Source organism: Rattus norvegicus, chromosome 1, assembly GCF_021556685.1.
Source record: "Rattus norvegicus strain SHRSP/BbbUtx chromosome 1, alternate assembly SHRSP_T2T, whole genome shotgun sequence".
NCBI classification, from domain to species: Eukaryota; Metazoa; Chordata; class Mammalia; order Rodentia; family Muridae; genus Rattus; species Rattus norvegicus.
Genome location: NC_141534.1, coordinates 171,789,206 through 171,933,384, shown reverse-complemented (window position 1 = coordinate 171,933,384; position 144,179 = coordinate 171,789,206). Strand labels below are relative to the sequence as shown.

The 144,179-nt window shown below is 38.6% G+C and overlaps 6 protein-coding genes, 1 non-coding gene and 4 pseudogenes across 7 annotated transcripts; 5 read left to right on the top strand and 6 right to left on the bottom strand.

Moving 5' to 3' along the window:
• Positions 1–28,039: 28,039 nt before the first annotated feature.
• Positions 28,040–28,978, bottom strand: Or52e18 (olfactory receptor family 52 subfamily E member 18). Its single transcript, NM_001000179.1, is given in 1 exon segment — positions 28,040–28,978. A coding segment is annotated over 1 exon segment (939 nt).
• A 12,927-nt stretch (positions 28,979–41,905) lies between these two features.
• LOC120100219 (U7 small nuclear RNA) lies at positions 41,906–41,953 on the bottom strand (annotated as a pseudogene).
• Positions 41,954–41,964: 11 nt separating this feature from the next.
• LOC120100221 (U7 small nuclear RNA) lies at positions 41,965–42,029 on the bottom strand. The gene has a single exon (XR_015655720.1). It is a non-coding gene; the product is annotated as a U7 small nuclear RNA (small nuclear RNA).
• Positions 47,234–48,186, bottom strand: Or52n5-ps1 (olfactory receptor family 52 subfamily N member 5, pseudogene 1; annotated as a pseudogene).
• Positions 68,257–70,152, bottom strand: Hspa8-ps29 (heat shock protein family A (Hsp70) member 8, pseudogene 29; annotated as a pseudogene).
• A 9,240-nt stretch (positions 70,153–79,392) lies between these two features.
• On the top strand, positions 79,393–80,349 carry Or52n2e (olfactory receptor family 52 subfamily N member 2E). The gene has a single exon (NM_001000178.1). It carries the CDS (start codon positions 79,393–79,395, stop codon positions 80,347–80,349), a length of 957 nt encoding a protein of 318 aa, NP_001000178.1.
• A 6,844-nt stretch (positions 80,350–87,193) lies between these two features.
• Positions 87,194–88,159, top strand: Or52n2b (olfactory receptor family 52 subfamily N member 2B). Its single transcript, NM_001001029.1, has one exon. It carries the CDS (start codon positions 87,194–87,196, stop codon positions 88,157–88,159), a length of 966 nt encoding a protein of 321 aa, NP_001001029.1.
• Positions 88,160–112,698: 24,539 nt separating this feature from the next.
• Positions 112,699–113,655, top strand: Or52n2f (olfactory receptor family 52 subfamily N member 2F). The gene is given in 1 exon segment (NM_001001028.1): positions 112,699–113,655. A coding segment is annotated over 1 exon segment (957 nt).
• Or52n2d-ps1 (olfactory receptor family 52 subfamily N member 2D, pseudogene 1) lies at positions 116,597–117,215 on the top strand (annotated as a pseudogene).
• Or52n2 (olfactory receptor family 52 subfamily N member 2) lies at positions 131,516–132,472 on the top strand. Its single transcript, NM_001000177.1, is given in 1 exon segment — positions 131,516–132,472. A coding segment is annotated over 1 exon segment (957 nt).
• Positions 132,473–139,262: 6,790 nt separating this feature from the next.
• Positions 139,263–140,213, bottom strand: Or52n3 (olfactory receptor family 52 subfamily N member 3). Its single transcript, NM_001000176.1, is given in 1 exon segment — positions 139,263–140,213. A coding segment is annotated over 1 exon segment (951 nt).
• Between the last annotated feature and the right edge of the window lie 3,966 nt (positions 140,214–144,179).

The following is a 144,179-nucleotide window of genomic DNA, read 5'->3' as shown; positions in this document are numbered from 1 at the left end:
ATGGTTTTGTCTCCTTTGTCAAAAATCAAATGACCAGAAGTGTGTGGGTTCATTTCTGGGTCTTCAATTCTATTCCACTGGTCTTTTGTTCTGTCTCTGTACCAATACCATGCAGTTTTTATCACTATTGCTCTGTAATACTGCTTGAGTTCAGGGATAGTGATTCCCCCAGAAGTCCTTTTATTGTTGAGGATAGTTTTAGCTATCCTGGGTTTTTTGTTATTCCAGATGAATTTGCAAATCGTTCTGTCTAACTCTCTGAAGAATTGGATTGGCATTTTGATGGGGATTGCATTGAATCTGTAGATAGCTTTTGGTAAAATTTGCCAAAATCCTTTAATTTTGCTCACTACACAATAAATACCGTGTCTTTCAGAAGGTGTGTGTGTGTGTGTGTGTGTGTGTGTGTGTGTGTGCGTGTGTGTGTATTAGAGTCAATTAGATGAAGACGCTATAAGTAGACAAGAGTTTAGAGCTCCTTCCAAGCATGAAGCAATTCTTCTAGATGCAAGTATGTTTCTTCCACATAAATTCTAGAAATGCACAGTTGTCATGGATCCACTAAGCCTTGATGAGAGACAACTGAGCAAACTTTTCACTTATCCTCTTACCCTCATAGTCCCTCCTCAAATAGAGATCACTTAAGAACATTTAAATTTTGCTTTTAACAATATAGCAAGAAAATGAAAAACACAATTCCAATGCTGTAATAAGATACTTGTAAGTCATATCAGACAATATATTTGAATCCCAAGTGTACAAAACCTTTCTTAAGTAAACAATAAAAAGACAACCACTCAAAGTTTAAACATTTAACCAAACTTTTAATAGATATTTCATAAAAAGGTTAATGACAAACATAAAAACTCACCAGGAAGTACAAAATTAGGTTATAATTAAATGACACTTTTTAAAAGAGCTTTTCCCTTGTGAAGCACTTGCTGGAGCAGTTAGCCTAATACAAGTGTTTTCTTTCTTTGTTTAGTTCTATTTGTTCCCTTGATATTAATCTATTAAAATTATAGAAGCAGAATCAAGACCTAGATGAGACTGAGACACAGCTCTCAGTCTTAGTCTGGATTCTCCCTCTTCATCATGAATGTGATTTACCCATTTTCGTAATTGAATCATATGCTATCTTGATTCTTTATGTACTTAGTTTTACTGTGTACTGTGGATATTAACCCTCTGTAAAATGGATAGCTGTCAAAAATTTTCTCCCATCCTATGAGCTTCCTCTTCACTTGACTAGTTGTTTCCTGTCTGTGCAAAAGCTTTTTAGTTGTATGAAGTCCATGTTTATGAATTGTTGACTGAACTCCTGAGCAAACCATTCAGAGTCCATTCAGAAAGTTCATTCTTGTACCTATTAGCTACTTATATTTTTTTCTGGAAATTTCATGCAATCATATTTCACACTGAGTTCTATTATCTATTTGGAGGGAATTTTGTGCAGTATTATACATATAATAATATAATTATAGCCTTTTACACATTGATATTCCCAGCATAATTTGTTGAAGATGATATATCTTTTCTCAAGTGCAGTTTGACATCTTAGCCAAATGGCTATGTTTATATGACTGATGTTTGAGTCTTCAGTTTGTTGCAATGATTTACATATTTGTTTTTCTGTGTGTGGTATGTGTATTTATGATCATACATGCTTGCACGTGCACACACATGTGTGTATGTTTGTGTGTGTGTGTTTGTGTGTGTGTGTGTATCATGCTCTTCTTATTACTTATAGCTCAGTAACATATCTTGAAATGTAGAATGGGAATCACTCCAGCACTGGACTTTTTCATTTATTGTTTCTTTGTCTATTAAGGGTCTTCTGTGTTTCCAAATAGTTATAGGATGTTTTGCTTTCTATTTTTGTGAAGAATGTCATGGGAATTTTGAATGATATTGCACTAAATCTGTAAATCACTTTTAATAGGATTGTTACAGGTTTGTGAAAAGGACAAGCCTCAGCTTGGAGAGAGGTTTTGAGAAGGGGTATTTGGGAGCAACAAAAAGATCAACTTGAAATCATATCCTGTGTTCTGCAGGAGACAGTTTTCTGAATAAAACTAGACAGCTAAGCTCTCCCAGACTAAAGTCCAGTTTTTTATTTAAGAAACAATTCAATCATCCACCCAAGGTTCCCTATTGATTATCCCACCAATCAGCATTTTTTTACCTTAACCCCTTGACTCCTAGGAAAAGACAGCAAGTACATTTTTCTTAACATTGTAAATGATTTCAGAGACCTGACTGCCTTTGTAAGCACAGACAATAAACTAGCTGGATGGGATCCAGTTCTGGGATCACCCCTCCCACTATGCCTGGGCCTAAATTCTCCCTGTCCTGGGCTGACCTTGAACTCAAGAATCTGCCTGCCTGTGTATCTGTCTGCCTTTGTATCTTTCTGACAAGCTGTCTCAAAGTGCAGCTGCCTCTGTTTATTTAGGTCTTTGAAGCCTCTTATACAATTCATATTGCATCTATATGTTATGCATAGTTGAGAAATCCTGCTTATAAATATTTTGAACTCATGTTTTCAGAGTTCTTTTCCACAGTCTCAAAAACTGTCCTGAAAGTATCAGTATTTGCCACTTTTGCTGAGGACATACACATGCCTTTGCCTCCCAGACTCATGCAGTCTCTAATTGTCATTAACCTTGGCAGAAAGGGTATACACTAATAACCTTGGGAGGGAGGCTATGTCCCCAAGGAACATGAATATATATATATATATATATATATATATATATATACATATATGTATATATACACATATAGGTATATATGTAATATTTGTATATATAATACACACACACACACACACACACACACACACACACACACACACACACACAGAAGTCTGTCTTGATGTCCCTTCCATGATCATGCAGGACATGGCAGACCTGAAAAAACTTCTCAAAAGAAGAAATAAAAATAGTTAGTCAATACATTTTAAAGTGTTCAACATCCTTAGCAATTATAAAAAGTCAAATTAGCCCACACCTGCGGATCCCGGCCCGCAGCAGCTCTCTGCTCCCAGACCCTGTGGGAGAGAGACCTCACCGCCTGGTCAGGTGGGCACTCCTGAGGCTGTAGAGCGGAAGAGACCACCAACACTGCCCACCCCTGCCCACATCCCTGGCCCAAGAGGAAACTGTATAAGGCCTCTGGGTTCCCGTGGGGGAGGGCCCAGGAGCGGCAGGACCCCTGTGCCTGAGACACTGCCAGAACCTGAAGGAACAGACCAGATAAACAGTTCTCTGCACCCAAATCCTGTGGGAAGGAGAGCTAATCCTTCAGAGAGGCAGACACGCCTGGGAAACAAGAAGAGACTGCACTCTGCACACATTACTGATTCGAGAGGAAAACACCAAATGCCTTCTGGAACCCTGGTGCACTGAAGCTCCCGGAAACGGCGGCGCAGATCTTCTTGTTTGCTGCCGCCGCAGAGAGCTCATGGGCAGCACCCCACAAGCAAACTTGAGCCTTGGGACCACAGGTAAGACCAACTTTTCTGCTGCAAGTGACGTGCCCAGTGAACTCAAGACACAGACCCACAGGAACAGCTGAAGACCTGTAGAGAGGAAAAACTACACGCCCGAAAGCAGAACACTGTGTCCCCACAACAGGCTGAAAGAAAACAGGAAAACAGGTCTACAGCACTCCTGACACACAGGCTTATAGGACAGTCTAGCCACTGTCAGAAATAGCAGAACAAAGTAACACTAGAGATAATCTGATGGCGAGAGGCAAGAGCAGGAACCCAAGCAACAGAAACCAAGATGACATGGCATCATCGGAGCCCAATTCTCACATCAAAACAAACATGGAATATCCAAACACACCAGAAAAGCAAGATCTAGTTTCAAAATTATATTTGATCATGATGCTGGAGGACTTCAAGAAAGACGTGAAGAACTCCCTTAGAGAAAAAGTAGAAGCCTACAGAGAGGAATCACAAAAATCCCTGAAAGAATTCCAGAAAATCATAAATAAACAAGTAGAAGCCCATAGAGAGGAGTCACAAAAATTCCTGAAAGAATTCCAGGAAAACACAATCAAACAGTTGAAGGAATTAAAAATGCAAATAGAAGCAATCAAGAAAGAACACATGGAGACAACCCTGGATATAGAAAACCAAAAGAAGAGTTCTCTGCACCCAAATCCCGTGGGAGGGAGAGCTAAACCTTCAGAGAGGCAGACAAGCCTGGGAAACCAGAAGTGACTGCTCCCTGCACACACATCTCGGACGCCAGAGGAAAAAGCCAAAGACCATCTGGAACCCTGGTGCACTGAAGCTCCCGGAAGGGGCGGCACAGGTCTTCCTGGTTGCTGCCGCTGCAGAGAGCCCGTGGGCAGCACCCCACGAGCGAACCTGAGCCTCGGGACCACAGGTAAGACCAAATTTTCTGCTGCAAGAAAGCTGCCTGGTGAGCTTGGGACACAGGAAAGCAGAATTTCTCTAGGACCGGGCACGTTCTGTGTTTACCAGAAGTCCCACACCCGCGGATCCCGGCCCGCAGCAGCTCTCTGCTCCCAGACCCGGTGAGTGAGAGACCCAACCACCTGGTCAGGTGGCCACTCCTGAGGCTGCAGAGCTGAAGAGACCACCAACTCTGCTCACGCCTGCCCACATCCCTGGCCCAAGAGGAAACTGTATAAGGCCTCTGGGCTCCCGTGGGGAAGGGCCCAGGAGCGGCAGGACCCCTGTGCCTGAGACACCGCCGGAACCTGAAAGAAACAGACCGGATAAACAGTTCTCTGCACCCAAATCCCGTGGGAGGGAGAGCTAAACCTTCAGAGAGGCAGACAAGCCTGGGAAACCAGAAGTGACTGCTCCCTGCACACACATCTCGGACGCCAGAGGAAAAAGCCAAAGACCATCTGGAACCCTGGTGCACTGAAGTTCCCGGAAGGGGCGGCACAGGTCTTCCTGGTTGCTGCCGCTGCAGAGAGCCCGTGGGCAGCACCCCACGAGCGAACCTGAGCCTCGGGACCACAGGTAAGACCAAATTTTCTGCTGCAAGAAAGCTGCCTGGTGAACTCAAGACACAGGCCCACAGGAACAGCTGAAGACCTGTAGAGAGGAAAAACTACACGCCAGAAAGCAGAACACTCTGTCCCCATAACTGACTGAAATAGAGGAAAACAGGTCTACAGCACTCCTGTCACACAGGCTTATAGGACAGTCTAGCCACTGTCAGAAATAGCAGAACAAAGTAACACTAGAGATAATCTGATGGCGAGAGGCAAGCGCAGGAACCCAAACAACAGAAACCAAGACTACATGCCATCATCGGAGCCCAATTCTCCCACCAAAACAAACATGGAATATCCAAACACACCAGAAAAGCAAGATCTAGTTACAAAATCATATTTGATCATGATGCTGGAGGACTTCAAGAAAGACATGAACACACTTAGGGAAGCACAGGAAAACAATAATAAACAAGTAAAAGCCTACAGAGAGGAATCACAAAAATCCCTGAAAGAATTCCAGGAAAACACAATCAAACAGTTGAAGGAATTAAAAATGGAAATAGAAGCAATCAAGAAAGAACACATGGAAACAACACTGGATATAGAAAACCAAAAGAAGAGACAAGGAGCTGTAGATACAAGCCTCACCAACAGAATTCAAGAGATGGAAGAGAGAATCTGAGGAGCAGAAGATTCCATAGAAATCATTGACTCAACTGTCAAAGATAATGTAAAGCGGAAAAAGCTACTGGTCCAAAACATACAGGAAATCCAGGACTCAATGAGAAGATCAAACCTAAGGATAATAGGTATAGAAGAGAGTGAAGACTCCCAGCTCAAAGGACCAGTAAATATCTTCAACAAAATCATAGAAGAAAACTTCCCTAACCTAAAAAAAGAGATACCCATAGACATACAAGAAGCCTACAGAACTCCAAATAGAGTGGACCAGAAAAGAAACACCTCCCGTCACATAATTGTCAAAACACCAAACGCACAAAATAAAGAAAGAATATTAAAAGCAGTAAGGGAAAAAGGTCAAGTAACATATAAAGGGAGACCTATCAGAATCACACCAGACTTCTCGCCAGAAACTATGAAGGCCAGAAGATCCTGGACAGATGTCATACAGACTCTAAGAGAACACAAATGCCAGCCCAGGTTACAGTATCCAGCAAAACTCTCAATTAACATTGATGGAGAAACCAAGATATTCCATGACAAAACCAAATTTACACAATATGTTTCTACAAATCCAGCACTACAAAGGATAATAAATGGTAAAGCCCAACATAAGGAGGCAAGCTATACCCTAGAAGAAGCAAGAAACTAATCGTCTTGGCAACAAAACAAAGAGAATGAAAGCACACAAACATAACCTCACATCCAAATATGAATATAAAGGGAAACAATAATCACTATTCCTTAATATCTCTCAATATCAATGGCCTCAACTCCCCAATAAAAAGACATAGATTAACAAACTGGATACGCAACGAGGACCCTGCATTCTGCTGCCTACAGGAAACACACCTCAGAGACAAAGACAGACACTACCTCAGAGTGAAAGGCTGGAAAACAACTTTCCAAGCAAATGGTCAGAAGAAGCAAGCTGGAGTAGCCATTCTAATATCAAATAAAATCAATTTCCAACTAAAAGTCATCAAAAAAGATAAGGAAGGACACTTCATATTCATCAAAGGAAAAATCCACCAAGATGAACTCTCAATCCTAAATATCTATGCCCCAAATACAAGGGCACCTACATACGTAAAAGAAACCTTACTAAAGCTCAAAACACACATTGCACCTCACACAATAATAGTGGGAGACTTCATACCCCACTCTCATCAATGGACAGATCATGGAAACAGAAATTAAACAGTGATGTCGACAGACTAAGAGAAGTCATGAGCCAAATGGACTTAACGGATATTTATAGAACATTCTATCCTAAAGCAAAAGGATATACCTTCTTCTCAGCTCCTCATGGTACTTTCTCCAAAATTGACCATATAATTGGTCAAAAAACGGGCCTCAATAGGTACAGAAAGATAGAGATAATCCCATGCATGCTATCGGACCACCACGGCCTAAAACTGGTCTTCAATAACAATAAGGGAAGAATGCCCACATATACGTGGAAATTGAACAATGCTCTACTCAATGATAACCTGGTCAAGGAAGAAATAAAAAAGAAATTAAAAACTTTTTAGAATTTAATGAAAATGAAGATACAACATACCCAAACTTATGGGACACAATGAAAGCTGTGCTAAGAGGAAAACTCATAGCGCTGAGTGCCTGCAGAAAGAAACAGGAAAGAGCATATGTCAGCAGCTTGACAGCACACCTAAAAGCTCTAGAACAAAAAGAAGCAAATACACCCAGGAGGAGTAGAAGGCAGGAAATAATCAAACTCAGAGCTGAAATCAACCAAGTAGAAACAAAAAGGACCATAGAAAGAATCAACAGAACCAAAGGTTGGTTCTTTGAGAAAATCAACAAGATAGATAAACCCTTAGCCAGACTAACGAGAGGACACAGAGAGTGCGTCCAAATTAACAAAATTAGAAATGAAAAGGGAGACATAACTACAGATTCAGAGGAAATTAAAAAAATCATCAGATCTTACTATAAAAACCTATATTCAACAAAATTTGAAAATCTTCAGGATATGGACAATTTCCTAGACAGATACCAGGTATCGAAGTTAAATCAGGAACAGATAAACCAGTTAAACAACCCCATAACTCCTAAGGAAATAGAAGCAGTCATTAAAGGTCTTCCAACCAAAAAGAGCCCAGGTCCAGACGGGTTTAGTGCAGAATTCTATCAAACGTTCATAGAAGACCTCATACCAATATTATCCAAACTATTCCACAAAATTGAAACAGATGGAGCACTACCGAATTCCTTCTACGAAGCCACAATTACTCTTATACCTAAACCACACAAAGACACAACAAAGAAAGAGAACTTCAGACCAATTTCCCTTATGAATATCGACGCAAAAATACTCAATAAAATTCTGGCAAACCGAATTAAGAGCACATCAAAACAATCATCCACCATGATCAAGTAGGCTTCATCCCAGGCATGCAGGGATGGTTTAATATACGGAAAACCATCAACGTGATCCATCATATAAACAAACTGAAAGAACAAAACCACATGATCATTTCATTAGATGCTGAGAAAGCATTTGACAAAATTCAACACCCCTTCATGATAAAAGTCCTGGAAAGAATAGGAATTCAAGGCCCATACCTAAACATAGTAAAAGCCATATACAGCAAACCAGTTGCTAACATTAAACTAAATGGAGAGAAACTCGAAGCAATCCCACTAAAATCAGGGACTAGACAAGGCTGCCCACTCTCTCCCTACTTATTCAATATAGTTTTTGAAGTTCTAGCCAGAGCAATCAGACAACAAAAGGAGATCAAGGGGATACAGATCGGAAAAGAAGAAGTCAAAATATCACTATTTGCAGATGACATGATAGTATATTTAAGTGATCCCAAAAGTTCCACCAGAGAACTACTAAAGCTGATAAACAACTTCAGCAAAGTGGCTGGGTATAAAATTAACTCAAATAAATCAGTTGCCTTCCTCTATACAAAAGAGAAACAAGCCGAGAAAGAAATTAGGGAAATGACACCCTTCATATTAGACCCAAATAATATAAAGTACCTCGGTGTGACTTTAACCAATCAAGTAAAAGATCTGTACAATAAGAACTTCAAGACACTGAGGAAAGAAATTGAAGAAGACCTCAGAAGATGGAAAGATCTCCCATGCTCATGGATTGGCAGGATTAATATAGTAAAAATGGCCATTTTACCAAAAGCAATCTACAGATTCAATGCAATCCCCATCAAAATACCAATCCAATTCTTCAAAGAGTTAGACAGAACAATTTGCAAATTCATCTGGAATAACAAAAAACCCAGGATAGCTAAAGCTATCCTCAACAATAAAAGGACTTCAGGGGGAATCACTATCCCTGAACTCAAGCAGTATTACAGAGCAACAGTGATAAAAACTGCATGGTATTGGTACAGAGACAGACAGATAGACCAATGGAATAGAATTGAAGACCCAGAAATGAACCCACACAACTATGGTCACTTGATTTTTGACAAAGGAGCCAAAACCATCCAATGGAAAAAAGATAGCATTTTCAGCAAATGGTGCTGGTTCAACTGGAGGGCAACATGTAGAAGAATGCAGATCGATCCATGCTTATCACCCTGTACAAAGCTTAAGTCCAAGTGGATCAAGGACCTCCACATCAAACCAGACACACTCAAACTAATAGAAGAAAAAGTAGGGAAGCATCTGGAACACATGGGCACTGGAAAAAATTTCCTGAACAAAACACCAAGGGCTTATGCTCTAAGATCAAGAATCGACAAATGGGATCTCATAAAACTGCAAAGCTTCTGTAAGGCAAAGGACACGGTGGTTAGGACAAAACGGCAACCAACAGATTGGGAAAAGATCTTTACCAATCCTACAACAGATAGAGGCCTTATATCCAAAATATACAAAGAACTCAAGAAGTTAGACCGCAGGGAAACAAATAACCCTATTAAAAAATGGGGTTCAGAGCTAAACAAAGAATTCACAGCTGAGGAATGCCGAATGGCTGAGAAACACCTAAAGAAATGTTCAACATCTTTAGTCATAAGGGAAATGCAAATCAAAACAACCCTGAGGTTTCACCTCACACCAGTGAGAATGGCTAAGATCAAAAACTCAGGTGACAGCAGATGCTGTCGAGGATGTGGAGAAAGAGGAACATTCCTCCATTGTTGGTGGGATTGCAGACTGGTAAAACCATTCTGGAAATCAGTCTGGAGGTTCCTCAGAAAATTGGACATTGAACTGCCTGAGGATCCAGCTATACCTCTCTTGGGCATATACCCAAAAGATGCCTCAACATATAAAAGAGACACGTGCTCCACTATGTTCATCGCAGCCTTATTTATAATAGCCAGAAAATGGAAAGAACCGAGATGCCCTTCAACAGAGGAATGGATACAGAAAATGTGGTACATCTACACAATGGAATATTACTCAGCTATCAAAAACAACGAGTCTATGAAATTCGTAGGCAAATGGTTGGAACTGGAAAATATCATCCTGAGTGAGCTAACCCAATCACAGAAAGACATACATGGTATGCACTCATTGATAAGTGGCTATTAGCCCAAATGCTTGAATTACCCTAGATCCCTAGAACAAACGAAACTCAAGACGGATGATCAAAATGTGAATGCTTCACTCCTTCTTTAAATGAGGAAAAAGAATACCCTTGGCTGGGAAGGGAAAGGCAAACATTAAAACAGAGACTGAAGGAACACCCATTCAGAGCCTGCCCCACAGGTGGCCCATACATATACAGCCACCCAATTGGACGAGATGGATGAAGCAAAGAAGTGCAGACCGACAGGAGCCGGATGTAGATCGCTCCTGAGAGACACAGCCAGAATACAGCAAATACAGAGGCGAATGCCAGCAGCAAACCACTGAGCTGAGAATAGGTCCCCCGTTGAAGGAATCAGAGAAAGAACTGGAAGAGCTTGAAGGGGCTCGAGACCCCAAAAGTACAACAATGTCAAGCAACCAGAGCTTCCAGGGACTAAGCCACTACCTAAAGACTATATATGGACTGACCCTGGACTCTGACCCCATAGGTAGCAATGAATATCCTAGTAAGAGCACCAGTGGAAGGGGAAGCCCTGGGTCCTGCTAAGACTGAACCCCCAGTGAACTAGACTATGGGGGGAGGGCGGCAATGGGGGGAGGGTTGGGAGGGGAACACCCATAAGGAAGGGGAGGGGGGAGGGGGATTTTGCCCGGAAACCGGGAAAAGGAATAACACTTGAAATGTATATAAGAAATACTCAAGTTAATAAAAAAAAATGAAAAAAAAAAAAAAGAAAACCAAAAGAAGACACAAGGAGCTGTAGATACAAGCTTCACCAACAGAATACAAGAGATGGAAGAGAAAATATCAGGAGCAGAAGATTCCATAGAAATCATTGACTCAACTGTCAAAGATAGTGTAAAGAGGAAAAAACTACTGGTCCAAAACATACAGGAAATCCAGGACACAATGAGAAGATCAAATCTAAGGATAATAGGTATAGAGGAGAATGAAGACTCCCAGCTCAAAGGACCAGTAAATATCTTCAACAAAATCATAGAAGAAAACTTCCCTAACCTAAAAAAAGAGATACCCATAGGCATACAAGAAGCCCACAGAACTCCAAATAGATTGGACCAGAAAAGAAACACCTCCCGTCACATAATAGTCAAAACACCAAACGCACAAAATAAAGAAAGAATATTAAAAGCAGTAAGGGAAAAAGGTCAAGTAACATATAAAGGCAGACCTATCAGAATCACACCAGACTTTTCGCCAGAAACTATGAAGGCCAGAAGATCCTGGACTGATGTCATACAGACCCTAAGAGAACACAAATGCCAGCCCAGGTTACTGTATCCTGCAAAACTCTCAATTAACATAGATGGAGAAACCAAGATATTCCATGACAAAACCAAATTTACACAATATCTTTCTACAAATCCAGCACTACAAAGGATAATAAATGGTAAAGCCCAACATAAGGAGGCAAGCTACACCCTAGAAGAAGCAAGAAACTAATCGTCTTAGCAACAAAACAATGAGAAGAAAAGCAGACAAACATAACCTCACATCCAAATATGAATATAACAGGAAGCAATAATCACTATTCCTTAATATCTCTCAACATCAATGGCCTCAACTCCCCAATAAAAAGACATACATTAACAAACTGGATACACAACGAGGACCCTGCATTCTGCTGCCTACAGGAAACATACCTCAGAGACAAAGACAGTCACTACTTCAGAGTGAAAGGCTGGAAAACAACTTTCTAAGAAAATGGTCAGAAGAAGCAAGGTGGAGTAGCCATTCTAATATCAAATAAAATCAATTTCCAACTAAAAGTCATCAAAAAAGATAAGGAAGGACACTGCATATTCATCAAAGGAAAAATAAACCAAGATGAACTCTCAATTCTAGATATCTATGCCCTAAATATAAGGGCACCTACATAAGTAAAAGAAACCTTACTAAAGCTCAAAACACACATTGCACCTCACACAATAATAGTAGGAGATTTCAACACCCCACTCTCATCAATGGACATATCATGGAAACAGAAATTAAACAGAGACATAGACAGACTAAGAGAAGTCATGAGCCAAATGGACTTAACAGATATTTACAGAACATTCTATCCTAAAGCAAAAGGATATACCTTCTTCTCAGCTCCTCATGGTACTTTCTCCAAAACAGACCATATAATAGGTTAAAAAACGGGCCTCAACAGGTACAGAAGGAAAGAAATAATCCCATGCGTGCTATCAGACCACCACGGCCTAAAACTGATCTTCAATAACAATAAGGGAAGAATGCCCGCATATACGTGGAAATTGAACAATGCTCTACTCAATGATAACCTGGTCAAGGAAGAAATAAAGAAAGAAATTAAAAACTTTCTAGAATTTAATGAAAATGAAGGTACAACCTACCCAAACTTATGGGACACAATGAAAGCTGTGCTAAGAGGAATACTCATAGCGCTGAGTGCCTGCAGAAAGAAACAGGAAAGAGCATATGTCAGCGGCTTGACAGCACACCTAAAAGCTCTAGAACAAAAAGAAGCAAATACACCCAGGAGGAGTAGAAGGCAGGAAATAATCAAACTCAGAGCTGAAGTCAACCAAGTAGAAACAAAAAGGACCATAGAAAAATCAAGAGAACCAAAAGTTGGTTCTTTGAGAAAATCAACAAGATAGATAAACCCTTAGCCAGACTAACGAGAGGACACAGAGAGTGTGTCCAAATTAACAAAATCAGAAATGAAAAGGGAGACATAACTACAGATTCAGAAGAAATTCAAAAAATCATCAGATATTATTATAAAAGCCTATATTCAACAAAACTTGAAAATCTGCAGGAAATGGACAATATCCTCGACAGATACCAGGTACGGAAGTTAAATCAGGAACAGATAAACCAGTTAAACAACACCATAACTCCTAAGGAAATAGAAGCAGTCATTAAAGGCATCCCAACCAAAAAGAGCCCAGGTCCAGACGGGTTTAGTGCAGAATTCTATCAGACCTTCGTAGAAGACCTCATACCAATATTATCCAAACTATTCCACAAAATTGAAACAGATGGAGCACTACCGAATTCCTTCAATGAAGCCACAATTACTCTTATACCTAAACCACACAAAGACCCAACAAAGAAAGAGAACTTCAGACCAATTTCCCTTATGAATATCGACGCAAAAATACTCAATAAAATTCTGGCAAACCGAATCCAAGAGCACATCAAAAACAATCATCCACCATGATCAAGCAGGCTTCATCCCAGGCATGCAGGGATGGTTTAATGTACGGAAAACCATCAACGTGATCCATTATATAAACAAACTGAAAGAACAAAACCACATGATCATTTCATTAGATGCTGAGAAAGCATTTGACAAAATTCAACACCCCCTCATGATAAAATACCTGGAAAGAATAGGAATTCAAGGCCCATACCTAAACATAGTAAAAGTCATATACAGCAAACCAGTTGCTAACATTAAACTAAATGGAGAGAAACTTGAAGCAATCCCACTAAAAGCAGGGACTAGACAAGGCTGCGCACTCTCTCCCTACATATTCAATATTGTTCTTGAAGTTCTAGTCAGAGCAGTCAGACAACAAAAGGAGGTCAAGGGGATACAGATCAGAAAAGAAGAAGTTAAAATATCACTATTTGCCGATCATATGATAGTATACTTAAGTGATCCCACAAGTTCCACCAGAGAACTACTAAAGCTGATAAACAACTTCAGCATAGTGGCTGGGTATAAAATTAACTCAAATAAATCAGTTGCCTTCCTCTACACAAAAGAGAAACAAGCCAAGAAAGAAATTAGGGAAACGACACCCTTCATAAGAGACCCAAATAATATAAAGTACCTCGGTGTGAATTTAACCAAGCAAGTAAAAGATTTGTAAAACAAGAACATCAAGACACCGAAGAAAGAAATTGAAGAAGACCTCAGAAGATGGAAAGATCTCCCATGCTCATGGATTGGCAGGATTAATATAGTAAAAATGGCCATTTTACCAAAAGCAATCTACAGATTCAATGCAATCCCCATCAAAATACCAATCCAATTCTTCAAAGAGTTAGACAGAACAATTTGCAAATTCATCTGGAATAACAAAAAACCCAGGATAGCTAAAACTATCCTCAACAATAAAAGGACTTCAGGGGGAATCACTATCCCTGAACTCAAGCAGTATTACAGAGCAATAGTGATAAAAACTGCATGGTATTGGTACAGAGACAGACGGATAGACCAATGGAAAAGAATTGAAGACCCAGAAATGAACCCACACACCTATGGTCACTTGATTTTTGACAAAGGAGCCAAAACCATCCAATGGAAAAAAGATAGCATTTTCAGCAAATGGTGCTGGTTCAACTGGAGGTCAACATGTAAAAGAATGCAGATCGATCCATGCTTATTACCCTGTACAAAGCTTAAGTCCAAGTGGATCAAGGACCTCCACATCAAACCAGACACACTCAAACTAATAGAAGAAAAAGTAGGGAAGCATCTGGAACACATGGGCACTGGAAAAAATTTCCTGAACAAAACACCAAGGGCTTATGCTCTAAGATCAAGAATCGACAAATGGGATCTCATAAAACTGCAAAGCTTCTGTAAGGCAAAGGACACTGTGGTTAGGACAAAACGGCAACCAACAGATTGGGAAAAGATCTTTACCAATCCTACAACAGATAGAGGCCTTATATCCAAAATATACAAAGAACTCAAGAAGTTAGACTGCAGGGAGACAAATAACCCTATTAAAAAATGGGGTTCAGAGCTAAACAAAGAATTCACAGCTGAGGAATGCCGAATGGCTGAGAAACACCTAAAGAAATGTTCAACATCTTTAGCCATAAGGGAAATGCAAATTAAAACAACCCTGAGATTTCACCTCACGCCAGTGAGAATGGCTAAGATCAAAAACTCAGGTGACAGCAAATGCAGCCAAGGATGCAGAGAAAGAGAAACACTCCTCCATTGTTGGTGGGGTTGCAGACTGGTACAACCATTCTGGAAATCAGTCTGGAGGTTCCTCAGAAAATTGGACATTGAACTGCCTGAGGATCCAGCTATACCTCTCTTGGGCATATACCCAAAAGATGCCCCAACATATAAAAAAGACACGTGCTCCACTATGTTCATCGCAGCCTTATTTATAATAGCCAGAAGCTGGAAAGAACCCAGATGCCCTTCAACAGAGGAATGGATACAGAAAATGTGGTACATCTACACAATGGAATATTACTCAGGTATCAAAAACAATGACTTTATGAAATTCGTAAGCAAATGGTTGGAACTGGAAAATATCATCCTGCGTGAGCTAACCCAATCACAGAAAGACATATATGGTATGCACTCATTGATAAGTGGCTATTAGCCCAAATGCTTGAATTACCCTAGATGCCTAGAACAAATGAAACTCAAGACGGATTATCAAAATGTGAATGTTTCACTCCTTCTTTAAAAGGGGAACAAGAATACCCTTGGCAGGGAATAGAGAGGCAAAGATTAAAACAGAGACTGAAGGAACACCCATTCAGAGCCTGCCCCACATGTGGCCCATACATATACAGCCACCCAATTAGACAAGATTGATTAAGCAAAGAAGTGCAGACCGACAGGAGCTGGATGTAGATCGCTCCTGAGAGACACAGCCAGAATACAGCAAATACAGAGGCGAATGCCAGCAGCAAACCACTGAACTGAGAATAGGACCCCCGTTGAAGGAATCAGAGAAAGAACTGGAAGAGCTTGAAGGGGCTCGAGACCCCATATGTACAACAATGCCAAGCAACCAGAGCTTCCAAGGACTAAGCCACTACCTAAAGACTATACATGGACTGACCCTGGACTCTGACCTCATAGGTAGCAATGAATATCCTAGTAAGAGCACCAGTGGAAGGGGAAGCCCTGGGTCCTGCTAAGACTGAACCCCCAGTGAACTAGACTGTTGGGGGGAGGGCGGCAATGTGGGGAGGATGGGGAGGGGAACACCCATAAGGAAGGGGAGCGGGGAGGGGGATGTTTGCCCGGAAACCGGGAAAGGGAATAACACTCGAAATGTATACAAGAAATACTCAAGTTAATAAAAAAAGGAAAAAAACAAAAAATAAAAACAAAAAAACAAAAACAAAAAAAGTCAAATTAAAACTACTTCTTTGAGATTTCATCTTACTCAGGTCACTATGGCCAAGGCTTAACCAATAATTAAAGAGATAACAAATGACAGTGACAACGCAGAGAATGGGAACCCTTATTTGCTTTTGGTGAAATTTTAAACTGGTCCATTTACTACAGCATGGAGTATTCTCAAAAGAGTTAAATGTAGATCTACCATGTAACTTAGCTGTATCAATTCTTGCAGTAAACCCTAAGACCCCATCACCCCCTCTAACTCATTCCCTATTGCTCCCTCTTCCTCTCAAATTCATTATTTCTTTCTCTTTAATTATCATTGTCTCACACAAATGCACATATAGACATACACCACATATTGAATTTATTTAGTTTTGCTCATATGTATATATTTTTAGGGCTGACCACTTGAGATTAGATAATTTAGCAGGGAGCTTGTACCTAGAGAAAATGGATTCTCCCTTTCTCTGCAGCCATATCTTTCATGTATCTCTTCATTTGTGGTCAAAGATCAGCTGGATAGGACTGCTGTACAGAACTAAATGGAGTACATATACAATACCTTAAATTACTTCCAGATTATTAGGGACAAATTATCTATAATTGCATTTTAAAACAAGGCCAACAGCAATATGAGTTCAGACCAAATAGCATTTGTATACCAGACTGATTGAGGGGATAGCGGGTCAAACAGGTGTTTTCCACTGGAATACTTGACAAGGTGGTATCTTGTATGATTGCTTCATTAAAATTAGTGTTTATTAAAGAAGAAATGTAATCTATTTCTGAAGCATCAATTATTATAAAGATAGTTTAACAAATTACCATACAAATGGGAGAAAAATGAGAAATCTGGACCATATTATCTATAGCATTAGTAGTTTATTCATTACAAAAGATATTTTCAGGGATCCTTTACTCTAGAAATGGCTGTACCATTGTTGCTTTGGGAACAAGAAAGGCCATCTATATTTTGCAGTAATTATAGCTACCAAATGGATCTCAGTACTTAAAACACTAACATTGAAAATAAAAACTCTGTGTTAAAATGATGACTTTTGTCAAACTTCTGGAAAAGGTTGTACATTGAAATGGAAGTTTCATCTTTTTTCCCCCAAGGTTGAATAATTGGCTTTATAGTGAGACACCTATTACTGAGGGAGATTAGTTTTGGTAAGATGGTAAGATGATGGATAACAGAATATACTGATGTATTGTGGCCTATAAATCATATGTGAAGTGTTTGGTGCTCAGTGGGGAAATGGGTAAAACTTTTCCAACTCTGAGAACTGCGACTATAGACCACAACTGGGGACCAAGTTTTCACTTACAGAACAGAGAGCTTAGGAATTAGGTCAAAACCAGACAGTTAAGCCTTTAAGTCTCTGATCTTTTTTATTTCTCAATTTTCTGTCTTATCCCCACTTGATAAAACTTCAATGGCTCTCATAACCTATGCCAACCATAACATCATCATCATTATCATCAACAACAACAAAAGAAACCAACAAAAAAAACAACAACCACAAAAAAAAAAAAAACCCAGCAAAGTTTCCCAACACTCACCACTTTGTTTTCATCTTTGATTGACTTAGTTTGCTCTGAATCTTAGGATTTTGACTCATCACTTTTGTCTGAATTAGGTAAGATGTTTGAGCCAAATCAGAAACCATCATTGATTAACATCCAAATATAGTCTTTAAAAGAGTGAGATATTGACAACTCTTCTATATAGTGATACTTGCTCGCTAACAAAAGCATCACACATTGCAGTGTGGGAGAGATCAACTTATGAAAGAAAAATGGTTTTGACTCAACCGAGAAACTCATAAGGAAAATTGATCCTTATTTTTATACCCTATGTAAAAATCAATTTTGGGCAGGTCTTCCTGGTTGCTGCCGCTGCAGAGAGCCCGTGGGCAGAACCCCACGAGTGAACCTGAGCCTCGGGACAACAGGTAAGACCAAATTTTCTGCTGCAAGAAAGCTGCCTGGTGAGCTTGGGACACACGGAAGCAGAATTTCTCTAGGACCGGGCACGTTCTGTGTTCACCGGAAGTCCCACACCCGCGGATCCCGGCCCGCAGCAGCTCTCTGCTCCCAGACCCGGTGAGAGAGAGACCCAACCGCCTGGTCAGGTGGGCACTCCTGAGGCTGCAGAGCGGAAGAGACCACCAACTCTGCTCACCCCTGCCCACATCCCTGGCCCAAGAGGAAACTGTATAAGGCCTCTGGGCTCCCGTGGGGGAGGGCCCAGGAGCTGCAGGACCCCTGCCTGAGACACCACCGGAACCTGAAAGAAACAGACCGGATAAACAGTTCTCTGCACCCAAATCCCGTGGGAGGGAGAGCTAAACCTTCAGAGAGGCAGACAAGCCTGGGAAACCAGAAGAGACTGCTCGCTGCACACACATCTCGGCCAGAGGAAAAAGCCAAAGACCATGTGGAACCCTGGTGCACTGAAGCTCCCGGAAGGGGCGGCACAGGTCTTCCTGGTTGCTGCCGCTGCAGAGAGCCCGTGGGCAGCACCCCACGAGCGAACTTGAGCCTCAGGACCACAGGTAAGACCAAATGTTCTGCTGCAAGAAAGCTGCCTGGTGAACTCAAAACACAGGCCCACAGGAACAACTGAAGACCTGTAGAGAGGAAAAACTACACGCCCGAAAGCAGAACACTCTGTCCCCATAACTGACTGAAAGAGAGGAAAACAGGTCTACAGCACTCCTGACACACAGGCTTATAGGACAGTCTAGCCACTGTCAGAAATAGCAGAACAAAGTAACACTAGAGATAATCTGATGGCGAGAGGCAAGCGCAGGAACCCAAGCAACAGAAACCAAGACTACATGGCACCATCGGAGCCCAATTCTCCCATCAAAACAAACATGGAATATCCAAACACACCAGAAAAGCAAGATCTAGTTTCAAAATCATATTTGATCATGATGCTGGAGGACTTCAAGAAAGACATGAAGAACTCCCTTAGAGAACAAGTAGAAGCCTACAGAGAGGAATCGCAAAAATGCCTGAAAGAATCGCAAAAATCCCTGAAAGAATTCCAGGAAAACATAAATAAACAAGTAGAAGCCCATAGAGAGGAGACACAAAAATCCCTGAAAGAATTCCAGGAAAACATAAAGAAACAAGTAGAAGCCCATAGAGAAGAGACACAAAAATCCCTGAAAGAATTCCAGGAAAACACAATCAAACAGTTGAAGGAATTAAAAATGGAAATAGAAGCAATAAAGAAAGAACACATGGAAACAACCCTGGATATAGAAAACCAAAAGAAGGGACAAGGAGCTGTAGATACAAGCTTCACCAACAGAATACAAGAGATGGCAGAGAGAATCTCAGGAGCAGAAGATTCCATAGAAATCATTGACACAACTGTCAAAGATAATGTAAAGCAGAAAAAGCTACTGGTCCAAAACATACAGGAAATCCAGGACTCAATGAGAAGATCAAACCTAAGGATAATAGGTATAGAAGAGAGTGAAGACTCCCAGCTCAAAGGACCAGTAAATATCTTCAACAAAATCATAGAAGAAAACTTCCCTAACCCAAAAATAGAGATACCCATAGACATACAAGAAGCATACAGAACTCCAAATAGATTGGACAAGAAAAGAAACACCTCCCGTCACATAATTGTCAAAACACCAAACGCACAAAATAAAGAAAGAATATTAAAAGCAGTAAGGGAAAAAGGTCAAGTAACATATAAAGGCAGACCTATCAGAATCACACCAGACTTTTCGCCAGAAACTATGAAGGCCAGAAGATCCTGGACTGATGTCATACAGACCCTAAGAGAACACAAATGCCAGCCCAGGTTACTGTATCCAGCAAAACTCTCAATTAACATTGATGGAGAAACCAAGATATTCCATGACAAAACCAAATTTACACAATATCTTTCTACAAATCCAGCACTACAAAGGATAATAAATGGTAAAGCCCAACATAAGGAGGCAAGCTATACCCTAGAAGAAGCAAGAAACTAATCGTCTTGGCAACAAAACAAAGAGAATGAAAGCACACAAACATAACCTCACATCCAAATATGAATATAAAGGGAAGCAATAATCACTATTCCTTAATATCTCTCAATATCAATGGCCTCAACTCCCCAATAAAAAGACATAGATTAACCAACTGGATATGCAAGGAGGACCCTGCATTCTGCTGCCTACGGGAAACACACCTCAGAGACAAAGACAGACACTACCTCAGAGTGAAAGGCTGGAAAACAACTTTCCAAGCAAATGGTCAGAAGAAGCAAGCTGGAGTAGCCATTCTAATATCAAATAAAATCAATTTCCAACTAAAAGTCATCAAAAAAGATAAGGAAAGACACTTCATATTCATCAAAGGAAAAGTCCACCAAGATGAACTCTCAAACCTAAATATCTATGCCCCAAATACAAGGGCACCTACATACGTAAAAGAAACCTTACTAAAGCTCAAAACACACATTGCACCTCACACAATAATAGTGGGAGATTTCAACACCCCACTCTCATCAATGGACAGATCATGGAAACAGAAATTAAACAGTGATGTCGACAGACTAAGAGAAGTCATGAGCCAAATGGACTTAACGGATATTTATAGAACATTCTATCCTAAAGCAAAAGGATATACCTTCTTCTCAGCTCCTCATGGTACTTTCTCCAAAATTGACCATATAATTGGTCAAAAAACGGGCCTCAACAGGTACAGAAAGATAGAAATAATCCCATGCGTGCTATCGGACCACCACGGCCTAAAACTGGTCTTCAATAACAATAAGGGAAGAATGCCCACATATACGTGGAAATTGAACAATGCTCTACTCAATGATAACCTGGTCAAGGAAGAAATAAAGAAAGAAATTAAAAACTTTTTAGAATTTAATGAAAATGAAGATACAACATACCCAAACTTATGGGACACAATGAAAGCTGTGCTAAGAGGAAAACTCATAGCGCTGAGTGCCTGCAGAAAGAAACAGGAAAGAGCATATGTCAGCAGCTTGACAGCACACCTAAAAGCTCTAGAACAAAAAGAAGTAAATACACCCAGGAGGAGTAGAAGGCAGGAAATAATCAAACTCAGAGCTGAAATCAACCAAGTAGAAACAAAAAGGACCATAGAAAGAATCAACAGAACCAAAGGTTGGTTCTTTGAGAAAATCAACAAGATAGATAAACCCTTAGCCAGACTAACGAGAGGACACAGAGAGTGCGTCCAAATTAACAAAATCAGAAATGAAAAGGGAGACATAACTACAGATTCAGAGGAAATTCAAAAAATCATCAGATCTTACTATAAAAACCTATATTCAACAAAACTTGAAAATCTTCAGGAAATGGACAATTTCCTAGACAGATACCAGGTATCGAAGTTAAATCAGGAACAGATAAACCAGTTAAACAACCCCATAACTCCTAAGGAAATAGAAGCAGTCATTCAAGGTCTCCCAACCAAAAAGAGCCCAGGTCCAGACGGGTTTAGTGCAGAATTCTATTAAACCTTCATAGAAGACCTCATACCAATATTATCCAAACTATTCCACAAAATTGAAACAGATGGAGCACTACTGATTCCTTCTACGAAGCCACAATTACTCTTATATCTAAACCACACAAAGACACAACAAAGAAAGAGAACTTCAGACCAATTTCCCTTATGAATATCGACGCAAAAATACTCAATAAAATTCTGGCAAACCGAATTCAAGAGCACATCAAAACAATCATCCACCATGATCAAGTAGGCTTCATCCCAGGCATGCAGGGATGGTTTAATATACGGAAAACCATCAACGTGATCCATTATATAAACAAACTGAAAGAACAAAACCACATGATCATTTCATTAGATGCTGAGAAAGCATTTGACAAAATTCAACACCCCTTCATGATAAAAGTCCTGGAAAGAATAGGAATTCAAGGCCCATACCTAAACATAGTAAAAGTCATATACAGCAAACCAGTTGCTAACATTAAACTAAATGGAGAGAAACTTGAAGCAATCCCACTAAAATCAGGGACTAGACAAGGCTGCCCACTCTCTCCCTACTTATTCAATATAGTTCTTGAAGTTCTAGCCAGAGCAATCAGACAACAAAAGGAGATCAAGGGGATACAGATCGGAAAAGAAGAGGTCAAAATATCACTATTTGCAGATGACATGATAGTATATTTAAGTGATCCCAAAAGTTCCACCAGAGAACTACTAAAGCTGATAAACAACTTCAGCAAAGTGGCTGGGTATAAAATTAACTCAAATAAATCAGTTGCCTTCCTCTATACAAAAGAGAAACAAGCCGAGAAAGAAATTAGGGAAACGACACCCTTCATAATAGACCCAAATAATATAAAGTACCTCGGTGTGACTTTAACAAAGCAAGTAAAAGATCTGTACAATAAGAACTTCAAGACACTGAGGAAAGAAATTGAAGAAGACCTCAGAAGATGGAAAGATCTCCCATGCTCATGGATTGGCAGGATTAATATAGTAAAAATGGCCATTTACCAAAAGCAATCTACAGATTCAATGCAATCCCCATCAAAATACCAATCCAATTCTTCAAAGAGTTAGACAGAACAATTTGCAAATTCACCTGGAATGACAAAAAACCCAGGATAGCTAAAGCTATCCTCAACAATAAAAGGACTTCAGGGGGAATCACTATCCCTGAACTCAAGCAGTATTACAGAGCAATAGTGATAAAAACTGCATGGTATTGGTACAGAGACAGACAGATAGACCAATGGAATAGAATTGAAGACCCAGAAATGAACCCACACACCTACGGTCACTTCATTTTTGACAAAGGAGCCAAAACCATCCAATGGAAAAAAGATAGCATTTTCAGCAAATGGTGCTGGTTCAACTGGAGGGCAACATGTAGAAGAATGCAGATCGATCCATGCTTATCACCCTGTACAAAGCTTAAGTCCAAGTGGATCAAGGACCTCCACATCAAACCAGACACACTCAAACTAATAGAAGAAAAACTAGGGAAGCATCTGGAACACATAGGCACTGGAAAAAATTTCCTGAACCAAACACCAATGGCTTATGCTCTAAGATCAAGAATCGACAAATGGGATCTCATAAAACTGCAAAGCTTCTGTAAGGCAAAGGACACTGTGGTTAGGACAAAACGGCAACCAACAGATTGGGAAAAGATCTTTACCAATCCTACAACAGATAGAGGCCTTATATCCAAAATATACAAAGAACTCAAGAAGTTAGACCGCAGGGAAACAAATAACCCTATTAAAAAATGGGGTTCAGAGCTAAACAAAGAATTCACAGCTGAGGAATGCCGAATGGCTGAGAAACACCTAAAGAAATGTTCAACATCTTTCGTCATAAGGGAAATGCAAATCAAAACAACCCTGAGGTTTCACCTCACACCAGTGAGAATGGCTAAGATCAAAAACTCAGGTGACAGCAGATGCTGGCGAGGATGTGGAGAAAGAGGAACACTCCTCCATTGTTGGTGGGATTGCAGACTGGTAAAACCATTCTGGAAATCAGTCTGGAGGTTCCTCAGAAAATTGGACATTGAACTGCCTGAGGATCCAGCTATACCTCTCTTGGGCATATACCCAAAAGTTGCCTCAACATATAAAAGAGACACGTGCTCCACTATGTTCATAGCAGCCTTATTTATAATAGCCAGAAGCTGGAAAGAACCCAGATGCCCTTCAACAGAGGAATGGATACAGAAAATGTGGTACATCTACACAATGGAATATTACTCAGCTATCAAAAACAACGACTTTATGAAATTCGTAGGCAAATGGTTGGAACTGGAAAATATCATCCTGAGTGAGCTAACCCAATAACAGAAAGACATACATGGTATGCACTCATTGATAAGTGGCTATTAGCCCAAGTGCTTGAATTACCCTAGATCCCTAGAACAAACGAAACTCAAGACGGATGATCAAAATGTGAATGCTTCACTCCTTCTTTAAATGAGGAAAAAGAATACCCTTGGCAGGGAAGGGAGAGGCAAAGATTAAAACAGAGACTTAAGGAACACCCATTCAGAGCCTGCCCCACATGTGGCCCATACATATACAGCCACCCAATTAGACAAGATGGATGAAGCAAAGAAGTGCAGACTGATAGGAGCCGGATGTAGATCGCTCCTGAGAGACACAGCCAGAATACAGCAAATACAGAGGCGAATGCCAGCAGCAAACCACTGAACTGAGAATAGGTCCCCTGTTGAAGGAATCAGAGAAAGAACTGGAAGAGCTTGAAGGGGCTCCAGACCCCAAAAGTACAACAATGCCAAGCAACCAGAGCTTCCAGGGACTAAGCCACTACCTAAAGACTATACATGGACTGACCCTGGACTCTGACCTCATAGGCAGCAATGAATATCCTAGTAAGAGCACCAGTAGAAGGGGAAGCCCTGGGTCCTGCTAAGACTGAACCCCCAGTGAACTAGTCTATGGGGGGAGGGCGGCAATTGGGGGAGAGTTGGGAGGGGAACACCCATAAGGAAGGGGAGGGGGGAGGGGGATGTTTGCCCGGAAACCGGGAAAGGGAATAACACTCGAAATGTATATAAGAAATACTCAAGTTAATAAAAAAAAATAATTAGAAAAGCAATAAAGAAAAAATAAATGTTAAAATATAAAAAAAACAAACATATAATATGTACTTATAAAATATAATGCAATTTATTATATGGATTTCATAATAATATGTATGCTATTAATATGTATATATGTATATATATATATATATACTTATATATATATATATATGTAAAACTTAAAGAAGGTGAATATTCTTGTAGGGGTGAGAGTTTAAGATGATACCAGGAAAGTCAAGTGGAAGTACCAGGAGATAATTCAATGTAGAATAAAAGCCCAGTAGGGAATCCAGGATCCAAGTTTTGATGTATAAATGTGTAACCAAAATGGATAAAAGTGTCAATCAAAAAAAATCAATTTTGAATGAAACATTAGCCCAAAAGGTAAGATCACAAAGAAGAATTCCATGGCATTGGTTTAGGAAAACACATCTTTAATAGGGCACCAAGAATGTTAAACCTCCTAAGAAACATTTCACATCTAGTGAAAATTTGAATTCCTTGAATATACCATTAAATTAATGAAAAGATAATCTGTATACATAGTGATATTAAAACTAACCCCTGAGAAAGATAGCAACCCATGAAAATAGCTTTATAAATTTTATAAGACACCACTGTATTCTGAAGATTAGACACAAAATTTAAATGGTATCTTGCTAATAAGGAAAAGCTAATGAGCAATAGCCAGTGAATTCATATTAATAGTTAGAAGATTATGTATCACAGTCACAGTCATTGTATTTGTACTCAGTATAATGGTACCAAGCAAATGAACATCCATCCTCTGAGCTCCCAACAAAACTAATGGTGTTTCTGAGAATGTATAGCAATTGTTATTACTATACACAATTGATAAACCTGTAATTAGGATGTAATATTGGAAAACTGGTACTTTCCAACTGGGCTAACTTTATATTTATCATACATCAATCTTGCTCTGGAGAGTTCTATATTGAGATTAACTATCTCTAAAACGATATGTACAGAAATATTAAAAACAATTTTATAAATAATGGTACAAAATTTAGATAAAAGTCAAATGTCTTTCAAGAATGGATAATTTAGTGTATTTATTTAATGTAATACAAGTAATAAATTACAGGTATTTGAAATTATATGAATAAATCACAAAACTTATGTGTGAGTATAAGTATGTCTCAGTACATATGTATAATATATCTAACATAAAATGTATAAGGTTATCTCAAATATTGGATAAAAATTATTATGTTGGAAGTAATTAACTGGTCAGAGTATGAAGAACTATTTTGTGTTGACAGTAGCTCAACATATTTTGGGCTGAGTTGTGATCACAAGTTCAGGTCTCTGCAAATAATACACATCCACATGTGAATATTCTTTGTGGGATGCAATAAAATAGAATGCTCAAAAAGTACTTTGAGTCATACCAAATTAGTATGTGGATGTTATTTGTAGCTCTAAATCTAGCAATTCCATAAAAAAAATACTGTGTCACTCATCACAGGGCACATGATGTCTAATGCACCAATGACAAGGTAGTAGTAGGCCCAGGACAGTCTCAAAATTTCAAGTCTGGAGCTCCTTGGAGCATCTGCTCAATGATATGAGTGTAGACAGAAGGTTGGGGAGTGTTGTGAATGGAAAGAACTCTAAAAGGGAGAGAAAAAAGGGAGGAAGTAATTAGGCTTGAGGATGTCTGGTAAGTCAAGACACTGAAAGGAATCAGAACATTTCAAGACAATATTTGAAAATTCATTATTTATGAGTTCATAAAAGTATATTAAGCTAACTATATTCTGTGTATGTTGTAATTAAGATTTGGGAAACAAAAATGTGCATTGCTAACCAATTAAACTGTGAGTAAGAAGACAAGGTGAGGTATACACAAATCAAAATTGTGCAAAGTGAGTTTATTACTGTGTCACCTCTGAATTCATAAGAACAAACACAAGGTGGAAATGACTAGGCATTACAAGATGTTTAATATAAGGTCAATAAAAGGATAACTAAATTCATGAGTCTGAGAGCAATTGACTAGGAAACTTTAAGTTTGATTTTTTTCTTTTGAGAATTATTTGTATGTATGGGGATCCATCCATTCCTGACAACCTTCAGTTTTCTACTATTTGATACTTCATGAAGTTGTCATCCTTCCTTACCCTTCTGCTTTCTCCGTCATTTCTCCCACTCACCCTCATTTTCTCTCCCTTCCTCTGCCCTCTACATTTATATTTATAAATTTATTTATCAGTATTAAACATACAATACACACACATACAAACTCACAAACACACTCACACAAATGCATATACACTCTTCTACATTGAATGAACTAATTATTTTGAAAATTAGCTAAAGTTAAGGAAGATTTCATAGATGTAATAGGCATGGAAAATGAAAAGAAAACACTTAGAAATGTTAATCACCATGTTGGTTTTATATTTTCAGGACTGAGTTTGTGATATGAATAAAATATCAATAAAGTCATGGAATTAAAAATAAGAAATTAAAAATGCTGAAAGAATATTAAAACTAATAAATCTCATAATATGTAAGATGTTTCATATATGTATATATTATTTATGAGTATATATTATTCTGTTGCCATCATATGTATATATCATATATATACATATATATATATAAATTATATATGTATGTATAATATCAACAGAATGGACTACATCCTATGTACCAGTCAGAGATAAACTAGAAAGAAATGTAACTCTGCAAATTACTTGTGTCAGTCCTTACAATTTCACACATTTTCCTTTAGTTGATTGTATGTGTTTGCTTGAATGCATTGAGTAACAGTATATGCATCTGTAGAGGTTAGAAGAAAGCTTGTAGGAGTTGTTTCCTTTCTTCTGCAAAGCAGGTTCCTGTCATTGAACTCAGATTATCATGCTTAGTGGCAAGTGTCTATCCTTTGACCCATTCTGTTGACCAGTATGTCATACATTTTCATAGTGATTGTTTTTTATATTCATCATACCATATGTTCTGTATTAGTTCTGTATTAATAAATGTAATAAGACTAATGTCACAAGATTTATGTTTTGTTATAATATTCTGTAGTTGACAAATATAATGCTTTCTCCCCCAGAGTAAGATGCTGAGATGGCTTATATCAACTTTTCTTCCAAAAGATGCTTAAAACTTGCTCCCGAATCTGCTTAGTCCTTACCCCGTAGATGACAGGATTCAGGGCAGGGGGAACAACGACATATAGATTAGCCAGGAGAATATGAATGTATGCAGGAACATTCCTACCAAACCTGTGTGTCATGAAGGAAAAAAAAGCTGGAGTGAAGAAGGCCAGGATGACACAGATGTGGGAACCACATGTGTTAAGTGCTTTGAGCCTGGCATCCCGGGATGGAAGGGAAAAGACAGCTCGTAGGATAAGAATGTAGGAGATGGCAATTAGAAGCACGTCGGCAAACACCATTGATATAAGGATCAACCCAAATATCATGTTTACCTTTATGTTGGCACAGGCCAGACGAGCAATCCCCATGTGTTCACAGTAGGTATGAGGTATTATATGGTGACCACAGAAAGGAAGCCTCAAAATGAGAAACACTAGAGGAATAACCAAAATGAAATTTACTCCAAATACCACCACCAGGATGAGTCCTATTGTTCTGTTCGTGAGAATCTGACTGTACCGCAGAGGATTGCAGATGGCAACATAGCGGTCAAAAGCCATGGCGACCAGCACAACAGTCTCCATTGCAGTGAATATGTGAATGAAGAACATCTGGGTCACACATCCCCCAAAGCTAATTTCCCGTAAATTAAACCAAAAAATGCCCAGCATCTTGGGAATTGTGGATGTGGATAGGCCTAGATCAATGGAGCTCAGCATTGCCAAGAAGTAAAACATGGGCTGATGAAGACTGTGTTCATTCTTGATCACAAACAAGATAATGATGTTCCCAACCAAGGCGATCAAATACACAAAGCCAAAAGGAAAACCAATCCACAAATGCATCCTTTCAAGGCCTGGAACTCCCAGCAAGACGAAAAAAGATGGGTGAAATTTAGTCCCATTTGAACCTGACATTCCCTCTCTGTCCTTGAAATCTGAAAGGAAAAAAAAACCCTCAACCATTTGAAATGTATATATGCATATATCAACCATATATGTGAACACATACACATACACACAAACACACACCTATTAGGATGAAGGTCTTTTCTTAAAAAGGTGATATTTAAATACATGAACATGATTGCTTAAATTATTAACACAAAACATCTAAGACATGAAACAACAATGATTTGCATTTTTGAAAGAATGTTTGTTTACACTGAGAATTAAGCTTAGGCCTTGCACAAGTTAGACAAATGCTCTACCACTGAGCTTCTGGCCCAGGCTACATAAAGAATGCACTTCTGTGAACACTATATATCCTGCAGACCCTTGGAGCCAGTCAGTGTTCTACTCCTCTCCAGAAATATTGTGGCTGATGCTAGCAAGCAAATGTCATGAACAGTTAGACTTTGTGGTGTTATCACCACTTCAAACAGTCAAGAATTATCTTCATTTAGTTATCCACACTCCTACAAAAGTAATCAATATTGTAATCTCCACCCTTGTTTTTATATTTTGCTTATTTTACAGTGTTGGGCATCAAACCCAGGGTGTGATGCACATGGGGCAGTTGTTTGATATTTAAATAAATGGAATAACACTTATGAAGTAAGACAGGAATAAAGGAAAGATGATAGGCAAAGGAAGGAAGAAAGGAAAGAAGGAAGGAAGAAAGGAAGAAGGAAGGAAGGAAGGAAGGAAGGAAAGAAGGAAAGAAGGAAAGACGGAAAGGACCTTTATAGACGTTGAAATACAGAATGAGAGTGATGGTAATCGCTTTTGGAGAAAGGGGTTTGGACACTCAGTACCCTTCATTTTGTGGTCTGAGAAGCAGGCTTATGAGGAAGAGTAAAAGAGATTTGTTTTCTTTTTTTCATTGTGGAGCTGGAAAATTATGGGAGGTTTTTCTCCTTTCTCTTCTTTCTTTCTCTTTCTCTTCTCTTTTTAACCTCTCTATTTCTCCCTTTCTTTTTCCCTCTCTTTTCTTTTTTCTTTTTCTCTTATTCTCTTTGCCTTTCTTTCTTTCTCTTTTTCTTTTCCTCTCTTTCATCCTTTCTTTCTTTGATAGGTAAAACTCAGTTTCAAATATACAGATGAAGAATATCTCTCTCTCTCTCTCTCTCTCTCTCTCTCTCCATATATATATATATATATATATATATATATATATATGGAAGTTTTCAAACTGTGTTTTTAAATGTCTACAGATACTTAACTCTTTTTTTAAAAAAAATTATTTTGACCTTTTTGTTTTCTCTCAAAGAAGATACAACTTTGGGTGAGTAGATAATGGGTAATGTTTCTAAGAAGATCTGGGGGAGGGTTCAAATGATCAAAATACATTGTGTGAAATTCTCAAAGAACTAATGAAAAATCTACATTGACATAAAACAATGGGCTTTACATTAAAATTTGTTTAATACATGTTTTTAGATAATCTGAAATGGAGAAGAAACTGCATGAAAGATGTTAATTACCCCTGCTCTAATATTCAAATATCTGTAATGTCTATGATACATAGTCTGAAATATTCTTGTTTCCCACAGGTTCAATAGCATCTCATAAGTGTCATTTATCCCTGTCTGTCACATTTTACCTTCTTTGTTTCAGTACCTTACTCCAGAGCCTAGACCTCAGCAGCAGCAACTGTCTTGACCATATTCTGTGACCTGTGGTCTTTCAGGACAGACAGAGAAGAACTTCCCCATCTGGTTTTATTCTGTGTGTTGTTCCTCAGAAACAAAATTTATCCTTCTGCTGCATTAGACTTTTCACTGCCAACCCATTACCCACAGGACCATAATTACCTAGGGATTTAAATTTTCCTCTTCCTGAAAGAAAATAGTTAATTCTCCTGTGACTGCATTTTTGAACCCTGGAATTGATGACAACCAGCTTCCATTATTGGATTGCACTCTGTGATTACCCCTACAGAGTCTGTTTTCAGTGAGCAGCATAAGCCATCAAAGATGACTTGGATTTATAATCACAGGGCAGTATTATGTTAGTGAAGATGTATAATATACTGTGGAAAAACAGAAAATGTAAAACAATGCTTATGCCACGGAATGAAGCATGGATCTTAACATAGGCAATTAGAAGGCAGGATCCAAGATTTTCTGTCATTTTCCTATTGAGAGTTAACTAAGGAGAAATGGTCACACGGTATACATTTAGGACAGTATTTACTGATGTAAGTGCAAAAACAAAACAAAACAAAAACAAATATAGGAGTAGTTAGGGATTTACTCCCCAATGAATTAACAACTTTAGTTAGGTTTATTTACATGAGCATTGGTGACAGGTTATTTACCATCAAGGACAACATGGAAATAACAAATTTTCTGGTTCTACCATTCATAAAGAATTCATTTAAATGAATCTAGCACCCCTCTTCTGGCATGCAAAAACTGCATGACATAGAATTAGAATCCTTATTCTGCTATGTCAGAATTCAGAGGACAGCCATTGTTTGTTGTGGTATCAAAGCTTCTTATCCTTTTATAAAAATTTACTTAATCATACATGTTGGGTCCCCAGCATCCAATGTGTGGGATTAATAAGTCTGTGTAAAGACCATGAGAGAATTATTTCTGAAAAGAGTTTAGAAATTCTTCCACATATAAATGGGAAGTTGAGTAATGAGAGAGTAAGAATGCTACGATAGTCACAACCATGTGTGATAGCAAGCAACATAAACCACTTTCAACATTTTCATCATCTAACATGACACATTATGGTGCCAGATTATGTATCATTTCCTAAGCATCTAGGCTAGGATTGATGTAGACCTGTTTGTCATCATCACACTTAAAACCAATACACAGGGATGCAGTGGCAGCATTTCCTGTAGCATACAAGCATAAGGGAAATATCAAAACTCTTCAAAAAAGTTGTATCTCATATTTGTAATCACTGGGTGTCAGGCAAAATGTCATAAAGACTAATATAAAACATATTGGTAGAAACAGGGCACTAGGAACAATGCAACAGGAAACAATTTAATTTCAAATCAATTCATGAGAAATTCATTCTGTATTTTTCTTTAAAAATATTTCAAATAGATTTCAAATTTTTTATTAATCTTGACTATAAAAAGAAAATGGTTATAAAGTAAAATTTCACAAAAGCTTAATTTGTCTTGAAAAAGCAGATATCAAGTTATAAAAGGTGTTTTTGCGATCCCTGCCTGCAGCAGCTCTCTGCACCCAAACCGGGTGGGAGAGAGACCTCACCGCATGGACAGGTGGGCACTCCTGAGACTGCAAAGCAGAAGAGACCACCAACACTGCCCACCTCTGCTCACATCCCTGGCCCAAGAGGAAACTGTATACAGCATCTGGGTTCCCGTAGAGGAGGGCCCAGGAGCAGCAGGACCGCTGCGGCTGAGACACCGCCAGAACCTGGAGCCCATAGAGAGGAGTCACAAAAATCCCTGAAAGAATTCCAGGAAAACACAATCAAACAGTTGAAGGAATTAAAAATGGAAATAGAAGCAATCAAGAAAGAACACATGGAAGCAACCCTGGATATAGAAAACCAAAAGAAGAGACAAGGAGCTGTAGATACAAGCTTCATCAACAGAATACAAGAGATGGAAGAGAGAATCTCAGGAGCAGAAGATTCCATAGAAATCATTGACTTAACAGTCAAAGATAGTGTAAAGAGGAAAAAACTACTGGTCTAAAACATACAGGAAATCCAGGACTCAATGAGAAATCAAACCTAAGGATAATAGGTATAGAAGAGAGTGAAGACTCCCAGCTCAAAGGACCAGTAAATATCTTCAACAAAATCATAGAAGAAAACTTCCCTAACCTACAAAAAGAGATACCCATAAGCATACAAGAAGCCTACAGAACTCCAAATAGATTGGACCAGAAAAGAAACTCCTCCCGTCACATAATAGTCAAAACACCAAACGCAGAAAATAAAAAAGAATATTAAAAGCAGTAAGGGAAAAAGGTCAAGTAACATATAAAGGCAGACCTATCAGAATAACACCAGACTTTTCACCAGAAACTATGAAACCCAGAAGATCCTGGAGAGATTTCATACAGACCCTAAGAGAACACAAATGCCAGCCCAGGTTACAGTATCCGGCAAAACTCTCAATTAACATAGATGGAGAAACCAAGATATTCCATGACAAAACCAAATTTACACAATATCTTTCTACAAATCCAGCACTACAAAGGATAATAAATGGTACAGCCCAACATAAGGAGGCAAGCTATACCCTAGAAGAAGCAAGAAACTAATCGTCTTGGCAACAAAACAAGGGAAAAAAAGCACACAAACATAACCTCATATCCAAATATGAATATAACAGGGAGCAATAATCACTATTCCTTAATATCTCTCAACATCAATGGCCTCAACTCCACAATAAAAAGACATAGATTAACAAACTGGATACACAACGAGGACCCTGCATTCTGCTGCCTATAGGAAACACACCTCAGAGACAAAGACAGACACTACCTCAGAGTGAAAGCCTAGAAAACAACTTTCCAAGCAAATGATCGGAAGAAGCAAGCAGGAGTCGCCATTCTAATATCAAATAAAATCAATTTTCAACTCAAATTCATCAAAAAAAATAAGGAAGGACACATCATATTCATCAAAGGAAAAATCCACCAAGATGAACTCTCAATCCTAAATATCTATGGCCCAAATACAAGGGCACCTACATACGTAAAAGAAACCTTAGTAAAGCTCAAAACACACATTGCACCTCACACAATGATAATAGGAGATTTCAACACCCCACTTTCCTCAATGGACAGATCATGGAAACAGAAATTAAACAGAGACATAGACAGACTAAGAGAAGTCATGAGACAAATGGACTTAACAGATATTTATAGAACATTCTATCCTAAAGCAAAAGGATATACCTTCTTCTCAGCTCCTCATGGTACTTTCTCCAAAATGGACCACATAATTGGTCAAAAAACGGGCCTCAACAGGTACAGAAAGAAAGAAATAATCCCATGCGTGCTATCAGACCACCACGGCCGAAAGCTGGTCTTCAATAACAATAAGGGAAGAATGCCCACATATACGTGGAAATTGAACAATGCTCTACTCAATGATAACCTGGTCAAGGAAGAAATAAAGAAAGAAATTAAAGACTTTTTAGAATTTAATGAAAATGAAGGTACAGTATCCCTTGGACACAATGGGACATTGGATACATATGGGACACAATGAAAGCTGTGCTAAGAGGAAAACTCATAGCGCTGAGTGCCTGCAGAAAGAAACAGGAAAGAGCATATGTCAGCGGCTTGACAGCACACCTAAAAGCTCTAGAACAAAAAGAAGCAAATACACCCAGGAGGAGTAGAAGGCAGGAAATAATCAAACTCAGAGCTAAAATCAACAAAGTAGAAACAAAAAGGACCATAGAAAGAATCAACAGAACCAAAAGTTGGTTCTTTGAGAAAATCAACAAGATAGATACACCCTTAGCCAGACTAACAAGAAGACACAGAGAGTGTGTCCAAATTAACAAAATCAGAAATGAAAAGGGAGACATAACAACAGATTCAGAGGAAATTAAAAAAATCATCAGATCTTACTACAAAAGCCTATATTCAACAAAACTTGAAAATCTGCAGGAAATGGACGATTTCCTAGACAGATACCAGGTACGGAAGTTAAATCAGGAACAGATAAACCAGTTAAAAAACCCCATAACTCCTAAGGAAATAGAAGCAGTCATTAAAGGTCTCCCAACCAAAAAGAGCCCTGGTCCAGATGGGTTTAGTGCAGAATTCTATCAGACCTTCATAGAAGACCTCATACCAATATTATCCAAACTATTCCACAAATTGAAACGGATGGAGCACTACCGAATTCCTTCTATGAAGCCACAATTACTCATACCTAAACTACACAAAGACCCAACAAAGAAAGAGAGCTTCAGACCAATTTACCTTATGAATATCGACGCAAAAATATTCAATAAAATTCTGGCAAACCGAATCCAAGAGCACATCTAAACAATCATCCACCATGATCAAGTAGGCTTCATCCCAGGCATGCAGGGATGGTTTAATGTACGGAAAACCATCAACGTGATCCATTATATAAACAAACTGAAAGAACAAAACCACATGATCATTTCATTAGATGCTGAGAAAGCATTTGACAAAAACCAACACCCCTTCATGATAAAATACCTGGAAAGAATAGGAAATCAAGGCCCATACCTAAACATAGTAAAAGCCATATTCACCAAACCAGTTGCTAACATTAAACTAAATGGAGAGAAACTTGAAGCAGTCCCACTAAAATCAGGGACTAGTCAAGGCTGCCCACTCTCTCCCTACTTATTCAATATTGTTCTTGAAGTTCTAGCCAGAGCAATCAGACAACAAAAGGAGGTCAAGGGGATACAGATCAGAAAAGAAGAAGTCAAAATATCACTATTTGCAGATGATATGATTTATTTAAGTGATCCCAAAAGTTCCACCAGAGAACTACTAAAGCTGACAAACAACTTCAGCAAAGTGGCTGGGTATAAAATTAACTCAAATAAATCAGTATCCTTCCTCTACACAAAAGAGAAACAAGCCGAGAAAGAAATTAGGGAAATGACACCCTTCATAATAGACCCAAATAATATAAAGTACCTCGGTGTGACTTTAACCAAGCAAGTAAAAGATCTGTACAATAAGAACTTCAAGACACTGAAGAAAGAAATTGAAGAAGACCTTAGAAGATGGAAAGATCTCCCATGCTCATGGATTGCCAGGATCAATACAGTAAAAATGGCCATTTTACCAAAAGCGATCTACAGATTCAATGCAATCCACATCAAAATATCAATCCGATTCTTCAAAGAGTTAGACAGAACAATTTGCAAATTCATCTGGAATAACAAAAAACCCAGGATAGCTAAAACTATCCTCAACAATAAAAGGACTTCAGGGGGAAATCACTATCCCTGAACTCAAGCAGTATTACAGACCAATAGTGATAAAAACTGCATGGTATTGGTACAGAGGCAGACAGATAGACCAATGGAACCGAATTGAAGACCCAGAAATGAACCCACACACCTATGGTCACTTGATTTTTGACAAAGGAGCCAAAACCATCCAATGGAAAAAAGATAGCATTTTCAGCAAATGGTGCTGGTTCAACTGGAGGGCAACATGTAGAAGAATGCAGATCGATCCATGCTTATCACCCTGTACAAAGCTTAAGTCCAAGTTGATCAAGGACCTCCACATCAAACCAGATACACTCAAACTAATAGAAGAAAAACTAGGGAAGCATCTGGAACACATGGGCACTGGAAAAAAATTTCCTGAACAAAACACCAATGGCTTATGCTCTAAGATCAAGAATCGACAAATGGGATCTCATAAAACTGGAAAGCTTCTGTAAGGCAAAGGACACTGTGGTTAGGACAAAACGGCAACCAACAGATTGGGAAAAGATCTTTACCAATCCTACAACAGTAGAGGCCTTATATCCAAAATATACAAAGAACTGAAGAAGTTAGACCGCAGGGAGACAAATAACCCTATAAAAAATCGGGTTCAGAGCTAAACAAAGAACTCACAGCTGCGGAATGCGGAATGGCTAGAAACACCTAAAGAAATGTTCAACATCTTTAGTCATAAGGGAAATGCAAATCAAAACAACCCTGAGATTTCACCTCTCACCAGTGAGAATGGCTAAGATCAAAAACTCAGGTGACAGCAGATGCTAGCGAGGATGCAGAGAAAGAGGAACACTCCTCCATTGTTGGTGGGATTAGACTGGTACAACCATTCTGGAAATCAGTCTGGAGGTTCCTCAGAAAATTGGACATTGAACTGCCTGAGGATCCAGCTATACCTCTCTTGGGCATATACCCACAAGATTCCCCAACATATAATATAGACACATGCTCCACTATGTTCATCGCAGCCTTATTTATAATAGCCAGAAGCTGGAAAGAACCCAAATGCCCTTCAACAGAAGAATGGATAGAGAAAATGTGGTTCATCTACACAATGGAATATTACTCAGCTATGAAAAACAATGATTTTATGAAATTCGTAGGCAAATGGTTGGAACTGGAAAATATCATCCTGAGTGAGGTAACCCAATCACAGAAAAACACACATGGTATGCACTCATTGATAATTGGCTATTAGCCCAAATGCCTGAATTACCCTAGATGCCTAGAACAAATGAAACTTAAGACGGATGATCAAAATGTGAATGCTTCACTCCTTCTTTAAAAGGGGGACAAGAATTCCCTTGGCAGGGAATAGGGAGGCAAAGATCAAAACAGACACAGAAGGAACACCCATTCAGAGCCTGCCCCACATGTGGCCCATACATATACAGCCATCCAATTAGACAAGATGGATGAAGCAAAGAAGTGCAGACCAACAGGAGCCGGATGTAGATCGCTCCTGAAAGACACAGCCAGAATACAGCAAATACAGAGGCGAATGCCAGCAGCAAACCACTGAACTGAGAACGGGACCCCCGTTGAAGGAATCAGAGAAAGAACTGGAAGAGCTTGAAGGGGCTCGAGACCCCATATGTACAACAATGCCAATCAACCAGAACTTCCAGGGACTAAGCCACTACCTAAAGACTATACATGGACTGACCCTGGACTCTGACCTCATAGGTAGCAATGAATATCCTAGTAAGAGCACCAGTGGAAGGGGAAGCCCTGGGTCTTGCTAAGACTGAACCCCCAGTTAACATGATTGTTGGGGGGAGGGTGGCAATGGGGGGAGGATGGGGAGGGGAACACCCAAAAAAAGAAGGGGAGGGGGAGGGATTAGGGGATGTTTGCCTGGAAACCGGGAAAGGGAATAACACTCGAAATGTATATAAGATATACTCAAGTTAATAAAAAAATAATAAAAAAGGTGTTTTTGCATTGGTATTAATACAGCATATGCTATAATGAAAACAAATAGATTTTCAGGAGAAAGAATATATAAAATGTTAAATAATGTCAATCTATATGTACAAGCTAAAGGTAGCACGATATCAAAGACACAGAATATTTACAATTAAGAGAGCTGAAAGTACCAATTCTTGGAAATTTTAGAATCTGAAAGGTAACAAAATTAAACTCTTTGCCAGAGAAATCCTTTAAAAATGAAGGAAGAAATTAGCAGTATCAAATATTACAAGTGATAATAAAGGTAGATGGCTCTAACTTTGTGCTAGGCTAAATAACATATAATGACAATTAAAGATTCTATGTATTTATAGTATACAATATTTTGATATCTATGTATATTTAAGTAAATGATTATATTCAAGGTACTTAAGTTAATTACCTTAGATTTGTCAATATGAGAACAGTAAGCTATACTCTTTGAAAGTAAAATACATCACTGTTTATGACAATCTAATTAATTAATGCTAAAGATGCAAATTTAAGAATTCTTGAAATTGAGATATAATCATATCATTCCCCTTTTCATTTCTTTCCTCAATTTCTTCCATGCCCTGTCTTGTTCCTTCTCTAATTCAAGCCTTTTCATATATGTATAAATGTATAAATATATCCTGATTAGTCCACTCGGTGTTACTGGTATGTGTTTACCATATCACGATTAAACTCTTATCATTGGACAACATATTAGGGATCTAATTTCTGGAAGAACACTAGTTCTTCCACTCTCAGCATTCCTTGTTGCCTATTAGCCTTTTTTTAAGAGGTGATGCCTGGTTGATTAACTCTACCATGTTAGCATGGCTATTGGTGGAGTAATGTTTCTAGTCTTGTTTACATGGCCCTATTGAGGGTGAAGTGATTTGGGGTGATGTTTCCCTGTTATTTCCAGCTGACACAATCAGTCTCACAGCAGACCTTCTACATATTTTATGACTCATAAACTGGATTCTGACACATATAGCCAAAAGACAATTAGGAGAAATGTCAAAAATTATATATATATATATATATATATATATATATATATATATATATATATATATGATCTGTCTTATTACTAGTAATAAAGCTTAAAAAAACCTGAAAATCTGTGAAGCTGAGGTTTAAAAGGGTCTGTCTTCTACTATGAAGGTCCACAACTGGTCAAAATGTAGAAACTAAATGATCTTAAGAAGCCCAGCCACAACTGGGTACATCTACAGTACAATGCCTCAAGGAACACAGAAAAAGAGGGGACACAAAAGTTGTGATTGTCAGAGGACTAGGATATTAGCTTCATGACAGTGTCTTCTAGCCATGACAGAGATACTACACACATTGAATCTCAACAAGATGGTTGCCTAAGCAAGACATGCATAATGGCCCTACTAGTCTACATGCCAACATGAATGGCAGAAATTTGAAAAGGTCCTATACATAGATGGAGAGTTACAAGGAATTAAAGGCCTTTGAGAGGATGACTTCTCTCTGATAAATCATCTAGTTCCAATCAATCAGCCATAAATCCTAAAACACATGTACAAACAAGCATTTGGAGAGCTTTTGGGGCTACCTTCTATGAATTTGGCAGGAATTTGACATTGGGCTAGGACATGGGAGTAGGCTCAGGCAGGAATTTGACTTAGGGCTAGGACTCAGGAAGTAGGTTCAGATTAGAATATTTATACTTAGACTAATAGAAAGCTTAAGGTAAACACAGCCATGGAGTGTGTGGCATTCCTTTTATCTTGGTTATTCTGATAAAGCCCTTAGAAACAGTAATCATGGGACTTTGTTTATTGCTTTGTTTGCTCCTTGACCTAGAACTGACCTTATTCTTTGCACGTGCTTAGAATAGTATAAAAGTAGGCTGGAGAAAAATAAAACTGCTTCAGCCTCATCATTGGCTACAGTCATATTATAGTCTAACTGTCTAACTGTTATTCTTTTCAATCCCTACTCCCTTGAGACCCAGTTGACTGAGCTGGCTTGGTCCTAAGCAACACAAAATGACCTCAGAAAATTATTTGTATGTATATAAAATTATTTGGGATATATCAGTAATAATGAAGAAATCATAAAATGACAAGGAGTGGGGAGTATAAGAGCAGTTAGGCAAGGGAAGAATGGAAATGATCTAACTACAGTACTCATGAAATTTTAAACTAAAAAAGAAGTCACCTTTGTATGCCATTACAATTAGATCCCTAATCTGTTATCCAATGACAAGAGTTTAATCCTGATATGGTAAACACGTACCAGTAACACTGAGTGGACTAACCAGGTTATATTTAAAACTGTACATTTTTATCTCTATATTATGCGACCTAATTATAGAGAAAGAAAAACTCAAAATGTAGCTTATTGGTGCAGGGTTCACTCAGTACATATAAGGACTTAGGTTAGCTCCTTAGTACTTTAATGATAATACATCTAACTAAATAAGTGAATATTTAACAAATGTAAAGAATTTGCTTTTAATATATTTAACCAGCAAATCTCAGGAATTTTGGCCTTTGTTCCCACTTAACTCTGTTAAATTTTATTGAAGCTCTAGAAAGCTGTACTTTATATGATTTGTATCTTCATATTATTATATTAAAAATCCTGAAAAATATTTGTTTAATATACCATGTCTATTACATGTTCTCATAAAATATGTGCAGGTGAAAATATGCTAAATGTTAAAGGCAAAATCCAAGTCAATAAAATTGCATCTATTCCAACATATTTTAATACATGTTTCAAAATATAGTGACTTGGTTTTCATATCTATTTCTGTAATTTTTGAAATATACTGCTTTGAAGAAAATATGGTCCCATAAAGAAAAATAAATGGGAGAAGAAAGACAAGTTTTGATAAAATTTTGCAAATAGTGGTAAATATTTTTTGACATTACACTCACAAAAAATAAAAACACTGTCTCAAAGGTAAGTTGTGGTATAATATATGAAGTTTATTCATGAGCTTAAAGTATTTGTGTATTTACTTAACCTGTGGGTGTTTGCAATGTTATATATCACATGAACATCTGGTTCTTGCAGAGGTCAAAAGAGGGCATCAGATCTCTTAGAGCTGAAGTTTGTGAGCCATGATAATGGTACTAGAATTGAACCTGGGTGATCTAGAAGCATGGCTAATGCTCTTAATCACTGAGCCATCTCTCTAGTCCTTATATCAGTGAATTTTGATACACTGCTACATAAAAAGCAGTGGGTCTATCTTGCATATAAATGAATTTTAATTATGCAACATTTATTATATCAAGTCTCATGTTCTGTTTTTTGCTTCTTCTTTTGGTGAGTCCAGGTGCTGCAGCACACCAAGCAGGAAAGGATGAAGCAGAGCCAAGTTCTGAATTCCATGTTTTCCCTTGAGGTGTCTGGACTCCAGTGCACACTGGACAGAAAGGATGAAGTAAAGTCTGAACTAGATGGTCAGCCAAATCCTTGTCTGGCAGTGAGTGCTGGGAGGAGAAGATTTTTCTCCAAAGATTTCAGTGTTACATCTCTTTTTTGTTAAAGCTCTTTTAGACAACATTCAATGAAATAGCACTCTTAGATGATACTTAATGAGTCAAGTTGTACACTTTATTCAGGGTAAAGCAGGACTCTATAACCCTTATAAAGTGGGAAGTGGTTCTTCTTTGGGTGGAGTTTCATTGGCTGAGGTTTAAGGTTCTAGGGATATCTCACCTGCGTGGAGAGACTTTCCAGAAGTTCAGCTTATAATTTTGCCAAGGATTAGATTCCTTACATTCTGACATTCCTTGGTTAGAGTATGGGTTGGGCTCCTCAGATCAGGCTGAGAAGAGGAAAACCCCCAGTAAAAAAGGGGAGTCCTCAATTTTGTACCAACATATTGGAAGGTTCCCGAAGAAGGTATGTTTGGGAGCACTGAAAGAATTACTTGAAGCCAATATTGGGGTGCAAACTCTGTAGACTGCTTGAAATGGCTCTTTGGATATGTCTCTAGATAACTCTTGGGTTTCAAAAACCTGCTGGAAAATTCTAAAAGAGCTGTAATAGCTCTCCAGTTAGCTTTGGTGTTTTCCAAACAAAGTCAGAAAACCTGTTAGAAAACATTCTCAAAGAGCTTTAACAGCTCTCTAAATAGCTATCTCTCTCTTATAGACTAAAGCCCAGTGTTTTATTTATACATCAATTCAGTCGTTTACTCCACATTCCATTTTGATTATTTCATGAATCAGAGCTTTATGACCTTAGCCCCTTGATTCCAGGAAAAAAGGAATGTTTTTTTTTAACATACCAAATGAACTCAGAGATTTGTCTGCCTTTGTAAACACAAACAATAAGCTTAGCTGGGTGGGATCTTTCCCTGAGATAAGCACTCCCTTTTTCACTTTATCTCTTTCTTTAATATCTTTCTAAGAAGCAGCTTGTTCTTTTAGGTCTGTGAAGCCCCTTATATAATTCATAATGCATCTTTATATTTTTCACAGTTGAGAAATACTGTAAAGAACAGCTCTTATAATGATTTATGTACTATCGAACACATGTTTTTAGAGTTCTTTTGCACACCCTTAAGGGCTATTCCAAAGGTCTCAGCATCACAGAGACACATGCTTGATGCCTGGAGTCATACTGTCCCTGATTATCATGGAGTCATTAACCTTGGCAGAGGGGACCATCACCTAAAATAGGAACATGAAGTAAAATATATGCATTATTATACAAGTAAGTCTTATGCCTACAGTAACTATCAACAATCTTGGAGGCCCATGGTCTGCTGCCACTGACTATGTCACATTGTCCCTTCTACGTCCATGTAGGACTTGGCCTTTCCCCTTTCTCTTTTAATTCAAGAGTGCCAAGGTTGGTTGTGAGTATGGTTATTGGGTGCTCAACTTGCTTGATGCAGACTGAAAGAAGAAACAAAACCAGAAAGAATAAATCAACTGCTATTTCTCCATTTATCAACAAAGTCATCCAGGAAGACAAAGAAGTATACCTGTGCACAGCAGAGGCAAAAGCTGCAGACACCTCCTCAATAGAAGTGGATCCCACTCTAGAGTTACTAATAATATCCATGAACTTATGGTATAGGGAGTCTGTATCCAAAGGCAAATTAGAATCATTCTAGAACCCCTTTAAATGAGACTAAATTTTAGACCAGCCATATTCAGTGGTATTATACTCCAAGGGAATTATACAGACCCAACATAACAATGAATTACATTGCACCAAGAACCTGATCTTAATAGTTTGAATTTGATTTCCCATAAATAGAACTGCTTCTTCTAAAGCATTAAGCCTATCCTGGAGTCCCCTGTCAAGAGTTTCCCAGACTATGAGTGCTATAGACACAGTTTTGGATTAATGATTTACATGATGTGCTAGGAGAATATCTTTAACCAAGGATATAGTAGATTGGAAAAAACCAGAAATCACATCTAATAAGGCTGTAGTCCCCAATATCAAGACTGCAACAAATCTTTTAGATCTCTTGAGAGCCAATGTAGCACTGTGCAAAACCTCTATACCAGGGTTGGAAAACCATGAGCCAGTTACCTAGAGTGGATCTCTCCCATCCATCCAGCTGGAGACAATTGACAGCTTCTAGGACTTCCTCTGTTTTATTAGGAATGTTGCAGATTTCTAGCTGCATTGATTTCAATGACTGACTCGACTTCCTTTTCTTATAACAATGACTTGTGGAATAGTCACTACAAGGGTGAAGAACTCTGGCAGGGTTTTTGTTTATGTTTGTTTGTTTGTTTGTTTTCACCAAAAGAGGAGAAGTGGTAATGCACATATTAAGCCTTTGGCAGCACATCAGTGGTCCACTGCTATAGATCTAGAAAAGATGCAAGAGTGTTAAGGGAATCTTAGTCCTGAAAAAAATACTTTAAGTGGGTAAGCCAAATAATGCTTAGTGTTATGACTTCCCTGGATGTTAAAGAAAGCAAGAGATCACCTCAAGTGAATCCAGCCACATACAGAATCATGAAAATAACCGAATACCATCCTGTCAAGTCACTAATCTTTGGAACAGCTTATTATGCAGCAAGTTAATGAGAAATTGTAGTTAATCTGATGGAATGTTATAATGAACTATTTTATTGAATTAATGATTTATTTGGGGTGTCAAATAAAAATTTAACCATGATTTTAAAGCTAAATTTATATGATGGCATTTCATTATTGATTCTTGGGAAGTATTGATTCATTGTTAAGGACATTCTTGCCAAAAGTCCTGATGTTATGGTTCAAATATGTAAAAATAGTAACTAGATCAAGAGTTTTGGCATGTAGCTCTTCCTTTAAATAAACACAACTTCACACCAGTCTACAGCCCAGAAACCCAGGATAGAACCAAATGTAATTGCCAAAAATGTCAATGAAATGATTCCTAATGCTATTATTCTATACTTGTAGACCAAAGCCTAGTATAATCTTTATCCCAGAGGCTTTATCCAGCAGCTGAGAGGAACAGATTCAGAAACCCACAGCCTAATATTCAGACCTCAGGAAATACCACAGGTGAGAGGGAAGATGTAGTATAGGCTCCAGAGAGGTCAAGGTCACTAGGAGAACACAACACATAGAATCTACTAAGCAGGGTTCATAGGGACTTAAGAGACTGGTCCAATAATCAGGGAACCTGTATAGATCTGACCTATGTCTTCTGCATAGTTGTTATGACTGTGTAGCTTGATGCTCTTGTGGAACTACTGACAGTGGGAATGGGGCTCTTTCTGACTCCTTTGTCTGCTTTGGGGCTGTCTCTCCTACTGGGTTGCCTGGTTCAGTCTTGATATGAGGTATGTGCCTAGTCTTATTGTAACTTATTATGCTATTTTTGGTATATTCCTGGGATATCTGCTCATTTCTGAAGGGAAATGGAAGAGGAATGGTTCTGGAGGAGAGGGGAAGTGGGAGGAGGACTTGGAAGAGAAAAGGAAGGGGAAATTGCAGTCATGCTGTGTTTTATGGAAAAATAAAACTAATAAATTAGTTAAATAAAAACACAATATGATAGTTATATAAGATGTAGATATAATAGTTTAATAAAAGTTTTACTGTACTTTTGTGCAAATATCACTTAAATCTACCCAAGATAATAAAGATTCTCTCAGATTTTAATTAGGGTCTCAACTGAAGTGTTGATTTACCTCTGACACAAATTTTGTAAAGAGGAAATATATGGCATTTATATCCTGGAGATGTATTATATATGGAATTTAACTTTTCTGTTAGAAAAACATTGCATAAAGTAGACTTGATTTTTCAACTTTGGAATTGCTGTGTGAAGTTGAACAGGAATAACAGTGAAAAAAGCATCCTGACTTCATAGATCACCCAAATTCTCTCTAGGTCCTGAGCAGTCCTTATATAATACCTTAATAAATATTGCAACTGATATTCTGAAGTGGAGGGAACCAAAATTGCAAATTGCATATGTTTCCAGTATGAGATATGACTGAACTATAAAATTACATTGTAGCAAAATATCCAAGATGCTGTCACACACCTGGCAGTATTGGGCATTATTGACATATTATGGCAGAAATATTCAGTAGAAAAGAAGTTCCACTGTATAAAAGAGAATGTATATAACTGTTGAGAAAGAAATCAATACTCAGATTCCACTAAATATAGTCTTCATTTCTTTAAGTAAATTTGTTCTTCAGACCTCTTGAACTATGATGTTTAGTAAAGGGCACTTTTAAGATTAGTAACTACCATTTTTATTTGTATATTGTTATTGGCACAATACTTTAATCATCAATATTTCTCCTGTTGTATCTCTAGAGACATTTTTAAGGAATAGAGAGGCTCACAGAAACTAAAGCAATAATCACAGGGCCTGTATGGGTCTGGGCTGGGTCCTCTGCTGTGGTTGTATATTTGAGGATTTTGTGGAACTCCTAAAAGTGGGATAAGGAATGTCTTTGACTCTTTCGCCTGATCTTGGAATTTTCTTCCTCCTTCTGGGTTGCCTAGTTCAACCTTTGTATTAGTATTTGTGCCTAGTCTTTTTGCATCTTGTTATGTTGTATTGATATCACTGGGAGGCCTATCTTATTCTGAAAGAAAATGGAGTTATAGATCTGGGAAGAGGAGGTGGGGTACTAGAAGAAGCAGAGCGATGGAATGCTGAAATCCAGATATATTGTATTAGATGTAATAATAATAATAATAATAATAATTATTATTATTACTATTATAGAATAGGTGCACAAATCTACACATAAGGAGGGTTTTCATAAATGGAATGTACTTGACCTGACGCAATTAGGCAACTAGGTGAAACATAGCCTTAGGAAAGAAATCCTGAAGATAAAATTCAGTAAATGAATTATTTGAAGAGATAAGTAATTTCTCTCTATATTCTAAGTCCAAAAGGCATGTCATGTCACTATAGTTTCTAGAATGGACACATGTTCCTTGTGCAAAAAAATAAATGTTTAAGGACTCACAGTGATGGAGTCATTTGGTATAGGGTCCAAATTTCAGGCCAATCAATTAAATTTGTTCATTTGGTAGATTTGCTCATTCATTTATACTTACGTTTTCACTTTCCAGATTAAGCATTTTTATATGTTCAACTGAAAGTTGTAATGGAATCTTCCATTTCTCTTTCTGGTCATCATCATTCTTATCAGAAATTTTAATGGAGGCAATTATAAACAAAAATATTTTGAATTATAAAGCTAAGATACTGCCCTTTACAATATTCAAAGAAAAGATAAGCAGTCCATTCACACTAAAAAGAGTGGAGGCCAATTATACTTACTTGGGCATCTTAACAGAAGATAAACAGAAGTTTAATCATTTAAGGAGAGTATATCAACAGTTAGACAGCAGTCTATGAAAGGTATACGACAGTTTTTAACAAATACTAAAGCACCATAAAAGATGAACATCTACCCCAGTAGAATTAAAAAGTCACAGACAGATGGTTTTCAACTCATAATCTAATACTATACCAATAAATTTACTTAGGTTGGAGGTGAAAAGCACCATTTGACTCTCTAGGCATATGAGATTAATAGACTTAACTATAACAAAATTTATCTTTACTTTAAAATACCATGTTGTATATGACAAACACAATCTTGTCAGACTAGTAAAGATAAATTATTTTTAAAGTTAATAATGGAGAAAAATAGGGGAAAAACATTGAGATATAAAACACAGATACAAATTTTCTTCAATGTTCTTGGGTATCTTTAAAATGTATATTCTTGAAGAGGTAATGGAAAACATTTATGGTTTCTTCCTTGTTATAGTTTTATTCACCATTCCTCTGCTTACTTTCAAAAGGTCATGAAAATTTTCTTGTGTTACCTTGAACCTTTTTCATCATGAAAAAAATTAATGATGCTATCTCTGATCTGTTTGGTCTTCATCCATAAACAATGGGATTTAGAGTTGGAGGAAGAAGAAGATAAAGATTTGCCACAATGATGTGAAGAGAAGGTGGGATGGTGTGACCTCCAAAACGATGAGTAAAGAAGGTGAAGAAGGCTGGAACGTAAGTGATGATGATAGCAGATATGTGGGCTGTGCAGGTGCTGAAGGCCTTCTGCCGAGCGTCTGCGGAGGACAGGCTGACCACTGCCCGGAGGATCATAGTGTAGGACACAGATATACAACAAATGTCAAACACTCCAATCAGGAGTGCAACCATGAGACCATAAATGACATTGATTTTGATGCTGGCACAGGATAACTTTACAACAGACATGTGGTCACAGTATGTATGGGAGATGACATTGCTTTTGCAGAAGGGCAAACGTTTAACCAAGAATGGAAAAGGAATCATCAGTAACACACCTCTCAAGAAGGTGGCAAGTCCAGCTTTAGCAATAACAGGGTTGGTAAGTATGGTAGCATAGCGTAGTGGGTAGCAAATGGCCACATAGCGGTCCAGGGCCATGAGCATGAGCACCCCAGACTCCACACCTGTGAATCCATGCACAAAGAACATCTGAACTAGGCAAGCAGTGAAGTTAATTTCCTTGAGTTTGAACCAGAAAATGAAGAGAGCATTGGGGAGAGTAGTTGTGCAGGTAAACAGGTCAATGAGAGAAAGCATGGCCAGAAAGAAGTACATTGGGTGATGTAAGGATTCCTCATAGTAAATGAGGTACACAAGACCAAGGTTGCCTACTAGGGAGATGATGTACATTGTACAAAGTGGGAGGTAGATCCATATGTGCACTGCTTCCAGACCAGGAATTCCATTAAGAATGAAAGACTGTGGGGCTTCATATGAGTTGTTGGAAACCAGCATAGCTAATTCAGTAGACACATGCTATTGTTCCAGAAGACTCTATCCTGAGAAAAAAGAATTAAAACATAAAATCTTAATCAATGACTTTCCAGATGAAAACTTAAAACTATAATAGAATTACACTTATGAGTAGGGTCAGCTAAAGGAGCAGTTATTAAATGATACTAATAATCTAGGCAATAATTTAATGGCTTTTAAAACTATTTAAATGGAATTTTAAAGCCTAAGCCTTAGATTGATTTTTACCATGAAATAGAAGCTAAAACTGAGGAACTGAGATGTTTTATAGGATTTCTCTCTCTCTCTCTCTCTCTCTCTCTCTCTCTCTCTCTCTCTCTCTCACACACACACACACACACACACACACACACACACACACACACACACTCAGAATCAGCCACTGGTAAGCTGACATACTTCTGTAAATTTCTCCTCATTGTAATCTGATAATTATCTTTAACGAAACTCAGTGATTCACTAATTTTTTAAAAGACATGAGTAGAAGAGGAAGCTGAGGGGATCAATAGATATTGGAGGAAGACAAGGGAGAACAATGGGGGAAACACATTATGTAAGTGTATAATAACAGTACAATGAAATCTATTATGTATAATTTATATATACTAATTAAAAACAGTATTCGTGCAAGACACTGGTACTTCTTAGTCTCTCTACTATGTAACTTGCCTTTAAAGAGGACACAACTTACAGTAATAAGTTATTATATGTGAAGAACACCCTTAATATTTTCACATTAAATTAATTTTGTGTGTCAGCATGTAATGAGAAGATTATAATTATTTTATTACATAGCTTCTATCTGCATTTCAGTTCATTCTGCACCAGTAGTGTGATTTACTCTGCATAATCTAAGAATAATTTATTATGAAAAACATAGCATACTAGCAAAGCAATTAGATCAGTAACAACTTAGTTTCGCTCCTAAGTTAAATTAAACAGTGGACAATATGAAGAGAAGGCACTATTTCTAAACTCACTTTATGAAACCATCATTATCCTGATGCCAAAGGCAGATAGATATCTAGAAACAAAAGGAGAGAAGGTAAAAGAAATAAAAAGGAATGAAATAAAAGGAAGGGGAAAAAGAGAGAGATAGAGAGGAAAAAGAAGAAAGAAAGAAAGAAAGAAAGAAAGAAAGAAAGAAAGAAAGAAAGGAGAAAAAAGAGAAAAAGGAAAAAGGGAGGAAACTGGTTTATATCTTCGATAACCTAAGTGTGAAAACCTTCAATAACATACTAGCAACTTTAGAACATTAAAAACATCACTCACTATGACCAACCACTGTTGAACAAGAGAGGAAAGGACTCAGCATACCATAAAAGTCAATAAATGCAATATATCACAACTATAGTAATTTCAACAACATCATATTGGCACAAAAACAGACATGTAAACCAATGGAACAGAATGGAGATCTCAGAAATATATCTACAGGTTAGTAACTAAATTAATATTTTAAGAGAAAGAATTACATAACTTTTCTCCCCCTCCTCCTTCCTCAAGGCTCCTTCATGCCTCTACTATCAGGTTGCTAGCATCTAATCTTTTAAAATTATATATGTTTATATATATTGCGTATATGTATACAAATATTTATAAATTCAATTTGCTAAATCGATTTCTGTTGTTGATGTGCATATGGTTTCAAGGCTGACCATTCTGCATTCAAGAACCAATAAGGGGGCTCATCACTGGAAGAGGCTAATTCTCCTCCCAGTGCTCAGTATTTGTCTGTAGTTCTTTGTCTAGGGATGGGACTTCATAAAATGTATCTTTTAAAAGGATGTCAAAAGCATATATCTAAGAAAGGAAATTCCCTTGAATAAATCATAGTGGAACAGAAATACAAGTGTTCTAGAGACATGCAGACTGCCCACTTATCTCAACAAGTCTTTTTGAAGCAGGGCTAGCGTGTCATTCTTTAAAAAGACAACTGCTTTCAAGAGCATGGGGTGGGTTCCTCCCATTAAACACAGACTCTTTAATTTATCTTCTAGTAGTGGTTAATTTGGGCAAAATTCTGTGATTTTTTTCCTCACTTGGACAATCTATTGGTTCCACTAGTTAAAACTTCTTATGAAGGTAATGCCAGACTTGTGAGCACACAGACTGGGTGAGTTACTCTCTCATTTATTCAATTTAGCATTTAATGAAAGAGCATAGCACATCCATGCTCTGACAGCACTCACATTTTCTGCGCCTCTTTGATGACAATGAGTGCATTACCTGAGCCAGAGAGCAGAGCTCCAGGACCTCCTGGGAAGCACGGAGCCTGATGCTACCACTGCTGCTTCTCCTGGGTCCTCATCCTGCACTGGGCAGCCATTTGATGCAAAGCCCTGCCGCACCCATGCTTGCCTCTGGCTGCTAAAACAGAAAACAGGCTCCTTTGTATTATCGCTTGGTCCAAGTGTCCAAGTCAAGAGAGACAAGGAGACTGGTCTTCTCGGTTTTGTTTTGTTTTTTTGCTCTCCTGCTAGTAATATTTCTAGTAAGGGGCCAGGCCAGAAACATTTTATCTTAGGAATTCAGGAACAAAGTCACAAAATACAATCTCATGATCTATCTGATCACTCCTTTTTCCAATCTACTGGAGTAAAACATCAGGAATAAGCAGATCCAGGAAGTGGGTGTTTAGACTCTCTGATACAATTTCTGCTTAGCTGTGGCTTGTACCTCAAAATGTCAATTTCAACATGACAAGAAGGATGTGCCATCACTGAGCTTAAATGTCTTAATGTAGGGAGTCTGTCTTGCTAAACTTTGAAAGACACATCAGATATCTGCCATTGCAGGGCAACAGCACCGGTGCTGACTCTTGAGGCTCAATCTAAGTCTATTCTCAGCTGTTTCTAGGTTCTCTTTCCTCATAAACAGCAAATTTAACTCTAACGTTGGTCAATAAGCCTGAATAAAAAAAGTAACAGTTCCTTTTGATTATGTATAGTCATCCATTTACTGTTTCTTAATTATTATTTAAATTGTTACCTTGATCTCACATAATGAGACTACCAACTTAATATTACCACGGCTATAATAGCTAGCCAAGAGAATATATCCAGCAGCTTTCCCAAGAATGTAGAATTTTGTGATTTCTAATTAAATGCTGATGAAACAAACACAAAGCCATAATCCCCTCTTTCTCTGTGTTACCAACACAGCTTCATTTCAACAGTGGCAGTAATCTAAACACCTCTACTAGGACAATTAATAGGGTATCTGTACATTGATCTGTCAATTGTTTTAGTGCATTGGTTAAATCTATTACCTGGAATGAGGAGAATACCTCCATTAAAAAATACTCTGTTGAATTAAAGTGTTGATTGGTTGCTCATTCTGTGACTGAAGAAAGGGAATGAGATAGTAAAGGCATCCTAGTGGTTAGTTGTAGTGCTGATCCATTTATCCTTTGATTTAGGGGTCTTAGTGAGCTTATTGTATAATCCTACATATTTATCTCTGGTAACAAATCATTGAAACAAATGAATAAATAAATGAAGGCTTTCCTATTTTTCTAAAAGAGACGTCAATTGCATTTCACCTTGAGATGAGACTGCCCACCTTACCCATTTGAATATGGCAAGAGCATACTCTTCTTAATTTTGTCAGACTGTATCCTTGACAGGTCAGTTTCTGACCCATTTGGTTCTTGTTATGATACAGGTAGAATGAAATGACACTTAGGTTTGCTGCATGACAAGCCAAGGATGGGATTGCCTGGGTAGCAGATATTAATCTTTACCTTAAGTAAAGCTGTAGAGAAGGATCCTGAAGCCCACTCATGTCAGCGGTAGGATTCAGGAATATATGATGGCAACAGCTGCTTTATTTTATAGACAGAAGATCAGAAGTATATTGCCCAGTTGAGATTCCAGGGGAAACATACATAATCTTGTATCCTCTGAAGTGCCAAGTCTATATGTAAAACAGGGGCTAACAGCCCCCAAGGTCACACAGTCATATGGGAAATAAAAGGCTTTGAATATATGGAGAATTTTAAAAAAGGCTTTTCTTAATCACAACTAAACCCCAAAGGAGAGATATTCAGGATGTAACTTCCATCTAATGATGGGACTAAAAGTTAGAAATTTTTGTTTGGAATAATTAAAAACAAAATGAACTTTATGGCGCGTGCGTGTGTGCGTGCATGCGTGTATGTTTGTGTGTCTGTTTCATTTTATCAGGTTTTTGTTTTATTGTTTGGTTTAATTTTTGTTTTTTTGTTCTTTGATGTTTATTTGGTATTTATTTTAAGGGGAAGTGAAGTTCTGGAAGAACTTAGGAGGAAATATGGTCAAAATATTTTTATGACTTTTTTTTGCAAGTTGTAGATCTTTTTTTTCTCCTTTTTTATTATTATTATTTTTTTATTAACTTGAGTATTTCTTATATACATTTCAAGTGTTATTCCCTTTCCCGGTTTCCGGACAAACATACCCCTCCCCCCTCCCCTTCCTTATGGGTGTTCCCCTCCCAACCCTCCCCCCATTGCCGCCCTCACCCCATAGTCTAGTTCACTGGGGGTTCAGTCTTAGCAGGACCCAGGGCTTCCCCTTCCACTGGTGCTCTTACTAGGATATTCATTGCTACCTATGGGGTCAGAGTCCAGGGTCAGTCCATGTATAGTCTTTAGGTAGTGGCTTAGTCCCTGGAAGCTCTGGTTGCTTGACATTGTTGTACTTTTGGGGTCTCGAGCACCTTCAAGCTCTTCCAGTTCTTTCTCTGATTCCTTCAACGGGGGACCTATTCTCAGTTCAGTGGTTTGCTGCTGGCATTCGCCTCTGTATTTGCTGTATTCTGGCTGTGTCTCTCAGGAGCGATCTACATCCGGCTCCTGTTGGTCTGCACTTCTTTGCTTCATCCATCTTGTCTAATTGGGTGGCTGTATATGTATGGGCCACATGTGGGGCAGGCTCTGGATGGGTGTTCCTTTAGTCTCTGTTTTAATCTTTGCCTCTCCCTTCCCTGCCAAGGGTATTCTTTTTCCTCATTTAAAGAGGAGTGAAGCATTCACATCTTGATCATCCGTCTTGAGTTTCGTTTGTTATAGGGATCTAGGGTAATTCAAGCATTTGGGCTAATAGCCACTTATCAATGAGTGCATACCATGTATGTCTTTCTGTGATTGGGTTAGCTCACTCAGGATGATATTTTCCAGTTCCAACCATTTGCCTACGAATTTCATAAACTCGTTGTTTTTGATAGCTGAGTAATATTCCATTGTGTAGATGTACCACATTTTCTGTATCCATTCCTCTGTTGAAGGGGATCTGGGTTCTTTCCAGTTTCTGGCTATTATAAATAAGGCTGCGATGAACATAGTGGAGCACGTGTCTCTTTTGTATGTTGAGGAATCTTTTGGGTATATGCCCAAGAGAGGTATAGCTGGATCCTCAGGCAGTTCAATGTCCAATTTTCTGAGGAACCTCCAGACTGATTTCCAGAATGGTTTTACCAGTCTGCAATCCCACCAACAATGGAGGAGTGTTCCTCTTTCTCCACATCCTCGCCAGCATCTGCTATCACCTGAGTTTTTGATCTTAGTCATTCTCACTGGTGTGAGGTGAAATCTCAGGGTTGTTTTGATTTGCATTTCCCTTATGACTAAAGATGTTGAACATTTCTTTAGGTGTTTCTCAGCCATTCGGCATTCCTCAGCTGAGAATTCTTTGTTTAGCTCTGAACCCCATTTTTTAATAGGGTTATTTGTTTCCCTGCGGTCTAACTTCTTGAGTTCTTTGTATATTTTGGATATAAGGCCTCTATCTGTTGTAGGATTGGTAAAGATCTTTTCCCAATCTGTTGGTTGCCGTTTTGTCCTAACCACAGTGTCCTTTGCCTTACAGAAGCTTTGCAGTTTTATGAGATCCCATTTGTCGATTCTTGATCTTAGAGCGTAAGCCATTGGTGTTTTGTTCAGGAAATTTTTTCCAGTGCCCATGTGTTCCAGATGCTTCCCTAGTTTATCTTCTATTAGTTTGAGTGTGTCTGGTTTGATGTGGAGGTCCTTGATCCACTTGGACTTAAGCTTTGTACAGGGTGATAAGCATGGATCGATCTGCATTCTTCTACATGTTGCCCTCCAGTTGAACCAGCACCATTTGCTGAAAATGCTATCTGTTTTCCATTGGATGGTTTTGGCTCCTTTGTCAAAAATCAAGTGACCATAGGTGTGTGGGTTCATTTCTGGGTCTTCAATTCTATTCCATTGGTCTATCTGTCTGTCTCTGTACCAATACCATGCAGTTTTTATCACTATTGCTCTGTAATACTGCTTGAGTTCAGGGATAGTGATTCCCCCTGAAGTCCTTTTATTGTTGAGGATAGCTTTAGCTATCCTGGGTTTTTTGTTATTCCAGATGAATTTGCAAATTATTCTGTCTAACTCTTTGAAGAATTGGATTGGTATTTTGATGGGGATTGCATTGAATCTGTAGATTGCTTTTGGTAAAATGGCCATTTTTACTATATTAATCCTGCCAATCCATGAGCATGGGAGATCTTTCCATCTTCTGAGGTCTTCTTCAATTTCTTTCCTCAGTGTCTTGAAGTTCTTATTGTACAGATCTTTTACTTGCTTGGTTATAGTCACACCGAGGTACTTTATATTATTTGGGTCTATTATGAAGGGTGTCGTTTCCCTAATTTCTTTCTCGGCTTGTTTCTCTTTTGTATAGAGGAAGGCAACTGATTTATTTGAGTTAATTTTATACCCAGCCACTTTGCTGAAGTTGTTTATCAGCTTTAGTAGTTCTCTGGTGGAACTTTTGGGATCACTTAAATATACTATCATGTCGTCTGCAAATAGTGATATTTTGACCTCTTCTTTTCCGATCTGTATCCACTTGATCTCCTTTTGTTGTCTGATTGCTCTGACTAGAACTTCAAGAACTATATTGAATAAGTAGGGAGAGAGTGGGCAGCCTTGTCTAGTCCCTGATTTTAGTGGGACTGCTTCAATTTTCTCTCCATTTAGTTTAATGTTAGCAACTGGTTTGCTGTATATGGCTTTTACTATGTTTAGGTATGGGCCTTGAATTCCTATTCTTTCCAGGACTTTTATCATGAAGGGGTGTTGAATTTTGTCAAATGCTTTCTCAGCATCTAATGAAATGATCATGTGGTTTTGTTCTTTCAGTTTGTTTATATGATGGATCACGTTGATGGTTTTCCGTATATTAAACCATCCCTGCATGCCTGGGATGAAGCCTACTTGATCATGGTGGATGATTGTTTTGATGTGCTCTTGAATTCGGTTTGCCAGAATTTTATTGAGTATTTTTGCGTCGATATTCATAAGGGAAATTGGTCTGAAGTTCTCTTTCTTTGTTGGGTCTTTGTGTGGTTTAGGTATAAGAGTAATTGTGGCTTCGTAGAAGGAATTTGGTAGGGCTCCATCTGTTTCGATTTTGTGGAATAGTTTGGATAATATTGGTATGAGGTCTTCTATGAAGGTTTGATAGAATTCTGCACTAAACCCGTCTGGACCTGGGCTCTTTTTGGTTGGGAGACCTTTATTGACTGCTTCTATTTCCTTAGGAGTTATGGGGTTGTTTAACTGGTTTATCTGTTCCTGATTTAACTTCGATACCTGGTATCTGTCTAGGAAATTGTCCATTTCCTGAAGATTTTCAAGTTTTGTTGAATATAGGTTTTTATAGTAAGATCTGATGATTTTTTGAATTTCCTCTGAATCTGTAGTTATGTCTCCCTTTTCATTTCTGATTTTGTTAATTTGGACGCAACTCTGTGTCCTCTCGTTAGTCTGGCTAAGGGTTTATCTATCTTGTTGATTTTCTCAAAGAACCAACTTTTGGTTCTGTTGATTCTTTCTATGGTCCTTTTTGTTTCTACTTGGTTGATTTCAGCTCTGAGTTTGATTATTTCCTGCCTTTTACTCCTCCTGGGTGTATTTGCTTCTTTCTGTTCTAGAGCTTTTAGGTGTGCTGTCAAGCTGCTGACATATGCTCTTTCCTGTTTCTTTCTGCAGGCACTCAGCGCTATGAGTTTTCCTCTTAGCACAGGTTTCATTGTGTCCCATAAGTTTGGGTATGTTGTATCTTCATTTTCATTAAATTCTAAAAAGTTTTTAATTTCTTTCTTTATTTCTTCCTTGACCAGGTTATCATTGAGTAGAGCATTGTTCAATTTCCACGTATATGTGGGCATTCTTCCCTTATTGTTATTGAAGTCCAGTTTTAGGCCATGGTGGTCCGATAGCACGCATGGGATTATTTCTATCTTTCTGTACCTGTTGAGGCCCGTTTTTTGACCAATTATATGGTCAATTTTGGAGAAAGTACCATGAGGAGCTGAGAAGAAGGTATATCCCTTTGCTTTAGGATAGAATGTTCTATAAATATCCGTTAAGAACATTTGGCTCATGACTTCTCTTAGTCTGTCTACATCTCTGTTTAATTTCTGTTTCCATGATCTGTCCATTGATGAGAGTGGGGTGTTGAAATCTCCCACTATTATTGTGTGAGGTGCAATGTGTGTTTTGAGCTTTAGTAAGGTTTCTTTTACGTATGTAGGTGCCCTTGTATTTGGGGCATAGATATTTAGGATTGAGACTTCATCTTGGTGGATTTTTCCTTTGATGAATATGAAGTGTCCTTCCTTATCTTTTTTGATGACTTTTAGTTGAAAATTGATTTTATTTAATATTAGAATGGCTACTCCAGCTTGCTTCTTCTGACCATTTGCTTGGAAAGTTGTTCTCCAGCCTTTCACTCTGAGGTAGTGTCTGTCTTTGTCTCTGAGGTGTGTTTCCTGTAGGCAGCAGAATGCAAGGTCCTCGTTGCGTATCCAGTTTGGTAATCTATGTCTTTTTATTGGGGAGTTGAGGCCATTGATATTGAGAGATATTAAGGAATAGTGATTATTGCTTCCTGTTATATTCATATTTGGAAGTGAGGTTATGTTTGTGTGCTTTCATTCTCTTTGTTTTGTTGCCAAGACGATTAGTTTCTTGCTTCTTCTAGGGTATAGCTTGCCTCCTTATGTTGGGCTTTACCATTTATTATCCTTTGTAGTGCTGGATTTGTAGAAAGATATTGTGTAAATTTGGTTTTGTCATGGAATATCTTGGTTTCTCCATCAATGTTAATTGAGAGTTTTGCTGGATACAGTAACCTGGACTGGCATTTGTGTTCTCTTAGGTTCTGTATGACATCAGTCCAGGATCTTCTGGCCTTCATAGTTTCTGGCGAGAAGTCTGGTGTGATTCTGATAGCTCTGCCTTTATATGTTACTTGACCTTTTTCCCTTACTGCTTTTAATATTCTTTCTTTATTTTGTGCGTTTGGTGTTTTGACAATTATGTGACGGGAGGTGTTTCTTTTCTGGTCCACTCTATTTGGAGTTCTGTAGGCTTCTTGTATGTCTATGGGTATCTCTTTTTTTAGGTTAGGGAAGTTTTCTTCTATGATTTTGTTGAAGATATTTACTGGTCCTTTGAGCTGGGAGTCTTCACTCTCTTCTATACCTATTATCCTTAGGTTTGATCTTCTCATTGAGTCCTGGATTTCCTGTATGTTTTGGACCAGTAGCTTTTTCCGCTTTACATTATCTTTGACAGTTGAGTCAATGATTTTTATGGAATCTTCTGCTCCTGAGATTCTCTCTTCCATCTCTTGTATTCTGATGGTGAAGCTTGTATCTACAGCTCCTTGTCTCTTCTTTTTGTTTTCTATATCCAGGGTTGTTTCCATGTGTTCTTTCTTGATTGCTTCTATTTCCATTTTTAATTCCTTCAACTGTTTGATTGTGTTTTCCTGGAATTCTTTCAGGGATTTTTGTGTCTCCTCTCTATGGGCTTCTACTTGTATATTTATGTTTTCCTGGAGTTCTTTCAGGCATTTTTGTGATTCCTCTCTGTAGGCTTCTACTTGTTCTCTAAGGGAGTTCTTCACGTCTTTCTTGAAGTCCTCCAGCATCATGATTAAAAATGATTTTGAAACTAGATCTTGCTTTTCTGCTGTGTTTGGATATTCCATGTTTGTTTTGATGGGAGAATTGGGCTCCGATGGTGCCCTGTAGTCTTGGTTTCTGTTGCTTGGGTTCCTGCGCTTGCCTCTCGCCATCAGATTATCTCTAGTGTTACTTTGTTCTGCTATTTCTGACAGTGGCTAGACTGTCCTATAAGCCTGTGTGTCAGGAGTGCTGTAGACCTGTTTTCCTCTCTTTCAGTCTGTTATGGGGACAGAGTGTTCTGCTTTTGGGCATGTAGTGTTTCCTCTCTAGAGGTCTTCAGCTGTTCCTGTGGGCCTGTGTCTTGAGTTCACCAGGCAGCTTTCTTGCAGCAGAAAATTTGGTCTTACCTGTGGTCCCGAGGCTCAAGTTCGCTCGTGGGGTGCTGCCCACGGGCTCTCTGCAGCGGCAGCAACCAGGAAGACCTGTGCCGCCCCTTCCGGGAGCTTCAGTGCACCAGGGTTCCAGATGGTCTTTGGCTTTTTCCTCTGGCGTCCGAGATGTGTGTGCAGAGAGCAGTCTCTTCTGGTTTCCCAGGCTTGTCTGCCTCTCTGAAGGTTTAGCTCTCCCTCCCACGGGATTTGGGTGCAGAGAACTGTTTATCCGGTCTGTTTCCTTCAGGTTCTGGCGGTGTCTCAGGCAGGGGTCCTGCCGCTCCTGGGCCGTCCCCCACGGGAGCCCAGAGGCCTTATACAGTTTCCTCTTGGGCCAGGGATGTGGGCAGGGGTGAGCAGTGTTGGTGGTCTCTTCCGCTCTGCAGCCTCAGGAGTGCCCACCTGACCAGGCGGTTGGGTCTCTCTCTCTCACGGGGTCTGGGAGCAGAGATCTGCTGCATGCCGGGATCCGCAGGTGTGGGACTTCCGGTAAACACAGAACGTGCCAGGTCCTAGAGGAATTCTGCTTCCGTGTATCCCAAGCTCACCAGGCAGCTTTCTTTTTTTTTTTTTTTTTTTTTTTTTATTAACTTGAGTATTTCTTATATACATTTCGAGTGTTATTCCCTTTCCCGGTTTCCGGGCAAACATCCCCCTCCCCCCTCCCCTTCCTTATGGGTGTTCCCCTCTCAACCCTCCCCCCATTGCCGCCCTCCCCCCATAGACTAGTTCACTGTGGGTTCAGTCTTAGCAGGACCCAGGGCTTCCCCTTCCACTGGTGCTCTTACTAGGATATTCATTGCTACCTATGGGGTCAGAGTCCAGGGTCAGTCCATGTATAGTCTTTAGGTAGTGGCTTAGTCCCTGGAAGCTCTGGTTGCTTGGCATTGTTGTACTTTTGGGGTCTCAAGCCCCTTCAAGCTCTTCCAGTTCTTTCTCTGATTCCTTCAATAGGGGACCTATTCTCAGTTCAGTGGTTTGCTGCTGGCATTCGTCTCTATATTTGCTGTATTCTGGCTGTGTCTCTCAGGAGCGATCTACATCCGGCTCCTGTTGGTCTGCACTTCTTTGCTTCATCCATCTTGTCTAATTGGGTGGCTGTATATGTATGGGCCACATGTGGGGCAGGCTCTGAATGGGTGTTCCTTCAGTCTCTGTTTTAATCTTTGCCTCTCCCTTCCCTGCCAAGGGTATTCTTTTTCCTCATTTAAAGAAGGAGTGAAGCATTCACATTTTGATCATCCGTCTTGAGTTTCGTTTGTTCTAGGGATCTAGGGTAATTCAAGCATTTGGGCTAATAGCCACTTATCAATGAGTGCATACCATGTATGTCTTTCTGTGATTGGGTTAGCTCACTCAGGATGATATTTTCCAGTTCCAACCACCAGGCAGCTTTCTTGCAGCAGAAAAGTTGGTCTTACCTGTTGTCCCGAGGCTCAAGTTCGCTCGTGGGGTGCTGCCCACGGGCTCTCTGCAGCGGCAGCAACCAGGAAGACCTGTGCCGCCCCTCCCGGGAGCTTCAGTGCACCAGGGTTCCAGATGGTCTTTGGCTTTTTCCTCTGGTGTCCGAGATGTGTGTGCAGAGAGCAGTCTCTTCTGGTTTCCCAGGCTTGTCTGCCTCTCTGAAGGTTTAGCTCTCCCTCCCACGGGATTTGGGTGCAGAGAACTCTTTTATGACTTTTTTGATAAAAAATTAAAGTAAGGTTATCAATGTACATGATTTCATGAATAATTACTTATATTGTGAGCTCAAAAATGGTAGAGAGTCATTGCCTAAAAGAAAAAAATACAGTTAAAAATAATAGAAATTTCTAGTAGAAATACATATTCTTGAGATTTTGTTTATATTTATGAATGGCTAAACTTTCCAAGTACTGTAACCATAGTCTTTGGAGTTTCTTTTGTATCATGAAGGCATGAGTCAGTGAACAAAATTGGTAGAAGTTTCTGGTTCTTTATTCCTTCCTTTCTCCCTTCCTTCTCTTCCTCCTCCTCCCACTCCTTCCAATACTCCTCCCAATCTTTCTCTTCCTCGTCCTCATCCTCTTCCTCATCCTCGTTCTCATCCTCCTCCTCCTCGTCCTCGTCCTCGTCCTCCTCCTCGTCCTCCTCCTCCTCCTCCTCCTCCTCCTCCTCTTCTTCATTGCTTTCTAGGGAAGGCCAGTATACAACATTATTTGTTGTAGAATACAGAAAAGCTAGAAGGGGGATTTCTGTTAAGATGGCTTGAGAGGGTGAGAGTTGCAATTTTATCATGTGATGTAAGTTGTAACTGATTCTTTAACTTTAAAAATATTTTTAAAAACTATTTCTCCATCTTTATTAAATTGGGTATTTCTTATTTACATTTCAATTGTTCTTACCTTTCCCGGTTTCCAGGCCACCATCCGCCTAACCCCTCCTTGTCCCCTTCGATATGGGTGGTCACCTCCGCATCCTTCCCCCATTACCGCCTTCCCCCCAACAATCTTGGTCACTGGGGGTCCAGTCTTGGCAGGACCAAAGGCTTTCCCTTCCACTGGTGGCCTTACTAGGCTATTCATTGCTACCTATGCAGTTGGAGCCTAGGGTCAGTCCATGTATAGTCTTTGGGTAGTGGCTTAGCCCTGGAAGCTCTGGTTGCTTGGCATTGTTTTTCATATGGGGTCTCCAGCCCCTTCAAGCTCTTTCAGTCCTTTCTCTGATTCCTTCAACGGGGGACCCGTTCTCAGTTCAGTGGTTTGCTGCTGGCATTCACCTAGGTATTTGTCATATTCTGGCTGTGTCTGTCAGGAGAGATCTACATCTGGTTCCTGTCAGCCTGCACTTCTTTGCTTCATCCATCTTATCTAGTTTGGTGGCTGTATGTGTATGGGCCACATGTGGGGCAGGTTCTGAATGGGTGTTCCTTCAGCCTCTGTTCTAAACTTTGCCTCCCTATTCCCTCCCAAGGGTATTCTTGTTCCCCTTTTAAAGAAGGAGTGAAGCATTCGCATTTTGGTCATCCTTCTTGAGGTTCATGTGTTCTGTGCATCTAGGGTAATTCAAGCATTTAGGCTAATTGCCACTTATCAATGAATACATACCATGTGTGTTTTTCTGTGATTGGGTTACCTCACTCAGGATATTTTCCATTTCCATCCATTGTCCTATGAATTTCATAAAGTCATTGTATTTGATAATGGAGTAGTATTCCATTGTGTAGATATACCACATTTTCTGTATCCATTCCTCTGTTGAAGGGCATCTGGGTTCTTTCCAGCTTCTGGCTATTATAAATAAGGCGGCTATGAACATAGTGGAGCATGTGTCTTTGTAATATGTTGGGGCACCTTTTGGGTATATGCCCAAGAGAGGTATAGCTGGGTCCTCAGGTAGTGCAATGTCCAATTTTCTGAGGAACCTCCAGACTGATTTCCAGAATGGTTTTACCAGTCTGCAATCCCACCAACAATGGAGGAGTGTTCCTCTTTCTCCGCATCCTCGGCAGCATTTGCTGTCACCTGAGTTTTTGATCTTAGCCATTCTCACTGGTGAGAGGTGAAATCTCAGGGTTGTTTTGATTTGCATTTCCCTTATGACTAAAGATGTTGAACATTTCTTTAGGTGTTTCTCAGCCATTCAGCATTCCTCAGCTGTGAATTCTTTCTTTAGCTCTGAACCCCATTTTTTAATAGGGTTATTTGTCTCCCTGCGGTCTAACTTCTTGAGTTCTTTGTATATTTTGGATATAAGGCCTCTATCTGTTGTAGGATTGGTAAAGATCTTTTCCCAATCTGTTGGTTGCCGTTTTGTCCTAACCACAGTATCCTTTGCCTTACAGAAGCTTTGCAGTTTTATGAGATCCCATTTGTCGATTCTTGATCTTAGAGCATAAGCCCTTGGTGTTTGGTTCAGGAAATTTTTCCAGTGCCCATGTGTTCCAGATGCTTCCCTAGTTTTTCTTCTATTAGTTTGAGTGTGTCTGGTTTGATGTGGAGGTCCTTGATCCACATGGACTTAAGCTTTGTACAGGGTGATAAGCATGGATTGATTTGCATTCTTCTACATGATGACCTCCAATTGAACCAGCACCATTTGCTGAAAATGCTATCTTTTTGCCATTGGATGGTTTTGGCTCCTTTGTCAAAAATCAGGTGCTCATAGGTGTGTGGGTTCATTTCTGGGTCTTCAATTCTGTTCCATTGGTCTATCTGTCTGTCTCTGTACCAATACCATACAATTTTTATCACTATTGCTCTGTAATACTGCTTGAGTTCAGGGATAGTGATTCCCTCTGAAGTCCTTTTATTGTTGAGAATAGTTTTAGCTATCCTGGGTTTTTTGTTATTCCAGATGAATTTGCAAATTGTTCTGTCTAACTCTTTGAAGAATTGGATTGGTATTTTGATGGGGATTGCATTGAATCTGTAGATAGCTTTTGGTAAAATGGCCATTGTTACTATATTAATCCTGCCAATCCATGAGCATGGGACATCTTTCCATCTTCTGAGGTCTTCTTCAATTTCTTTCTTCAGAGTCTTGAAGTTCTTATTGTACAGATCTTTTACTTGCTTGGTTAAAGTCACACCGAGGTACTTTATATTATTTGGGTCTATTATGAAGGGTGTCGTTTCCCTAATTTATTTCTTGGCTTCTTTCTCTTTAGTGTAGAGGAAGGCTACTGATTTATTTGAGTTAGTTTTATATCCAGCCACTTTGCTGAAGTTGTTTATCAGCTTTAGTAGTTCTCTGGTGGAACTTTTGGGATCACTTAAATATACTATCATATCATCTGCAAATAGTGATATTTTGACTTCTTCTTTTCCGATCTGTATCCCCTTGACCTCCTTTTGTTGTCTGATTGCTCTGGCTAGAACTTCAAGAACTATATTGAATAAGTAGGGAGAGAGTGGGCAGCCTTGTCTAGTCCCTGATTTTAGTGGGATTGCTTCAAGTTTCTCTCCATTTAGTTTAATGTTAGCAACTGGTTTGCTGTATATGGCTTTTACTATGTTTAGGTATGGGCCTTGAATTCCTATTCTTTCCAGGACTTTTATCATGAAGGGGTGTTGAATTTTGTCAAATGCTTTCTCAGCATCTAATGAAATGATCATGTGGTTTTGTTCTTTCAGTTTGTTTATATAATGGATCACGTTGATGGTTTTCCATATATTAAACCATACCTGCATGCCTGGGATGAAGCCTACTTGATCATGGTGGATGATTGTTTTGATGTGCTCTTTGATTCGGTTTGCCAGAATTTTATTGAGTATTTTTGCATCGATATTCATAAGGGAAATTGGTCTGAAGTTCTCTTTCTTTGTTGGGTCTTTGTGTGGTTTAGGCATAAGAGTAATTGTGGCTTCATAGAAACAATTAGGTAGTGCTCCATCTGTTTCAGTTTTGTGGAATAGTTTGGATAATATTGGTATGAGGTCTTCTATGTAGTTCTGATAGAATTCTGCACTAAACCCGTCTGGACCTGGGCTCTTTTTGGTTGGGAGACCTTTAATGACTGCTTCTATTTCCTTAGGAGTTATGGGGTTGTTTAACTGGTTTATCTGTTCCTGATTTAACTTCGATACCTGGTATCTGTCTAGGAAATTGTCCATTTCCTGCAGATTTTCAAGTATTGTTGAATATAGGCCTTTATAGTAAGATCTGATCATTTTTTAATTTCCTCTGAATCTGTAGTTATGTCTCCCTTTTCATTTCTGATTTTGTTAATTTGGACACACTCTCTGTGTCCTCTCATTACTCTGGCTAAGGGTTTGTCTATCATGTTGATTTTCTCAAAGAACCAAAAGTTGGTTCTCTTCATTCTTTCTATGGTCCTTTTTGTTTCTACTTGGTTGATTTCACTCTGAGTTTGGTTATTTCCTGCCTTCTACTCCGCCTGGGTGTATTTGCTTCTGTGTGTTCTAGAGCTTTTAGGTGTGCTGTCAAGCTGCTGAAATATGCTCTTTCCTGTTTCTTTCTGCAGGCACTCAGCGCTATGAGTTTTCCTCTTAGCACAGCTTTCATTGTGTCCCATAAGTTTGGGTATGTTGTACCTTCATTTTCATTAAATTCTAAAAAGTCTTTAATTTCTTTCTTTATTTCTTCCTTAACCAGGTTATCATTGAGTAGAGCATTGTTCAATTTCCACGTATATGCGGGCATTCTTCCCTTATTGTTATTGAAGACCAGCTTTAGGCCGTGGTGGTCTGATAGCACGCATGGGATTATTTCTATCTTTCTGTACCTGTTGAGGCCCGTTTTTTGACCAATTATATGGTCAATTTTGGAGAAAGTACCATGAGGAGCTGAGAAGAAGGTATATCCTTTTGCTTTAGGATAGAATGTTCTATAAATATCTGTTAAGTCCATTTGGCTCATGACTTCTCTTAGTCTGTCTACGTCTCTGTTTAATTTCTGTTTCCATGATCTGTCCATTGATGAGAGTGGGGTGTTGAAATCTCCTACTATTATTGTGTGAGGTGCAATGTGTGCTTTGAACGTTACTAAGGTTTCTTTTACGTATATAGGTGCCCTTGTATTTGGGGCATAGATATTTAGGATTGAGAGTTCTTCTTGGTGGATTTTTCCTTTGAAGAATATGAAGTGTCCTTCCTTATCTTTTTTGATGTCTTTTAGTTGGAAATTGATTTTATTTGATATTAGAATGGCTATTCCAGCTTGCTTCTTCTGACCATTTGCTTGGAAAGTTGTTTTCCAGCCTTTCACTCTGAGGTAGTGTCTGTCTTTGTCTCTGAGGTGTGTTTTCTGTAGGCAGCAGAATGCAGGGTCCTCGTTGCGTATCCAGTTTGTTAATCTATGTCTTTTTATTGTGGAGTTGAGGCCATTGATGTTGAGAGATATTAAGGAATAGTGATTATTGCTTCCTGTTATATTCATATTTGGATATGAGGTTATGTTTGTGTGCTTTTCTTCTCTTTGTTTTATTGCCAAGACGATTAGTTTCTTGCTTCTTCTAGGGTATAGCTTGCCTCCTTATGTTGGGCTTTACCATTTATTATCCTTTGTAGTGCTGGATTTGTAGAAAGATATTGTGTAAATTTGGTTTTTTCATGGAATATCTTGGTTTCTCCATCTATGTTAATGGAGAGTTTTGCAGGATACAGTATCCTGGGCTGGCATTTGTGTTCTCTTAGGGTCTGTATGACATCTGTCCAGGATCTTCTGGCTTTCATAGTTTCTGGCGAAAAGTCTGGTGTGATTCTGATAGGTCTGCTTTTATCTGTTACTTGACCTTTTTCCCTTACTGCTTTTAATATTCTTTCTTTATTTTGTGCGTTTGGTGCTTTGACTACTATGTGATGGGAGGTGTTTCTTTTCTGGTCCAATCTATTTGGAGTTCTGTAGGCTTCTTGTATGCTTATGGGTATCTCTTTCTTTAGGTTAGGGAAGTTTTATTCTATGATTTTGTTGAAGATATTTACTGGTCCTTTGAGCTGGGAGTCTTCACTCTCTTCTATTCCTATTATCCTTAGGTTTGATCTTCTCATTGAGTCCTGGATGTCCTGTATGTTTTGGACCAGTAGCTTTTTCCTCTTTACATTATCTTTGACAGTTGAGTCGATGATTTCTATGGAATCGTCTGCTCCTGAGATTCTTTCTTCCATCTCTTGTATTCTGTTGGTGAAGCTCGTATCTACAGCTCCTTGTCTCTTCTTTTGGTTTTCTATATCCAGGGTTGTTTCCATGTGTTCTTTCTTGATTGCTACTATTTCCATTTTTAATTCCTTCAACTATTTGATTGTGTTTTCCTAGAATTCTTTCAAGGATTTTTGTGACTCCTCTCTTTAGGCTTCTACTTGTTTATTTATGATTTCCTGGAATTCTTTCAGGGATTTTTGCGATTCCTCTCTGTAGGCTTCTACTTGTTCTCCAAGGGAGTTCTTCACGTCTTTCTTGAAGTCCTCCAGCATCATGATCAAATATGATTTTGAAACTAGATCTTGCTTTTCTGGTGTGTTTGGATATTCTATGTTTGCTTTGGTGGGAGAATTGGGCTCCAATGATGCCATGTAGTCTTGGTTTCTGTTGCTTGGGTTCCTGTGCTTGCCTCTTGCTATCAGATTATCTCTAGTGTTACTTTGTTCTGCTATTTCTGACAGTGGCTAGACTGTCCTATACGCCTGTGTGTCAGGAGTGCTGTAGACCTGTTTACCTGTTTTCTTTCAGCTAGTCATAGGGACAGTGTGTTCTGCTTTCGGGCGTGTAGTTTTTCCTCTCTATAGTTCTTCAGCTGTTCCTGTGGGCCTGTGTCTTGAGTTCACCAGGCAGGTCACTTGCAGCAGAAAAGTTGGTCTTACCTGTGGTCCCGAGGCTCAAGTTTGCTTGTGGGGTGCTGCCTATGAGCACAACCAGGAAGATCTGTGCCGCCCTTTCCGGGAGCTTATGTGCACCAGGGTTCCAGATGGCCTTTGGTGTTTTCCTCTGGTGTCAGAGATGTGGGCAGAGTGCAGTCTCTTCTGGTTTCCCAGGCATGTCTTCCTCTCTGAAGGTTTAGCTCTCTCTCCCATGGGATTTGGGTGCAGAGAACTGTTTATCTGGTCGGTCCCTTCAGGTTCCGGCGGTGTCTCAGATGCAGCGGACCCGCTGCTCCTGGGCCTCCCTCTATGGAAACCCAGAGGCCGTATACAGTTTCCTCTTGGGCCAGGGATGTGAGCAGGGGTGGGCAGTGTTGGTGGTCTCTTCCGCTCTGCATTCTCAGGATTGCCCACCTGTCCAGGCGGTGAGGTCTCTTTCCCATGGGGTTTGGGAGCAGAGAGCTGCTGCGGGCAGAGATCTGCAGGTTTGGGACTCCCGCTAAATACTGGGAGTGCCCGGTCCTAGAAGAATTTTGCCTCTGTGTGTCCTGAGTTCACCAGGCAGGTCTCTTGCACCAGAAAAGTTGGTCTTACCTGTGGTCCCGAGGCTCAAGTTTGCTCGTGGGGTGCTGCCCATGAGCTCTCCGCGGCGGCAACAACCAGGAAGATCTGCCCCCATTTTTAATATGGTTATTTGGCTCTTTGATGTCTAACTTGTTGAGTTCTTTGTATATTTTAGATATTAGACCTCTATCAGATGTAGGATTGGTATAGATGTTTTCCCAATATATTGGTTGTTATTTTTTTCCTAATGAGTGTTCTTTGCCTTACAGAAGCTTTGCAGTTTTATGAGGTTCCATTTGTTGATTCTTGATCTTAGAGCATAAGCTATTTGTGTTTTGTTCAGGAAATTTTCTCCAGTGTCAATGTGTTTGAGCAACTTCAGCACTTTTACTTCTATTAGTTTGAGTGTATCTGGTTTGATGTGGAGTTTCTTGATCCACTTGGACTTAAGCTTTGTACAGGGTGATAATAATGGATCAATTTGCATTCTTCTACATGCTGACCTCTAGTTGAATCAGCACCATTTGCTGAAAATATTATCCTTTTTTCCACTGGATGATTTTAGCTCCTTTGTCAAAGATCAAGTGTCCACAGGTGTGTGGGTTCATTTCTGGGTCTTAATTCTATTCGACTGGTCTAACTACTTGTCTCTGTACCAACACTATACAGCTTTTTTTAAATCACTATTGCTCTGTAATACTGCTCGAGGTCAGGGATGGTTATTCCTCCAGAAGTTCTTTTATTGTTGATGATAGTTTTCACTATTCTGTTGGGTTTTTTGTGCCAATTTAAATAGTTTTATTGTTCCATGTTACTTGTTTTGGTCCCTTTGGAACAATGCTATATCCTCTACTTGGACTGACTTAGTCTACCTCTTCAATGGTGGGACCTGAAGGAGCACCACAAGATGGAGGAGCTCCTCCACCAGGAAAGCCACCAGGCATTCCTCCAGATATGCCACCAGCACTCTGGTACAACTTGGTAATTATATGGTTGCAGACTTTCTCCAGTTCTTTCTACTGATGCTCAAACTCTTCTTTCTCTGCAGTCTGGTTCTTATCCAGCCAGATAATAATTTCATTGCATTTGTCAAGAATCTTCTGTTTCTCTTCATTGATCTTGCCTTGAAGTTTATCATCTTCGATAGTTGCTTTCATGTCTCCAATGAAATTTGGAGGAAACCTTATCTCTCTGCTTCTCATCCTCAGTTTTGTTCTTCTCAGGTTCTTAGATCATTTGCTCAATATCCTCCTTACTCAAGTGACCCTTGTCATTGGTGATGGTGATCTTGTTCTCCTTTCCTGTGCTCCTCTCTACAGCAGAAACATTGAGGATGCCATTGGCATCAATGTCAAAAGTAACATCAGTCTGGGAATCCCACCGGGTGCTGGAGGAATACCTGTGAGCTCAAACTTCCCAAGCAGGTTGTTGTCCTTGGTTATGGCCCTTTCACCTTCATACACCTGGATGAGTACACCTGGCTGGTTGTCAGAGTTGGTGGTAAAAGTCTGAGTTTGTTTGGTGGGAATGGTGGTATTGTGCTTGATGAAGACAGACATGACTCTACCAGCAATTTCAATCCCAAGGAAAAGAGTGAATTCCAAGAGCAGCAAATCCTGTACATTCTCAGACTTGTCTCCAGATAGAATGGCTGCCCCGACAGCTGCACCATAGGCACCAGGTTTATCAGGGTTAATGCTCTTATTCAGTTCTTTTCCATTGAAGAAGTCTTGCAGAATTCTCTGAATCTTGGGAATTCTGGTAGAACCAACCACCAGGACAATATCATCGATCTGTAACTTGTCTAGTTTGGCATCTCAAAGGGCCTTCTCTACAGGGTCCATTGTGCCATGGAACAGGTCAGCATTCAATTCTTCAAATTGAGCACTGGTAATGGGGGTGTAGAAGTCAATTCCCTCATAGAGAGAATCAATCTCAATACTGGCCTGGATGCAGGAGGAGAGGGTGCACTTGGCCTGTTCACAGGCAGTGCAGAGATGCTGGATACCTCTCTTGTTCTTACTGATGTCTTTTTTGTGCTTTCGCTTAAACTCAGCAAAGAAATGATTGACCACTTGGTTGTCAGTCTTCTCCACCAAAGTAGGTATCTCCAGCTGTTGATTTGACTTCAAAAATTGTATTCTTGATAGTGAGGACTGACACATCAAAAGTGCCACCTCCCAAGTAAAAAATCAAAACATTCCTTTCAGCTCCAACCTTCTTATCAAACCCATAAGCAATAGCAGCAGCAGTTGGCTCACTGATAATTTGAAGTACATTGAGGCCAGCAGTAGTTCTAGCATCTTTTGTTGCCTGCTGCTGAGAGCCATTGAAGTAATTTGGCACCATGGCCACGGCATTCATAACAGTCTTTCCTAGGTAAGCTTCTGCAATTTCCTTCATCTTTGTCAGGGCCGTGGAGGACACTTCCTCAGGGTAGAAACTTTTGTCTCCCCTTTGTATTCAACTTGAACCTTAGACCTGCCTGCATCATTCACTACCTTGAAGGGCCAGTGCTTCATATCAAACCTAAGTCTGTTCAGATGTTTGGCATCAAAAACTGCGTTGGTGGAGTTCATTGCAATCTGATTCTTGGCTGCATCCCCAATTAATCATTCTGTGTCAGTGAAAGCAACATAGCTCGGCCTGGTGCAATTACCCTGGTCACTGGCAATTATTTTAACCTTTCCATGCTAGAAGATACCCAAACAGAAGTAGGTGGTGCCAAGATCAATCCCAACTGCAGGTCCTTCAAGCATGGTTGCTTGCGTGTAGGCCTGGCTGTGCTGACAACGAGACCACGCAGACACCAGAGATATGGTTCTGTGTTCAATATCCTAGGTTTTTTTTATTATTCCAAATGAATTTGCAAATTGCTCTTTCTAACTCTATGAAGAATTGAGTTGAAATTTTGATGGGGATTGTGTTGAATCTGTCGATTGCTTTTGGCAAAATGGCCATTTCTACTATATTAATCCTGCCAATCCATGAGCATGGGAGGTCTTTCCATCTTCTGAAATCATAAATTTCTTTAGAGATTTGAAGTTCTTGTCATACATATCTTTTGCTTGCTTGGTGAGAGTCACACCAATGTATTTTATGTTATTTGTGACTATTACAAAGTGTGTTGTTTCCCTAACTTCTTTCTCAGCATGTTTATCCTTTGAGTAGAGGGAGGCTACTGAATTGTTTGAGTTAATTTTATACCCAGCCACTTTGCTGAAGTTGTTTTTCAGGCTTAGAAGTTCTCTGCTGGAACTTTTGTGATCACTTAAGTATACTATCATACCATCTCAAATAGTGATATTTTGACTTCTTCCTTCCTAATTTGTATCTCTTTGACTTCCTTTTGTTGTCTGATTTCTCTGGCTATGACTTCAAGTACAATATTGGATAAGTAGGGAGAGAGTGGGTAGCTTTGTCTAGTACCTGATTTTAGTGGGATTGCTTCAAGTTTCTCTCCATTTAGTTTAATGTTGGCTACTGGTTTGCTTTGTATTGCTTTTATTGTATTTAGGTATGGGCCTTGAATTCATGTTTAGGAGACTTTTATCATGAAGGAGTGTTGAATTTTGTCAAATGCTTTCTCAGCATCTAATGAAATGATCATGTGTTTTTATTTTTCTTTGAGTTCGTTTATATAGTGAATTGTGTTGATGGACTTCTATATACTGAACCATCCCTGCATCCATGAAATGAAGCCTACTTGATCATGATGGATGATCATTTTGATGTGTTATTGGATTTGGTTTGTGAGAATTTTTTTTTTTTATATTCTTTCTTTATTTTGTGCATTTGGTGTTTTGACTATTATGTGACAGGAGGTTGTTTGTGAGAATTTTATTGAGTACTTTAGCGTTGATGTCCATAAGTGAAATTGATCTGAAGTTTTCTTTCTTCAGAAAGACTTTTGGGTCTTTGTGTGGTTTAGGTATAAGAGTAATGGTGGCTTCATAGAAGGAATTGGGTAGTGTTCCTTCTGTTTCTATTTCATGGAATATTTTGAACACTATTTGTATGAGGTCTTCTGTGAAAGTCTGATAGAATTCTTTGCTAAACCAATCTGGTCCTGTGCTTTTTATGGTTGGGAGATTTTAATAATTGCTTCTATTCCTTTAGAAGTTATGGGACTGTTTAGATGGTTTATCTGATCTTGATTTAACTTTGGTGCCTGGTATCTGTTTAGAAAATTGTCCATTTCCTCCAGATTTTTCAGTTTTGTTGAATATAGGCTTTTGTAGTAGGATCTGTTTTTTTTTTTTTAATTTCTTCAGATTCTCTTGTAATGTCTCCTTTTTCATTCTGATTTTGTTAATTAGGATACTGTTTCTGAACCTCTGGTTAGTCTGGCTAAGGGTTTATCTATCTTGTTGATTTTCTCAAAGAACCAGTTCTTGGGTTTTGTTGCTTCTTTGTAAAGTTATTTTTGTTTCTACTTGGTTGATTTCAGGCATGAGTTTGATTATTTCCTTTCTTCTACTCCTTTTGGGTGTATTTGTTTCTTTTTGTTCTAGAGCTTTTAGGTGTACTGTCAAACTGCTAATGTATGCTCTTTCCATTTTCTTTTTGGAGGCACTCAGAGCTATGAGTTTTCCTCTTAGCACTGCTTTCATTTTGTCCCACAAGTTTTGGTATGATGTGCCTTCATTTTCATTAAATTATAAAAAGTCATTAATTTCTTTCCTTATTTCATCCATGAAAAAATTATCGTTGAGTAGAGAATTGTTCAGTTTCCACATGTATTTGGATTTTCTGTTGTTTTATTTATTTATTTTTTTTTCATTACTGAAGTCAAGTCTTAGGCCATGGTGGTCTGATAGCATGCTTGGGATTATTTCAATCTTCTTGTATTGGTTGAGGGTTGTTTTGTGACCAACTATATGGGTGATTTTGGAGAGAATACCATGAGATACTGAGAAGAAGGTGTATTTTTTTGTTGTTTTAGGGTGAAATGTTCTGTAGATATCTTTAAAATCCTTTCGGTTCATAAACTTCGTTAGTTTCACTGTGTCTCTGTTAAGTTTCTGTTTCCATGATCTGTCCATTGATGAGAGTTGGGTGTTGAAATTTGCTACTATTATTGTGTGAGGTGTAAGGTGTGCTTTGAGCTTTAGTAAGGTTTCTTTTATGAATGTAGGTGCTCTTGCTTTTTGAGCATAGATATTCAGGATTGAGAGTACATCTTGGTTGATTTTTTCCTTTGATGAATACGAAGTATCTTTCCTTATCTTTTTTTGATAACTTTTAGTTGAAAGTTGATTTTATTCTATATTAAAATAGCTACTTCAGCTTGTTTCTTGGGATCATTTGCTTGGGAAATTGTTTTCCAATCTTTTACTCTGAGGTAGTGTCTGTCTTTGTCTCTGAGGTGTGTTTCCTGTATGCAGCAAAATGCTAGGTCCTCTTTCTGTATCCAGTCTGCTAGTCTATGTCTTTTCATTAGAGAATTGAGTCCATTGATATTAAGAGATATTAAGGAATAGTGATTGTTGTTTCCTGTTATTTTTGCTGTTAGAGGTGGAATTATGTTTGTGTGACTCTCTTCTTTTGGGTTTGTTGCAAGGAGATTACTTTCTTGCTTTTCCTAGGGTGTAGTTTCCCTACTTGTGTTGGAAGTTTTCATCTATTATTCTTTGTAGGGCTGGACTTGTGGGAAAATATAGTGTAAATTTGGTTTTGTCATGGAATATCTTGGTTTCTCCATGTATATTAATTGAGAGTTTTGCTGGATATAGTAGCCTGGTCTGGCAATTGCATTCGCTTATTTTCTGTATGACATCTGCCCAGGAACTTCTGGCTTTCATAGTCTCTGGTGAGAAGTCTGATATAATTCTGAGAGGTCTGTGTTTATGTTACTTGACCTTTTCCCCCTTACTGCTTTTAATATTCTTTCTTTGTTTTGTGCATTTGGTATTTTGACTATTATGTAACAGGAGGTATTTCTTTTCTGGTCCAATCTGTTTGGAGTTCTGTGAGGTTCTTTTATGTTTTGGGCATCTCTTTCTTTAGATTAGGGAAGTTTTCTTCTGTAATTTTGTAGAAGATGTTTACTGACCCTTTAAGTTGGCAGTCTTCACTCTCTTCTATACCTATCATCTTTAGGTTTGATCTTTTCATTGTGTCCTAGGTTTCCTGGATGTTTGGGGTTAGGGACTTTTTGCATTTTACATTTTCTTTGATAGTTGTGTCGATGTTTTCTATGGTATTTTCTGCCCCTGTGGTTCTCTCTACTATCTCTTGTATTCCGTTGGTGATGCTTTCATCTATGACTTCTGATCTCTTTCCTAGGTTTTCTTTCTCCAGAGTGGTCTCCCTTTGCGATTTCTTTATTGTTTTTATTTCCATATTGAAATCTTGGATGGTTTTGTTCAGTTCCTTCACCTGTTTGGTTGTGTTTTCCTGTAACTCTTTAAGGAATTTTTGTGTTTCCTCTTTAAGGGCTTCTACTTTTTTACCTGGGTTGTCCTATATTTCTTTTATGTCCGTTTTAAAGTCCTCTATCATCATCATAGATGTGATTTTAAATCCAAATCTTGCCTTTCTGGTGTGTTGGGATATACATTATTTATTATTATTATTATTATTATTATTATTATTATTATTATTATTATTTGTGGGAGAATTGGGCTTTGATGATGCCAAGTAGTCTTGGTTTCTGTTGGGTATGTTCCAGCACTTGCCCCTCACCATCAGGTTTTCTCTGGTGTCTCTTTTCTTGCTATCTCTGACAGTGGCTTTGGCCTCCTGTAACTTTTACATCAGCACTCCTGTAGACCTGGTTTGTTTTGTTTTGTTTTTTTTTTTTCAGCCAGATCTGGAAACAGTGAGCTGCTCCTGGTTTCATGTGACCTGCAGCCTCCAGGCAGGTCGCTTGGAGCAGAAGAGTTGGTCTTACCTGTGGTCTCAGGTGTGTAGGTACTCCTGTCGACTGGCTTTCAGCTCTCCATGCAGGCAGAAACTGAAAGTGTCCTGCCCCTGACTGTTCCTAGATCCCTGTGCCAGAGAGCACAGGGGGGTACTATGCAGGTTCCTCTTGGGTCAGAAATGTGGGCAGAAGAGGTTGTCTCCCCTGAACTCTCAGGATTGTTCCCACTCCTGTGAGTCCAGCTTTCTCCCCCACGGTATTTGGGTACAGAGAGCTATGGAACTGATTCAGTTCAGGTCTGGGTGCAGGCAGAAACTAGAAGGTCTCTGCTGCTGACTGCTCCTATATTCCTGTATCGAGAGGGCACTAGACAGGTTCCTTTTGGGACAGGAATGTGAGCAGGAGTTGAAGGCCTATTTCTGTTTTTTTTTTTTTTAATAGCTGGGAAAAAAACAACACACTTCAAACTAAAACTCATTAGACAAGGTAAAAGATTTACATTAACTGATTAGTGGAGCAATTAATCAAAAAGACATTGTAATTTTAAACATATTCATAAGTATACTTAATGGCATAAAACTACTACTCAAGATAGTGATCTAACTTTGCAAAAAAGTAGTGGTTATCTTAAATATACAACCCACACCAATATAGATTATAACAAAAATATTCCTACCTACTGTCTCTGAATTACATGGCATTGTATAAATATACTAATACTTCATAGTCAATCCATTATACTTAGGTTATATAAACATTCCCACAAATTCCTTTGTTGTCCAAAGTTTTTAGTAAAAACTAAGAATGATAACATCATATCATTGAATGATATTTATAAAACTAATGACATTTCTCAGGTAATTATGCAATTTTACACTTTGTTAGTTAGTATGTTAGATATATTTACAGGCATTGGTACTGATACATTTTCAATAAAACTAGAAAGTTGACTTTCTACATCGTGTTTTTTGGAAATCTTGACCTGCACAAGATTAAGCCAGATAAAATGCATGGCATAGGTGAGGAGGTGGGGATCACAAAGTACAAAGGAGCTATTGACAACTGATGGCAGGTGTGAGAGTAAGAGCTGGGTAGTTTTTGCTTCTGGGTGTTTTTTATAGGAATACAGCTCCTAACAGCTAGCCATGATCTAGTACATATTGGTACCACTAAGGGAACAGAATCTTTTTTCAAAAGAGCCCATGAAATGGGGTACATAGGGAAGAGTTCTATGGAAGGAAAAGAGGAGTGACTTGATCAAAATACATTATGTGCATGCATGGAATTTTCAAACAAAAAGTGAATTAAAAAAGATTCTTCATGCATTCACCAAGACACACCATTATAATTTGTTTTGAAATTATATCTTTTTTACAATGAAATAGTAAAAAAAGAAAATTCCACCACTGAAACATGCAGATGTATCAGACACAAATACAAATAAAACATACTTTTGAGTGTTCCTGTATATGTAAACACATGTATTCATATTTTTTCAAAAAATTTGATTATTTGTGAATTTTACATAATGCATCTCAATCCTATTCATTTCCCAGTTCTTCCATATTCATCCTCCTTCCTTGTAATCTTTCCTCAAAATGAAATGAAACATAAAAATTAAATAAAAAATAAAACCAAACCAAACAAAAATCTTTCTGTGTAAGTTGCAGTGTGCCAAAGTATATCCTTTTGTCCAAAAGCTTCATTGCAAATGATTACTATAATTAGTGATTTATTTTGTTTGAAGTCTCTGGCTTCGGCTACAGCATTAATACTGGATCCTTACCAAGACTCCTCTTGGATATCATGTTGTTGCTTTGAGTCGTAGAGATCCTACAGCTTTGGATCTGCAGGGTTAGCCCCTTTATACGTGCTCCGTCTGCTCATAGGTAGAGTTGGTGTTGGGCTGGGCCAGCTCAAAGCATCAGATCTAGGCCTGGGTGGTAGTTGAGTTGTTCAGCCTACTGGCTCTCCTGCTTCCATGCCACCAGTGTCAGCTCTCCTATTTTGCCCAGGTTGGGATGGGGCCTGCTCTCCAGAGTTCAGTAGTGAACAAGGGAAGGTGTCAGTTCTTCTAAACCCACATCACCACTGGAGCCCCTGTACAGTTGTTGGCAAGGGATGGGAGAAATTCAGCTTGACTCTCAGGAAACAACATGACCTCAGTTGGCAGCTAAGATCATGAACATTTTTAAGGCATTTGGTGGCAACAGGGGGCACAGAGATAGACACAGACCCTGCAGATGCAGATCTAAAAACCTGGATATGACTCTCAGCAACAACAGGGATGGAGACATCATCATGGCCTCAGGCAGCAGTGTAAGTCTTTCATATCAAGCTGTCCCTCGCCACTCTTATGTTTCTGGTTCTGTCTCTTCATAGTGTGCAAGCTGCTTGGCTTGGCTTCTTTTTCTATCCCATTTCACCATAACATAATTGTTCATCATAGTGACACCCATACCTCACTGTGGCAGGAAAAACTATTGAATTTAGTAATTTAATCAATAAACATAAAATTAAAACTAAGGCAAATTTTCTACATTACTTTTGCATGTTATATCTCATTATGTCTTCATTGTATCTCTCTTTTTCAAGACTACAAAATACATGTGAATGTACATATATGTATAAATCAAAATGTACACAGGTACACATATGTAGTAGATTTTGAGATGTCATGAAATTGAAATGAAAGACAAATATTTCTATTAGAACCCTTTCAGAATCAACTTTTGGTATAATTTTCTTTCAGTTTCATCTGTGCTTGAAGATTAAATACATGCTGAAACTATCTCAAAAGTCCCAAAGGATGTTATCTCTCTAATCATAATCTTCTGAGACAATGAACTATAAAAAACACATTGAAGTGCACTCTCCAGGCTGGAGAATTCTCAAAATGATGCAGCAGTGCTGGGTGGATGTAGAGCCCCTCATGCTCAGGCTCTTGGGTATGGACACTGCTCTGCTCTCTCCTAGCACTGAGGTAAGTGACTTCTAATGACCCTTATTTTCAGAAGATGAGAAAAAGTCTAAGAATTCCAACAAATGTTGATAACAGAATTTCCACTCACCGTACAACACATTTCTATTCATCTGGGAGAAAAGGAAAGAAAGGTTTCTACAATTGTATAGCAACAGTAAAAAGTCTTCATAATTCATTGGAGACAATGAAGGTCAGTCAATCATGGTTGACAGAAGAGAAATTTATTTTCTTCACCTTGACTAATGGACAGCTATTATTAGATTTGCTTCCAGCAGAAGTGCCCTTTGTGAAGGTCCAGAGAGAGTAATATAAAACAAGACTTGAATACTAAAAGATGTTGACAGAACTAGCTGAAGAAGGATCCTCTGAAAAAAAATCCTCCTCTGCAAAATTCCTACACAACTAGGGACCACACAATGTCTTTCCAAAGAGTCCCAGATGAGATTCCAGCAATTTCAGACCATTGTTGGGTAGAGAGCTCCCTTAGTAAGAGAAAAATAACTCCCTCACTTCTCATACCTGTCACATCTCTGCCCTAAGTTACTATTAAGGGTACGGTTTCTCTGCCTTGGATTTAAAAATCATGTTCTTACATCATCGTAATTTGTTAAACTTGTTACGCTTAGCTTGTGAAACTTCCCATCAGCATTGGTTTTGTCACTCATGGTCACAGACACAAACATTGAATTAGAAGAAAATTCAAACTTTCATGTGATTCTTGCTTTGCCATTTTAAATTTTGTCACCCTGCATTTGTGTTTTCTCATTTACACAATGAAGATATAGAATGTACCTGTGCTATATAGATTTGAATAGAGGAATCAGCATTTTCTAAAATATTAATATGGGATTTTGCCTAATTGAATAATTAATATATTTCCCCAGATTAGAATGTTGTCAGGAATGCCTAAGGCATTCGAACTATCAAAGCAATTAATAGTATTTGCTTTTTTATATATATTTTACAATTAGTGGGCTAATATACATCAATTGCTAAATTACAGGTAATGAGTATAATCTCATTTTGCTGTATGAATACATCTATAGTTGTAGAGCTGGAGATTTCTTCTCTTTATGAGTCATTGAATTCTTCAAATTCAAGTCTGTCCCCCTACTTTGTATGGCAAGAAAAGCTTTATTTCATAGTCAGGGTCCCTACATGTCTATTGTAAATATGTTATAAAAAGAAGCTCTTATATTGTTTAAATAGATTTTTGACAGCCTAGATTTTTCTTCTTTGGTATATATTTTAGTGCCATGAATGTGCTAAAAATAAAAATAGATCATTGTGAAGCCCAGAAATCTGACATGGGAAATTTGAGACAAAATTTCTGGTACTGAGGGAGGCAAAGAAAGAGCTACATTTGACTTGTCTGTCTGTGATGCAATGGTCATTATGGGTAGATTTTTAGCACTCACGATGCATTGAGAGACAGTGTGGATTTCTGCAATTGTTGATTAGTTTTAAGTTGCAGGAAGAATGCAGACCCAACAGTTCAGATCTCTACAAATATCCTGGCCCTTTTGATGAGGCAGCTTCAGAACCCTTTAGCTATGTTAGGATTGAGACATTGAAGGTACTCAATGAGAGACAAATTACTTTACCGAAAATACAGTGGCTACTAGTTTAGTCACCTTTTAGTGAGTTTCAGGAAATCTGATTTAATTTTACAGGATTTTGTTCCAGATTTAAAGATATGTTTTTGTATACTTATCTATCTAAAACACAGGAAAAATTGTGAACTGGTTGGAAGCCATATAAATTAGATTTTCTGTTCGTAATAGTGTATATAATAATAGGGTGCTTATATCCTAGGAATACTTATTAATCATAGTCATAGCACATGGTATAAAAGAATCCTTTTCTATAATCTTGCCAACAGTCTGAGCTTGGTACACTTATATCATGGTAAAGAGTGAAAGGTGAACCATAAATTACTTAGTCAACTGACAGCTTCATATATCATGCCAAGTGGAAAACGGCAATAGACTATGAAGTTATAAATAATTCTGCAAAACTTTTTAATGATTTCTTTAAAAGCTTTAATGGTAATTTTTACATTGTAAGTCCTCTATTACCTTTTGTTTATATCCTTTCCTAGGTTACTGACATTATTATTGAGTATAAAATACTCTCATCTTGCCTGCCATTATGTCTGGATCCAACAGCTCCAGCCTGATCCCAGAATTCTTTATCCTCAATGGTGTTCCTGGGCTGGAAGATGCACATGTCTGGATCTCTCTGCCATTCTGCTTCATGTACATGATTGCTGTGGTGGGGAACTGTGGGCTTATCTACCTCATTGGCCATGAGGAGGCTCTGCACAGACCCATGTACTACTTCCTGGCCTTACTCTCCTTCACTGATGTTACCTGGTGTACTACCACTGTGCCCAATATGCTGTGCATATTCTGGTTCAACTTTAAGAAGATCGGATTTAATTCCTGCCTTGTCCAGATGTTCTTTGTCCACATGTTGACTGGAATGGAGTCTGGTGTGCTCATGCTGATGGCCCTGGACCGCTATGTAGCCATCTGCTATCCTCTTCGATATACCTCCATCCTCACCAACCCTGTGATTGCCAAGGCTGGGCTTGCTACATTCATGAGGAGTGTCATGCTCATCTTTCCATTCACTCTCCTCACCAAGCGCTTGCCCTATTGCAGAGGCACCCTTATCCCCCACACTTACTGTGATCACATGTCTGTGGCTAAGGTATCCTGTGGCAATGCCAAGGTCAACGCAATATATGGCCTCATGGTTGCTCTGTTGATTGGTGTGTTTGACATTTGCTGTATCTCTGTGTCTTACACTATGATACTGAGGGCAGTGGTGAGTCTGTCCTCTGCTGATGCTCGTCACAAGGCCTTCAGCACCTGCACATCTCATATCTGTGCTATTGTGATCACTTATGTGCCTGCCTTTTTCACTTTCTTTACTCATCGTTTTGGAGGAAACACTATTCCCCACCACATCCACATCATAGTGGCCAACCTCTACCTGCTCTTGCCCCCTACCATGAACCCAATTGTTTATGGAGTCAAGACCAAGCAGATTCGGGAAAGTGTAATCAAGTTTTTACTTGGAGACAAAATAAGCAATACCTAAAACAAATGCATGTTATGACCAATTACATTGCCTTGATGGGGAAAATAGTGGAGAAAAATGTTACAAAAGATGAGTAAAATAGAATTCTGTCATCTAACTTATAAATGTTCTGGTCTTCACTATTAAAATTATGAACTATTCTTTATAAGGAAAGTTCTGCCAAAGAATAGAATGTAGAACTTGATGTGCAAGGCATTCATTCTGTATAAGTCATTTTGTGACTACAAAATTCTATATAAATAGAAAAGGAATGAATTTACTGATATAGGCTAAGTGTTAATCTTTGCTCCATGTTTAGTCATCTCTGTTAAAGACAAATTCTTTCTTTCTTTTTTTATTGGATTTTTTAAAATTTACATTCCAAATGCCATCTCCCTCCTGGTTTCCTGTCTATAACCCCCACATCCCATCCCCATTCTTTCATGAAGGTGTTCCCGCACCCAAGCACCTGCCCTTTCCTTTCTCCCCACCCTGACATTCCCCTACACTGGGGTTCAATCCTTGGCAGGACCAACGGCTTCTCATCCCATTGGTGCCCAACAAGGCCACCCTCTGCTACATATGAGCTAGAGCCATGGGTCTGTCTATGTGTACTCTTTGGATGGTGATTTAGTTCCTGGGAGCTCCTCTTGGTTGGTATTGTTGGTTGTTCTTGTAGGGTTGCATGTCCCTTTAGCTCCTTCAATCCTTTCTCTAACTCTTCCAACGGGGACCCCATTCTCAGTTCAACGGTTGGGTGCGAGCATTCGCCTCTGTATTTGTCATGCTGTGGCAGAGACAAACTCTTAGGTGAAGTGTGTTGCTGATGTAGAAAACATGGTTTCAGTGCAGCTATATATATGAATGACAGGCTATATTTTGATATTTTGTGGAGTATTTCCATTCTAATATTTGTTAGCTTTATAAGTACTCTATTTTAAATGTCTGTAGAGTTCTGTTCTTCTCTCCATATTCAGTTTTTAAGCTCCATGAAAACTGGTTTCATGAAATGTAATTGTGTTGTTGATTAAGGAGGTTATATCATCAGGTTTCTTTGATATTTGATATTATTTCACCCATTCATTCATTCTTGAGACATAAATATGTTTGACTAATATTACTAGGTATAAACTGAATTTAATTTGAGGAACACAGAGCTGAATGTCAAATAATACCATATCATAGGGCACTGAGAATAGACACACTGGTGAGGGAAACATAAATAAAAGATATGCAAAAAAGTAGAAATGGTTAAAAAATAGATGCAATCTGGAAGAAGGACATTTTTTTGTCAAAAAGTATTAGAATGTTTTATTGGTTTAGGATCTTGTCAGTCTGAAGGTTAAAATGCTTGATTTCTTTCTTTTTTTTTACACAAAATTAAATTATAATTTATTTTTATTATAAGGTACATAATCATAGTCTTTATTGTATTTTACATCTCTGTGAACATAGAGAGGCAGTAGTCTCATAATTAGAAAGGTTTTAGAGGATAAAACATACACATTTGAAGTCTAGATGCAGAAATATACCTTTATGAATATGTGTTAATATAAAATAGGATCCCTGTTTCATATCTCAGATGGTAAAGTTAAGATAAGCAAAATGGTGCATCCAAATTCTAAAACTGTGAAGTTTACACATGGACAAAGTATGGAGTAATGTGCATTTTATCTGCAATTGGACTTCATCTTATTCTATTCTAATATGCTTAGTTGAGATTCTGAGACCTAGATTCAATGCTATACCCTTTAGAGAAGAAGGAGAGGGAGGATGGAGAGAGGGGACTTGGTGAAGGTGGGACCTAGAGGCAGCCTTTGAGATGTAAATAAACAAATTTAAATTAAAAAGAAAAGGAAATTATAAGATTTCAATTTTCAATTGAGTCAATCTCATTATCAGTAGTGCATTCAAAATTAATGAAGAGTTAGCATAATTCTTACACAATTTAATATATTCAATTCTTTCACAGATTATGTTTCTACTTCATTTCTGTGCATTGGCACATATACTATTTATGTATACTAATTATTTTGTGAAGAAATACCATATGGAAGTTACTAAATTATTATCTATATTGCTTGTATCAACTATCAGAAAAATTTTAATTATATTAATGTCTAATGTTATAATTTTTCTATTTACTTCATTGTTGTGAAAATATTCCATAAAAATTCCACAAAATATTTGATTTTATGTGTTGGTTGGAGTGTTTGATATATGCACTAATGATTCATTCCTTATTATTTAACGAAAAACTCAGACTTTTATTCCAAATGTTTGATTTCTCAGAATTAATAAAATTCTGTATGTCTACAAATATCAATCTATATTTTTTTCAAATTAGACAATGGCTTACATATTAACTATCTGAAATGTCGACAAAATTTGAATTTATTTTCAAACCTATTTAGCATCAATCTCTGCACATGAAAATGTTTAAAAGAAAACATCTGGAAGGGTGTGTGACACTGATTGTTAAGTCCCCCTAGATAGCAAATATATGTGTTTATGTGGAAATGAATGAGCTTATGTATTCATTAAATTATTGTAAATTCAGAATATATAAAATCTATATAGAACACACTTATGTGTAACTTTTTACAATATACATGAATTTGTGTCTCATCTTCTCTGTCTTACTTTTGCAAAAACTTTATAAAGTTGGAGTACATGTATATGTGTGTACTAATGTGTGAACATATGCATATGTGTATAGGAGGTGATAAAAGTGTAGTAAGATCAACTTTTGAAAAGGTAAATAAAATGAAAAATAAGTTTAGGACTATCAGAGTTATACATAGAAGAACACATAACTTTAATATTATTTTTCTTAATTTTATTTAATTTTTTATATAATATATTTTAGTCATTTTTTCCTCCCAGAGACTCATCCCACACCCTCCAAAACACCCCCTTCCCAAATAACATAATCAAAGATAAAAACAAACAAAACCCAAATAAAAAATACCCAAACTGCAACAATAACAACAACAAAACAACCAAAACATGTTGTCTGTTTTATGTTTGCCTTCTACTACTGGACAAAGCGCTTGTCTGCCCTTGTGGTGGTTGACATTCCTATTAACATTCAGTTGGACAAAATGAATCTTGCCTTTCAGAGTAGGTATCAGTTGCCAGTAGCAACCTGGCATAGAATAGGAGTTAGTGTTCCTTCCTCTCTTTGGTGCTGGGATTTGATTTGGTTTGAACCTGTACAGATCTTGTGTATGCTGTCCCTAAAGTCCATTTAAAAAATGATGATACTGTTCCTCTTTGGTTTCCCCAGTTTTTAAGATCTAGTAAGTGTGAAAATTAGCGTGATTCCCAGAGGATCTACCTCTCAGAGAGCAAACTGAAAAGAGCCAATCAGTCACAAAGTCAAGGTTATGTATTCCTCAAAAACTCCAACCATGCTGGCCACATGTAGAACTTGACTGTCACAGAATTCCTGATGCTCAGTCATGCACACGAGTCTGGTTTTCATTTACTCTAAGGTGAGTTGGGATGACTTCCAAAAACTATTACTGTTGAAAATAAAAATAAATGTAGTGATTCGGGTATGATTGCCGATGAGGACAATAATACATGGCTATCCCTTTGGGGAAAAAAATAAAATATGACCTACCTAAAATATGAAATAAATTTTAATGTTCCCCTAATTCCATGCAGATGGCAAGGTTCAGGCAGTTTAAGGTCCCTGTAGGAGGAAAATATTTTTCCTTAACTAAAACTGGAAAAGTGATTCTAGTGGAATGATCTTGGCAGGAAAATGCAAATTTACTCAAAAGTAGAAGACCAGAAAGTAGGATGTGTTGGGAGGATTTGGAGAAGAAGACATTCTATGAAAGTTCTTCAATGCATTCTCCCATGCAGCAAGAGCCAATAGCAACTGTGTAAATTGGTGCAGACAAGAAAACCAGGAAATCTTGCAGAGAGCCTCTGTGTAGAGGGCTCCTTCAGTGAAGGACCAGCTCTAACTTCTCACATTTTCTCTGTCTCTCTTTCCTAAGAAACTATGAAAAATAAGATATTTTTCTCTTGCACCTGAATATCCAATTCTTCCTATCTCATGAGGTCATTGGCTGTTTCTTACAATTAGGGACTATGTCACCACAGTGACAGAGACTGATGACCTTTCAACAGGAAACTCACAATTTGCCAATACTTTGCTTTTGTGAGCTAAGGCAGTTTTGAGTTACCCTGTGCCTACATTCCCTTTCTTATACAATGATACAGTGAGAATGATATATCTATACAATGTACTCACTGGAATAATTTATCTACTTGGTTGACTAATGTGTTCTGAGAAACTCGAATGCTTTAAGAAATGTTGAAGTCAAGAAAAGTGTGAAAAGATAAAACTTTTCTTTTAATATGTTGTTGATTATTGTAATATATAATTTGCATTAGTGACTATATTCCTGGTTTCGACGAATTCTTCTCACCTAGCTGATCTAATTGGTCTATGATATAAGCAGTACTTTAAGAACATTTCCTATTAATTTATACATATCATTTTATTTGGGGCAAAAGAAAATTCATATTAATGAGGTATATGTGCTTATTTATTTTTAAAGCCTGGTTGAATATTCCATACTGTAGGACACAGAGAATCATGGGTAATTTTCAGAGTTCTTGGATATTTAGTTTTATAATTGCCAAGAAGACTGAGAAAGTTACTTAATGTAACAATGAGGCACAAAACAGAAATGTATTACTTATGGTGTTTTTAGAAATTCAGCCTAAATCATAATGATTTTCCTAATAAAGCTCAAGTCAATAATCTAAATAATAATATTTAAATTCAAGCATTATAATATAATGCAATACAAAAAGATACTAATTTGATACATGCAGGAAAACATGAAAAATTCTTTTTTTTGTAACAAACCATTATTTTTCTATGTAAGTCAAAGGTCCTTGTGTGAACATTAAAGTACAATTTATAACAAACAATATCCTTGAATCTAAGTCAAGGTATCTCAGACACTGTTACTATTCCATGGAGTAATAGCTTACACAGTGCAAAGTGTACATATTATGTGTCCAGAACCAAGGCTGTGGTCAAGTGTTCTAATGACACACAGGCAAGCACTGCATAAATACCTCAGATTCATTCGTGTGTGTGTGTGTGTGTGTGTGTGTGTGTAATTTGGTCTGATTTTCTGGGATCTCCACATTCAGATATAGTCCAGATCCACAAAAGAAGCCATACTATTATTACCCTTTGACTATTATAATTGCCCAAGGTAAGCTTTGTGATTTTCTCAAGTTGGTTAGATAATCAATTTAAGAGACAAGATTTAATCTACACTCTCAGTTCCCAGATTCTTATACCAAGCATTGACTAAAGGTAGGCCATTATTGTATTTTTGGAGAGGGACATTTAACAATTTGCTTTCTCTTCATTCATATATACTATATTACTATAAACATAGTGTAAAGTGTAGAAGATCCTTACAGCTCACTGAAACTTGAAAAGAAAGGTCTATATATGCATTTCCTTTGACTGAACTATTCATCCCTTCTACCTTGTCATCAAGACCTGATGTTCTCTCTTTTGTGTTTTTGGATATGTTGAAGTTCCCTCCAAGGTTTGACATCCTGAGGTTTTAATTTCCAGCTCTTTGGGTTTTCTTTAGTGATTCTATTTTTTTCTACTTTCATGTCTTAAATTTTTCATCATTTCAGTCAATTGCTTGTGTTTTCATTATCTTCATTAAAACATTTATTCACATCCTTCACACCATTTTTGTGTTGCTATTTTGAAGTCCTAGTTATTATGCTTCAGTGATTTTTTTCTTTCTCAAGATCCATCACACTAGGGTTTCTGAATTCTGGAGGGAATCATATTATCTTGATTGTTCATATTCTTGTTTCTGCACTGGGATATAGACGTTTAGAGTAATGATGTTTGAAGATCTTGGTATAACAATCTGGATTTGTCTTTGTTGAGTAGGTGCTCTGTTCTTCAGTTGTTGTAGCCCACTTTGGGTCCAAGTTAAGTGTGGGAGTAGTGGTGTCCCTAAGTGTCAGCAAAGTCTGGTGACTGTGGGGTTCCTGGGAGATAGTACTTCTGGTACCCAGCTAATGTTGCAGGTGTGGAGCCCCTAGTAGAGAGCTGATCTGTGAACTTGTGGAGAACCACAAAGAAATGGAGATGAGCTATAAGGAAAAGCTGAGAGGGGCAGTGAGAAAGAACTAAGGGGGCTCTGGAGATCTGAAAAAAGAGACAGTGTGTCAAGGGGCTTGAGATAGGTTGGGTGTAGGGCATCAGGTAGGCCAACTGCAGCGGGATTAAAGTCAAGTATGGAGAGATCTGGATAAAGAATAGGAAGGAGCATCAAGGTTACCTACTTAGTGTGTCCACTGTGGGTCCTTGGCAGATAGTGGTTGTGCATGTCTTTGGGTATCACACAGGAATACAATGAGCTATAAGGAAAAACTGATGGATGTACTGATGAAGCGGAAGGAACAACTGTCTGTTATTTACTGAATGTTGTTTCGTTCTACTAGAACTCTTGAAATACAGTGATAGTTTCTGTGATAGTTTACCAGTTTTTATTTATAAGTCACCAGTGGAAACCCTGCAGCTCATTCTTCTCCATATATCCTAGCATCTTCCTTTTAGTATTAAGGCTTACTGCCCTCTGGCTGTTTTAGCAGAAGCAGAGACATCTAAAGCAGTTTTCCATAAAAAAGAATTCTCCAATGGAATGTTTCTGACATCTATAGAAGTCAACTCCTTAGTGATACTTTCCTCAAGTACTTCCCTAACCCTCTACTTACCTTTGATTTATATTCTTTCCGAAGATACTGATACTGTTAAAGAATGTAAAATGCTTTCATCTCACCAGCCAATATGTCTGGAGCCAACAGCTCCAGCCTGACCCCAGAATTCTTTATCTTGAACGGTATTCCCGGGCTGGAAGATGCACATGTCTGGATCTCACTGCCATTCTGCTTCATGTACATGATTGCTGTGGTGGGGAACTGTGGGCTTATCTACCTCATTGTCCATGAGGAGGCTCTGCACCGGCCCATGTATTATTTTCTAACCCTGCTCTCCTTCACTGACATAACTTTATGTACCACTACTGTACCCAATATGCTGTGTATATTCTGGTTCAACCTCAAGAAGATTGGATTTAAAGCTTGCCTGGCCCAGATGTTCTTTGTGCATACCTTCACAGCAACAGAGTCTGGCATGCTAATGCTCATGGCCCTGGATCGCTATGTGGCCATCTGCTACCCTTTGCGCTATGGGACCATCCTGACCAATCCTGTGATTGCCAAAGCTAGTCTTGCTACTTTCTTGAGGAGTGTGTCATTCATCCTCCCTTTTACCTTCCTCACCAAGCGCCTGCCCTATTGCCGAGGAAACCTCATCCCCCATGCCTACTGTGACCACATGTCTGTGGCTAAGATATCCTGTGGCAACGTCAAAGTTAATGCAGTCTATGGTCTGTTGGTTGCTCTTGTGGTTTGTGCATTTGACATATTCTGTATCACTGTGTCATACACAATGATATTGAGAGCAGTAATGAACCTGTCCTCTGCTGATGCTCGTCACAAGGCCTTCAGCACCTGCACATCTCACATCTGTGCTATTGTGATCACTTATGTGCCTGCCTTTTTTAACTTCTTCACTCATCGTTTTGGAGGACACACAATTCCACACCACATTCACATCATAGTGGCTAACCTCTACCTGCTACTGCCTGCTACCATGAACCCAATTGTTTATGGAGTCAAGACCAAGCAGATTCGGGAGAGTGTGATCAAATATTTTAGTGGAGACAAGAGCGGCATTGCTGATATAAAATGATTAAAACACAAGTGAATTTCTCGAAATATGAAAAATAGTAAATAATTTCATAAAATATTCAGGTGAATGGTGTCAATTCATCTAGCTTTATCCATTTCAGTAGACTGAAATAAATAGAAAACAGTGTAGAGGAAATTCATAACAAACGTGGAAAAGATGATTTTAAATCAGTCATGTTTGTAAATTTTCTCTAGTATTTGCAATTTTAAGATATGACATTTTTTATTGAGAAAAAATATTACTGAAACCATCGCTTGACAGATAATGTATTTATGCATTGGAGAGCTTATTTTTCTTAGTATTTATAGTCTCGTGGTTGCATTGTGTTTGGAGGAGGATATCATAGTATGATTCGGTCACATATCCTGTCCATTATTGGCAAGCTAATATTTCTATGATAACAACTATGTTAAGTGTCATAAATATTTTCCAACTTATATTTTTGATATACTGGAAATATTCTACTTGAGTTGCTAATTTTATTTATTAAATGTAGCTATATTTCACATAAAAATGTCTAGGAGTTCTTTTTCTGTGTTGCCACTCAAGAATCTGTATGAATTATATTTTGCTATGTTATAGGCTAAGCAGGCAAAAAAGTTATTAGCAAATTTGTAAGTTTGTTTGTGTTTTTTTTTGTTCATTAATTCTTTTTGAGAAACCAACTCTGTAGCCTTGGGTCTGAGAGTATAAAATGTAAATGTTGGTCTTGGAAACACAAGAGAAAGCATACATTAAACAAAAGAAACAAAGATGTGAGTTTTTAATGCATACAATATGGAGGAATCAATCACTAGTAGGAACAAGAGAAATATTCTGACAATTTTGGTCCCAAAGTTTAAAATCTTCCTCTGCCCTTTAATTTCTAGAGTTTCTACTTTAACCAGTTACTTACTTTCTCACAACTCACTGCCCATGTTTTTCTGCTATGCAAATACTTCTTATTACAAAGAGAAATTGGCTAACTATGCATTCTTATGCTCTCTGATGCATACTTCTGATAAACACTAGCAAATCCAGGAAACTGTGCTACTTATTGTATGAGCGGGTAATTTCAATGCTGCAACATTCTGTGTGCAACAGTCTAAAAAGATATCATTCCATTATGAATTAATATATTCCATTCCAAAGAATAGATGATTAGTTTTTCTACGTAGAATCTTTCATACACTGACCTCAAGTATGTTATCAATATTGGCTACAAAGTGTTTCTGAGTGTGGTCTATGTGACTGATTCAATGTTAGACACAGACAGAAAATAGAGGGTTTCACAAAGTATAGCTAATTCCTAATTTAGTAGAGAATAGAAAAGGCATAAGAATGATCACTTTAACACCAAAATCCTGCTAATTGTTATGGAGAGATCATTGCAATAGTACAGACTATAATTTACTAACTGCAGAGGTGAATGAAGGCTTTAGTGTGAAAGAAAAGTATGAGGCAAATCATGTGTGTATGCCGATGTTCAAGAAGCAGCAGATGGGAATTAACTGGAAAAATAATCTCTATACTAAGATAATGGCTAAATAGTAAGCATCAGGATTTCCCATTCACTTGTGGAATGGAGGAACAACAGAAGGTATGGCCAGATTTGTAGTCAGATGCTGAATAAGAAAGAGTCTTGAATGTTGTCTTAAGTTTTATTGTTGTGAAGATAGACCATAATCACAGCAAGTCTTATAGAGAAAAACATTTAATTGGGGCTGGTTTACAGTTCAGAGGGTTAGTCCATTATCATCCCAGCAGGAAGTACAGTGCATGAAGGCAAACATGGTCCTTAGTATGTGAGAGTTCTACATCCAGATTGGAAGGCAGAAGAAGAGAATAACACTGGCCTTGGCTTGAGATTCTAAAACCAGACAGCCTACACCCTAGTGACAAACTTCCTCTATAAGATTACAACTTCTCTAACAAGGCCACACCTCCAATAATGCCACTCCTTATGAGTCAGTGGGGTTATTTTCATTCAAGACACCACAGGTGTGGGTAATGACCAGATGTCACCATATATGGAGTGTTTCTCTCCTTTATTAACTGGCATCTCACAGTTGATCTTTAGACAACTGCTGCTCATTGATAACTCTTAAGCCCTAGCTCCTTTTCACATGTCCTCCTCAGCTTTCTTTTCTCTTCTCTACTTACTTGTACAGCATCCTAACTCAGGTTTTTAAAAGTCAAGGAACTCATGTGTGAAATGGGGATTTATGTCTTCTTCTGTACTTTTTTCTTTTGAAGTTTTAACCAAAAAGATTTAGCAACTACATCAACCACAATAGCCACTAACCATAAATACTGTACGCTCATTTGTTGTGAAAGTATGAAGATGGTACATTAAATAATACATGTTTAGTTAGGCAACCTGGAGTCCTAAAATATTAATAAGTTAGTGAATATCGCACTGCTAGCAATGAGCAGAACTCAGATTTACTTTGTATTTTTAGTGACTGTTTCTACTTCCTTAGGGGTTACAGGAATGTTTATTTTATAGGAATGATCTTGATTTTACCTCAGTAAGTGGGACCTGTCAAGAAAATCATCCATTTTGTCTAGATTGTCCAAACACTGGGACAAAGAAAAAGCAGGGAAGAAGGGAATGGTCAACCAATTATTGGTTCAAATCGAGACCCATCCAATGGGCAAGAACCAATCCCTGACACTATTGTATTCTGTTACGCTTGGAGACAGAAGCCAAGCATAACTGTCCTCTGAGAAGCTCCATCCAGAAGCAAATGAAATAGATGTAGATAGCTACAGCAAAACATTACATGGAGATTGGGGAGTCTTGTGGGAGAGTCAGGAGAAGGTTTGAGGGACAATAACTAGACCGCCTTTCCCTCAGTTTCCTCTTTATTTTTGTTCCTGCAGTTCTTTTAGACAGAAACAATTCTGGGTCAGAGTTTTTGACTATGGGATGGCAACCCCATACTTGATGCCTTTCTATTGGAGGTGGACTCTAGGGGTTTTCTCTCCCCACTGTTGGGCATTTCATCTAACGTCCCTTCCTTTATGTCCTGAGAGTCTCTCACCTCCCAGGTCTCTGGTACTTTCTAGAGAGTCCTCCCATATCCCACTATCCAAGGATGTATATTTCTACTCATTCTTCTGACCCTTCAGGCTTCTTTTCTGTGCACCTCCCCTCAATACCTGATCATGTTCCCCTTTCCCTTCCCCCTTGCTCACCCGATCCCCTCCCTCCCTCCTTCCCTCCCTCTCTTCATCCCTCCCTCTCTCCCTCCTTCTCTCCCTCCCTTTGCCTCCTATGATTGTTTTCTTCTCCCTCCCAAATGAGTTTGAAGCATCTTCACTTGGGCCCTTCTGCTTGTTATCCTTCCTAAGTTCTGTGGATTGTATCCTAGGCATTCTGTACTTTTTGATTAATATCCACTTATAGTGAGTACATACTATGCATATCCTTTTGGGTCTATTACCCCACTCAGGATAATATTTTCTAATTCCATCCATTTGCTTGAAAAACTCAGGATGTCCTCATTCTTAATAGCTGAATAGTATTTCATTGTGTAAAAGAACCACATTTTCTCAATCTATTCTTCCATTGTGGGACATTTGGGTTGTTTACAGCTTCTGGTTATCACAAATAAGGCCACTATGAACAGAGTGGAGCATATGCCCCTGTTGTAAGGTGGGGCATCTTTTGCCCAAGAGTGATATAGCTGGCTCTTCAAGTAGATTTATTTCCAATTTTCTGAGGAACCTCTGGATTTACAGAGTGGATGTACCAGTTTACAATCTTATCAGCAATGGAGGAGTGTTCCTTTTTCTCTACATCCTCCCTAGCATGATCAGTCACCCGAGTTTTTGATCTTAGCTCTTCTGATTCATGTGATGTAGAATCTCTGGGTCATTTTGATTTGCATTTCCCTGATTACTAAAGACTTTGAACATTTCTTTAAGTGCTTCTCAGCCATTTGAGATTCTTGTTGTGAATTCTTTATTTAGTTCTATACCCCATTTTTTGATTGGGTTGTTTGGCTTTTAGAGGTTAGCCTCTGGCGTTCTTTACATGTTTTGGATATTAGCCCTCTATCAGATGTGGGATTAATGAAGTTTTTTTTTACCCATTCTGTAGTTTGCGGATTTGTCCTATTGACTATATTCTTACAGAAGCTTTTCAGTATCATGATGCCCCATTTACCAATTCTAAAACAAATGCATCTTTTAAAAAGAGAATCAGTTGATTTGTGTGTTTTGAAAAACTAATTTGAAGTTTTGAAAAAATTATTTGAGAAAGTTCAATAACTTTGGGATATGGATGCCAAGGTTTTGTTTGGTTTTTTTTTTTTTTTGGTTTTTTTTTTTTACAACAATGCTATTTTTTAAACCCTAGTCAACACTTTGAAAGTGTTCTCATGAATGTAGTCATCATAGTTAGGGTTTTACTATTGTGAACAGACACCATGACCAAGGTAATTCTTATAAATACATTTAATTGGGACTGGATTATGGATTCAGAGGTTCAGTCAATTATCATCAAGGTGGGAGAATGGAAGTGTCCAGGCATGCATAGTACAAAATGAGCTGAGGGTTCTACATCTTTATTTGAAGGCTGCTAGGAAAAGACTGACACCTAGGAGGAGGGTCTTAAAGCACAGACCTACCAGTGACAGACTTCCTCCAACAAGGCTATACCTACTCCAAAAAGGCTATACCTATTCCAACAAGGATACAGGTTCTCATAGTGCCACTTCCAGGGGCAAGCATAATCAAATCACCACAGTTGTTTCTGAAGAGATATTTCTATCTGAAATAACCTTATATACTGATCACATCATGTACAGCTTTGGCCCATCTCCTATAATTTGACTGTGCTCCACCAAACAAATATTTAAGAGCTAAAAGGCTTTACTTGATTCACAGCAAAGCAACAAGACTGAATGTTCTATCCATGCCATAAAGGCAGGACTAAAAGAACTTACTGTTTAAAAATATAAGACACAAAGTTAATAAGTGGGTATTTGGGGTAGGGGTGGGAGTGGGGGATTGGGAATAATCATGTCATCATATACAAATTTTCACAAAATAAATGAATAATAAAAGGGAGAAACAACTAGACACAGTGCAGAAAGTAACAGATTGTGACGGGGCAAGCTTCAAAACATACACTTACATCACAATTCCTTTTTTGTGGAGAAAGAGGAAGAAATTGTAAAATCCAGATACCAGGAAATCTGCTATGAAACTTCATGAAACGGGTGCATAAACAAGACCAGAACAATGACAATATTAATTGGCATTTTAATATGGAAGGGGAAATTTTTCAAAGTGAAACCCCTTAATCAAGAACTACAGTCAAGGTGCATGGGGGCTCCCAGAAAAAGCAACGCAGGCCCCCTGGTTGCTGCCCTCACTGAGAGCTCAAAAGCAGTTCCCCACGAGCAACTTGAGCCTCAGGACCACAGGTAAGACCAACTTTTCTGCTCCAAGTGACCTGCCTGGTCAACTCAGGACACAGACCCACAGGAACAGCTGAAGACCAGTATACAGGAAAGACTACACGCCCAAAAGCAGAACACTCTGTTCTCATAACTGGCTGAAAGAAAACAGGAAAACAGTTCTACAGCACTCCTGACACACAGGCCTATAGGATGGTCTAGCCACTGTCAGAAATAGCAGAACAAGGTAACACCAGAGACAATCTGATGGCAAGAGGCAAGCGCAGGAACCCAAGCAACAGAAACCAAGACCACATGGCATCATCGGAGCCCAATTCTCCAACCAAAACAAACACTGAATATCCAAATATACCAGAAAATCAAGATCTAGATTTAAAATAATATTTGATCATGATGCTGGAGGACTTCAAGAAAGACATGAAGAACTACCTTAGAAAAACACAAATAAACAAGTAGAAGCCTAAAGAGAGGAATCACAAAAATCCATGAAAGATTTCCAGGAAAACACAATCAAACAGTTGAAGGAATTAAAAATGGAAGTAGAAGCAATAAAGAAAGAACACAGGGAAACAACCCTGGATATAGAAAACCAAAGGAAGAGACAAGGGGCCGCAGATAAAAACATCACCAAAAGAATACAAGACATAGAAGAGAGAATCTCAGGAGCAGAAGATTCCATAAAAATCGACACAACTATCAAAGAAAATGTAAAACAGAAAAAGCTACTGGTCCAAAACATACAGGAAATCCAGGACTCAATGAAAAGATCAAACCTAAGGATAATAGGTATAGAGGAGAGTGAAGACTCCCAGCTCAAAGGACCAGTAAATATCTTCAACAAAATTAGAGAAGAAAACTTCCCTAACCTAAACAAAGAGATGCCCATAAACATAGAAGAAGCCTACAGAACTCCAAATAGATTGGACCAGAAAAGAAACTCCTCCCATTACACAATAGTCAAAACACCAAATGCACAAAATAAAGAAAGAATATTAAAAGCAGTAAGGGAAAAAGGTCAAGTAACATATAAAGGCAGACCTATCAGAATCACACCAGACTTCTCACCAGAGACTATTTAAGCCAGAAGATCCTGAACAGATGTCATACAGGCCCTAAGAGAACACTAATGCCAGCCCAGATTACTGTATCCTGCAAAACTCTCAATTAACATAGATGGAGAAAACAAGCTATTCCATGACAAAACCCAATTTACACATTATCTTTCTACAAATCCAACAGTACAAAGGATAATAAATGGTAAAGCCCAACACAAGGAGGCAAGCTACACCCTAGAAAAAGCAACAAACTAATTGTCTTGGCAACAAAACAAAGAGAAGAAAAGTACACACATAAACTGACATCCAAATATGAATATAACAGGAAGCAATAATCACTATTCCTTAATGTCTCTTAACATCAATGGTCTCAACTCCCCAATAAAAAGACATATTAACAAACTGGATACGCAATGGGGACCCTACATTCTGCTACCTACAGGAAACACACCGCAGAGACAAAGAGATACTACCTCAGAGTGAAAAGCTGGAAAACAACTTTGCAAGCAAATAGTCAGAAGAAGGAAGCTGGAGTAGCCATTCTAATATCGAATAAATCGATTTTCAACTAAAGTCATCAAAAAAGATAAAGAAGGACACTTCATATTTATCAAAGGAAAAATCCACCAAGATGAACTCTCAATCCTAAATATCTATGCTCCAAATACAAGGGTACCTACATACATAAAAGAAACCTTACTAAAGCTTAAAACACACATTGCACCTCACACAATAATAGTAGGAGATTTCAACACCACAGTCTCATCAATGGACAGGTCATTGAAACAGAAATTAAACAGAGACATAGACAGACTAAGAGAAGTCATGAATGAAATGGACTTAACAGATATATATAGAACATTCTATCCTAAAGCAAAAGGATATACATTCGTCTCACCATCTCATGGTACTTTCTCCAAAATTGACCATGTAACTGGTCATAAAACAGGCCTCAACAGATACAGAAAGATAGAAATAATCCCATGCGTCCTATCAGACCACCATAGGCTGACGCTTGTCTTCAATAACAATAAGGGAAGAACGCCCACATATACATGGAAGTTGAACAATGCTCTACTCAATGATAACCTGGTCAAGGAAGAAATAAAGTAAGAAATTAAAGACTTCTTAGAATTTAATGAAAATGAAGGTACAACATACCCAAATTATGGGACAAAATGAAAGCTGTGCTAAGAGGAAAACTCATAGCTCTGAGTGCTTGCAGAAAGAAACAGGAGAGAGCATATGTCACCAGCTTGATGGTACACCTAAAAGCTCCAGAACAAAAAGAAGAAAATACACCCAGGAGGAGTAGAAGGCAGGAAATAATCAAACACAGAGCTGAAATCAACCAAGTAGAAACAAAAAGGACCATAGAAAGAATCAACAGAACCAAAAGTTGGTTCATTGAGAAAATCAACAAGATAGATCAACCTTTAGCCAGACTAACGAGAGGACACAGAGAGTGTGTCCAAATTAATAAAGTCAGAAATGAAAAGGGAGACATAACTATAGAATCAGAGGAAATTCAAAAAATAACCAGATCCTACTACAAAAGCCTATATTCAACAAAAATTGAAAATCTGCAGGAAATGGATAATTTCCTAGACAGATACCAGGTACCAAAGCTAAATCAGGAACAGATAAACCATTTAAACAATCCCATCACTCCTAACAAAATGGAAGCAGTCATTAAAGGTCTCCCAACCAAAAAGAGCCCATGTCCAGATGGGTTTAGTGCAGAATTCTATCAGACCTTCATAGAAGACCTCATACCAATACTATCCAAACTATTCCACAAAATTGAAACAGATGGAGCACTACCAAATTCCTTCTATGAAGCCACAATTACTCTTATACCTAAACCACACAAAGACCCAACAAAGAAAGAGAACTTCAGACCAATTTTCCTAATGAATATCGACGCAAAAATAACTGGAAGAGCTTGAAGGGGCTCAAGACCCCAAAAGTACAACAATGCCAAGCAACCAGAGCTTCCAGGGACTAAGCCACTACCTAAAGACTATACATGGACTGACCCTGGACTCTGACCCCATAGGTAGCAATGAATATCCTAGTAAGAGCACCAGTGGAAGGGGAAGCCCTGGGTCCTGCTAAGACTGAACCCCCAGTGAACTAGTCTATGGGGGGAGGGCGGCAATGGGGGGAGGGTTGGGAGGGGACCACCCATAAGGAAGAGGAGGGGGGGGATGTTTGCCCGGAAACCGGGAAAGGGAATAACACTTGAAATGTATATAAGAAATACTCAAGTTAATAAAAAATAAAATAAAATAAAATAAAATAAAATTAAAAAAATGGAAAAAAAAATACTCAATAAAATTCTGGCAAACCGAATCCAAGAGCACATCAAAACAATCATCCACCATGATCAAGTAGGCTTCAACCCAGCATGCAGGGATGGTTTAATATATGGAAAACCATCAACGTGATCCATTATATAAACAAACTGAAAGAACAGAACCACATGGTCATTTCAGTAGATGCTGAGAAATCATTTGACAAAATTCAACACCCCTTCATGATAAAAGTCCTGGAAAGAATAGGAATTCAAGGCCCATACCTAAACATAGTAAAAGCCAAATACAGCAAACCAGTAGCTAACATTAAACTAAATGGAGAGAAACTTGAAGCAATCCTACTAAAATCAGGGACTAGACAAGGCTGCCTACTCTCTCCTTACTTATTCAATATAGTTCTTGAAGTTCTAGCCAGAGTAATCAAACAACAAAAGGAGATCAAAGGGATACAGATTTGAAAAGAAGTCAAAATATCACTATTTGCAGATGATATGATATTATATTTAAGTGATCCCAAAAGTTCCACCAGAGAACTACTAAAGCTGATAAACAACTTCAGCAAAGTAGCTGGGTATAATACTAACTCAATTAAATTAGTAGGCTTCCTCTACGCAAAAGAGAAACAAGCCGAGAAAGAAATTAGGGAAACGACACCCTTCATAATAGTCCCAAATATTATAAAATACCTCGGTGTAACTTTAACCAAGCAAGCAAAAGATCTGTACAATAAGAACTTCAAGCCATTGAAGAAAGAAATTGAAGAAGACCTCAGAAGATGGAAAGATGTCCCATGCTCATGGATTGGCAGAATTAATATAGTAAAAATGGCCATTTTACCAAAAGCAATCTACAGATTCAATGCAATCCCAATCAAAATACCAATCCAATTATTCAAAGAGTTAGACAGAACAATTTGCAAATTCATCTGGAATAACTGAAAAACCAGAATAGCTAAAACTATACTCAACATTAAAAGGACTTCTGGGGGAATCATTATCCCTGAACTCAAGCAGTATTACAGAGCAATAGTGATAAAAACTGCATGGTATTGGTACAGAGACAGACAGATAGACCAGTGGAATAGAACTGAAGACCTAGAAATAAACCCACACACCTATGGTCACTTTATTTTTGACAAAGGAGCCAAAACTATCAGATGGAAAAAAGATAGCATTTTCAGCAAATGGTGCTGGGTCAACTGGAGGTCAGGATGTAGAAGAATGCAGATCGATCCATGCTTATCACCCTGTACAAAGCTTAAGTCCAAGTGGATCAAGGACTTCCACATCAAACCAGATACACTCAAACTAATAGGAGAGAAAGTGGGGAAGCATCTTGAACACATGGGCACTGGAGAAAATTTCCTGAGCAAAACACCAATGGCTTATGCTCTAAGATCAATAATCGACAAATGGGATCTCATAAAACTGCCAAGCTTCTGTAAGGCAAAGGACAGTGTAAGGCAAAGATTAGGACAAAATGACAACCAACATATTGGGAAAAGATCTTTACTAATCCTATAACTGATAAAGGGCTTATATCCAAAATATACAAAGTACTCAAGAAGTTAGACCGCAGTGAGACAAATAACTCTATTAAAAAATGGAGTTCAGAGCTACACAAAGAATTCACAGCTGTGGAATGCCGAATGGCTGAGAAACACCTAAAGAAATGTTCAACATCTTTAGTCATAAGGGAAATGCAAATCAAAACAACCCTGAGATTTCACCTCACACCAGTGAGAATGGCTAAGATAAAAAACTCATGTGACAGCAAATGTTGGAAAGGAGGTAGAGAAAGAGGAACATTCCTCCATTGTTGGTAGGATTACAGACTGGTACAACCATTCTGGAAATCAGTCTAGAGGGTCCTCAGAAATTTGGACATTGAACTACCTGAGGACCCAGCTATACCTCTCTTGGGCATATACCAAAAAGATGCCCCAACATATAACAAAGACACATGCTCCACTATGTGCATAGTAGCCTTATTTATAATAGCCAGAATCTGTAAAGAACCCAGATGCCCTTCAACAGAGGAATGGATAGAGAAAATTTGGTACATCTACACAATGGAATATTACTCAGCTATCAAAAACAATGACTTTATGAAATTCATAGGCAAATGGATGGTACTGGAAAATATCATCCTGAGTGAGGTAACCCAATCACAGAAAACACACATGGTATGCACCCATTGATAAGTGACTATTAGCCCAAATGCTTGAATTGCCTTAGATGCACAGAACACATGAATCTCAAGAGGGATGACCAAAATGCGAATGCTTCACTCCTTCTTTAAAAGGGGAACAAGAAAACCCTTGGCAGGGAATAGGGAGGCAAATTTTAAAACAGAGACAGAAGGAACACCCATTCAGAACCTGCCCCACATGTGGCCCATCCTTATACAGCCACCCAACTAGATAAGAGTGATGAAGCAAAGAAGTGCAGGCTGACAGGAACCAGATGTAGATCTCTCCTGAGAGACACAGCCAGAATACAGCAAATACAGAGGTGAATGCCAGCAGCAAACCACTGAACTGAGAATGGGATCCCCATTGAAGGAATCAGAGTAAGAACTGGAAGAGCTTGAAGGGGCTCGAGACCCCATATGAACAACAATGTCAACCAACCAGAGCTTCCAGGGACTAAGCCACTACCCAAAGACCATACATGGACTGACCCTGGGCTCCAACCTCATAGGTAGCTATGTATAGCCTAGTAAGAGCACCAGTGGAAGGGGAAGCCTTTGGTTCTGCCAAGACTGAACCCCATAGTGAACATGATTGTTGGGAGTAGGGAAGTAATGGGGGGAGATTGGGGAGGGGAACACCAATATAGAAGGTGAGTGAGAAGGGTTAGGGGGATGTTGGCCCAGAAACTGGGAAAGGGAACAACAGTGGAAATGTAAATAAGAATACTCAAGTTAGTAAAAAAAAAAGTTCATTAAATTAAAAAAAAGAACTATAGTCAAATATTGACTGTTGGTAGTAGGAGAATTAGCCTCTCCCAGGAATGAGACCCATTATTGGCTTTTTGGTGCAAAATGTTCAATTTTGAAATGAAATACACACCATCAACAAAAAATGTACACAGCAGGTTCTCTCTCTCTCTCTCTCTCTCTCTCTCTCTCTCTCTCTCTCTCTCTCTCTCTCTCCCTCTCTCTCTCTCTCTCCATCTACCTATTCATGTATATAGGCATATATGTGTATATGTAACAATAATTATCAAAGAAAAGCGGCTGGCAAATTGAGAGTTTGGAAACTTTGGAAGAGTTTGAGGAAAGATAGGAGAGATTGGATGGAAGAAAGAGAAAGCTAAAGTTATGTAATTCTATTTCAAATTAAAACATTTTAAAATTAATAAAGAAACAACTATAATGGTAGTAGGCACTCCAGCATGGTCTTTTATGATCCCAAGGTAATCACCTGGAAAAAGAAGGATAATAGCTATCAGAAGATGTAGATGATGGCTTAAAATATTAGATTCCAATAGCAAGATGAAATTGAAAACTTAATAAAGCAAAAACAAGGGAGGGGTTGGCACAATTTGGGTACTCTCACCTACTGAAAGGAAACATAAAAGCCAACAGCTGAACTTAAGATAGGGCCTAGGAAAGTCTACACTGTGCTTATCATCACAGAAAATATTACGAGTTGAAAAAGAGGTGATTGAGAAGCAGAGAAAAGAAGCAAAGGGCAGCCCTGGCAGGGGGAGGAAGAGACTCTACTCACTTCTGCTGAAGGGACACCAAGAGTGTTTTTTAAATACTTTTAAATGCTGTTCTAGTAGTTTGATGACTTCAGACAGAGTCTGGATGTTGCTCTTGGGAAAAGTCAGAGCATGTATTATGAAGCTGTACACCAAAGTACATCAGAACACCTGTAGAGTACAGGGAAGATACTTTGAATCAGAACCACGTAACACGCATCTTGGTGGAAGTCAGAGGCTGCAGTAGAACACACATGCACATTCTATCAATATGCCAGACACTGGATGGTACTGTCCAAGAGTGGGATAAATGTTCTCAACACAATGGTAAAGAACTTCCCAGCTGATGGAGCAAGAATCTTCCAAAGCACTGCTAAGGGAAGAAACTGGCATCTGCGACCCAAGAAGGAACACAAAATGTCAAGACAAAAGTCACTAAGCAGAAGAAAGACCACTTCAGAATCTGTATGATATCCAACCCTTTCTCCTTGACTTTTATGACATCTCTATTTAGTACCCTGTTCCAGTTCAGAAGGCCAGCTCGGTCCTATGTGCCTCTCTCTCTCTCTCTCTCTCTCTCTCTCTCTCTCTCTCTCTCTCTCTCTCATCTTTTAAATTTACTGCCCCCTTTATTGCATCATGAGTAGAAAGGAAAAAAGCCAAATAACACCTTGAGTTACCATGGGTACAATAGAGGAACAAGAGAAGGGAGAACAATTGGGCACTAGGCAAATGAGGAAGCTCTGTCTCGAAGTGTAACAAAAGAGAAAAGTTGCCTTATAATCACATTCTACTGTTCAAACTGAAATAAAATACATCTTCCTTTATTAAAAAGAAAAAAAAGAGAAAAGTGAAGAATGAAGTAACTGTGGCCTCCAAGAGGCTGAGACATGGAGACACCAATAGGCAGCCTATATTCTTTGGGAAATCCTAACAAATGAATTTTTTTAATGGAAAGAAAAGAAAAAGGGGAAGGGGGAGGATAAAAGACACATTCAATGTAGGATGTGAAAACAGACTACAATAACAGGAATAAAACTGTAAAAGTTCAATAAATCAAATAAAAAGGTCTGTACAACTCAGTAAGTGGCCAAAAATACCAGTGATTGAAGGCGAGACAGGTGAACCACAATGACAATGACAAAGATAAACAAATAGAGTAAAAATAGATCACAGGAGATCTATGGGACACTATGAAAGGAACAAATATATGAATCATGCATAGAAGAATTTTATGAATAAAACATAAAAAATATTTTCATTAAAGTCTTCAAAGAAAATTTTCCAAGTCTAGGGAATGTGATGCCATTGAAGTGTGGTAGGCATTTAGAGTAACAGAGAAGTCCAAAAAGAACCCTCCACTTCACATTATAAATAAAACACTAAAATATAGAAACAAATACATACTGAAAGTTTAAAGAAAGAAATCACATGTAAATGCTGACCCACCAGAACAAGAGATTTATCTGCAGAAACATTGAAAGCTAGGAGAGCTTGGATTGGTGTATTTCATGCTCTGAATGACAGTAACTGACAAGGCAGTTTACTATATCCAGCAAAACTATCTGTCACAACTGAAGGAGAAAAACTTTCCAAACAAACAAACAACAAACCACCTTAAAGGAATTCATGACTATTAAGACAGTTCTACAGGATATACCAGTAAGAAGATTTTCAGATTGACGCATACCCATATAAAACATGCTATCACTGTTTAAGCAGATGGGAAACAGGAAACTGCAAAATGCACAAGTGCCAGTAATTTAACAACACTTTTTAATAATATCTCTAACTATTAATAGTCTCAATTAGCCAGTCAAAAGACACAGACTAGCCTTGAGAATGGACTAAGTGACAGTGTTCATCTACCAATGCTTGCCACCACCAAATACACATTACCTTAAAGTAAACAAAGGGTGGGAAAAAGTAGTCTAAGCAAAGGGACTCAAGAAACAAGCAAGGTGTGTGTGTGTGTGTGTGTGTGTGTGTGTGTGTGTGTGTGTGTGTGTGTGTGTGAGAGAGAGAGAGAGAGAGAGAGAGAGAGAGAGAGAGAGAGAGAGGGAGAGAGAGAGGGAGAGAGAGTAAGTGAGGAAAGGAGAGAGGGGGTTGTCAGGGTAATTTTCTAGCCTTCCAAATATTTTTGCATATAAAATATTTGTAATTGAAATGAAAATCCATCACTTTGCCCACTCCTTTTCTCCCTCTGGCCCCTTGAGGCTTCTCTGCCTAGAACTCTTCTTATATTCATGCTCCATCCACTCTCAAGTTATAGCCTCTCTTGCTTTGATTATTTTTGTTACACACACACACACGCACACACACACATACACGCACACACACATGTATATATGTATGTATATGTGTGTGCATATGTATGTTTGTGTATATCCACACACATCCTGATGAGTATATATTTGTTGTTTGTGTATATGGTTTCAGAGCTAATCAGAGTATTTACTGGATAAACGATTATTGGGCTCATTTCTGGAAGAGGCTAATTCTTCTCCCAGCAGCTCTTAGTTGCATGTTGTTCTTTGTCTAGGTGTGAGACCCTGTGAGATTCCCCATTCCATATAATCACATTTGTTGATATTGCCATTTTTCTGGTCTTGTTTATGTAGCCATTTCTAGGTGAATATGCTCACAGAAATATTATTGACATTCTGGTCCTTACAAAACTCCTGTTCCCTCTTTCTCGATGTTCCCTAAAAGACAGATGCAGGAGCTATGATGCATACACATCTATAGCTGGGATATCCACAATCAGTTGAATTCTGCACTGTATTCAGTTATGGTTTTCTGTGATGGTCTCCATTTGCTGATAAGACACCCTGTTTGATAATGAATGGTAGCTCCCCTTTTACACAGCTCTAAGGATGATTTAAAAATTATAAGGAATTATTGTTGTCTGGCAAAGTGGGGATAATAATTTCCTTTCTAAATTCCATGACCTAGCTAATCCCAGAAATCTGGCTAGATTTCCAGTACCAAGAGTGATTTCCCTCCTGTTGAATGGGCCTTAAATCCAATTAGACAGTTGCTGTTTGCCACCAACATGTGAGTGCCATATACTGAACCTTTATGTACATCCTGCTATGCTATTAATTGTCATGGTTCATAGGTGTGACAGCTAGGTAGGACTGTTTAAGAGCTTCCCTCCCTCAGCAACTTACATAGTGTTTTATGAAATTATGAAAGCTATAGCAGTAAAAAGAAGCTTTATGGTCAGATCCAGCTTGACTCAACTGAGTCCTTTGTTCTAAGTTTACAGTATCTATAACAATAGAAGCCCACCTACAATATCTGAGCAGCAACAACAGGATACATTAATAATATACAATGTTTTGGGGAGTAACCAGAACAACTATTTGTAAAAAGTTTTCTCATGTCTGCAATTTTGTTTTGTTTTGTTTGTTTGTTTAATGACTGAAACCTAAACTTCAAACCAAAACTACCTTGACAAAATAAAGACATTTACCTTATACTCATTAAAGGAACAATTCATCAAGCTACTGCAATTTTAAAAATATTCATAGGAATGCCAATGTTATAAACCAGTACTAAAGACAAAGATCTATTTTAGCACAAAAGGGATGCATTCAATCGTGAACCCTCAACAATGTATAGATTATAACAAAAATATACCTACTATCTCTGAATTACAAGCCATTGTATACATATGCTAGTTATTCATAACACCTAGGTTGCATAAACATTCCTACAAATCCCTTTGTTACCCAAAGTTTTTAATAAAATCTAAGAATGATAGCATCAGATCGTAGAGGTGATGTATGCAGAATTAATGAAATTTGTCAGGTAGTTGTGGCATTTAACACTTTCTTAGTTGGTTTGTTAGGCTTGGAATCACAGGCATTGGTACTGATATGCTTTCAGTAGAAATTGAAACATGACTGTCCATAATGTGTGTAGTGGGTTGGCCTGGTACTGCTTGTGTGCTAATGCTAATAGTGGTTCCTGGAGACCCAGTTGCCCCAGAGACGAGAGAGTTACTATGTGACCTTGCTCCCGAGTTATTGCTCATAGATAAATAAAGATGCTGACAGACAATACTTGGACAGAAAAGACACAGATGGGGATTAGGCTTCCTTTGCTTGGGTGTCTGGGGAGAAAAAGGTGAGGAAGAGGAGAAGCTGCCATAGGACAGTCATAAAAATAGGGCCATGAAGGCCGGCCAATTGATATTAAGAGCAGCCCAAATAAAAGACAGTATGTAATAACTCAGGGCTATCAAAAAAAAGTAGATTCTAATAGCATAGAGGGTGGATATCTGCTGAGCTCCTCCTGTGCTGTTAAAGCTTATTGTAAATAATAAAAGTTGTGTGTCTTTTACCTGGGATCAAAGTGGAGTAGAAACCCCAGATTGGGTTTAAAAATTTCTACAACAATTGTTCTTTTGGCAAACTTGACCTGCACAAGACTCAGCTAGACAAAATATCTGGCCTAGATCAGGAAGTTGGGGCAAAGAGGTGTGAAGTGGAAAGTTAAGGATTCTTTGGAAAGTTAGTTGTGCTGGATAGTGTTTTGCTGATGCAAACACGTGAAGGTACATTGTGTTAAAGGAGACACAGATGAAAGGTTAAGACAGTCTCATGAAGAAACTTTTTGCTGAAGCAGACAGAAGGGAAAGGATGTTCGGCTAAAGCAAGCAAGTGAAGGACATGTAATGAAGGATTCTTCACTAACAACATGAGTGCATTAGTCTGCCTTACACTGCATAGTTGAGCTGCATTTGTCAGGACTTCATAGAGAGAAATGAACTGAAAATCTTCTGGGGGAGGTGTGCTGCAGTTTCTTGCTGCTTCCTTGGACTCAGGCCAGTTAGCAGAGTGATATCAGCTAAGACAGACTCATGTTGAGTTTTCCTAAGACTTATGTGCTGAGGCAAGATATGTGGTTAGTGGTTAGGCAAGATCTGTGGAGGACATGTGATGCTTGGAGAGAGTATAAAAAGGACTCAAAGGAGTGACAGGAGCTTGCTTGGCTTGCTCGCATAGCTAAACACTTACTGGTCTTGAGTCTTCACTATCTCCGCTTCACTGAGAGCAGCGCAGCTGAAAACTTTCCTGATCTTCCTGTTGGCCTTGGTCCCTCCTGCGGAGGCTGAGGCCTGGCTGCCTCTGCTAGGTAATGCCATGGCTGCTGATTCATGTTTGCTTTCCTGACTCTATGGAACTAGACTGCTGGTATACCTGTGACGTGTTTGCGAATGGGTCGAGCTGCCACTGCTGACCTGAAAAATGAACTGGTGATTTCTTGACTAAGTAGATGGAAGTTTCTCTGGGAGTGAAGTTTCACTCTCATACAGGCAAAGGGTGGGGAGAGGGTGGATGTGGGATGGGGGGCTGCTGGAGGGGAAGCAGGGAAGTGGGATAGCATGGAAACGGGGGGGGGTGGTGGAGGGGCTAACCAGGAAATAGTACCTCATTTGAGAGGTAAACAAATGGAATGATTAAAAAAAAAAAGGAACCATTTCTAAACAGGTCTACTTCCCCTGTATCCTTTCTTTCACATACCTCTTGTGGGTGTCGGACTAGAAGGGAGGTTAAAGCTTTGAAGAACCATTGTTAAAACTAGGCTTTTAAAAAGTTAAAGTTACAGAAAAGCTATTGACAATTGTTGACAGGTGTGAAGGGAAGAGCTGGGTGTTTTTTGCTTGTTTGTGTTTTTATAGGAATGCAGCCCCTTACAGCATATCCATGCTCTAGTACATATTGGTACCAGTGAGGGAACTAAATGGGTTTTTCAAAAGAGCCCATGAAATTTTGCAAGAAATTGGTATGGAAGACATAAGCAAGGACTCTGCAGGAGGAAACAAGGAGTGACTTGATCAAAATACATGATATGCATATATGAAATTCTCAAAAAAATGAGTTAAAAATTCTGCATGCATTCACTGTGGGACCATGAAAGGCAGCCTGGTTCCTGGTTGAGCTAAAACCAGAAACCCTGGTGACCCTGAAGAGAAGGTAGATACTTCACCTAGTTCCAGACACCAGGACCCTGTTGCTAGCCACAGCCCTCCATAGATCTGTGGCCATCAGTCATGTAAGGGCAATGCCCCAAGTCCTTCCACAGGTCGAGGACATGACCTGTGGTCACATAGGCTCAAGACAGATCTCCATTTTAATGAGGTTCCTATAGGCCTAGAGGCTTAGCCTATAAGCTTTTCTTCCCAGACAATCCTCCCTGCAAAAATATTTAATCTCAGGCCCACCCTGAGAAGTGGGGAATGGTTTTACTCATCCACTTTCCACCATGACAATAAATGCCCTAAAGCCATGGACTGCTTCTAAAGCCATGGACTTTCATCGAGATCTACTGCATGGAGAAGGCCTTCGCTACAGAGCTAATCTGACCTAGAAAGAAGGTCTCTCTGTGCTCCCAGCCGTGGTTGGCACCAAGCCAAGTCAAGTCAAGCCCAAGCCTGCAGCCTACAGTGATCAAGACAAGGACTTCCCTGTGGGACCAGCCACAGCATCCCCTTACCCCCACCTCCCTACTCCATGCCCAGCCCTGGGTGAGATCCAGCCTGCAGGTCTCTACTGGCTCTTCAGCAGCACCCAGTGGCACCTAGGTATCTAAAAGCAATGAGAACCAAACATTTCTGGCCTCCTTGCAGGCCTGGTACCTCAGACTGTGATTCCCCACAGGGCTTCCCTCTGGCCTGACACCCACCCTATGACAGCATGGAGTAAGTGCGGTCAGCTCCAGCTTCCGGCCTGCAGCAGCCTTGCCCCGTGGCAGAGTGGATGCAGGACTCCACCAACCCTACATTCACCATGACACAAAATATTTTAACTTGTTTGGAACTTGTTAGTATCACTTTTTCTTTACAATGAGACAGTAGGAAACAATCCAACCACTGAAACATACAGGTGTATGGGACACAAATATAAACAAAACAAGTATTTTGAGTGTTTATTCATATGGAGGTATGGACATGTACTCATTAAATATTCATAATTATTGATTCTTTGTGAATTTCAAATTATGTACCCCAATTTCACTCATTTCCCAGTTCTTCCACACATACCCTCCACCCTTGTACTTTCTCACCAAAATAAATGAAACAATGAAAATTAAATTAAAAACAAAATAAAACAAAAATCTCACTGTGGAAGCTGCAGTGTATCTCAGTGTATCACACAGTATACCAAAGAGCTGTACCAACAAATGATCATTGAAACAAGTAACTGTTCAGAAGCTGGCAGCTTCTGCTACACCATCAATATTGGATCCTCAACAAGGCTCCTTTTGGATATTTTGCTATTGCCCTGAATTGTGGAGATCTAGAAGTTTTATTTCTTTAGGAGCAGACCCTTCACTAGTTCTATCAGCTTGCAGTTATAGGTAGGCAAGATGTTGGGGTAGACCAGCTCAAAGCATTGGATCTGGTCCAGAGTGGTAATTGAGTTGGTTAGCTCACACTCCTCCTCCCAAAGCACCTGGGTAAACTCTTCCATGTTCAAGCCATCAGGGCCAGCTTTCTTATACTGCCCAATGAGGGATGAGGTAGGCTCTCCAAAATTCATTAAATAGGAAGGGGAGGCCCAGCTTCCTCAAGCCCATACCACCACTGGTGTCCCCTTCAATGACTGGTAAAGGGCAGGACCAATTTAGCTTGGCCCTCAGATATAAATGTGGCCTCAAGTTGGAAGCCCAGACCATGAACTTTCTCATGGCATTTGGTGGTAACAGAGGTCATAGACATAAACACAGACACCTGCTGCTGTTGAAATGCCACAGACTCAGATATGGCCCCTCAGCTGCAGCAGGATTCCAGATAGCACCATGGTCTCAATTGGCATTGCAGGCCATGTGAAAATCAGGCTATTTGTGACTGCCAATGTGTCTATAGTTCTGCCTCTCTTTTTTTTTTTCTTTTTCTTTTTTTTTCTTTTTTCCGGGGCTGGGGACTGAACCCAGGACCTTGCACTTCCTAGGTAAGCGCTCTACCACTGAGCCAAATCCCCAACCCTCTGCCTCTCTTAATAAACTACAAGCTGCACATCTTCTTTCCCTCCTACCTCTCCACCACATACCTGTTGATTAGAGTTGCAACCACATCTGGCCTGTGCCTCATGGTGGCAAGACAGGCCTGTCTTATTAATTAATTTAATCAATAAACATAAAATATAAACTAGTAATATTTTTTCTATATCAACTTATATATTATATCTTATTGTCCTTATTATGTATCTCTTTTCAAAACTATCCAATACATGTGATTATACATGTATATATATTAAAAGGTACATATGTACACATATGCATATATGCAATGGGTATTACAATGTCATGAGATTGGATTATTAACAAGGTAAATAAAATAAAAGATAGTTATTTCTGTCTATTAAAATTCTTCCATGGGGGCTGGAGAGATGGCTTAGTGGTTAAGAGCACCGACTGCTCTTCCTGAGGTCCTGAGTTCAAATCCCAGCAACCACATGGTGGCTCACAACCATCTGTAATGAGATCTGGTGTGTCTGAAGACAGCTACAGTGTACTCATATACAATAAATAAAAGCTTTAAAAATAAAATTCTTCCAGAATCTACACCTGAGAGAGAAACTGTAACTTGGGTATAATTTCCTCCTAGTTTCATCTGTGCCTGAGGATTAAATGCCAAAATTATCTCAGATGTCCCAAAGGATGTTCTCTCTCCAACCACAGTCTTATGAGACATGGAACTACAAAGACCCAATCAAGTGCACACTCTCCAGGCTGGAGAACTTGAAAATGATGCAGGAATGCTGGGTGGGTGTAGAACCCCTCATGCTTAGGCTCTTGGTCATGGATACTGCTCTGGTCTCTCTTAGCACTGAGGTAAGTTTGAGTGACTTCTGATGACTCTTGTTTTCAGAAAATGGAAAAAAGATGAAGACAAAGAAACTCATGAGTTGTAGAGCACAGGAGTTCCACTGACCCCCATAGTACATTTCATTATCCTGGGTGAAATGGATAGAAAGGCTTCCACAGTTGTAAAGCAATAGTAAAATGACTTCGAAATTAATTGGAGACAATGAAATTCAGTTAGTCAGTGGTTCTCATAGGGAAAATGTGTTTTCTTTACCTTTACTAATAGATAGATATGCTCAGATTTGCATCCAGTAGAACTGTCCTTTGTGGAGGGAGTCAAAACAAGACTGGAATAGTAAGGATATTGGAAGGACTTGCTGAAGGAGGTTCCTTCTGCAAAAATCTGCCTATGCAAAATGCCACACAGCCACAGGCCACAGAGCATCTTCCCAAAAAGTCCCAGATGAGACTGCAACTATCTCATAGACAATTGCTGTGTGGAGAGTTCTCTCAGTGAGTGAATAACTCTTTGTCATTTCTCATACCTGTCCTGTCTCTTCCTTAAGTAACAATTCAGGGTAAATTTTCTCTGTCTTGCATTTGAAAATCATGTTCTTACATCATTATGATCTGTTAAACTTGTAATACTCAGCTTATGAAACTTCCCATAAGTATTATGATCTATCACTCATGATCATAGACACAAACATTATATGTTTGGTAGAAAATTCAAACATTCATGTGATTCTTGCCTTACCATCTTAAATGGTGTCACTCTGCACCTGTGTTTTCTCATCTACACAAGGAAAACCTTATTTCTGTCTGTTATTTATGTTTGAATAGAGGATCCAGCCTTCTCTGAAATATTAGTAACATAATGTATGGAACTTTGCCTAATTGCTTAATTTATATACTTCCCCAAATTAAAATGCAATCAAATTATCAGGACAATAATGGCATATAGTTTTCACATATAGTATATATATGAGCTAATATACATCAAGTACATGCAAAGTGTATATCCTCATTTTGCTGTGTTAACATATCTAGTTTGTAGTGCTATAGATTTATTCCCTTTAGGGGTCTAAAAATTGTACAATCATTACTTCTTCAAATGCAAGTCTATCCTCCTATTTTGTATTACAAAGAAACTTTAATTCATAGTCAGGATTCCTATATGTCTATTGTAAGTATGGTATAAAAAGAAGCTCTTATACTATTGGAGAATAGTCTTTTAGCAACCTAGGGTGGATTTTTTTATTATAATAAAAAGAAAAATCTATTTGGGGACTTTGGTTTCTTATTTCAATGGCACGACATTTAAAAAGAAATTCTCACAATATATTACAGTATCAGTATATGTATAAAACACATTTTGTATAATGAACAACATACAACATGGTCCATTGCCAGTAAGCCAGCATATGTGTTAGCCAGAATCTCTCCAGTCTCCCACAACACACTCTAACCCAAACCCCAGCCAGTGGCAGGTACTAAGCTGTCTTCCAACTCCATAGATCTGTATATTGTAAAATTTCAGAATACAGCATGTGGGCTTTTGTGACTGCTTTCTTCTTCCTTCTTTCCTACTTTCCTTTCATTATTCCAAGGCCAGCATTTCAGTGGACTACTGCTGAGAGTATGGGTGCTTTGAGCAGCTGTGGGTGGGGGATAAGAAAGTTTCCTCCATTCCAAGAAGATAGGAATAGTCATGGTGATGAGCAGGGAGTTTACCAGACCTTCCATTCTTTATGAACCATACAAGATGAGTTCATATATGAGTCAATTTCAAAAAAAAGTATTTATAAAAACTTGCACTTACATTAGAAAAGATCACAGAATCAACAGTTGCTAGACCAAATTATCAAGAAACAAAATTACCCATTTCTAATTTTTTCCAAAACAATCGATATCTTTGAAGTCCACTTATGTTGCTTTCCATTAACAAAATCCATAAAGAAACCTAGCAGCCTAACCTTCCCTTGTCCCTAGAGACCTTGAGCCACAAGTGGCCCTGCCAGATGACAGAGGTCATGGTTTGAATTTGGCACAGCTGGAGAACAGAATGCTGAAACACAACAAAAGAGGGACATGTCTTTGATTTCAACTGTGGCATTAACTGAAAGAATCAAAAAGGATGGAAACACGCAGCTCTGCCAGCTAGGCTGGGCAAAACATGCAACCTAGGTTTTTGTTCATTTGAATACATTTTAGTGCCATGAATAGTGCAAAAAAAAAGAAAGAAAAAAATCATAAATCACTTTTTGGCCTAGAGACACAGCATGGGAAATTTGAGACAAAATTGAAGAAGGCAAAGAAAGAGCTACATTTGACTTACCTGTCTGTGATACAATGGACAGTGTGGGAAGATTTTTCTTACTATGCATTGAGAGACAGTTGGATTTCTGCACTTGTTGATTAGAGTTGAACTGCAAGCAGAATGCAGACCTAACATGTTAGACCTCTGCAAATTTCCAGGCCTTTTGATGACTCAGCTTTAGTACCCTCTAGCTATATTAGGATAGAGATATTTAGGGTACATTGCAAACACATGGATAAAATTTTTTACAGAAATTCCAGGGGACACTACCTTAGTCACCTACCTTAGTCACCTTTTAGTAACAACAGACTCTCAGAAAATATAAGATTTCCATGGGTTTTGTTCCAAAATCAATGTATATGTACATATATCTATATATCTAAATCTAGCTCTCTCTCTCTCTCTCTCTCTCTCTCTCTCTCTCTCTCTCTCTCTCTCCACACACACACACACACACACACACACACACACACACACACACACACTTAGGACAAAATTTTAATTTTTTGGAGTCCATGGAAACTAATATTTCTTGTTATAGGCTGGACAATAATAATGACCATTACTGCTTACATTCGTGGAATATTCATTAGTGATATCTTCACTACATTGTATAAAAGCATACTTTTCATGGTCTTATCAACATTCTGAGCTTGATGTACTTATTGTATCATTGTAGAATGAAAGCTTAATGATAAATTATTGAATCAACTGGTCAGTATCATATACTGTGTCAGCTGAAAAATAAACTGTAAAGTTATATAGAATCCTGAAAATTTTTTTAATTTTCTCATTTAAAGGGGATCAATTATATTCTAATTCCTCTACTTACCTTTAATTTATATTCTTTCCCAGTACACTGACATTATTACTGAGTATAAAATGTTCTCAGCCTGGCAGCCATTATGTCTGGAGCCAACAGCTCCAGCGTGACCACAGAATACTTTATCCTCAATGGTGTTCCTGGGCTGGAAGATGCACATGTCTGGATCTCTCTGCCATTTTGCTTCATGTACATGATTGCTGTGATGGGGAACTGTGGGCTTATCTACCTCATTGGCCATGAGGAAGCTCTGCACCGGCCCATGTACTACTTCCTGGCCTTACTCTCCTTCACTGATGTTACCTTGTGCACAACCACAGTGCCTAATATGCTGTGCATATTCTGGTTCAACTTCAAGAAGATTGGATTTAATTCCTGCCTTGCCCAGATGTTCTTTGTCCACATGTTGACTGCAATGGAGTCTGGTGTGCTCATGCTCATGGCCCTGGACCGGTATGTGGCCATCTGCTATCCTCTTCGATATACCACCATCCTCACCAACCCTGTGATTGCCAAGGCTTGTCTTGCTACATTCTTGAGGAGTGTCATGCTCATCTTTCCATTCACTCTCCTCACCAAGCGCTTGCCCTATTGCAGAGGCACCCTTATCCCTCACACTTACTGTGATCACATGTCTGTGGCTAAGGTATCCTGTGGCAATGTCAAGGCCAATGCAATCTATGGTCTCATGGCTGCTCTATTGATTGGTGTGTTTGACATTTGCTGTATCTCTGTGTCTTACACTATGATACTGAGAGCTGTGGTGAGTCTGTCCTCTGCTGATGCTCGTCACAAGGCCTTCAGCACCTGCACATCTCACATTTGTGCTATTGTGATCACTTACGTGCCTGCTCTTTTTACTTTATTCACTCATCGTTTTGGAGGGCACACTATTCCCCACCACATCCACATTATAGTGGCCAACCTCTACCTTCTCCTGCCTCCTACCATGAACCCAATTGTTTATGGAGTCAAGACCAAGCAGATTCGGGAAAGTATAATCAAGTTTTTACTTGGAGACAAACTAGGCATTACCTAAAACAAATGCATGTTATGACCAGTTAGTTACACTGTTTATATATAGGGAAAAGAGTTGAGAAAATTTTAATAAAAGATGAGTGAAATAGTATTGTCATCTAATTTGTAGAAGTTCTGAATTCTTTGCAACTTAAGGAATGTTCTGCCAAAGTATAAGATATAGAATTTAACATGCAGTGTATCCATTCTGTATAAATCGTTTTGTGTATACATAATTCTATGTATATAGAAAATAATGAAATGATGTACGGAAGCTAAATGTTAATCTTTGTTTTGTGTTTAAAACACAAACTTGCAGTAATTTAGGACAATTTTTTCCTCTCTGTTAAGGACAAACTCTTACATCGAGTATGTTTCTGATGCAGAAAATATGGATTCAGTGCTGCGATACATATATGACAAGCTATATTTTGATATTTTGTGGACTATTCCAATTCTAATTATTTGCAAGTTTTATAAATATTCTCCCTTTTTAAATGTACAAGAGTTCTGTTCTTCCTCGAATATTCAAATTTCAAGCTCCGTGAAAATTGAATATATTAAGTGTATTTGTGTTGTAGCGAGGATAGATCATTGGGTTTCTATAGTATTTGATATTATTTCACTCATTTACTTATTCTTGAGACATAATATATAAATGACTAACTGTATTGGTTATAAACTGGATTTAATTTGAGGGAGGCAGATCTGAATGTTTAACAATTCCATGTTTCAGGGTACTGAGAATAGACACACTGGTAAGGAAAACATGAGATAAAGCATATGTGCAAAAACGGATGGAGAGAAGTTTAAAAAAAGGTTGTATCTGGAAGAAGGACACTTTTATACACAAGTATGTCTCATTGATTTTAAATTCAATTAGTCTGAAGGTTAAAATGTTTGATTTCTAAGAACTAAATATTGTTAACGAATTTTTGTATATCTACAAATATCAATTTTTTTCAAATATGACAATGACATATATTTACTATCTAAAATGACATCACTTAATTTTTTTTCAAATCCATTCAGCATCAATCTCCGCTCAATAAAATGCTTCAGAGAAAAATCTAACCAATAAAACATCTGGAAACATATATAGCACTAGCTGTCAAGTCCCCATGACAGCAATTATGTGTGATTTTGCAGACATGTGTGAATCTATATATTCATTAAATAATTGATAAACCCAGAATAAATGTAAACTAGATAGAACACATTTTTGTGTTATGTTTTACAATATTTATGATTGTGTAGCTCACCTTCTCTGTCTCTTTCACTCTTCAAAACCTTATGAAATAGGAGTACATATGTGTCTATATATACTCATGTGAATGCATATGCATGTGTACATAGTATATGATAAGAATGTAGTACGGTTAACCTTTGATAAAACAAATAAAATGAAAAATAATTTTTGTGATTATCAGAGTTATTAGAAATGACACATTGAAGAGCACATAACTTAAATATTATTTTCACTACTTTTATTTATTTTTTTCATACAATATATTTTAGTCATGTTTTTTCTTCTTAGAAACTAATCCCAGGTCCTCCAGAACACCTCCTTCCCAAATAACAAAAACAAAGATAAAAACAAACAAAACCCAAAAAGGACAAAAAACAAACAAACAAACAAACAAACAAAAAAACAACAACCAAACAACCACCACCAATAACACAACAACAAAACAACTAAAATCACGTTGTCTATTTTATGTTTGTCATCTACTACTGGGTATGAGGCCTGCCTGCCCTGGACTGTGGTTGACATTCTTAGTAACATTCTATTGGAGAAAATTGATTTTCCCTTTCACAGTAAGTATCAGTCGCAAATAGCATCCTGGCCAAGATAGGTGTTTTTATCCACTTCCTCCTCTTGGTGCTGGGATTTGATTTGGTTTGAACCTGTGCAGATCTTATGTGTGCTGTTCTAAAGGCCTTCTGAAAAATGATAATATTAGTTTCCTTCGGTTTCACCAGCGTTTAAGATTAGTAAGTGCAAAAATTATCATGATTCCCAGAGGATCTATCCTTCTCTCTGGGTCTCCCAAGAGAGCACATGGAAAAGAGCCAATCAATGACACAAAGTTAAGGTAATACATTCCTTAAAAGGTCCAACTATGCTGGCTGCAGATAGAATCTGATTGTCATAGAATTCCTGATGCTCACTCGTGCTCACGAGTCTAGTCTTTGTTTACTCTAAGGTGAATTGGGATGACTTCCAAAGTCTCTTACTGTTGAAAATTAAAATGAATGAAGTGATTAGGGTGTAATTGATGATGAAGAAAATGATACATGAATATTACTTTGGGGAAGAAAAACACATGTGGCCTTCTTATCCAGAAATATAAAATCACTCTTAAAGTCTTCAGTTTATTGGCATTCCTTTCAGAAGTTGAAACTTCAATCCTGTGTTGTAGTGGATGCTTCTAAACCTTACAGTATCATTTTCCTGGAATACCCACAATGAGTCTAGAGTTTGAGCAGGATAAAAAAAGTATCCATTTAAATTGACATATATCCACCAAGATGAGAATGGTCTGATTATCTGTTCTAAATTAAGACAGAATCTAATGACAATGGTAGTAAAAGAGTTTTGATGTTGATATTTATTCAATAATCACTATACATAAAGTTAGCACAATATTTTAAATCATCCTGTTGTATAGTACTACAAATACTGAGAACAGGATCAAATTATTATCTTAGTGGAAACAGATAATTATGGGGTGTGAGTGACTAAGCAACTTGCCAGTGTCTAAGTCTGTGATTCGAAAAACAGATTTAGGAATGAAGCTAGAGAGAATAGTTTACAAGGGAGTTTAGTTACTTCCATTCCAGAGATCGCATAGAAGTCAACTATTTGGTCACATTTTCTTTCCTTTTCCTTTCTTTTCTTTTCTTTTCTTTTTTGCCCCAGGACACTGACATTATTACTGAGTATAATCCTGTCAGCCATTATGTCTGGAGTCAACAGCTCCAGTCTGATCCCAGAAGTTTTTATCCTCAATGGTGTTCCTGGGCTGGAAGATGCACATGTCTGGATCTCACTGCCATTCTGCCTCATGTACATAATTGCTGTGGTGGGGAACTGTGGGCTTATCTACCTCATTGGCCATGAGGAGGTTCTGCACCGGCCCATGTACTACTTGCTGGTCTTATTCTCCTTCAATAATGTCATTTTGAGCACAGGAGCACAGACACAATGCCCAATATGCTGTGTATATTCTGGTTCAACCTCAAGAAGATTGGATTTAAAGCTTGCCTGGCCCAGATGGTCTCTGTGCATACCTTCACAGCAACAGAGTCTGGCATGCTAATGCTCATGGCCCTGGATCGCTATGTGGCCATCTGCTACCCTTTGCGCTATGGGACCATCCTGACCAACCCTGTGATTCCAAAGTGAGTCTTGCTACTTTCTTGAAGAGTGTGTCATTCATCCTCCCTTTCACTTTCCTCACCAAGTGCCTGTCCTATTGTTGAGGAAGACTCATCCCTCATGCCTACTGTGACCACATGTCTGTGGCCAATATATCCTGTGGCAACGTCAAGATCAATGCAGTCTATGGTCTGTTAGTTGTAGGGGGAGGTGCTGATTCTAAGGTCTGGTTCCCTAATTCATTCTTGATTTTGTCAATAAAGAAGGCAGGAGCCAATTGCTGAGTAAAAGGTATAGGAGCCAAGAGGAAAAGGAGAGTCTGGGAAATAGAGGGGGCTCTTTGGCCAGGCTTTATAATGAGAGGCACACAACAATCATGTAAGATCTTGGGGAAGTTAGAACCAGTGGCCTGTGACATCAGTGGATGGCTAAGGAGGTAGTCGAGGGCTAGCTGATGCAAGCCTTTAAGCTTAGGGGGTAAGGAGAGATGGAGTAATAAATTGTTAAGGGCAGGAATTTCCAGGCAGGAGGTGTTTGAGCCCAGCAATTGCACTAGCAGGCAAATTCTAAAGTAATAAAGCTGAGTGTATGTTTTTTATCGGTGGAATCAAAGGTCTTGAGTGGGGCTTGGTAACACGACCCTTCCTGGGTCAAGGGTCCCAGGAGTGAGCTGGTGGAGCAGTTGTTTTCCTGGAGCAAGGCAGGCTGGTGGAACTAAACGAGGAAGAACAAAAGAGAATCCAGGAGGATTTAGAGCATGGGTCACAGCTTCTGGGCTAAGGCAGTAACGTGTTTTTGAAACTACACGCAACAGTAAGTTGCTCTTGTTGTTTGTGCATTTGACATATTTTGTATCACTGTGACATACACAATGATATTGAGAGCAGTAATGAACCTGTCCTCTGCTAATGCTTGTCACAAGGCCTTTAGCACTTGTACATCTCACATCTGTGCTATCGTGATCACTTATGAGGCTGCCTTTTTTTCTTTCTTCACTCATCATTTTGGAGGACACCCCATCACATCCACATCAGAGTGGCCAAACTCTACCTGCTATTGCCCCCTACCATGAACCCAATTGTTTATAGAGTCAAGACCAAGCAGATTCGGGAGATTATAATCAAATTGCTTAGCGGATACAAGAGTAGCATTGCTGAAAGAAAACAAAATAAAACAAAACAAAACCCAAAATACAAGTAATTATCTTAAAGTGTGAACAGAAGTGAATAATTTCAGGAAAGATGCAATTCATCTAGTTCCCTTTGACTCTTGCACAGGAGTCATCTAATATTTGGTATGGGTCTCTGCATCTGTTTTGGTCAGCTAGTGGGTGGTGCCTCTCAGCAGTTATGCTAGGATCCTGTCTGCAACCATAACAGAATATCATTAATAGTGTCAGGGATTGAGTTTTGCCCATGGGATGGGTCTCAATTTGGACCAATCATTGGTTGGCCATTTCCTCCATCTCTGCTTTATCTTTCTCCCTACACATCTTGTAGTCATGACAAAATTTAGGTTGAAGAATTTGTGGATCAATTTCTGTTTTTATCTCTTTTCTGTGGAATGAAAAGAGACCTGGGACAGGGTAGCCCCCAGAGTATCTATCAGGGTAACACTAATTGAAACTCCTAGCAGTGAGGTATATGGATCTTGAAGTGGCCACTTCTTGTAGCCAGGCAAGACTTTCAGTGGAGTGATAAGGACAGTAACCCTCTCACAAAACCTTAAAGCTAAAACTTGTCCTGCCTACAACATGTGCAGGGGGCTGTCTCTGAATTTGTTACCTGCCAGTGGATCCCTCTCCTCTGGGCTGCCTTGTCTAGACTAAGTGAGAGAGGATATACCTATTTCTGCAGTGACTAATGTGTTGGGAGGGGGTAGTGGTATCAAAGGAAGGAGTGGGCTGCAGGCTGAGCAAGCATACACTAAACGTTTGCATGAGACTGGGGTACAATTAGTGAAAGGTCTATGTAACTAACGAGTGGGCAGAATTGTGGAAGGATGTCTGTAGGGAAGGAGCTTGTTCTAAGGGGGAAATGACAAAAAGGTAAAAACCAGCTGGTCCACCTCTTGGCTGCCTTGAGAGATTATTATACCTGGGAGTTTAAGATGAGAAAAAATATGTTGGATAGAAAAAGGTGAGCAAGACCCTTTCCTCAATGATTGTAATTGGATCATAGCCAAATGGAAGGGTTCACCTGAGGGCTTGACAGAAGCTAAGAGTAGAGTTCTAGTTACATTGTTGGCATATTGGCTACCACTGAAGATGTTGATAGATCCTGGCCAATCCCTTAATAGAGTTAAAATGGCCATCAATTCACCTAATTGATCTGAACAATTGAAGTATTGCTTAAATATTTTTGGAGGACCATTATTAGAGCTATATTTGATGTAACCAAAACCATTCTTAGAAGCATCTGTGAAGCCGGAAGAAGCCTGTAAAAAAGAAATCTCAAAAATAATGTGCCTATGGGATACACTCACCATAGGAAAGATGGAGAAAATTTAATGTTTAGGGAAATAATTATTTAAATTCCCATGATAACTAGCAAGGAAATAAAGCACAGTCATCATAGGAACGATGGGAAAAATATGTTTAAGGAAATGATTTTCTAACTTCCCATGAGAGCTAGCAAAAATACCTGAGCTATAGGGTGAAAACTTAAATGCCCATGAAGGCAGATACTGAGTAAAGGGCATTACAATTAAGTCTGGGTAACGATTCAGAAGGGTTAAAGAGAATTAAGCACCAGGAAAGATGTTGCCAAGGGAATCCAGTTTAGTATTTGTCAGAGGTCCATGTTAGCTTTAGGGGGATTGGAACCCTTTTGAATGCATGTCCTTAAAGAACTCCTGGCTGTAGGAGCTGTCATAACCAGCAAAATATACAACTCCTTAGGACCCTAGAAGTGTTGGGTCCTTCTTACCTACAACAGTACCTACCCCCTTTTGATACAGAGCCAGTCCAGTACCTTGTTTCAATGTTTTACTCCTCTTGGCCAGACCCAGTCTGGCTCACCTTCCCTAAGCCACTGACCCTTGGAGGGTAAGGTCATAAGATAGTAGGCAGGGCCTTGGCTTCAGGGACTGAGCTGAAGCAGAGGGTGAGCAACTGAGATCAGCTTGCACTGGGAAAATCCTCAGGTCCCCCTGCTGCTGCTGCTCAGCTGCTGCCTAAATGGAGGGAGTCACAAGGCCAGCCAAACTGCACCAGCATGTAGAGGAGGCCAGCGATTGACACTAGGAAGTAGGCAGAAACATGGTCTTCAGCATTGTGGCCACACTGCCAGTGTTGCCTGCTCTTGCCGAGTTGATTTCCCCAGACCACCTGTTCGAGGTTGACCTGCTATCCTGCCCTGGTGAAAGGAAAAGAGGGGTGGGGGCAGGCCTGGGTGGAGGAGGATTCCCTGAACATGGGAGGAGGCAGTGCTTTGTCCAGCCATGGTGAACACCCAGCCCCTCTTCCTGACCCAGCAACTGACCCAGTCCTTATTTCGAGTTGAGTTTCCAGAATGCTAGTAACGCTTCTTTTCAGAAGCAAGTGCATTCTGCTCCTTTGTCAATTATGTCCCCAAGTATGGTATCCTCTAGCCTGAGTCTCAGTCTGTCTTGATTATGATCTATAAAAAAAATAGTCCTTAATATTTAAGGAATTTGTTTTCTCCTTACTGGAGGGACTGGGGTTGCACAGCTGGAAGATTTTTGTTTTTGTTTTTGTTTTTTTTTTTAAGATTGCCCATCCCTGGTGGGTTTTGATAGGCAATCCTTGTCTCAGGGAAACCCATTTCTGCATTTAGGGCAAAACAAAGGGGGTCTTTTTCTTTTCCTGCACTGTTTGGACATTGCCTAGCAAGATGTCCCTGGCCTCCACAGCTCCAACACACAACCTTTCTTCTCTTCTTTTTCTTACCTTTAGGTGCATGGTCAAGGCAGCTGCTAGGCTTTCTGTATTTCCTTAACTATTCCCTGTTGTTATCTCAGGTTGAGTTGATCCAGTCCTCTATTTCCCCACTGTGGATAGGAGCAAAATAGTTATTTGGACCTTGGTAATAGCCCCTTCTCAGATAAGCTCCTTAGCAAAAGCTTCAATGACCACATGATGATTTTTCCAAATGGCCAACAGTTTCTTGGAAACAATATGTAAAATCTGTTAACTATTCATTGGTTTGCTTCAGGCCTCTGAGTAGTACCTTAGCACCTCCATTAACTTTCCTGGCATGAAGGGTGGACCTGATAAAAGTAGCTTGATGGTCCTATATTTGAGCAGAAGGGACACTGTAATTATCCTCTCCCTGCAAAGCTCCAGGTGGAATTGCTTCCTGTCTAGCTAAGTTACTCTGTCTGAGAATCTCAGCCCCATCACAAAATTCCACCTTCCATTGTAGAAATTCACCCCTGATAATATAAATCTCATAGTCTACCAATCCTTCAGAGTATTCAGAGTAGTGGCCCTGGATTCAAGCGTCTGCTCCACAAAGGGAGAGCATAGTCCATTTTCAGGAACTACCTTCCTATACTTTTCAGCACTTCCACAGAATAAGGTTCCAGGTTCTCTGTAGGGGAATCATTTCCCACAGGAGGGTGTAAGAATGCTGGTACAGGTGCTGCTGCCAAGTGATATAGCACAGGAGGATATAACATTACTAAAACTAGTGGTACAGGTGCTGCTGACGAGGAATTCAGCTTTGCCTCCTAAAGAGGAAGCATTGGAGAGGTGTCCTGAATGCTCACTCTCCATCCTTTCCCCCAGGAAGCAGAGGCAGGTGGCAGAACTTGTCATGCTGTTGTTTCATGTGTATTAGTTTCAGATGTATTCCTATTAGCTACATGCCAGAGGTACTGATGTGGTGATTTCCTTCCACTTTCCTTTTCAAAGTCTATTACATTGGGGCCAAATGGAGCTGCCCTTTTATCTACAGAGATGACAATATTTTCTGGTTTGGCCGTCTCCTTATCTGTGGAGGCAATTGGGCTCTCTGAGCTTTCTGAGGATGTCGTTGGGGAGTCACCCCTGGAACTGGCTTGCGCTACAGGCAGGGACTGTGGATCTAGAACAGAACAGCAAAGGCAGCTCAGGATGGACGCAACTACTAGGAAGAAAGCACAAAGCAGCTCTTCCTCCAGTTCCTTCCTCTGCACCAGCGCTGCTAGCCCTTCCCAGGTATGCTCATCACAAAATTTGCCTGCTAACACCCATGGACCTAATTCCAGAACATTTTTTAAGAACCTGTCAGTTGACTGCTCTCCAAGATCCCTTTCAAGATCTTTGATTTACCACACATTCTCAGAAAGCTAGTATAGCCCATTTTTCTCGGAGAGGTCCACTCACCCACTTGTTGTCACACAAGACTCTTGGGGGTATCCTGGTTGGACAGCAGACGTGGGAATAGGATGAAAGATGGGGGTGAGAGGCAACAGAGTTACTTGACAAATTCCTGGGTAATCCAACCACAGACAGCAGCATAAGGGTTCAGAGCTGAGTTTATTACCTGGCCCATAAATTTATACACAGTTTTTGTGCCAATCTCAAGCCCCAAAATCCTTGGCCAATCGTATCTTGCCACATCATCACTATGCTCCAAAGAAACTACTGCCCAATGAAGTAACTCAGGAGGATTAGGGGAAGTATTGTCACATGTAAGGAATTCCATGAGAATTGGGGAAAGCAGCCACCACCCTGATGGGATTCCTTTTTGCTGTCTCACAGATGAGCCAGGAGCCATTTTAGATCTAATGCCATGTGTGGCAGATCAGGACTCTTTGAGGAGTCGAATGAGACTGTGGACCCTTTCTCTCCATTCAACTTATTCCTTCACAAGGTTGATTTCTACATCCTCCACAGCATGGCTTCTGATAAACACTAGAAAATTAACTAAACTGATACTGTTATGAATAGCTAGTATCAATACTGATTACTTCTGCACATCACAGTCAGCAGAGAAATCGCTCTACATATGATTTCCCACGTTCCACTTCAAAACATAGGTGGTTAGTTTTCTAGGGAGAATCTTTCATTCATTGACCTCGAGTATGTTATCATATTAACAATATTGGCTACCAAGTTTTTCTGAGTATGTTCTGTATGACTGACTCTGTGATAGACACAGAAAATAAGGGATTTCACAAAGTATAGCTAATTCCTAATTGAGTATAGAATAGAAAAGGTAAAAGAATGACCACCTTAAAACGAGCACATGTTAATTGTAACATGCAGATTATTGTAATATTCAAGATAATCACTTATTAATTTCAGAGGTGAGTAAAGACTTTACTGCAAAGAAAGATATGAGGCAAATCCTGAATGTATGCAGATGTTTAAGAAGCAGCAGATAGGAATTAATTAAAAAAACAAACTATATAAGCAAAGATAATGGCTAAGTAGCAACAATCAGGATTCCACATTCATTTGTAGAATGAAGGAACAACACGGTATGGTCGGATTTGTAGTCAGAGGCTGAATAGGGAAGGGCCTTGAGTGTTATCTTAGGGGCTTTTCTGTATATATTATATTTCCTTTTTTGATATTAATTTTTTTATTAACTTGAGTATTTCTTATTTACATTTCGAGTGTTATTCCCTTTCCCGGTTTCCGGGCCAGCATCCCCCTAGCCCCGCCCCCTCCCCTTCTCTGTGGGTGTTCCCCTCCCCATCTTAGGGTTTTATTGCTCTGAAGGGACACCGCGACCACAGCAAATCTTGTAGAGGAAAATATTTAATTGGGGCTGGTTTACAGTTCAGAGGGTTAGTCCATTGTTAGTCCAGCAGGAAGCATGGGTATGAAGGCAAACATGGTCTTAGACAGCAGGTGAAAATCCTACATCCAGATTAGCAGGCAGGAGGAAGAGTAACACTTGCCTTAGCTTGAGATTTTAAAAATAAAAAGCCCCCCCCCCAACTCCACTACCAGTGACACACTTCCTCCGCAAGGATACAACTTCTCTAACAAGGCCACATCCCCAAAAATGCCAGTCCCTGTGAGTCAATGGGGCTATTTTCCTTCAAGACACCACCAGATATCATCAGATTTTGGGTATTTATCCCCTTTGATAACTGCATCTCACAATAGTGGACCTTCAGACAGCTGCTGCTCATTGATAATTTTTCAGTCCTGGCTCCTTCTCCCACTTCCTCCTCAGCTTTCTTTTTTTCTTTTCTACTCACTTGTACAGCATCCTTACATAGGTTCTCTAAACTCAAGGTACTTATGTGTGAAATGGGGATTTCTTATGTCGTCTTCTGTACCTGTTTTCTTTTGAAGTTTTGACTATTTTAATTAAAAAAATTTAACAATTACATCAACCACAATAGCCATTGACCATTCTATTAACCATAAATACAGTATGCTCATTTGTTCTCAAAGTAACTATGAAGTCAATAGTTTAAATAACAGGTATTGAGTTAGGCCAATGCAGACACTGAAAGGCTGGTAAGCTAATGAATATTAGACTATCACACTGCTATTAATGAGCAGAATTGAGATTTGCATGGAAGTCCTTATTTGCATTTTAATAATTATAATACACTTTACCACTTTCTGAACACCCAACATATAAAGTCTGCAGCATCATTCTAGTGGCAGCAAAGTGGCATCAGAATTTCTGGTTTTGCTCTTGTGCCAATCTTCAAGCCTTCTGTATCTTCCACACTTCTATGTTTCTGTCAATAGCCACCTGGAATCTGAAAACCCTAAAAATTGTTACTTTCTGAGTTTGCAATATGAGGTTTTAACCATGGTGTGAAGAATACTGTTTTTCCAAAAGTGCACTGCTCTTGTCTTTTGAGTCAAAATGTGTTTCTGTTTGTGACTAGAAAGCCATGAGCATCTTGCTAAATAACATATTGAACATAAACTTATTATTAATACATCAAAAAATATATACCAGGTGCAAAAGAAATGGCTTCGAGGTTGAAAGCACTGGCTGTTCTTGAAAAGGACCAAGGTTTGGTGCCTCACAAACATTTGCATCCTCAGTTCCAAAGGATCATTTGCTCTATTCTGAACCCTATGGGAACTGCATGCATGTGGTGCAAGTCAAGAAATAAAAAAAGAAAAAAGAAAAAAAAACAACCAATGAATCTTTTTAAAAAGAAAACACATAACAATTGATTTGTGTATTTTAAAAAAATTGAGGTTCAATAACTTAGGGATGTGGATGGCAACATACTTTTATAGCAATGCTTTTCTTCAACCATAGTCAACATATTTAAAATGTTCCCATAAAGGTTGTCTATGAAGAGATATTCATATCTGAAATGAGTTTGTATACTGATCATGTCATGAACACATTTGGCCTATCGCCTATAACGTGTCTATATTCCATGAAACAAATGTTTAAGAGGTAAAAAGTTGCATTTCATTCACAACAGAACCACAGACAAGGGTGAATATTATCTTCATGACATATGGGCAGTGTTACATGGACTTATATGTAAGTTTTAGAGGTGGGTATTTGGGGGGAGAATAATCATGTTGTTGTATACATGTATGGAATGATCAAAAAGGAATACAAGAGCCAACAACTGAACTCGAGACAGAGCCTAGGAAAGTCTAGAAAATATTAAGAGTAGAAAAAGAGGTGGTTGAAAGGAGACAAAAGAAGCAAAGGGCAGCACTGGCATGGGGAGGAAGAGACTCTACTCACCTCTGCTGCTAGGACACCAAGAGTGTTTTAAAAATACTTTTAAAATACTGTTCTTGTGGTTTGACGTCTTGAGAAAACACAAGAGCGTGTGTCATAGAGCTATACACCAAAATCTGGCATCAGAATACCTGTAGAATGCAGGGAAGACACTTTGAATCAGAACCAAATAATATGTGAAAGCCAGAGGCTGCAATAGGAAATGCATTTTAGTTCTATCAGCATGCCAGACACTGCAGGAGACTGTCCAAGAGCAGAATGAGCATTCTAACTCAACTATATAGAACCTCTTTGCCTATGGATCAAGAACCTGTGATACAACAGTTAAAGGACTGCTCAGGACCATGACTGCTATCTGGGACACAAGAAGGAGTATGAATAGTCAAGACAAGACCCAGGAAGCAGGGGAAAGACCACTTCAGAATCTGTACTGCAGCCAACTATGTCTTCTACACTTTTATGCCACCTTTCTTTAGTGCCCTGTTCCAGGTTAACAGGCCATCTCTGTCCTGCATGGCCCCTCTCTCTCCCTTTCCTTATCCTTTTAAACTCACCCTCCTTTTTATCTCAGTCATGAGTAGAAGGAAAATATGCAAAATAAAACCATTAGTTACCATGGGTACAATAGAGGAAGGAGAGAAAGGAGAATAGTTGGGGCGAAAGGGAAATGAAGAAGCTGTGCCTCTAGGTACAACAAAAGAGAGAGCTGAAGAATTAAGTAACTGTGGCCTCCAGGAGGCTGAGATGTGGAGACACCAATAGGCAGCCTGTGTTCTTTGGGAAATCCTAACAAATTAAAAACAATAAAATGGAAAGAAAAGAAGGGGAAGACAAAAGAGGCAGTCAATGTAGGATGTGACCGCAGACTTCAATAACAGATATCAACACTAAAAAAATAATTTGAAATTGTAAAAGTTCAATTAGTCAAATCAAAATGTCTGCATAAATCAGTAAATGACAAAAAATATGAGTGGATGAAGGCAAGACAGGTGAACCACACAATGACAATGACAATGATAAAATAAAAATAGAGCACAGGAGCTCTATGGGTCATTATAAAAGGACCAAATATATGAATTAGACAAATAGAAAAAACATATTATGAAAAAACATAGAACATATTTTTACTAAAATCTTAGAAGAAAATTTCCCAAATCTAGGCAATGTGATGCCATTGAAGAGTGGGAGGCGTTTAGAGTAACAGAGAAGCCCAAAAAGAACCCCTCATGTCACATTTTAAATAAAAAGCTAAAATACAGAAATAAATATATACTAAAAGCTTAAAGAGGAAAAAATCACATGTAAACACTGGACTATCAGGGCAAGAGATTTATCTGTAGCTAGGAGATTTCTCTGAAAGCTAGGAGAGCTTGGAATGGTATATTTCATGCTGTTAAAGACAGTAACTGCTAAGCCAGTTTACTATATTCTACAAAACTATCTATTATAACTAAAGGAAAAAACTTTACAAACAAACAAACGAACACATAACAAAAAATAAACAAAGACTCTGAAGGAATACATGAATATCAAGCCGGTTCTACAGAATATACTAGAAAGGAGATCTTCAGACTGAAGAGAAAGAGAAACATACCAACGAGGGTATAAGAAAGTATAAAACATGCTATCAGTGTTTAAACAGATGGAGCACTAGGAATCATGAAACAGTGCAAAAAGGACAAATGCCAGTAATTTAATAAACACCTTTTAATAATAATTCTGAATATTAATAGTCTCAATTAGCTAATCAAAAGACACAGACTAGCCTTGAGAATGGACTAAGTGACAGTGTTCATCTACTAACATTAGTCACCAACAAATACACTTTACCTTAAATTAAACAAAGAATGGGAAAAGGTAGTGTGTGTGTGTGTGTGTGTGTGTGTGTGTGTGTCTTTGTCAGCGCAATTTTTTAAACATTCAGTTTTTGCATATGAAAATACGTTTTTAATTAAAAGAGATTTTCATCATCCCCACTCCTTTTCTTCCTCCAGAACATCATATCCATGCTCCACTGTCAACTTTATAGCCTCTTTTGCTTTGATTATTATTGTTATGCATATATGTGTACATATATATGTATATGTATCCACATACAACTTGAGTACATTTTTGTGGCTCTTGTATATGGTTTCAGAGCTGTATAAACAATTAATGGGCTCATTTCTGGAAGAGGCTAATTCTCCCAGCAGCTCTTAGTTGCATGTAGTTCTTTGTCTAGCTGTGAGATTCTGTGAGATCCCTCTTCCAAGTGATCACATATATTGATATTGCCATTGTTCTTCCATGTGGACACTGCACCCTTGTAATCTCTTGCCAAAATAAATCAAAAATGAAAATTAAATTAAAATGAAACAAAACAAAATCTCACTGTGTGTCTTCAGTGTGTCTCAGTGTCTCACACTGTCTACCTGTCTTCCAAACAGCTGCTCTAGCAAATGATCATTGTCACAGGTGACTGTTCTGGTCAGAAGCCTCTGGCTTCTGCTACACCATCAATATTAGATCCTCAATGAGACTCCTTTGGATACCTTGTTGTTGCCCTGAATCATGGAGATCATGCAGCTTTGATTCTTTATGACCAGCCCCTTCAGAAGTTACAACAGCATGTGTGTATAAATACATATTGTGGTGGGCTATCTCAAAGCATTGACATTGGATCTGGGCCTGGGTGGTAGATGAGTGGGTTAGTCTGCCAGCTCGCCTGCTCCCTAGGCACCAGATGAGGTCTTACATACTAAAGCTACTAAGGTCAGCTTTTTTATGGTACCCAGTTGCGGATGGGGTTGGCTCTCCAGAGTGCATTAGGCAGTGAGGGGATGGGCCAGCTTTCTCATGCGCATATCACCACTGGTGCCAAATTCAATGGCTGGTGAAGGGGTTGAAATATTCAGCTTGATCCTGAGAAATCAACATGGCATCAGTTGGAAGCCCAGACCATGGACTTTCTCATGGCATTTGATGGTAACAGTGGTGACAGACTTTAACACAGACACCTGCTGCAGCTGAAGTGCCACAGACTCAGATATGGCCCTTCAGTTGCAACAGGAGTCCAGACATCACCATGGCCTGAATTGACAGTGCAGGCCATGTGAAAATCAGGCTATTCGTGACTGTCAATGTGTCTATAGTTCTGCCTCTCTTAATAGACTACAAGCTGCACATCTTCTTTCCCTCTTACCTCTCTATTACATACGTGTTCATTAGAGTTGCAACCACATCTGGCCTGTACCTCATGGTGGCAGGCCAGGCCTGTCTTATTAATTAATTTAATCAATAAACATAAAATAAAAATTAGAAATATTTTTCTACATCAACTTATATATTATATCTTATTGTCCTTATTGTGTATCTCTTTTTCGAAACTATCCTATACATGTGATTATACATGTATATATATTAAAAGGTACACACATACACATATGCAGTAGGCATTACATTGTCATGAGATTGGATTATTAACAAGGTAAATAAAATGAAAGACAGTTATTTCTGTTTATAAATATTCTTTCAGAATCTATACCTGAGAGAGAAACTGTAACTTGGGTATAATTTCCTCCTAGTTTCATCTGTGCCTGAGGATTAAATGCCAAAATTATCTCAGATGTCCCAAAGGATGTTTTCTCTCCAACCACAGTCTTCTGAGACACTGAACTACAAAGACCCAAACAAATGCACACTCTCCAGGCTGGAGAATTTGAAAATGATGCAGGGATGCTGGGTGGGTGTAGAACCCCTCATGCTTAGGCTCTTGATCATGGATACTGCTCTGGTCTCTCTTAGCATTGAGGTAAGTTTGAGTGACTTCTGATGACTCTTGTTTTCAGAAAATGGAAAAAAGTTGAAGACAAAGAAACTCATGAGTTGTAGAGCACAGGAGTTCCACTGACCCCCATAGTACATTTCCATTATTCTGGGTGAAATGGGTAGAAAGGCTTCCGCAGTTGTAAAGCAATAGTAAAATGACTTCGAAATTAATTGGAGACAATGAAACTCAGTTAGTCATTGGTTCTCACAGGGAAAATGTATTTTCTTTACCTTTACTAATAGATAGATATGCTCAGATTTGCATCTAGAGAACTGTCCTTTGTGGAGGTAACTAAAAACTCATACAAAACAAGACTGGAATAGTAAGGATATTGGCAGGACTTGCTGAAGGAGGCTCCTGCAAAATTTTGCCTATGCAAAATGCCATACAGCCACAGGCCACACACAATTTTTCCCAAAAAGTCTCAGATTAGACAGCAGCTATCTCACAGACAATTGCTGTGTGGAGAGTTCTCTCAGTGAGTGAATAACTCTTTCTCACTTCTCATACCTCTCCTGTCTCTGCCCTAAGTAACAATTCAGGGTAAAGTTTCTCTGTCTCACATTTTTAAAATCATTTTCTTACATCATCATGATCTCTTAAACTAGTAATACTCAGCTTATGAAACATTCTACCAGTATTATGATCTATCACTCAGGGTCATAGACACAAACATTGAATGTTTAGTAGAAATTTCAAACTTTCACGTGATTGTTAGCATGTCAGTTAAAATTTGGGCCCCTGAACCTGTGTTACAGGTGTTCATTCCACAAAATGAAGACATAATATGTGTCCGTGTTATTTAAGTTCGAATAGAGGAGCCAGCCTTCTTCTAAATATTAGTAACCTAATGTATTAGATTTTGCCTAATTGCTTACTTAATATATTTCCCCAAAACAGAATGCTGTCAGCAATGTCAAAGGCAACCTAATTATCAGCACAAGATAGAGTATACTTTATCACAAATAATATTAGTGTAAAACCTCATACATCAGGTACTTAATTATAGGTGGTGGTTCTCACTTTGTTGTGCAAACATATCAGAAGTTTGTAGTGCTAGAAGTTATTTTCCTTTAAGGCTTCTAAAAATTGTACAAAAAATCATTTGTTCCTTCAAATTCAACTATCCATCCATTTTGTATTGCAAATCAGTTTTAATTCATTGTCAGGGTTCTTCCATATCCACTGCAAATATGTAATAGAAATAAGCACTTATACTTTTAGAGAATAAAATTTTAGCAACAGAGAATTTTCTTCTTTGGAATATTTTTAGTGCCATGAATAGTGCAAAAAATAACTATGTGGGAGATGAATGGATCCCAGTGTGGGAAATATAAGACAAAATTCCCTGTACTAAGGGAGGCAAAGAAAGAGCTCAGTTTGACTTGTCTGTCTGTGATGCAATGGGCATTATGGGTAGATTTTGTTACTGAACATTGTCAGACTGTCAGATTTCTGCACTAGTTCATTAGTTTTAAGTTGCAAGCATGAAGCAGACCTATCAGTTCAGATCTATCCAAATATTCTGGCCCCTTTGATGAGTCAGCATTATGATTCTCTAGCTATGTTACAATTGAGACATTGAATGCACATTCCAAACACAGGGACATATTCTCTTTCAGAAATTACAGTGACCACTAGCTTAGTCACCTTCTAGTAACAGCAGCCTTTCATAAATTCTTATAAAGTTATATATATATATAATTATTGATATTATTATTAAGAATATTCTAGGGGTTGAGGATTTAGCTCAGTGGTAGAGCGCTTGCCTAGCAAGCGCAAGGCCCTGGGTTTGGTCCCCAGCTCCATAGTAGGCTAATCAACTGGTAAATAACATAGTCTCTGTCAGGTGAAAAATGGCAAGAGAGTATAAAGTAATGGAAAATACTGCAAGACTCTAAAAATTTTCTCATTTTTGGGGTACTTTTAATGATTTCTCATTTTTCAGGGTATCATTTTCTACCTTATTATTATTTTTAACATTTATTTATATTCTTTTCTAGTACAGTGTCATTATTACTGAGTATAAAATGCTCTCATCCTGCCAGCCATTATGTCTAGAGCCAACAGCTCCAGCCTGACCCCAGAATTCTTTATCCTCAATGGTGTTCCTGGGCTGGAAGATGCACATGTCTGGATCTCTCTGCCATTTTGCTTCATGTATATGATTGCTGTGGTGGGGAACTGTGGGCTTATCTACCTCATTGGCCATGAGGAGTCTCTGCACCGGCCCATGTACTACTTTTTGGCCTTACTCTCCTTCACTGATGTTACCTTGTGCACAACCACAGTGCCTAATATGCTGTGCATATTCTGGTTCAACTTCAAGAAGATTGAGTTTAATTCCTGCCTTGCCCAGATGTTCTTTGTCCACATGTTGACTGCAATGGAGTCTGGTGTGCTCATGCTCATGGCCCTGGACCGGTATGTGGCCATCTGCTATCCTCTTCGCTATACCACCATCCTCACCAACCCTGTGATTGCCAAGGCTGGGCTTGCTACATTCTTGAGAAGTGTCATGCTCATCTTTCCATTCACTCTCCTCACCAAGCGCTTGCCCTATTGCAGAGGCACCCTTATCCCTCACACTTACTGTGATCACATGTCTGTGGCTAAGGTATCCTGTGGCAATGCCAAGGTCAATGCAATCTATGGTCTCATGGCTGCTCTGTTGATTGGTGTGTTTGACATTTGCTGTATCTCTGTGTCTTACACTATGATACTGAGAGCTGTGGTGAGTCTGTCCTCTGCTGATGCTCGTCACAAGGCCTTCAGCACCTGCACATCTCACATTTGTGCTATTGTGATCACTTATGTGCCTGCATTTTTTACCTTTTTCACTCATCGTTTTGGAGGACACACTATTCCCCACCACATCCACATCATAGTGGCCAACCTCTACCTACTCCTGCCCCCTACCATGAACCCAATTGTTTATGGAGTCAAGACCAAGCAGATTCGGGAAAGTGTAATCAAGTTTTTACTTGGAGATAAATTGGGCATTAACTAAAACAAATTCATGTTAATACCAGCTGTACTGCTTTTATGATGGGGAAAATAGTGGAGAAAAAATTCATAAAATAGGAGTGAAATGCTATTAAGTCATCTAATTTGTAGAAGTTCTGAAGTTTTTGTGAGTGAAATTATGAACTATTCCTTATAAGGAAAGCCAAAATATAGGATTTAGAAATTAAATGCAGTGCTCTCATTCTGTATAAATCATTTTGTAGGTACATAATTCTAAATATGTACACAAGTAATAAAATAATGCAGGGATACTAAACGTCAATCTTTGTTCTGTGTTTAAAAGACAATCTTGTAGTAGTTTGGGACAACCTTGTCCTCTCTGTTAAGGACAAACTCTTACATCAAGTATGTTGCTATATTGCTGATGTACATAACACAGGTTTAGTACTTTAGTGTACACACACACGTGCGCGCGCGTGTGTGTGTGCGTGTGTGTGTGTGTTGATTAAGCAGGTTACATTATCAGGCATTTGATATTATTTCACTCCTTCACTCATTCTTGAGACACTAAATACAACTAATTCTTTTAGGAACAAACTGGGTTTAATTCAAGGGCCCAGATCTAAATGTCCAATAATCCCAAATTTCAGGGCACTGAGAATAGATACCCAGGTGAGAAAAACCTGAAATGAAACATGTATGAAAAACAAGAAGAGATTATTAAAAAGAGATGCCATCTTGAAGGTGGGCACCTTAGTAGACAATTAATCAAATGCTTTATTGATCTTGGATCAAGTAGTCTGAAAATTAAAATGTTTTATTTCTAAGGATTAAGCATATTAATGAATTTCTGTATGTCTATACATGGCAACTTGTGTACCTTTTTCCAACATAACAACAGCTTACCAATAAAATGTATAAATATGCCAATTCTTACAAAATAGCATAACATGGTTTCTGGTATACTCTAATTGTTTAATACATTATTGTATTGTTTATGAGTTGTTAGTTTCAACTCAGATTAATTCTGAACATCAGTGTCTGATGAGAAATATTTCCTCAGTGGAGGATTAGTTTTCTATGGCTGAGTGTTCATTGGCTTCTCACAAGCATGCTAGTATAGGCCATAGAGTTTTATTTTTATTTAAATATTTTCCAGACAATATGTTTTTGTCATATACTTCCCTTCTTACAATTCCTCCCAGATCCTCTCCACCTTCCTATCCATTTAATGTCATGTTTGTTCTCTTTCAAAACAATAATACAAAAATCAATGGTTTAATAACAACAATAACACTAGCAAAACCAATTAGATAAAATATCCCCAAATAAAAGATGCACAAATACACAAAGTCCATCTTTAGTTGGCCTACTCTTCCTCAATATGGGAAGGCCTTGGAATATAATTGATATACCCAGTAACGCTCTGTTAGAAAACTGATTTTCAACTTCCCAGCACCTATCAATTGTACCTATCCTTTGGCTAGGGTTGCAGTACTGTGTCTACTTCCCCTCCTCAGTACTTGGATATTGTCTGGTTTGAATATGTGCAGGTCTTGTATGTGCTGTCACAATTTCTGTGAGTTCATATGTATACCAGTCCTGTTGTATCTAGAATATACTATTTCCTTGGATTCATCTACCTCCTCTGGCTCTTACAATCTTCCCCACCCCTGCTTCTGCATAGATTTCTGAACCTTGATAGGAGAAGTTTGATTAGAGACATTCCATGTAGGACTGGGTACTCCAAAGTCATTCTCTTTCTGTGCATTGACAATTATGGGTCTCTGTCTTATCTCTATCTACTGCAAGAGGAAGCTTCTATAATGAACAGCCATGGTTTTAATGTCTTCTATATGCCTGGCTCTATATCCTTTCTGAAACATGTAAAGGATTACAAAAGCTGGGCTGAATTCTTCTAGTAGAGACAGAAATGTCTTTCAGATGATTAAATTAAAACTGAATGAATGTTCATTGATATTTATTGGGGGCAGTGGGTGAAGACTTTACAGGGCTATGATATGAATCTTGAGTGTATGTAAGTACTTAGGAAGTACAGAAAACCAAGCGAGACATGTTAAATGTTAAGGGTAAGGAAACAATTTCAGCTATGTTTCAGAAAGTAGGAAGAACAAAGGAATGGTGAGGAAGGTAGCAGAAGGCCTGTCAGGGAGGGCTTGACGTATGCTTTCCATAGGACACAAGAGACAGCCAGCTCTGTCATTCACTTTTGAATTATTAAATGAGAAAATATTTAACCCTCACTAACTGCCCAGTAGTCAGCATCTTTGGTGGCTCAGATTTCCACCACAATCTCTAACCCTTTAGTCCTTGCTTCATCTTTCTGTGTCTCCTCAGCTTTTTCTGTTTTCTGTAAAACGAAAATCCAGTTATCCAGTCCCTTCCCACTACTTCAGCATTTGACTAGTATCCTCGCAATCTGGACTCTGCACGTCCTTGGGAGAGTGGAGTCTTTCCATGCTTTCCTCTGGAATTACTCTCTTTCTTTAAAGACAGACAAATATTTTCAAGGTGGTAATAGTCACAATAACACCAAAACATGTGTTTTTCAGATAAGATATGTTTAAAATACACGTCCATTTGATCTAAAAATCATCTACTGGAGTAATAATAATTTGTGTACGTTTTACAGTTAGGCAAAATGAGACACAAAGATACTGAGAGGTGAACAGCTTAATGAAAATAACAGGGCAATTGGCAGAGCCGCGATTTTCTACAGAGGCTGTGTGCTTCCAGCGTCTTGCATTTTAATGACTACAGTGTGCTGATTGTTTACCCCATGCCCAAAATTAAAAAAAAATTGTTCCAGCATAATGTTCTGAAAGTAATGGTGAAAAGTCCCTGGTGCTAACCCTGACCTGGGTGAACTGGTAAGTGTTTTGAGTCTAGCAAGAGGGCTCAGCAGGTAAAGTGCTTGCTGTGTAAGCCTGATGAACTGAACTCAATCCCTGGAACATATAGTAGAAAGATAGAAGGGACTCCAGAACAGACTCTCGAACACCCTCTGACCTTCAACAGTTGTGTCATGGCATGTGCACACTAGTATGGACCACGCAGACAGTAATAATAAATAAAAGAAAAATAGATAATTGAATATATGAAATACTTTAAAGTACAAGGTGCTGCCATCAGATTCTTGAAGGCCTAATGCTGTGCACAATCACAAGACAAACCACTTCTGCTTGTTTTTCAACTTATCCTCAAAAGTGACTCCCCTAGAGCTGTCGTACAAAGTTTAATGATTCTGTTGTTTATAAAATATTTCCCCCCTGGATTTGTTCCTATTGGTGATGGCTATATAACCTTTTATACTTTTTGCTCAAAGGTGACCAAGTAAAAACATATCTATACTGATTAACATATTGACAAAGACATCCCAAACCCCTCAATATTGATTATTCATGTAACTCTCACACGGCTACACAGCAAATTTTTTCCAATTTGTAATAAACTCTACATAGACTATCAGCTCCAAATATGGCTATGTTCTTTTGAAAAGTTATTTGTTGTTCACATTTAGTACATAATCTAATATATATTACATATTTATTATGTATTTATAATATATTTTCCATATTCATATTATATAGTATAATATATTTTATAATATATTTATATATGATATATAAATGAAACTTATAGATCTAAGTTTCTCAAAAAGTAGTAGTAGTAGTATTAAATGATCTAGTAACTGCTGTTGTCTTTATGTTATTTTTTTGCATAACTATTTACAAAACTATAGCAATGTAAGCACTGCAAGAGTATATCAACTGAAGAATAGTTAAGAAAATGTAATGTATTTTTTATACAATGCAATGATATTTGTGCATTAAAAGATTATGGAATGTGTCATTTGATAAATGTATAAATATGACTCGAAATCATCATGTTAAGTGAGATGAAGCATCCCCTCATGATTACTCTGTTATGAGATATGAGCAGTTGACCTCAGAGAATTTGAGAATGGATTGGTGACCACTACAAGTTGAGAGAAGTCAGGAGTAGATGAATAATTAATCAATGAATTTTAAGTTTATTTTGTAGAAATAGAAAGTTCTGTAGCACTATTGCATAGTAGAGTGACTATGGCTATTAATAATCTACTGTGAATTTATTAAAAAAACAGATTTTGAAAGTTTTTACCACAAATTATATTTAAAGAGCTATGTATGTAAATTGATTTAAAAACTCTACATGTGTTGAAACAGACTGTATATGTTTTTATTATCTGTTACTTTAAAGACAAGCTTAGGGCTAAGAAAATACCCCGATTATTAACATGCTGCTCTTCCAAGAATTAAAACCAGAACCATTGAGAAAACAACTGCTCATGGTGGCAACTGCTTTACTCTTAGCAATGGGGAGGCAGAAACAGGAAAATTTCAGGGGCTTTCTGGACATCCAGGCTAGACAATTTGATAAGAGACCAGAAAGAGACCTTATCTTAGAAAACTAAAACAGAAAGCATGTATGAAGCATTTCCCGACACTCACTTCTAGATCTAAAATGGCATGGAAACTCATCACCACCTAAAAACAGGCTAAGGATGGAAAGGGAATCTATTCAGTTGATGATATGATGAGAGTCTTTGCTCTTGGAAACTAAGTTATATTACATAGGGAAAGGCTGGCCATATTATAAAGTTGACTCATATATAGCTGTTTATGCCCAATATTCTAGTTTCTCTAGAAAAAATTCTGAAACAGACTTCTACTTTATAGTTCAAGCTAGGCTGAAACTCATTCCATGTTCAGATTTGCTTCAAACATCAGCATCCCCCTGTATAGGCCTTTCAAGGTCTAAACAACCACACAGCACTAGTATCTGTAGACATCAATTGCTCCAAAGAATTGAAAAAATGGACAGGTGGGTAACAGGCCTTCTTTCTATTGACTTAAAAGGTCTAGGCTCATCTCAAATGCAGAATTATGGCATTCAAAACTTTCAGGTCCTAGCATCACATAAGACAATTACACTTCCTTGTATACTCTTGGAGAATAACCAACTTTACCGCAAACATTAAATGTGCCCAATGTGCTTTTAAAGATGACTTTCAGGTGTGATTATTTTTCACTCGGTGGAATATAAACTTGTTATTCACCGGCAGAGATAGAATTTGTGGAAATACTGAGGTGATTTCGTTGTCCTGTAAAATACAATAATTAGTAGAGCTTTCTGGATAGCAGGCAGATATGAAGCTACTAACTAAACTATGTACCTTTGCACATGTGCATAATTGAAGTACTATCAGCAAGAGGCTATTGGGAAAAGAGAGGAATTTATTTCAGATGTGGCCCTAATAGTCTGTCTGCTTTCCAGTGTATGGCCCTACACTTGTGCACATACTGGCAGCAAAGAGGGGTAAGTGTACATGAAGTTTGGAGGGAAAGGGAAAGGGATAGAAGGAGTTGGAGAAGAGGGAAGAGGGTTGAGTTTGTTCAAAACACATTATATTTACATATATGATTCTCAAACCAAAATTAAAGTGGAAAAGTATTGTGCTGTGAACAAACATAATAAAACATCAGATTAGAGAAAGGCATTTTGTATTTATTTAGTTTGACTGTGTTATGTATAGCTAATGTGACAGCACACAGACAAGTTGTGGAAGTCCAACAAAGTAATTTTAAAGCACACAATCTTTACTGATGAAAAATTTATAGCTTATATTATAGAAAAATTCATAAAATTGCTAGAGTTTCTTAAAAACCTGAGGTTCTGCTTCCAAATAGGACAATTATAATGAAAAATATGCATGGAGTGGTTAATTTATTTCCCAAGTTTGCTCATATGCCATGTGATATTAAAATATATTCTTGTGTTAACAAAGAATATAACTTTATTAACCCAATTATTATTTCTACCTATTTCTTTTCTCCAAACATTCTGGTAAGTTCAATCATCTCGACATCTCTTCCTACTCTTCTCACTTTGCAGCCTATACTATTTTTCATCATTTTACACCCATTGACTTTTTCTCAGTTATTTCCAGAAATCTAATGAGGTCATTTCTATGGTCACTGTCTGTTCATCTACATGCCAGCCAGATAAAGGCAGCCACCAGGCTTCCTAGCTCAGCAGACCATGTAGATACTCTTCAGGTACCTTTACCTACACTTACAGACTCTCCTCTAGCAGATGCCATGTCATGACATTTCACCACTTAGATTGCCTCCTGACATTAAGGCTGAGAAGAACTCAGACTGTGGTTGCCTTCAGTACCTACACCACTCCAGCCTCACTCTGGCACTGATGCAGGAGTCAGGTACCACCCAAACGTCAGAATTTCCAGGTTAACAAAACCACAGACATCAGCCCAGAGTGATAACTGTTAAACAAATATGAGGCAGGCATCTTGAAAGGACACTGGAACTCAGGAGAAACCTCCTGGGGAGAGGTACCTGCTTCTCTACAAAGTTGGGACACTTTTGGTCATGTGTCTTCCCACTACTCTGATATCTTTAGTTTCTATGAGACCTCAATTCTTCCTGGACACTCCTCACATGCCTATGATATGTGCATGGACCAGCCAGGGTTCAGTTGAAGTCGAATATCTAAGCTCCCCTGTTCTATATGCATTCCATGAGCTCCAAGGTCACTATGTTAGACTCATACTTGTTTTCCTATCTTATTTCTTTCTAAGAAATTAAAGATTTTATTTTTAATGATCTGTTGTTTTATGCATCTGGTGACAAAATATTCACCTGTAGTGTCTACCACTATCAGTTTGAATTTTCATGCCTTTCTTCCTTGGCAATTTTCTGGACATATATGTTAAACACAAACTTTGTTAGCATAGATTAATCTCTCATTCAAACATCTTTTTGTCTAACAAACATTTTGATCACTCCTTCACGAATCTGCTTGGTCTTTACTCCATATACAATTGGATTCAAGGTGGGAGGTAGCAACAGATACAGGTTGGCTATAATAATGTGGATATGATGGGGTATAGTGGTTCTCCCAAAGCGATGAGTGAAAAAGTTGAAGAAGGCTGGGACATAGGTAATAATAATAGCACATATGTGTGATGTGCAGGTACTGAAGGCTTTATGGCGAGCATCTGCAGAAGACAGCTTTACCACAGCATGAATAATCATGGCATAAGACATGAAGATGCAGAACAAATCAAAGCCCCCAATAAATACAGCAGCTATAAGACCATAGACAGCATTAATCTTAATGTTGCCACAGGATAGCTTGGCCACAGCCATGTGATCACAATAGGTGTGGTGGATGAGGTTTCCTCTACAGTATGGAAGACGCTTGATCAGGAAAGCAAAGGGGATCATGAGTAACACACTTCGAATGAGTGCTGCTATTCCAATCTTAGTAATCATAGTGTTGGTAAGGATACTAGAATAACGTAATGGATAGCATATAGCCACATAGCGGTCAAGAGCCATAAGTGTGAGCACTCCAGACTCCATGCCTGTTAACATGTGGATGAAAAACATCTGTACAAGGCAGGCATTGAAATCAATCTCCTTAAGACTGAACCAAAAGATGCATAACATACTGGGGACTATTGTATTACACCCAGAAACATCTGTAGCAGACAACATGGCTAGAAAGTAGTACATAGGCCGATGCAAGGCCTCCTCATGGCTGATGAGATAGATTAGTCCACAGTTACCTGTGACAGCAATGAGGTACATAAAGCAGAACGGCAGAGAGATCCAGATGTGTGCAGCTTCCAACCCAGGAATCCCATTGAGGATAAAGTATCTTGGTGTCAGGCTAGAGGTATTGACCCCAGGCATATTGATCAATAGGAAACAAGTCACAGTCTGTGCTGGTAATAGTGTCTTATGCTGAAGACAAGAGCGACAAAATTTTTTTCTAGACATAAGAAAAAAAAAGAATAAAAGTATTTTTCACAATATGAATAATAACAAAGAAATGTATATTTTTGTATGCAGACTACATTGCTTTCTCCTCCTATGTATTCCTCAGTTTGTTACTAAGTTAGGATTTCAAACTTGTTTCCAAACTCTGGGCTGGCTTGGCTTTATATTTTCAACTCTATTGACAGATGCTAGCTCATATTCCCAGGCCAGCCACTAGTATTTGATTTATCGCTTGCTTCAATCAATTTCCAAATTGTGGACTTTGTTCAAATAACATTGAATTTGTGAAATCCTTACATCAATGTATATAATGGAGTACAGCTACTAAATAATATGAGCATTATACACTATGCACTCTGCTATGAGTTCAACATGATTAAATGTCTGTGCAGATTTGAGAAGTCTGTATTTTTCAAATCTGAGAAATTAAAGGCAGAAATATAAGTATGTTTTTTATGAGAGAGGGAAAAAAACAAATACGTTACAATTTAAACAGCATGTTCATATTGCATTTCCCATTATCTCTTCTCTTTTCTTGCTGGTAGAAAATGCTCCTAATGAAACCATTAGACTCTAGTATCTCTCTTGGGTAAAGTGCATGTTTTAAATTTGGAGTGTAACTCTTTCAGTTCTTGCTTACTTTACTTTATCAAGATGAAGTATCAATTTTCCTTAGACCTATATAAATTTTTTATCTTCTATATCATTTTTCCAATTTTCTTGGCTTTTTCATTTTTTTCCATTCCGGTGTAACTATATATTTCTCTATCTTTTTCAAAGGTTAAATGTCATTCATAGGGAAATTCAGAACACTTCAAAAGCATTTGCATCAAATATAAAATGCTTGTAATATTAAATAAATTACAGAAAAATAAACACAACTCTAAATACCAAAATAAACAATATAGTACTATCCTAATTAATAGTTTGGTGTATGTTTTTATCAATAGGAGAAATGTAAATAAAATCATGCCTAACCATTCTTTATTACTTCCTACATCCTTTCATCTTATTCAGGGCAAAATATGGCATCATTATATTTTCTTGAAAAATACTATGCTATTAGAATGCTTTGAAATCTCCAAATGCTCCCAGCATTGCCCCAAATAGACTGCATCAGTCCCTCAGTATCTACCGCAGGCTTCTCAATCTCAATAGGCATGCATTTCTGGACACCTCTCCTTGTCGTTTAAGCAGCTCACCTTATTCCTCCAAGGATTATGACATGTGTCTCCAACAGTTTCAGGTGTTTGTTCAGAGTTAACACAAAGTCCTCCCACCTTCCAACTTAACATTGTGAGGTGTTCTATCACTTCCGCAATCTTGGCTTCATACTCCATATTCTAGCTCTTCCTGTAGCATTTGGTGTTATGTGCTGTTACTCTCTGAACAGAAAATTTCTCTCTGTTTTGTATGCTGCTGTATGCAGCACATGAGAAAGTGCAGGACAGAAATAATATGTTGATAGTTTACAAGACTGCCTTTTAAATGGTTTTACTACTTTAAGATAAATATCCCAACATGTTTTTGCTTTGAAAAATAATAATTTATCGGAAAAATGTCAAACCTAATTCAACAGTCAGCAGTCACCTAAAAGACATTGCTAAATGAAATCACAGCCCTTGAGAATTGGGAAATATATGTAGTAAACCAATATAATAATGACTGGCATGTGTGGTGTGTGTGTGTGTGTGTGTGTGTGTGTGTGTGTGTGTGTATACATATGTAAATCTGGGTTCAAATACTATTGTTCATCCTGGCACATAAAATATCACAGGGAGACTGGAAAGTCATTGGAATTGAATGTATTCCATTGATGAGAAAGAAGCTGATGTCAGGAATGGTGTTGCTAAGTTGTTTTACATGATTACAGGAATCCCTTACTCTCCCTGAATTAGTGCATTTTGGTTGATAAAAATTCTTATCACTTCCTAAGGAGCACTCAATCACCTGTGGAAAGGAGAGGCCTCTCTCTTTAATTATATATAAATATTTACATGTCTGTGTTATAACCTTAATACTTATTACATCAATATGTTGGGGTCCCCATCTCCCAATACCCAAAGTGTACCTAGTTGTTACCCCTCCTCTCCATTTTCAAAGCCACTTAGAAATCAGTTTCCTTCAGAAATTCCACAAACTGAGATAATATTCATGATCTATAGTCCCTGTTCAACCATCTATGACTAAAGTCCCTGTGCAGTAGTAGTATTTTTGTGTATCCTATGCCTTTACTTTCTTTGGACCATACAGACTCACCCCAGTGCTACATAGTTTTAAATCTCCATTCATGATGCTACTACTAAGAAAGAACTGGGCTATATTTAAATAATAAGCTTGTATAACAAGCTTAATAATTTCTCTTGAGACTTTTCAAGTAAAGAAAAAATGATATGTTTGGGGCATCACAGGTAGAGGTCCCATAGGTCTCTGAAGAAAGGAGTGTACATTTAGCACTGTACAAAACAAGGTCTATATTTAGAACACAGATGAACAGGATATGTGCAGTTTTAAAATTGTTCTAAGATTTCTTCTGATGAACCATGGGAAGTTAGATATATTTTCTGTGACTTAGTTAATTGCCAATATAGAACTGCATTTACTCCCCAGGGCTGATCAAGTTCTGTTTTATAACTCTACCACTTGTCATATATGTATCTCAAAATTTAATACAATTTTTGGGGAAACAGTTTCTGACCCATAGATGTCAGAATAGATAACTAAATAAAACTCATTAAAATATATTTCTGTAATTGCTTCAGTTTACATATCCATACAGAGCAATGAACTGTGAAAATGAATGGAGGTTCCATCCTTGAATTTCTCTACGTTCGTACAAATGTATCACATTTTAGAATTCTAGTGCCCTTGATCACATTTAAGGTACTGAAAGTTGAGCTTAAATTTTATCAGAAGTGAACACTTTCTGATCTGGAATCATAGAACAGCACAAATATAGTTTGATATTAGCCTTCGGGTGAGTGGAAGAGTTTCAGTTACAGGTGGTAAATACAGTGAGCAACAACCCGGTGCTGTAGTGCAAGTCTCTTTTAGAAAAACTACTATGGCTAGAGGCTCAAAGAACTGAGGTGTCTCTCTGTGTGCCTCTCTCTGTCTCTCTGTCTCTCTGTCTCTCTCTGTCTCTCTCTGTCTCTCTCTGTCTCTCTCCCTTTCTCTTTCTCTCTCTCTCTCTCTCTCTCTCTCTCTCTCTCTCTCTCTCACACACACACACACACACACACACACACACACACACACACATACACACATCCCAGTAGTGAGCAGGATACCGTAGAAGCTAGGGGAACAATTCGGCTGGTACTTTTGGCTTTGCATGCACAAAGCCCTGAATTGATCCCCAGTGTCACATAAACCAGAATTAATAGTACATGTCTATCATCTCCATGCTCAGAACATAAGACAGGGGAATCAGAAGTTCAAGGTCACCCCCAGCAGCTCAGTGAGTTTAAGGCCATCCTTGGATACATGAGACCCTGTCTCAAAAGGAACAAAAGCAAAACACAGCATGAAGTCCAAATGTCAATCGATATAAGTCATGGGTCTCAACCCACAGCACAGTGCAATACAGCTTCATGAAGTGGCAGTATAAGTGATAAGCTGGGAGCAAATGTTCCTCTCAAAATATGTCTTTCTACAATGTTGGTAGCATTTGTTTTACTACATGTCAATATTGACATAGAAAACAGCAATGCTCCAGTTCCTAGAAACTTCTAGAAATCTCAATCCAGAGACTATATCCCTGCAGTTTCATTTAAGAGAATCCTCATCTAGTTTTGCTTTATTTTACAATGGAGAGTTAAGTATATCTACTTACTAGTTATATAAGCACCATAAATATTTTTGTAAAGTTACTACATA

Excerpts from the sequence above, each read along its gene's own strand:
- Or52n2e (NM_001000178.1), top strand. The coding sequence starts at position 79,393 with ATGTCTGGATCCAACAGCTCCAGCCTGATCCCAGAATTCTTTATCCTC.
- Or52n2b (NM_001001029.1), top strand. The coding sequence starts at position 87,194 with ATGTCTGGAGCCAACAGCTCCAGCCTGACCCCAGAATTCTTTATCTTG.